We start from the raw sequence: 116,123 nt of genomic DNA, 5'->3' as shown, positions 1-116,123 counted from the left end.
CAGCAAGACTGTATCCTGACAAGAAGGCAAAATATCTTGTGAGGGCAGTCTTCAAAAGGTCAACAGAGACAGAAATGTCCTTGGAGAAGGTAATACAATATAGAGTGGATCTGCAAACTTCTTATAGATAAGATTTATCTTTATTTTTCTCAGATAGAAAAAACTTACTGACTTTCCAGTGGGGCAAATCAACGAGCTTCTAGTAACCAACGAAAACAGCCTATGTGACAGCTCGCTGCTTTCAGGACGTCAGCAGAAACTGACATTGTTTTTCTCTCACACTTGGAAAGTTCAGATTAAAACAAGCCAGGCATGGTAGGATTCCTGCATAATTTGCTACTGTGGCAGTTTCTCCTTGGCAGTGTGAATCTGAATCAGAAGAACATATCAAATGTCTAAAAGTCTGTGTGCTGCCAAGAAGATGTCAGAGTTGAAAAGGCATCATTTGGAAAAGGAAAGGTAAAAAAATGTCCTTTCTTCTGTTAATATCATTTCTTGTGTTTAGGATTTGCAGAATAGCAGTATATCTCTAAAACAAATCTGCAGGGTTTTCTTAACAACCCAAATTCTAAACAGCTTAACAGTGGTAGCTTTGTTAGATGACTACATTACAAAGCAAATCCCATAAAGTTTTACCACTGTGAACTTCCCATCAGGGTCACTCAGTCAACAAAGCATTTACGGAACAAGTCCTTCCAGCCAGACACTGTGTGTAAGGTTTTAGGGATGCAAAAATCAAATTGCCCCTTTCCTCAAGGAGCTCGTGGTCCAGCAAGAGAACCTGAGCCCTCAATGCAGCTTTCGTCTTCAGCAATAACAAACAAAGAAGAAAGCAAGGACAGTGGGGGAGACAGAACCAGCTATTCTAGGTGGGGTGGGTGAGGTTACCACTTGTTTAGTTCACACTGTTCTATTTTTAGTACGTTTAGTAATGGGTTTGGAAAAAGAAATTTAAATCAAAATGATTTTAGGAGATTTTTATTTAGGTTTCAGTTCTCAGAATAACCAAGTAGGTGAGTTTTGCACGTTGCTACTTAAGACTTTGAGGGGCAGGAAAAAGGTGATGCCAGCTTTAGGCTCAGGCTAGTAAATTGCTTCCTTTAGGTCCAGAAATTAGTTAGGCTTGATGAAATTAAGGAGGTATAAAGAGATAGAGTATGGAAAAACACATTCTCTGGAGTCAGGCTGGGTGCCTTTGCATCTTGGGCTGTCACTTAACCTCTTTAAATCCTGGTTTCCTCATCTGTGCATAATGGACCCAGTTCCCACAGGGCAGGATTATTTTAAGGATTAGGAAGAAAGAAAACACGTAACCTGCACATAGTAGACAGGTAATGTATGGCAGTTGCAATAATTATTAGACACTTCACAGTAATCTCTAAAGATTCTCTGGAAATAAGCCAAAGATGTCTGGTTTTCTGTGCAGTGTATTCACATCAAGAGGCACAGAGAGCAGTGCCTGTGTCCAATCTGTCACACGGTGTGAGGCGCAAACCAGTCTCTGATGACAGCTGGGCTCTACACACTTTAAAAAAATCTTCATTAAATTGTTATAGATACATAATAGTTGTACCTACTTATGGGGTAGCTACACACTTTTTTGTCTAGGGGATCACTCCATCTGCTGGGGAGAGCAAATCAGCTGCCACTTAGGGGTCGAGGACACAGTCTGCACCCAACAGGCTCCAAGAGGCCCCAGCCTGAATGTGCTGATCTACAGCAGGCTGTAAACCCAGATCTAAAATTCTTACATCTAGTGCAAAGGGCGCTGCATTGGGCATTTTTGCCTGCTTTTGAACCCTGTAGTCAGACACTAGAGCAATTCAGGGAACAGAGTGGATAGGGTATTTTTGTGGCAACAAAGAGCTGTTTGTTAAGGGCCTGCTTGGTCCTTGCTTGTTTTACTAGACCTCAACACAACAGTTCTCTGTATTTTTCTTGGAATAAACTGGCTTTTGCACTAGATACAAGGAAATGTGCCCCCAAGCTTTCTAAATATTAGTGACTTTAACTTGATTAAGTATTTCCATTTCCTATTCCTATCACTTTGTGAGGCTCAAGTTCCCAGAAAGGCTGCTTTTTTTTTTGACCATGAATCTTTAGGTTGGTTATGTTTCAGGTCATTCTGTTCTTATGATCAGGGTAAGTGCTAAAAACCTTCAAGAAACTTTTAAAGCGTCTTTAAATAGAAATGTTTTCAGATTTCCAGCATAGCAAATGAGTTTTAAAGTGACTGCAGATTCAGATATCCTCACAGATTCTTAGTATAAAGTTTTGTCAGCATTTCCCTCCCCAAATCCTGTGTCAACTTGCTGACCTCTTGCCTTTTTGGGTTAGTGCCATCTTTTTGTATAGTCTCAGCTATAAAAATATGCTAGCTCTTGCAACATTTCCCTCTAAAGAGGAATGAAAACTAACTATGTTGGGTTCCCTTCTTTATGACTACTCTAAATGAGGCCAGTGAGTCATTTTTACCTTAAAGTCCTCAGACACGAAATCAGAGGGATGGCGTAGCCTGGCCTCACTTGAGGTTCTAGTGCAACTGTGTAATTAACCTTAGATCTTTGATGTACTTTGACTGTTACATCTCATATTTACATCAGTAATTTTCTCCTAGCAACTTCAAAAGTGTCTTCTGTGACTTTTATGCTATTTATGTAAAAATGTCAACATGGGATACAGCTGGACCTAAAATCTGGAGAGAAAGTACATATTTTTGACATGTCTTGTAACATTTACTCAGCACTAGCAGTTAGGATTTGTTTACTTTTCATTTCTTAAGCTTTTGACATTTTTTGTATTTGTTTTCATTGAGACATTTCAATTCTAAAACTAATTCTTTTTTAGGGTTTCTCAGATCTAAATTTACCATATGTGACATAACTAGGGTTTCGAAGTCATAGATCAGAAAAAATTTGACAACATTAACAATTCTTCTAAGAAAAAATGTATGACTGAGGCAGTGGCTGCTATTTTACCATCAAATCTATACCTACCCCCCTTTTACTATAATAATGCATTGATTTAGCTGTCTCAGCTGGGTACATGGTCACCCAAATTAAAGACTCTATTTCCTGTTTTTTGTTTTTTTTTTTTTAAATAACTAGGCGCAAAGTTCTGGCCAATGAAATGTGAATAGAAGTTGTGCACAATTTCTGGGTCATCTCTCCCCTCCCCACCATCCTCTATCCTGCTGGTTGGAATGTGGTTATGTTGCTCAGTCCTATTGGATTGTGCAGATGAGAGTAACACCTTAAGGACTGTGCAACATCAAGACACCTAACACCTAAAAATGGACACCTAACAGTCTTGTGGGGCAAAGCTGCCGGCCAGCTCAGACTTTGATGTGTCAGAGAAACTTCTATCTTGTTTGAATCATTGTTAGTGTAAGTAAATTTCCAGCTGTACAAACCAAAACTAACCTAATACAGAGACTAAATGACTCTTTACCTTATGAGAAGTCAATGTTTTTAATAGTAAAATGTAGTCTCTAGGACATTAATTAAGGCCTGGGTAAGTAATTTATTCTGTTAAAAAGGAAAAAAGGAGGGCCGGGGGTGGTGGCTCACGCCTGTAATCCTAGCACTCTGGGAGGCCGAGGCGGGAGGATCGCTTGAGCTCAGGACTTTGAGGTTGCTGTGAACTAGGCTGACGCCACGGCACTCTAGCCTGGGCAACAGAGTGAGACTCTGTCTCAAAAAAAAAAAAAAAAAAAAAAGGGAAAAAAGAGCTAAAACTGCATTAGAAAGTCTTCTGCTTTAGAAAGTATCTGTGGGCATCTAGACCTGCTGTCCTAAGAAAACTTATGTGTGGGGTTGGCTGTTTTAAAAAAAAATGCTCTGTCACACCAAACCACAGTATTACTGACGCTGCCTTAGGACCAAGAACACCTGCTTGTGCCAGGACACGTGGAGTCAGGAGTTCAGGGTTCTGCTTTGGAAGCAGCTCACGGGATCTCCACCAGCACTGACCTGATGTCAACTATGCAAAAGAGCAGAATGGATGATTCCAAAGACTGATAGTTTACAAGACCCTTTACTAACAATGGCAAACACTTAAATGTGATTATACGCACTTTACATATATTGATTCTATTATATACTATGACATAGGGTCTGTAATGATCCTTGTCTTATAGATGAAGAAACAGGCAGAGGGAAATTTAGTAACTTTCCCAAAGTCCCCCAGCTAGAAAGGAGCAGAGCCAGGATTTGGACAGGTGGTTTTCCTCCAGAATCGAGGTTCTTGACCACAACCTATTCTGCATTCCAGTAAGAATAACAGTAATTATATATTGAAACTTTATCACATGCCAGATTATTTTCAATGCTTCCATTTACTAATTCATTAAATACAACAGTTCAATGAGGTAGCCACTATTATCATGCCCATTTTACAGAGGAAGAAACTGAGGCACAGGGAGAGTATATAAGTTGCCCAAACTGGATTTTAAACCCACAGCATGGTGCACAGTCCACACCACTACTGCTATGCTGTACTGTCTCATCAAGCAGAAGTTGCTTCCCCCAATGATGGAGATGCTCTCCAAGAGATACGAACTTCTGCAAGTTGTCCTCTCTGTCTATATTCCAGGCTGTCCATCTGCCTTTCCTCTGTCTCCTACCCCATATCATCTCCAGTCCTAACCACTCGGCATTTTCCTTTCTCCCACTGATTTTGCACCTGACTGTCTCTCATTTTTGGCCAGTTCCTCTAGCTACAGCTCTCAGGGCTTAAGTTTTGCTCATGCTGGAGGACTATTTTAATAGTTCCTTGGCCTGTTTTTTCTTGTCTCCCTATAGTCCATTCTCAATACAGCAGCCAGAATGATCCTTTCAGCAACAAAAGTTTTTAAAGAATCTTCTGCTCAATACTTACAATGGCTTCCCAGCTCAGAAAGAAATCTAAGTCTCAGCATGGCCTAGAAAGCCCTGACCCACTGCCACCCCTGACCTCGGCTCCCACTTGCTCATTTTGCCCACGCCTTGCTGGTGACCTCGCTGCTCCCCAGAGGGGTCACGCAGGGCCTTTGCTCTGCCCTCTGCCTGCCTATGTGGGGAGACGAGCCGCTCTCCACATTTTACCATCCTGCTTACCAAGTCTCTGTCCAAAGGTCACCTCATCAGAGGTCTTCCTTGACTTTATCCAAGTAGCACCATACCCTGCTCACATCACTATCTCTTCACTATGTTATTCTTGTAACACTCATCACTTTTCATAAAACATTTGTTCATGGCCTACTCTCACAAGAAAATAAACTCCACAAAAGCAGAACTACTGGCACATCAAGGGTACTCAATGTGCTGAGTGGATGAACAGTTAATCTGCTTTCATCTTAAACTCTTCTTTGGCCAGTCTGTATGCCTTTTGCTTATACAGGTATCTGACCTGTGAGACCAAGGCTGCAGAAACAGTCTCAAAGGGTGACGTTAGTGAGTGATACATCTGTTAACCTGACTTCCTATCCTTCGACATGGATTCCTGTTTCTAAAATTATGTGCTATGCAGTAAAATTCAAGACAAATTCCCAAGCCAAACTTCCATCCCCAGATTATTTCCCTGTGTACATTTTCCAAATGTATTTAGGTCATTAAATATGAAACGTCTGATTCAAACCAAAAGTGTAGTTTATTATATCTCAAATAAGAAGCAGTACAATCAAAGTATGCGCCTAAACTATCAATACAGTTTTGCCATCTTAATGGTAGCTTGTTTATGACAGCAGCTAAGAAGCTTTGAGAGTGAGTGGTGATGAAATCGCAAGGCGGCGTTTCCACAGCTTGTTGAGAATTGATTATTTTTCCTTGCAAGAAGTGGTCCAAAGCACGGAAGAAGCGGTAGTCAGTTGGTGCAAGGTCTGGTGAGTACGGTGGATGACAAAGAGTTTCCAAGACCAGCCTCTGTAGTTTCAGCAGTGTTGTTTGGGTGACATGTGATCAAGCATTGTCTTGCAAGAGGACTGACCTGGTCTATTGACCAATCTTGGCTGCTTAGTTGCAAGCATCCTCATCATTTCTTCCAATTAGTTGCAGTAGACATCCGCTGTAACTGACCAGGTTTCATGAAGTTGTAGTGGATAATACCAGTGCTGGACCACCAAGCAGACACCGTTAGCTTTTTTTAATGGATACTCGGTTTTGGACTGTGTTTTGGCACTTCATCTTTATCCAACCATTGTGTCAAATGCTTGAGATTGTCAAAAATGATCTATTTTTCATCACACATAACAATACGGTGTAGAAAAGGTTCACCTTTGTCATGACAGCAAAGAAAGGCAAGCTTAGAGACAATTTCTCTTCTGATGCTCGCTTAATTCATGTGGAACCTATCTATCCAGCTTCTTTACCTTGCTGATTTGTTTCAAACAGTCCAATATTGTTGGAATAGTAACGTCGAACTAATTCACCCATACGTTGTGATGGATTTGTTTCCACTACAGCTTTGAGCTCATCATTATCTACCTTGGTCTCAGGTCACCCACTTGGCTCACTTTCGAGATTAAAATCACCAGAATGGAACTTCTCAAACCACCATGCTGTGCGTTCATTAGCCACACCCTTCCCAAACACTTCATTGATATTTTGAGCTGTCTGCACAGCATTGGTTCCGAGACAGAAGTCATACTCAAAAATAACATGAATTTTTGACTTATCCATGGTTTCACAAAAATTTGCTCTAAAAAATTTTTGAAAGATAATCACAAGTCAAAATTTGTGTTTGAAAGACTGAGGATGTACCTTCACAATAAAAAATAAGAAGTGTCAAAGTGAAATGTCAGAGATATCTACTGTCAAACTTAGTACTTAAGAAAATCAGACATTTCATATTTAATAACCTACAAGAATTATTGGGTTAAAGGTATGAACTCTCAAGGCTTCTGATTATGGCCAATTTCCATACAAAAAGGCCATACTGGTTTATATTCACCTCAACCTTAGATAAGTAATCAGATTCTATGCACTCTAGCCCATACTGACACATACACACATGCTATTTGATAAGCAAAATGGCATTCTATACTCCAGTATACAGCAGTGGTTAGGAGTAGACCATATAAGTTCAGGCTGATCATGTGATTTATTCTCTGAATCTATTTCCTCATCCTATAAAACAGGTATAACAATGGTGCCTCCTTGATAGACTTGATTAAATGAATATATACATATAAAAGCACCCAGTGAGACCAGGAGTTCGAGACCAGCCTGAGTAAGAGTGAGACCCTGTCTCTACTAAAAATAGAAAACTTAGCCAGGTGTTGTGATATGTGCCTGCAGTCCCAGCTATTTGGGCTGAGGTAGGAGGATCGCTTGAGCCCAGGAGTTTGAGATTGCAGTGAGCTATGATGATGCCACTGCACTCTAGCCTGGGTGACAGAGTGAGACCCCATCTCAAAAACAAACAATAAATAAAAATAATAAAAGCAAGCAGAACTGCTTTACACCAGGAAAGCACCATTGTTGTTTTTATTTGAATTTTTTAGTTACTACTGAAGATGAACTTTTTTCATTGAGCATTAGTATTTCTTCTTTGATAAACTGTTTTTATCATACTTCTCCCCTTTTCCTATTTGACTGTAGCTATATAGTCGTCTAATTTTCTTACTCTTTATAAATTTCTTACATTTGCACTCTTTAATCCATTTGGAATTTATCGTGGTTTGTTTTGGAAGGAATCCCCCTTGCCCTTTTCACAAATAGGTATTTGGTGCTGGTAAATTGGCTTATTAACTAGTCCATCTTTTCTTTTTACCTTAATCTTACTCTTTGGAAATGCTATTCTATCGCATATTTAAACATCTGTCAGTTATTAGGCTTACTATTTCTTTCAGGCCAGTATCCTACCAGTTTAATTTATTGTACCTTCGTAAGATGAAGTTCCTTTATAAGGAACCCTCCTCATTCCTTCATTTCTATTCTGGACCCACAATGTATATTCTGTCCATGAGTAATCTTAAGTTCTGCACATCGGCACAGTTGTAAAAGATTAGCTTCTAGTGACAACTGTTACAAACACCAAGCAGTGAGCGCAGCAGTGGTCCTTGCACCTACCTCAGGCCAGCTTGCCAGGCTTCTTGGGCTCTTCACTGGGTCTTTTCCCTTCTGTGGCAGTGCCTCTGTCTCCTTCAGGCCCTTGAAGCCTACCTTCAATAAGTAATTAAATGAAAGTGGAGAACATTTGCATTCCTACCCTACTTCAGGACAACAACGATCAGAAAGTTGCAAATTTCATTTTGTGCCTTTTAAGATGGCCACTGGGCTAGCTGGCAGTGCCAGTGTGGTGTACTTGATGCTTGAAAGGCTAAGGAAATCAAGCTTCCTGGACATCCTGGAGTCAGGGACTGCTTACTTCTGGTATTTTCTTCCCCACGGTCCCAGTCAGGAGCATGGTAACTCAATGTTTGTTTATTAGGAGCCTAGGACAGCTGCCAAGTGCCCCATACTCAAGAGAGACAGGTAGGGTACCTGACTAGGGAGGCTCAAACAGGACAAGGTTAGCTCTCAAGGAAAATCTCATGTAATTTTTATTTCAAATCCAACTTTAAATTAGCTGTTGTTGCAGATAAAATAAAAAAGCTGTTTTGAACAACAGCTTATCAGGAAACAAAGTTTCCATAAAACCTTCCTAAGCCCACATTTCTCTCCTAGTTGTCAGCCTAAAATCAGTTTAATCTCTGCCTCACTAGTTACATCTGCCCCAAAACAAATACCAGAGAAAGAACTTTACACAACTTTGGACAATGTGGACAGTGTCACACAACATAAGAACTACATCTGCATATTACATTAACAAATGAGACATTTACTAAGTGCTCATGCTAAAATTAGACTAGAAATACTAGCTAGAGACTTAATAGAATATTACCTCTTAATAGTAGCAAGAGATCAGTTTGAGGTTTTCTGTGAAAGACTGAGTGAAAAATGATCAACTGTAGCCTTTCTTTTCAGAGGCTATTCAGACAGCAGAATTCCAGAAGGGCTAGTCACAGACCCCACAGAAGTTTGGCAGAACCAAGATCTAAGCTGGTTGCAGAGGTCACTGATGGAAGCTGTGAAACCTCTTTTCTGGAAGGCGAGTGTAAATTCATCTGGCTGAGCACTGTGGTCTCTCCACACACTCTGTGACTCAGTCACTACTAGCACACAGGAGCCACACTCACCCTGAATGGATAGATTTTGTTTTATTCTATGGAATTTTGTAGAATAAGCATTTGCATCTGTACTCTGAATTCTCAGAGTTTGGAAACATGTTTGTGGATGATGAGAAACAAGAGAAGAGCCTTGAAATTATTTTTAGTTCAGGGAAAAACATCCCATAAAGGCCTGTTTTCCAGGAATCATGTTTTGTTGGCTTGTAGAGAAGCAAAAGATTCCTAGTCTAACATAAGGCCTCTTCCTAAATATGGACTCTCATAGTCACTGGTTAAGAAAGGGATGGTCTTTCTTAAAATGCTGAATGCTAATGAGATGTTAAATCAAAAGCAAAAAATTAATTTTAAAAATAATTTGGGACAGCTACAGTTGCTCTCAGTTAATCATCTTATAATATTTGTCTCTGCAGCCACTATCAAATTGCTAAACTGGGTAGTATAATAAAATGGTATGGGCATGTATGAGTTTATAACCTGATGTAGTTATGCATTCAACAGCCGATTTGTTATATTTTGATTAGTTACTGTTATGTGTTTGCATTCTTCAGTTGTCAATGACCTCTGGTAATCAGGGCTGGAAGAGGCAGGAAATGTATTTCATAAAAGACCACCTGGGAATAAGGAGTGGCCATCAGTCTAGACTACAGAGGGGAAAAAAAAAATCTCCATTTCAGTTTATATATTTGATTTAACGACAGCAGGTCACAGAGAGAACAATGGACCATGAAACCGAAGACTTGGCTCCTCCACCTATTAGCTTAATTGATGGGGGCAAGTTCCTTCTTTGGTGGTTCCTGATTCCTCTCTGTAAAGTGGGAAAAATGTGGATCACTATCTATCCAACATAGCCCAAAAGCTGTTTGAATAATTAAATGGAAATGGTTATGAAGCACTTCACATACTGAAACATACTTAAAAAAGAAATAAAGGTAATAGGAACGAAACAAGCCACAAACCTTAAATATAACACCACCTCAAACACCAGAAGAGACAAATCCAAAATTTGTGATGTTAAGGGAGGTAACTTATAAAAGTATAATTTCCCAGTTTATATGAAAATGGTTTAATAGTGAAACTTGAAAACTGGTAAACTTAACAAAACATACTGGCTAAAGCCTATATATTTTTTCCAACCATGGCAAATATTATGCAGTCACTTATCAATGTAAAGCTTTTAATTCCTTTATCATGTACTCTGAATCCCACCTATTTACTATTCAGTGGGCAACAGGATACAATCAAAGGTTTCTTTGGCAGACATAATCATATGCACCAATATGTCAAACTCCAAAGCCTTTTCTCCCCTTAAACTTATCTGATTAAAGGCATCTGATCAAAAGACTGAAGTGAACAATTTTAATGTAGTTCAGCTTATCAATAAGAGTCTAGAAGGCAACAAAAAAATGCAAAGATAAATCTTTTTAAAAATTTATATACAACAGAAATAAATCTTACATTTTATTAAATCAGTAAATATAATCATCTGGGTGTACTTTTATTAGGAAAGAATGATGATACTGATGATAAAAAGAAAAAAGGAAAAAGAAAATAAATGCACCTCAGACCATAATACCACAAAAAATTTTGTGGAAGCTGCATTTTATTTGAAAATCCACCCATTTTGCTAACATACATTTTAATATTGTAAACAAAAATAGAATCTGCAGAGACAATGCAACAAGTATGCTTAAACTCATGTACAGAATTGCTTTCCTACAATGAACTGTCCTTCTTAAGGCCCCTCTCAACCCAAATGTTAAGATGTATTTACACAAAGCACCGATCAACAGTGCAGTTTAATTCTTCGTTTACTAAACTCTTGGCTAGGCATTAACTTTAAAGATACTATTTCCCCTTATTTAAAAGGTACATGATCATAACATGGCACGAGCCAAATAAAAGGTTCAAGGATTTTGTCCCCCGTCCCTCCCCCGGTAACACCTCCTAGAGTTTTACTGAAAAGAAGGAAAGTCTTGAAGTGAAAGCAATTCCTCACATTCATTTTGGAAAGGCCCTAATGTCAAATGGAAAGTAATGACATGCCAAGCACAAAGCAGTAAAGATCCTTCCCAATGCACTAATGCTGAATTTAAAATGTAGTGCTTTTCCTAGTCAGTGAACTGTTCCCTGGCAAAATCCTAGGCACAGAATTGACTATAAGGATTAATGCATTTATATAATGCTTCCCTAAATCCCACAGAGACTGAGAATTCTTAAGAGATTCAGACCTATGGACTTGCCTTAAAATATTTAGTGCTCTGTATGTCAGCTGAGAAAAGCATTCTGAATCTGATTCATTCTTGTGGATAAAAATCAAACATACTGTGTACATCCATACTCATTTTCATAAGGAGGTTCGATACAATATTAATGTTACGTAAAATTGATAATCATAAATAAATACAAATACTTAAGGAATGTCTACTGCAAACTGAATATAAATTTTTTTAAAAAGAAAAGTTAATTTCAGTTACCATTTCTAGACCTGTGAGGACTGGAGAAAAAAAGGATAATACATAATTATGATTTTGATCCCCCAAAGAGTCCTGTTGAATTATAGTAAAGGACACAACTCTTCTCTCCAGGCAGCTTTTCCAAATACAAATTTCACACTTTCCAAATAAGGGCTTTTCTTGGTAGGTTACTGATTATGGGAATTAACAGGAGTTGAGAGAACTGAAGGGTTAGTCACCAAAAAGACAGGTCTTAGTCTTAAATCATGGCAATTCTTGGCTTTATAAACTGTATTGATACGTTCTCCTATAAACTAGTCCCAATTTCCTTCATGGGCCTTCACTGAGTTACTGTAGCATTCTAATGGAAGAAGAGAGTTTAACAGACAGCAGTTCGGATTTTGCTGGAAGTAAGGATTCGCCATTTGAGCACTTGTCTTTTTGGAATAATTCCATTCTCTTCCATCTAGTTACATAAACTGTATCTGAAAAAAAATAACAAGTGTGTAAATTAATTCATTGCACTGTAGGATGTCTTCTCCAATTAAAAATGCTTTGTGACCTTTACTGCTTAATTGGCCCAGAAGTGATCACAGCATGCTTATCACAAACCATGATTATAAAACAAAGTCAGTATTATCAGCTTATCATATGCCAGAGGCTCAATATTTGAAGCATAGCTTTAGGGACTTCCAAATATCTTTCTAATTACTAAAAACAGAGGGGTAGTGTGTGGGTGAGGGAAAGAAGGAAGATCAGTGACCTATTTTTCCATGGTAAGTTTGGAAAAATCTCTCCATAAAGTGTAAATATTCCATGTAAAACCTCATTTGGGAAAACAAAACTTAAAGTATTATTTCCAAATGACATAAAACTAGAGATAATACAGGTAACTATAATATTATACTAAGTCTTTTCTTTACTAATATAAACCAAAATCTGAATGATCTATAAAGAAATGGTTTTCAATAGGGTGTCACTGTTTACTCAAAGACACTTCAACTCATGATTTCCCTTAAACTGCCCATCGAAAGACTTATTACTGGAGTAGATGTGCTAATACAAACTTGTCAAATCACAAGAGTAAAACTCCTAAAGATCTAGAAGGTCTATCTGAACTGAGGGCTAGAGCACCAAGAAGAAATTATACTTTACACTGTCTTCTAGCAAACAGAGGCAGAATCCTAATTGAAAGGGCTTAAGTATTCACTGGCCCTTAATTAAAAAGCAAGCTTTTTTAAAAGTTACTGTTTTTAAGTGAAAAGGCATACATAAAAATATAGCCCTTTAAAGAACTGTTGAAATGTATTTTTCACAACTAATACTGGCCATTATACTAAAACTAAAGAGGCTCCTAATCACGCTCTACATGCAATGGGTAATACTGCGTAGTTCTCTACAATTATTTTAAGATTGACTAAAACACTTAGTTTTTAAGGGTGGTGTTCAATCTCATCCATTTGTTATGAGCAGTGGATGAAATTAAGTTAAATAATTATGTAAAAGATATTTTCCAAAAGTTGTTCTTCCTTATGTCCTATCTTGACCTATTTTTATTCTTCACATAAAGAAGAGAGGAGGAGGAGGAGGAGGAGGAGGATGAGATGGGGGTTGATGAGGTGGAGGAGAGGGAACCCAGAGTCCCTTAAAGAAACAAAGAAGGAGAAGAGTGAATTGTGCTTAATGTTTGGTAATTTTTTAAAAAGTATTTAAGTCCCCATCTCCCCCAACAAGCAGCAATACCTAAAGTGATTTATAAGAAATCCTCCAAAGAGAGCTCTGCAAAAGGGTCCTTTCCTGAAGCTCTGTGAGGACTGTGACTGGAGGGGCTGGATGCTGCCGACAGCTGGGGGGAAAGAAGACAGAGAGAGGGAAAGAAAAAAAGATCTCAGAATGACAGAACATGAAAGCAGAAAATGTATGAAAGAAGAAGTGGTTTTTGTTTTGTTATCTTTAATAAAGGCAGCCTTTGTAGAAAATGGAATTGTTAAAACAAAAGTTTTAGTCACATGTCAAATCAAAAGGTATCCAATGGTATGTGGTTTTCAGAAAACAAATTCTTGTTTCTGAAATTCCAAAGGAATAAAGTCTTTTACCCAAAAAGGTCGATATAAGCTGACCCTTGGTTAAGACTTTTTTAATGTGTGTGCATGGAGGGTGAGGGGATTATCGAGGAGGGGACACATAATTATGTGTTTTTTTTTTTTAAATGGAGGAAAGATGGTTTCATGTGTTTCGGCTATCTGTCCAAAGCTGTGCAAATTGTGACCTCAGTCCAGACCCAACACACATCTAGCTGCAATATTCTTTCCTTCCTTCTTCATAAGGGGTGGAAAGTCCTGTCCTCAACTCACACACCTTTTTTTTTTTCCCTTCCAAATATGGAGCTGTCCCCCTGCTTGTTTATCTGGACACATCCCAGCTGATGCACTGTGGGAGGTGAAAGGGACCTTAGGTCACCTATTGTAACTGTCCACATACTGCTCTGAATATGGGGAATACTTAAGATCTTTGATCCTGCTTCCTGTTTGAATATATTTGCTTGGTTTTTAGAATCTGCTATCATTTAATTTGAATACAGCGTAAGGCAGGTTGACCACTGAACTCAGTAATATATCTTTAATGTTCTCCCAAAGAAAGACAGCTCCCAAAGAACCAAGATGTTGATTTTCATACATGTATCTCCTTCACCAAGTATTTCAAACACAACATGAGGCATTTTACTTTGGAATAAACTTTTAACTCTTTTTCTCCCTCTGGATAAAACTGTAGAACATGCAAACACAGGGCTGTTGTAAAAATGTGCTGTCCTTTTAGGGATGTTCAATTAAGTATTAAATCAAAGTTGACTAAATGAAAATAGTTTCAATTCATACTCAAATCCTATGAAGGATTTCAAACTGCAAAATCGGTCTTTGCTGGTCCAAAGTGATCTTATTTCTTTTTATCTCTTTATTTCTTTTAAGAAAAGCACTACAGAGAATGAGTAGCCAATGAGCTTCAGCAAATATTACATTACCACTATATGCAATTTGTTGTTCTGAACGCCAAGATCAGCTTACAGGTTTAGAAATCACCATCAGCTATGCTAGTGGTTGAGCAGTTTTCCTAATCCATATCTTGTTCTCAGAAATAAATGTTCAAAGACAATGGGAAGAGGCAACGGGAAAGATGGTGGAATCACACAGGTGGCTACAGACAGGAGGACAAGGTAGCATGCCCAGTCTTGAGGTTTCAAATATCAACCATGCAGAGACAGATCAAGGTAACTTTATTGGAAAGATGCCCTTCTGTCTCCCCCTTCAGCCTAACAACAGATAACGATTCAGAAACAGACTGATTTCAAGTAAAGTGATCATGAGTCACTGAGCTAGAGAGAGCCCGACATCCACATTTATCAACAAGATTAACTGGGTTTTTCTCCAAAGCAGATTTACTCTTTCACTTGAAGTTAGAACAAACTCTGCTTACTGCAGATAAGGTTGCAACCAAAATCTCAAATTTCCTATGAGAGCCCCACACTAAAATGTCTTCTTAAATCTCATGTTTTCATGAGGGTAGCAGTCTGAAGACCTGACAGTCCCAAAGGAAAATGCCCCCGAAGAATACAGACAAAAGAGACACTTCTATACTTCTCAATATGTGAGCGTACTGCTAGAGAAATCCCAGAGGCTTATGATGTTGAAAAGGATCAATTTTCCTTGAGAAAAAAGTGCCAGTTTTTAACTAAAACTTCTACAAGTCTCTTAAATTGGTAAAATATATACACGTCTTATATCTATAAATATATAGCCAAATTAAAACATGATAGATGCCACTAATGAGAAAATAAGACAATATCCCTGGAATAAGTTTCTTATCATCAATATCCATATCAAACAGATGAAAGTGCAGCCAGCACAGGCTGATCTGGCTGGTTGCACAGCTCCAAGGATTGGCACACTCCGCAGCTCCTGACCATCTGGTCCCCCCGCTTCCCAGCACCTGCACCAAGGCATACACCATGCACTGATGAGGACGTAGTAAGCCCAGAGAGTAAATAGGAAAAAAGAAGGAAAGGAATTATGCTGTAGTAGCCCAATTACTGCTCAAGAAAATCCGCATGAACAAAAAAGCATGAAGGGGCAATGGAATCCTGGCAAGTGAAAAGCGGCAGGATTTTAAAAGTCTCAGAAATCACCCCAAACAGTAAGAGCTGACCCTCCTCTACTTATAATTTCTGTGAATAAATTAAAGAACATGATATAAGACTGCTGAGGAACAGAAAAAGGCAAGGTTAAAGTACTAGAGGATAAAAAAATTTTTAAAGGTAAAAAAAGAAACTATGAACATTTATCACAAAATCACCAAATTTCACAAGCCAGCCCAAGACAAATCATGATCATTCAAGTCAAATCCTACTAAAAGTACGTCATCACTAGAAATCTAAAACAAATTAAAACAAAAGCAAAAAATAGCCTTTACTCCGTTTATAATATTATCTATCCAAAAATTCCCACAGTGCTTAAAAAAAACCTACTACACCTATCAGTTTGTTCAAATCAAAGTGATCTATATCACAACAGAAGATATCTTGTGAACAAACTGGTCAGTCTTACTGGTCCAGTCCAGATATACTTACTTAGTCTTCTTTTCTCATTTATAAGAAAATGAAATATTGAGAAGAGCAGCATATAAACAAAAATACTAAAATTTGCAAGTAACTGATGATGGTAACTCTTAGTTGAAATCCTTCCACCTTTCCTTCAAAAAAGTTGAAATGAAAAAAAAATTCTAATGTTTATCTCCAGAGCAAAGATTTTTTTGGTTGTGTAGTGTGAGGCTTTTTGTTTGTTTGTTTTTTCTTTTGGGTAAAAATTTAAGAAAAAAATTTTTGTAGACAGAGGGTCTCACTGTGTTGCCCAGGCTGGTCTCAAACTCCTGGCCTCAAGTGACCCTCCCACCTTGGCCTCTCAAAGCTCTGGGAATACAGGCATGAACCACCATGCCCAGCCTAGTAGAGTGTGTTTCATATAGTAAAAACAGAGGAGAGAAATCATAAGTTATTAATAACTTTAATAAAAGACAAACATACCTAGAGTAAAGAAATTTTTAAAAATTCTATCAACAGACTAAACATCATAAAACAAAAATGGTTACTCTTTCATTATACTCCTGCTTAATACCAAAGAAGGAAAATTTCAGGTTAGAACAAGAAAATAATTTGCAGCAGTCTCAGAAAGTGAGGCTAGTGAAATTAAAAACTTATGAGAAAACAAAAGATTGGATATTTAGGGAAAAGCTTCTGACATGTATCATTAGTTGTACTTAAAATTCTTAGAGAAGCAATTTTGCTACATCTTTACATTTTAATTTTTCAAAGCCTGGATGACTGAAAAATAACATTGCATATAATAGAATGCATCTCTACAGCAAGTAACAATGCTGTACAGACTCATTTTGTCTTCACTGGAGAAGCAAAGTCAACATCCTAAGAGAAAAATGGGTGTACTTTCTTTGCCTGGAATGACAGGGCAAGATTTTGTAGAAAGATGGAACTGAATCTAATCCTGGCTCTCTTATAAAATGGGGTCCAGAATACCTAGGCCCAATACCTGTATCCCCCTCTTTATGACTGTTTTGAGGATTAAATGAACATAAATACCCAGCATGTTGCCTGGCATGTATTAAGTAGCTCAAATATTAGTTCAACCTTCCCTACCACCTATTATTAAATGTTCATCTATCCTTATAAGAGGCCCAGCTCAAATGTCATTGAATCTGTGTTGCTCTTGCTCTTCTGCTGTGCTCTCAGCATTCTTTGTCTCTCTTACAAGGGCTCTCATTCTATCATCAACCAGTCACTTGTGCTTCCATATTATACTCAACTTTTAGGATCCTCAGGTGCAGAAAACATATTTTACCTGTCTGTTGTTCAGAAACTAGCAGTGACTTACACATTGTAAGCATTCCAAAATGCATTAAATTAAAATGCCTTTTGGTGATTAAACAAGCTCCATGTAAAAACGGTCTCCAAAATGGGATGTTAAGAACCAATTATTAGAACTTCTCTCTTAATTTTAAAAATTTATATTTTTAATGTACATGGTGGTTTTTTAATGTACCTAATATATTGTAGGAATATTATGAATATAATATATAAACATACACACATTGAGGGCACATGCTTGCTACAGTCTGAATGTTTGTCCCCTCCAAAACTCATGTTGAAATTTAGTTGCCATTGTACACAGTATTAATATGTGGGACCTTTAAGAGGTGTTTAGGTCCTTACCAAGGGAGTGGGTTAGCCCATTCTGGTTCTACCCACCCCCGCCATGCCTTCTGCCATGTTATGATGCTGCAAAAAGGCCCTTGCCAGGTGCCAGTGCCATGACATTGGATTTCCCAGCCTCCAGAACTGTAAGCCAATAAATTTCTGTTCATTATAAACCAAGACAATGCTGAAATCATATTTTCTTAATCCTGCTGTGCAATCAAAACATTTAGAGACCACAGCACTACTCAATAGGATTCCATAATGACATTAGCCATAAAACTGAGTCACAGAGCAATAAGTTGTTTTTGAATAATGTTTAGAACACAGCCAGGCCACTAGTGGTATATCTGAATCCAGCTGCACAGGGATATAAACATACAGTGCTGCATTTCATTTATTTTATATTAAAGATAATGCTATTCCTTAGCTGTCTCTGTGAGATATGGGTAAAAGAAAGGATTTCTCTATTGTATACATGTAAAGGGTCTGTAGTTTAGGTTGAGTGTGATGCCATTAATAACTGAAACTTACACGTCATCTTGGGCTTCTGCCCACCAGTAACATCACAAAGTTATGCCAACATTAACCCTATACCTTCAAAACACTACCCATCTGGTTTTAGGGGATGCCGCAGTGACCTCAGAGCATTTCTCTTTGAAGGTATGGTGAAGGTATCTGAACCTCTCTAACACTGAAGACTACTGCTAGAGTCTACAATAACTTAAAAATGTTAGCATAGAAGCAATGTATCTGTTATTCAAAAATGGCATCTTAAGTCATCTCATTAGAATCATGGCAACCTAAATTGACAAAGAATTAAAGAGAACCAAATTAGAGGAAAAGATCACAAGATTTCCTAAATTCATAGGAAGAAATATTATTAAATGACCTGAGCTCAAAATAAACATCTTCCATATATAAGGAATGCTTCCAAGGATAAAAGAAGTCCTTTTAACGTTCCATTTGATGGATGGAAATCATAAAAACTGGCTCAGCTTATCTGAATCAAATGTTTTTTGCTGATTCACATAGATTTCAATCTGTGATCCCTCAAAAAGCAAAGAAAATGAAAAAGCTAAGGTTTATGTCAACTGGTACTATAACATAAAATAAAAATTAAGTGTATCTAAAATGTATCACTGATTTGCCATTTATTAGAAACATGACACTTTTGCTTGGTAAAAAAAAAAAAAAACAACCTCTAAACTATGTTTCATGTGCAATCTTGAGGCTACCTGCTTTTTCCTGATTTATATAGTGGGCTTTCACTAAAAATGTCTAAGACAGGTTCATAATTTTAAAAGATGCTGTCAGCTGTCAAATAACAATGAGTCATAATTAAGATTTCAAAAAGTGAACTACAAATCAAGAAAAACTATAATGCATGGAAAGAAATATAGAATTATAATAAATTAGAAGTGGAAAATAAGGACATCAGGGACTAGGGACAATTTCTGAAAATAAGGCAACCTTGTTAAATTTTCTTTTAAAAACAAAAAATGTTCCTTATAATCATCAATAAAAAATACAACAAACCTCTATTTTCCTAAATCAATTTCAAATATTTTCATTTGATCCTTACAGCAAACCTATAAAGTACACAAAGCAATATCACAATTTTACAGATAAGGGAACTGAGGCTCAAAGTTACATAGACAATTTTTCTCTCAAACACATGGTTAGTGAGAAATCAAGTTGAGACTCTGATGAATTGTATCCCCCCAAAAAGATATATTGAAGTTCTAACCCCTGATGCCTATGAATGTGATCTTATTTGGAAATAGGGTCTTTGTAGATGTAATCAAGTTAAGATGAGGTCATTAGTGTGGCCCTAATCCGATGACTAGTGTCCTCATAAGAAGAGGCCACATGAAGGCAGAGACAAACAAAGAGAATGCCTTGCACTGTCAGATTAAAGAGCCACAGCTGCAAACCCTAGAATGATTGGGGATACCAAAAGCTGGAAGAAGGAAGGAAGGATCCTGTTCTAGAGGATTCTGAGGAAGCACTGCTCTGCCAACACCTTGATTTCAACTTCCAACCTCCAGAAGTAAGAGGGAATAAATTTCTGTTGTAAGCCATCAAGTTTGTGGTATTTTTTTATGGCAGCCCTGGGAAACTAGTATAGACTCTAATGCAGATCTGCTGACTCCAAGGCTAGTGTTTTTTCCTCTCGAAACTCTGCTAACCCAATTATTTCAACTCTGTTAGAATTTATGGCTATATTTAACTTACAGGAAAAGTTAAAGTGAGAGTAGAGAAATACTTTTTAAAAAGGGACTTTTCTAGTAAATGTTAAATAGTCAATACATTCCTGTGCTTTCTATATACACAGTGTTGTACACGGTCATTAATGTGTACCATGAAGATTCTGTAGAACTTCACAGTCACCCAAGATTTTAAGAATACTTTGTTTTACTTATTAAGACAAAAATTAGATTCCCACCTTTTAGAAATAATGTCCCCAGCAAAAACCTAGTAAGTAAGCTCTTATTCTCCAGGTTATCTTATTAACAATGAAGGTCAGCAGATAGGACTTCTTGCATTTTTGTTCTGACTTTTTCAGGCATGGACTGGGTGCTACAGAACCAGCTTTCTCACCTTTAGTACTAAATCCCAATTCTCAAAGTAAATTCCCTCATGACAAGGATGAATGAACACAACACACTGCTGTCCAGGCAGAAGGCCTTCTTCACAGAAATCCAGCTGGGCAGATCAGCTGACAGAAGAGGCAATGCCAATACCCACAATTAGCACACCAAGAAAGTTAAAAAAAAACAAAAAAAAAACTAAGCCTAAAAGCAAAGAGCCATTAGTTCTTAAATACGAGAAAGTCATTAAAAGGGCCATTTTTTGGTAAGACTTAAATTATTCCAATATCTAAAGCCAACAGTGCTCCCATTTAGAAGGGTAAAAAGCACTCACAACCAGCCATTGTTTCCTTTCAGACACTTAACTGGTGTCAGAGTTACTTAAAATTGGACACTGCAAACAAAAATATAGCAGCCATTTTGCATCTTTAGCCATCTCCTCCATAAACAAAATTGGCAATCCTCCATTCAAAATATTTTATATTTATTTTATAAAGTACTAGTAAGAGAAAGTCTAAGAGTCCCCATTCCCCCTAAGTTACTAACCAGACACTCTAGCAATCTGTAACAATCAAACAAACAAACAAACAGTCAGACTGTGAGGAAGCACAGAAAAGTAAAAACTAGAGGGACCTAGCATTTCATTTTCCATGAAACATCTAGGAGGATGCACTAATATAGAACACATTAAAAACAGCCAAGTTACGCATGAAACAGAACATAATGCACATCTTTAACAATGCCATGAAAATATCTAAAAAAAAAAAAAAAATACAGAACAACAATGTAGCAAGAACAATGGAGAGAGAACAGGGTATGTGTATAGGAGGGCATAATTTCAAAACTACAGTGTAGTCTACTAAAACCTATAATGATAGTTTCCTAAAGAACAATACAAAGTCTGAGCTAACAGCCATCTGGAAGGTATTAACTGCTGTCTCATAAGCAAGCACTAATGTAGCACTTGGAGTAACCTAGATATAAAGGAGAACATGCAACACAGTTTGTAATGTCTCACTAAATGGCAACATGATAAACGTATCTGGGAGGGCTGGGGTACTGTCAAAATTATTAATGTGGCTTAAAAGTAATCAGGCAAGAGACCAGGAGCAACAAGTTATGCCCTAGGTGAGTAATGGCTCCCAAAAGAAATATTTCAAGGAACAAGGAAAGATTTTTGGCAATAGGTGTAGAACTGAGACTTGATTATAAGATTCCATTTTCATGAAATTTCATTTTTCATTTAAATTACCATTTACTTCAATGTACAAAGAGATGGTCTCTGTTCTCAAGGAATTTTAAATCCAATTGGAAAAAAGAGAACAAAACACCGAAAGAACAATTAAAACGTAAAAGAAAAATTATTTTGGTTATAGTTAACATTGTGTGGACAAAATTAACCCAAGAGACTGGCTAAGGACCATTTAACATTAAAGCATGAGAAAAATGTCATCTACTTCAAAGATAAACAGTTTAGTTTTTAAATTATTAAAAATAATCATAAAGTCATGTGTCTTCGATACTTAGGTGAGCCATCTAATATTTCAGCTTACAATAAATGTTAGCCCACAAATCAAACCAATTTTGAATACTGCTATAAATTATTACAATGGTTATAAGTGAAATGACAGATTAAAGAGGCGCAGAGTAAATTATGTGATGAAAAAGGTAGTTTTTAACGAGATTCATTCGTTTGACAAATAATGTCTAAAAATTATTACATGTCAGGCACTGTTCTAGGAACCAGGGACACGTAAGTAAACATGCCACACAGAAGCCTGCCTTCACGAAGCTTACAGTTTAGTAAAGAAGTCTCTTGCTAGATTGTCTGGATAGATGGATGCCAGGTAGTCATAAGGTCTATAAAGAAAAATAGTGCAGGATAAAGAAATTCCAGATCTCGTAAGGACTTGAAAGGGACACGAGATGACTGAAGAATGGGAAAAGAGTAAATCCACTTCATAGCAGTTGAAGGACTTTTGGAAAAGACAAATAACAGCAGAACACTGGATAGTTATGGAGAATTATAAAGCATAGGAACTGAAGAACCTAAATATTCTGTTCACTCATTGTTACTCTTAAAAGTAGGAAGACTTCATGACGTAGTTTTAAGATGGAGGGAAGCTAAGAGCATGTTTTAAATGTTCATTAGATTCACCTCCTTAGATGTTTGAGTACAGAGATAACATGTTACAAAGATTGTCTACAGAAGATTATTCCAGTATATGTAAAGGATTAAATCAGAGAGGCAAAAAACATGAGCCACTGTTGCAAAACAAGTGTGAATAAAGAGGTTCCAACCTGGATAAAGGCTGTAGAACACAAGGAGAAGGACCTAATAGCAGAGGAACAAGTAGTGGGACTTTGTGATTAGATACATAAAGAACAAAGGAAAAAAGGAATTAAAAGTAACATTAAAAGATTTACGATTCTGACTCTTAAATGATTCAAAGGACTATATGAAGAGACCAAAACTTCTTTGAGCTATTTCCTTGCCAGCTGATTTTCTTTTTCTAGTTACCAATTTGCTTCCTTCATTTACTTTTCCAGTAAGTAATATTTAGAATTAAGTACTCACTTCAAATTTTATCTCTCAACAAGAAACTTAGTACCCTAATGTTTTCATTCACTTCTCTTCTGGCATAAAGTAATTATTATAGGAAAAGGCATTTCAGTCACTGTTTCTTTTCATGCACATGATAATTCTTGCACATTTTTAGTGTTTCAATGAAAGGGTTATGTGGATTTTAGAAGGCAACAAGATATAAAACCTGGGTTAAGAGAGTAGCTGCTGAGGGGCCAGAAATTTTTTTAAAGATAGATTTTTGTGAAGAATTTTTTTTTTTTAGAGAGAGAAAGTCTCCCTCTGACACCCTGGCTAGAATGCAGTGGTGTCATCCTAGCTCACTGCAACCTCAAAACTCCTGGGCTCCAGTGATCCTCCTGCAGAAGCCTCCCAAATAGCTGGGACTATAGGTACGTACCATGATGCCTGGCTAATTTTTCTATTTTCAGTAGAGAGGGGTCTCCCTCTTGTTCAGGCTGGTCTCCAACTCCTGAGCTCAAGCAACCCTCCCGCCTCAGCCTCCCAGAGTGCTAGGATTACAGGCATGAGCCACTGTGCCCAGACTTATTACTAAGATTTTTAAAACTTTTTTTTTTAAAAGAGAAAAACTCATATATAATGTTTCAAGGTTGAAAGTTTTACCCCAAACTATAGAGGATGCTCTTGACAGCTATAGTAGTTACATCCTGAATATTTAAACGTGGTTTATAATCCAGCAGAAAAACACAAGGAATTTACAGAGTGGTTCAATGCTGACAAAAGCAGACAGTGCTCCTATAGTGGCCATGAGGGCTTAGTTCCACTAGCAAAGAGACAGACAAATTAGCACTGGACCAGGAATCAGGGATACCTGGGAATAAATTGCATTTCTCCACTTACATGGTGGAAGAATCTTTCCAAGTCTCAGTCATCATCTAAAAAATGTGATGGTGACAGAAGACTTATTTACCTTAAAGATTATTTTGGGAATTGGGGAAATTAATGTATGTGAAAGTACTTGGAAACTGTCCATTGGTATTCAAGATTAAGGTAGCAATATATTCTGACAGAAGCCTGCAAAACAAGATGCAGACTGGGTGAAGGGTTTAAGTACACATTAGGAAAAAAACTTCTGTAGTCAGTGGTTCCTTTAGCCCTGGACTATAGCTGGTGTTTTTTTTTTTTTTTTAAATATATTTACTTATGCATTTAGGTTCTTATTGCTTAGTCCTTTACAGCAGAAAACCAAATTAATTTTAAAAAATAAATGATATATATCTGAAGTTAAAAGTATGAATAACAAAAAAAGAACATGAGGAAGATTTATAATTGTATAATCTCAAGAAAACATCTACATCGATAGGGAAATCATCAGTATACTTCTTGAAGGTAGTATCAAAATCTACTTTTCTTTAGCAAGTTATACCAATAATCAGAACTATTGCTGGTAAAAGACAGAAGAGAAAGAGGGCTGTAAATATCCATAATCCATTTTATAAAAACAAATGCATAAAAAGTAACTGACTTATAAAAGTAATGACTATGTCAATTACCCTAACCCTAAGCTACAGTCATTGTAAATACTTAACTGATTAAAGAGCAGGAAGAAAATGTCACTTTAACGTGGACCAAAAAAAAAAAAAAGAAAAAGAGGCATGTGCAGTCCAGGTGAGGTGGCTCATGCCTGTAATCCTAGCACTCTGGGAGGCCGAGGTGGGAGGATCCCTTAAGGTCAGTAGTTTGAGACCAGCCTGAGCAAGAGCGAGACCCCTGTCTCTACAAAAAAATAGAAAAATTAGCCAGGCATGGTGGCATGTCCCTGTAGTCCCAACTACTCAGGAGGCTGAGGAAGAAAGATTGCTTGAACCCAGGAGTTGGAGGTTGTAGTGAGTTATAATGGCGCTAGTGCACTCTAGCTGGGGTAACAGTGAGACACCCTGTCTCCAAAAAAAAAAAAAAAACCAGGCATGTGGGCAAATGTTTGACTTGCAACCAACATGGATTTTACCTCTTAATCAGAACTAAATTCATTACTCACTCTCAACCAATAGAAATGTCAATTTATTAAATGATTTCAATACTCAAAAAGGCTGAAAAATGAAAGGATCTCCTATGCTTCACTAAGTCCATGAAATACAGTAGTCCCTTCTTATCTGTGGTTTTGCTTTTCGTGGTTTCAGTTACTTGCAGTCAACTGCGGTCTGAAAAATAGGTGAGTACAGTACAATATGATATTTTGAGAGAAAAAGGAGGGAAGGAGAAGGAGGTTATAACTGTTCTATTTTATTATTAGTTGCTGTTAATCTCTTACTGTGCCTAGTTTATAAATTAAACTTTATTGTAAGTATGTATGTCTAGGAAAAAAACATAGTGTATGTATGTGTGTGTATATACATAGGGTTCAGTGCTATCCATGGTTTCAAGCATACACTGGGGGTCTTGGAACATATCCCCTAAGGAAAAGGGGGGACTACTACACAGACACTCAAGTGGAAAAGGAATAACAAATCCATTACCAAATGCTCACTCAAATGTTTTCAAATAAGCATTAAACACAGGAGGCAATTAGTCGGTATTGCAAACCATTTAAGAAAAGGAAGGTGCTTTAATAATTGCATGTAATCAACTATTTCTAACTGTTAACAGTATGAGCAGAGTCAGACACAGAAAGATAAGCCATCCTGTGATTTCACAAGGGTCTGATCTCACAGTATGCCACCAGAGAGGTAAATAACAAAGGAATTTCCTATTTCTTTCCTAACCATAACAAGTAAAAGCTTAAAAAAAAAAATGCAGCTTCCTCTAAAGCCAACAATAATGAAATAAAAACAAAAATCGAGTATGTAGGGTGAATTTTCCGGAACTGGGAGAGGGAGCCTTAGAAACATCTGAAGAGGGAAGTCTCTCATTTAAAGAATTTAAGACGACATGACACTTCAAAGTTTTTTGCCCTTTTTTGGTTTGTTTTTGAATACAATCTTCAGTGGTAGAAAGTTATCTAATGAAAACATAGCATCCAAAACTTTCTGGAGACTTGCCAAGAGTTTTACAAACATCTAAAGGGCAACACCCTTGTTGTAGCATCATTTAAGTCATTAGCCAAGGATCTGAAAGTCTGAGTTAATGGTTTTGAGGGTTCACAAAGGATAGCATTTCAGAATCATGAAGGGAGAGGTTCCTTAACCTCAGAAAAATCATCCTCTGGAGCCACCAACTATAAGTTATCAAGAATTTTCCATCTTTAATATTTGTAATCTACTTGTCCTTTCCTACCAATTAATCAATATTCCTAAAAGCTCTTATATGAGAAAGATGCGATGCAAGTAGCATCTATGATGAAGGGGGGAAATGCTAATAACTTGTTTCTCCAATCGTGTAAGAGTTTTTAAGTATTATATCCCTTCCAAATCAAGCACATTACAATAGTTACATGTAGCATGTAATACCTGTGCTCCCGATACAGGACCAAAGGGGTTTGGTGGTCTCATAACAGGCTGGCTGTATATTAAGGTTGGTTGTGTCATTACAGGTACACTTCCCATTTGAGGAGGCTAAAAAATAGAAGAGTATCAAGTTAAAGGATACTGACTTGCATATTCCTTATTATGACTAAGTAAACAGGAATAACAGGAATGAAAGGTCCTAGTATCTTTGCTTTGACTGAAAGGGAAGCTTCCTCTAAATGCAAATAAGAACAGCTATAAACTTTTAAGAGTATATTTTGGTATGGGAAGTCTTTAATATGCTCATTTTTAAAAGGTGGTAACAGAGCCTAACTTTTTCTCTTCAATAAGCTGCAACACTTAAACTACTGTAGTACAACAGACAAAATGGTTTAGCCCAAAAAACTTCCAAAATTTCCAAATTTGTCAGGTTTACACATAGAGAAATCTTAAGACTACATGCATTAACTGCTAAGACATTTCTAAGTAAATTGCCTTTGTATATCAAAACAAGTTCTTATGCCATTATGCAAGTGATCACAAGTGAAGACAGTTTATTCTTTGAAGAACGGTTTACTCTCTATAGTTCTTTCATTTTATTTCAGGTATTTTTAAGGAGAATCAAGAATGGGCTTATTCATTCTTGAGTAACTGAAAATAGAATCTCAACCAAATATCTGTTTCTTTAAAAACTACCACTCCAAAGTATGAAATTAACATAGTAAGTGACAATACCCAGTGTGAAAAGAATGCACATAAAGACAACTATATTATTTTGGTTAAAATGCAATGCTCTAAAATTGTATCTTTCAAGGAGTTCTATTTAACCTTTCAAGTAGACCATTGTTTGCATCTGGAACTTTATGGCCTGAGTTTTTGTGCAGACGTTTTAATGCAATGACCAACAATACAGAAGCTGTGGAATTTCTCCACATGTATGAAAGGAGCTATTTCCGTATCATATACATAAAGAAATAGTAGGGCAGCCACAGAAGCAATAAGGGACATAGTGGTACCTTCTACCAGAAACAGTTCATCAAATATATACCAGTGGGTTGAAGCTACTACCTTCATTTCTTATCTAAGCAAGTCTATATATTGAAAGAGTTGGGAGAGTAAGACTAGTCTAGAATATGCATTGTGGGCAAGCTTAAAAGGCTAAAAGACTGCTTTTGCACTGTAACAACCACTGTCATAGAACAATTTCTCTGGCCTTTACCAGATAAATTTACTCCTATACAATTCAAGAAATGTTAACTCCTCCCTTCCCCTACAATATCAAGGTTATAAGACCTCATTAGTATTTAATACAAGGTCACAACAACAAAGATTTAGAGTTAACATTAATGTTTCCGTGAGTGTGTAATTAAAATATAAAATGCCTAGCAAAGTTATGAGGATAAAAATAAGTAATACTAGAATATTAATGAATAATATCTCTTATATAATGATTATTCTAAAAATACTTATGAAACCTATGCTACGGTTTACTATGTTAGGCACTAGGGCTAGGGGTTATGCAGAAAATTCTTTTCTAGGTTAAGTCTGTAATAAAAGCATGTTAAATATGAATCAATCTTTTTTCTAAAAGTTGTATCTGGAAAAATACTTACAATTCCATATCCTATCATGCCTGTTGGTGTAGTAGCAGGATAGGCCATTACGGGGGGTGCCTGACATGGTGAAAGGAAAAACAAACAAAGAAGTAAAACTCCTGTGTCAAGTGAGTTCAAGGAATTAATAGCAGTAGTTCTACTAAAAAGAATTGCTAGGACAGCTGTGATTAAGTGACACTTGTGATCATTAATAACTGTGTCAATTAATGCTCAATGAAAAAGTGTCATGACATTAGCAGAAAAGCAGACTTATTAGACAAAAAAATACCACTTAGATACAACGATCTAAGATTTCAACGTGCTTTTACAGCTTTAAAAATCCCTATATTTAAAAAATTATTTAAAGTTCTAAAATTTAAAGTCTATCACTATCATAAAAAAATGTTTACCCAGAAAAAGTATTCCTAAATGTTTTCCTAGGTACTTCATTTCTTTAGCACTCAAAGAAAAAACATTAAAGTTCTCTAATCAATTAATAACCTGATCTTCCAAAAAATAGTTTCTAAGGACATCTTTCACTCTTTTCAAAGAACCCCAATGGATTCAAAATCACTATTGAGTATGACTATTTCTATGAACCATAGTTCTTACATAAAGTGTATGTATGTTGGCTTTCTTTCTAATTTATTCTCAAAATTATTTAAGAGGAACAGTCAATCTTTAAGCCTGTGTTTCTCATAATGAAAACTGAAACTGAATACAGGTGAAAGACCAATAACACTGCTGAAACATAAAATAATTTGAAATTATATGGCAATTTGAACATATGCATGGAGAAGTTAAATGAAGCAAAACTTTTAAAAAATAACACTAAAGTGAACAGTTAAAAGTTTAGCATTTGGGTGAGTCTATAGGGCTTATTGGTCTCCCCCTACTTAAAAATCAAGATCTGCAAGAGCAGTAGACAAACTGCCAAGTACAGCAGAAGCCTGTAAGATTTCATGCAGTTGTTACTTTAAACATTACCACAATCAACATTTCCCTTCATTCAGAAGTCATCAAGTGCACAGTGGCAGCACAGATACACACACAGACACCCAGCCATCTGGCAGCAAATGGCAGAATATTAAGCAAGGAAAAAAAGTTGGTATTTCCCATGCCACCATCAGAATCGATTCTGCAACACACCCATGAAATCAGTAGATGCTAGGAAGAATTTCTGCACATTGAAAATCTGAATGTGAAAACAAGTAATAGCTGAAAGGTTATGAGATTCTGCTACAGCAGTGGTTAATAGCATGCCAATTTATTGCAAAAAGGCTAGTTTTTGGTCACTTACGTATTGTGGAAAATGCATGCCATTCTGTTTTTCCCAGGGAGAACAATTACATAATGCAATAACACTGGATTAGAACAAGTACTTACACAACAGAAAATACACAGAGAGCATTTTAGTTCACATGTACACTCACTAACTACCTAAAATCCCTTGTATTTTCAGTATCTAATGAAAGAACATCTATACTAAAACACTATCAAGGTTGAGAAGGGAAATTTAGTCCTTTGGCTTCATCTCTTTACATACAAAATAGTTCATTGATTACAAATATCATTAAAATATAAAATGAATCAGTAGTGTCAACAGTGCAAAATTCGGTGCATCCCATAAACAGGATTGCATCAGAGGTCTACCACAAGAAAAAAAATCAAGCATTAATTAAACGAATTTGTAGTACAACATATATTTTAATAGAATTCCAATAAATTTGTTACACTAAAAAAATTTTAAAAACCTTGACAGTGTTTAAGGATTAATAAAAAGGTTAGAAATGTAAAGAAATGTCAAAAGCAGTAGTTTATCTTAAGTAGTGAATCACATCATCAGCCCCAAATGTTAGCTATTAAAAAGAAACTCTATAAAATACAAGTATTTTAACAAAACCCTCAAGAGATGATACATATTACCATACATAGCACAGCACCATAGATTACTGCTATCTTATCAATTTACATACAAATTTCTACATGGTTAGATATCTGTTACATTTTAGTCAATATTAAGTCAAGTGCTATCTACAAACTTCTAATATTTTATATAGATTAATACTAAATATAAGAAAATAAAGAAAATATTCATTGTATTTTAATATTAGCATTTGTATTTATATTATTCCCTATACATTATCAATGTGTAATTCACATCTGAGAACATAAAATCTACTAGCCTAAACTTTCCATCCCACTCTGCATAGTGGGAAAAACACTGGTTTCAGAGTCAGAAGGGATGGATTTCAGTTTATTTATTTATTTATTTATTTATTTTTGAGACAAGATCTCACTCTGTTGCCCGGGCTAGAGTGCCGTGGTGTCAGCCTAGCTCACAGCAACCTCAAACTCCTGGGCTCAACCAATCCTTCTGCCTCAGCCTTCTGAGTAGCTGAGACTACAGGCATGCACCACCATGCCCAGCTAATTTTTTCTATATATTTTTAGTTGCCCAGCTAATTTCTTTCTATTTTTAGTAGAGACGGGGGTCTCACTCTTGCTGAGGCTGGTCTCACACTCCTGAACTCAAACAATCCTCCCATCTCGGCCTCCCAGAGTGCTAGGATTACAGGCGTGAACCACCGCGCCGGACCTGGATTTTAGTTTAAATCTGCTTTTCAACTGCTTTGCACTTGGGGAAAAACAATCACATAGTTTTATTTTTAAAACTGGGATGACACGAGCTCAAACTCTCCCAGAGAGCACTGTTTACAGGCTTCAGATAGTGCGTATGTGCGTGCGTGCACATAAATACCTAAACATGTTTTATTATTAGTGATAACCACTATCTGTGAAAAATTACTGCCTTAAAAAAGTAGCTAAATTTCAATATTATTTCCCATTTATGAAGTCTGAAGCTAATAAAACTCACAAAATGTTATCAACATACTATTTTTAGTTCAGCCTTACTAATTTTAACATACGATTAACCCAAGGGAATCTGGACAATGCTATGGAAGTGGCTATACCAAGGACAATGGGGGTCTCTAACAACAATAGGAAGGCTATAATATGCAGCCTGTGTAATCAAAACACTGCTACTGACCCACTGTTAGAAAAATGCATGTTCCAAATTTTTTCACAAGTAGGTGTTTTCTCTGACTGAGAGAGACTTGTTGGATTGTTAAAATATCAGCTGGCCAAGGACCGAAAGCTACTTTGGGCCTATTCGTAGCTTATAGTAATTAAAAACATTACTAGAACCTCTTCAGTAATAGATGCTAACTACTTAATTGGCAAATACAGTTACTACTTGTCATTCATGGATTTTGTATTTGTAAATTCACCCAACTGCTAAAATTTGCAACCCCCAAATAAATACTTGTACTTTCCAGGTCATTCCTGTATATGTGTAGAGTGGCAAAAATCTGATTCAGCCAATGCAGCTCATTTCCAGCTGAGGTAGAACAGGTGACATTCTGCCTTGTTTCAGCTCTCATACCAGACCAGAAGATGAAGAAGGTAAGGGGCGGTCCATCGTACTGCAAGAAGCTCTGGCTCTGGGGCCAGTTGGACAGGGCTAGCAAGGCACCAGTTAGTGGGATAGCCTCAGGCAAGTCCTTTAACACTTCTGAACCTTATTTTTTCTTTTGTAAAATAAAGAAAATACAATCTTCCAGAGATGTTTTTAAAAATAGGATTTAAAATTATAATGTATATGAGATATGAGATATGTGTATATATGTACGTATTTCCCCTAGTAATAGTTCAGTGTTCACTAGTTCAGTGTTAGGGGTGACTTTAAGTACTTAACTGCCACAAATAATGAGAATCAACTGTATAAATTATAAGACAATATTAACAAAACCAAGTATAAATTTCTTCACCAATAGTGATATCAGAAGAAAATTAAAGATTTTATGTTTTAGACAAGTAAGTAATAAATTTGAGACCAGTAGTATAGTAACTAAGAGCATACGCTCTGTGGATTAGCCTGCCTGGGCTCTAAAAATCTTCCTACTCACTTAAAAACTTTGTAACCTTGGGCACATTACTTAATAACTCTGTGCCTCCATTTCCTCATCTGTAAAATGGGAATAATAATAGTTGCTAACACACAGGGTTAATACAAGGATTACCCAAAATGAAATCACATTATTATTTATTAAATGATGCCTAGCACAAAGCAACCCTTAAATACATGTTTAGCTACTAAAATCTACCTGGCTAATATAGTCAACCAGCTACCGTTAAGAGAAATACAGGCCAGGCGCGGTGGCTCACGCCTGTAATCCTAGCATTCTGGGAGGCCGAGGCAGGAGGATTGCTTGAGGTCAGGCGTTCAAGACCAGGCTGAGCAAGAGCGAGACCTCGTCTCTACTAAAAACAGAAAGAAATTAGCCAGACAACTAAAAATATATACAAAAAATTAGCTGGGCATGGTGGCGCATGCCTGTAGTCCCAACTACTTGGGAGGCTGAGGCAGAAGGATTGCTTGAGCCCAGGAGTTTGAGGTTGCTGTGAGCTAGGCTGATGCCATGGCATCAGAGCAAGGGCAACAGAGCAAGACTCTGTCTCAAAGAGAGAAATACAAATTACTCATACTTCTGAAACTCAGTAATAATCTTTCTGTTTATGCCTATCACTTTAAAAAATGTTTTCACATTACACATTTAACTAAATTATTCATGTGTTAGTATATGAGGAGCTTTTCCAACTCACCATTGTTGCAGCATTCCAAGCAGTTGTTGGTGCAACCTTTGGTTGCCAATTAGATCCTCCAGTTAACTTCTTTTCACCTGGCTGACTCCAATTTACATCACTTTAAATAAACATAAGTGAGAACAGTAAATGTTTCTAACTATAAAGTTTCTTTAACTATATATAAAGCATTAAGATGCAGACTTGACATCTCTATACATACATTGGAGATGAAAGCCACATCAACCTCTAAATGACACACAGGGCAAGAATACAAATATAAACACTCACTTCTTAGTGGTTCCATTTCCAATGCCAAGATCTAGGAAAGGAGAAAAAGACAGCATTTTAAAACTAAACTCATTTTAATAAAACTACTTATTTTAAAGAAGATTAAAGAATCCAAAGATTACTTACTGCCCACAAGGTTGGCTAAAGATGAATCCAAGTCATCAGATACTAACTTGTTAGGTGGGAGTTTGGCAACAGGAAGACTCTGGTTCTGAGAGGCCACTGTTGGTTTGAGAAGTCCACCTAGTTCATCAAAGCCTTAAAGTTACAAACAGACGAAATAGAATTTGTAAGGAACTTTATGGTGCTACAGCTTTCTAAAGGAGGTCTTTGCCTTTTCTCCTTGTTTGTTCACTGGAAAAGTTCTCCAAAAAATAGGCATAAGTAAACGCCTTTAGATGGAAAAAGTAATAATTCACTAGTTCATAGTGAACTGAGAAAGCTATGTTTGTTTTGACAGAAATCATTTCTCTTATATCGTAACAAAATTATACTAAGGTTAAAGGGTATTAAGAGAAAAGCATTATGAAAGGGAAGAAAACTAGAATATAATTCCCCCCCCCTCACCAAGCAAAACTTTCTGAAGACTCCCTTATACCTAAAGCAATACAGGCTGAAAATATGTCTCTGCAACTCTGGAAAAAAGTCCTTTTACTTTAAGAAGTAATATTTTATAGACCTTTTTATACTCTTCAAAGTGCAGAATATGAGAGCTAATCTAAATTATATCTAAGAAATTGCTAAACAACTCCAATTGCATAAATTCATCTAGCAAATGAAGATATTTCTTAACACTGAAAATAAAACATTAAAGGTTCTTTACTAAAGGGTAGAAGGTAAAAAGCAAGTCCAACCAAAGCAACCCTCTAAGGCTGTAGTCCCCAACTGCCCCCCAACCCCCATGCTGGGCCACAGCCTGATAGGGGACCCAGCCACAGTGCTCTCCATACCCCACCCCACTGCCCCTCCCCCAGAAAATTTGTCTTCCATGAAACTGGTCCCTGGTGCCAAAAAGGTTGGGGACCACTGCTCTAAGGGACTCAATAGCATGATCTAGAAATACTACAGAGTTTGAAAAAGAAAGTCACCAAAGATGGTAATTTAAAAATATGAACAGGCTGGGCGCAGTGGCTCACGCCTGTAATCCTAGCACTCTGGGAAGCCGAGGCGGGTGGATCACTCGAGGTCAGGAGTTCGAGACCAGCCTGAGCAAGAGCGAGACCCCATCTCTACTAAAAATAGAAAGAAATTATCTGGCCAACTAAAATATATATAGAAAAAATTAGCCGGGCATCGTGGTGCATGCCTGTAGTCCCAGCTACTTGGGAGGCTGAGGCAGGAGGATTGCTTAAGCCCAGGAGTTTGAGGTTGCTGTGAGCTAGGCTGACGCCACGGCACTCACTCTAGCCCGGGCAACAAAGTGAGACTCTGTCTCAAAATAAAATAAAATAAAAATATGAACAATTGGTCTCTATTTCCTTTTTCCCCGGTAAAACAAACTCAAAAGGAAAAACTCAAAATGCATCAAAAAAAGTATAATTATAAACCTACTAGCATAAAGAAAAAAAAATTCTTATTCCATACATATTCTTTATAAGTTTGATTCCTACTTTTGGATAACTAATTATTATATGCTATGAAGTTAAGAATACCTCAATATATTCTTTTTACATGGCTAAATTTTTAACCAAATCAAAGGCCATCCCATGGTAAGAATAGAATTAATGAGCATCAGAGTTTTATAGGAACTTCAAATTAACAAGGTACTAACAAAAACACATGGCGAAAACCTGGCCCTAAAGATTTATAAAGGTCTTTTAAGATAAATGAACTATAATAATGATCATTCTTAAAACAATAAAAAGCCTCTCTATCCACAGGTTTGATATTTAATATATTCTAGTTGTTTATATATAGACTATCTAAACAAGTCAGTGTACCACAGGTTATATATTATCCTGGTTTTCAAAAACAGCCAATTTCATACATTAAAATAATAAGGTTATTATCCATTTCCATGAAGGTAAAAATTATATGCCTTTTTAAGGCACAACACTATAAACAGTTACGAGCAACTCAGCATTCTATTGAGCTAAGTCTCATTTTCTCCCTTTTACTTTGCTTTGAGACAAACAAAAGCTTCCCAGAGTCTACACCGCCACCAGGAAAAGGATATTGACTAATAGTTCCTTAAGAGTTCTCAACTGGTGGTTGGGGAGAAGGGGAATGATTTCTTTGGCTACCCCAACTTAATCTACTTACGCATACTAGAAGCAACATTATCTTTTCTTACACAGAATCTAAATTATTAACAGAACATTTTAGTACTTTTAATAAAAATTTTTCTTACCCCCAGAATCTACAATAACGTTTGTAGATTTATTTCCAAACACAGATTCAAAGTCAACATTAAGGCCAGTTGAAGGATGTGGCTGTGCAACTGGAGAAGGAGTGAATCCTGAGAAAAACCAAAATGGAAAAAAAGCTCAATTCTTTAAAAACTCTACACTTAAAGCTTTTTAAAAATGATGACAATATAATGGAGAAAACAATAAATTCCCAAAACAAAAACAGCCAATTCCTCAAACAAAATGTTTTCTACACCACATTTCTTGTGGTGATTACATTTTCCATAACAAAATCATCCCACAGATAAAACTAGCGAATGAGCAACTGATGTTGAACTGCAAGTTTTGCTTCATTACAGAAACAAAATTTTTGCTTATCTTTTCTTAATTTTGTATGCTGATAATCTTCTAAAAACTAAACAAAAATAAAATTGCAAGATTTTGCATGCAGCAAAATATATATGCAATGTAAGGGATCATTTGATAATAAAATAAGAATTCTATGGTGCTTAAAAATAATATGAACCTTATTAGTATGTCCAAGATAAAAGTCTCTCCTGCTACCTACCCATTTTCCATATTTCTCTCTCCTTCCTACTTTTCTACATTTCTACCTTCAACAATTAATTAAAAGCTAAATGGTTTAGGTTCACCTGAAAAGTGACAGGATTCTGAAAGCTGTAACCCACCAATCCTTACATCCACCTGTACAAGTGCTTTCAGAATATCAAAAAAATATATACCATTTTCAACTCTCAACCACCCTCTAAACTTCAGCTTACTACTTCCAGCAGTGGGGCTGACAAGTATACTATCAAACATGCTAATTAACCTACCTCTAGCCTAAAACACCACACTATAAACAGGAAACCTTATTCTTTCTTGCCTGTGTTACACTGATGCTAGTGATATAAAGCAGACATACCAGGCTCATATGAATCATATAAAGTGGTACATATCAAAGATACTACTTTAAAAGTAGCATCTTATATCCTATAATAATGAATATTCTGTAGGGCACAAATTTTTTGAGAATGTACCAGTTTGATTTTATTCCATAATTACTTAACCCTTAAACTACTCTTAATCAAAGACACTGGTCATACAATGAGAACACAAACACTATCAAAATACAAAATAATCTAGTATATAAATCTCCTGGCTATTCATCAAAAGATTCCTAGAATTCCAGACTTACCAATTTAGTAACATTTTAAAGTGTACAAGCTGTTTAAGAATTAGACCATGGGCTTACTGGTTCTTCTCGTAACTCTTTACCTAGAAGGCCACTGTATCTACTCAAAATGCTTAATTATGTGCTCATGCTACCATTCCAGTGTAAGTAGTATATATATTTTGTTCTTTAAATCATTCTGGTAACAATCTTGGCTATGAGATCACTAACTTTTAGATCATACCTGAAACAATTTAAAGCTAGACCAATATATCATATTTCTATTTTCTATTTTTGTCCCAGCCTTCCAGAATATGGCTGATATCACAGAGATAAGCCTATCCTTCATGGTAATATAGAAAGGACTTCATTTCTTTCTATAAAGGGAGGAGCCATCTCCTGAGCCACCTAAGGGCACCAATCTGTGATATTACAGTATTATTACCTGAAAGTACAAAAGGTTAAAAGAATATAAAGTAATCCAGAGCTCGTATCCAAAGTTTTAAAAGCCTCTACATAGACAGGAAAAAAAAGTAAAAAGGAAATTTTTAATAAATTGCAATAGCTAATTAGCTACCAAGGAAGGAATCAGCATATTTCCAAAGTAGCAATCTTTTAAGTAATTAATGAGTGCTTGTAACACACACACCATCAAGGTAACAGTTTTGCATTATTGTTTCAATGAACATCATCAACTTAATGGCCTTTTGTCTGGAGTCACTTTTGGGAAATAGGACTGTCAACATTTAATTTTTAAAAGTTACTTAATACAAAGATCAAACTAGTATCATTTCAAAGGGGAAAATTTAGAAACAAACAAAAAAATGAACAGGCTCTCTGAGTTAGGGCTAACTTTATGATAGGATCATTACATTGTCCTGCCTACTCTTTCATCTCACCAAGGCCCAGAGAACACTTGGTCACTGACCAGCACCAGTCCACAGATGAACATTTAGAAACCACTGTCCTGAAGGGCAAATCTCAAGGGACAATAATAAACTAACTGAAAGGTACAAGACTGACAAGCTTTGGGGACAGAAAGGCATTCCAAACACCTTTAAGAAAAATTAGCTGGGGCTAGGCGTGGTGGCTCACACCTGTAATCCCAGCACTCTGGGAGGCCAGGGCGGGAGGATTGCTCGATGACAGGAGTTCGAGACCAGCCTGAGCAAGAGCGAGGCCTCGTCTCTACTAAAAATAGAAAGAAATTATATGGACAACTAAAAATCTATATAGAAAAAATTAGCCAGGCATGGTGGCACATGCCTGTAGTCCCAGCTACTCGGGAGGCTGAGGCAGAGGGATTGCTTGAGCCCGGCAGTTTGAGGTTGCTGTGAGCTAGGCTGATGCCACGGCACACTAGCCTGGTCAACAGTGTGAGATTCTGTCTCAAAAAAAAAAAAAAAAAAAAAAATTAGCTGGACTGTTAATGGTAGTTCCATAGTAAATTAAGCTTCCTACTTTTTTGTAACAGTAACTGCTATCATTTCATTTATTAAACCCTAATAAACACTATGCAAACAAGGGCCTTATAAACAGGATATTATTTGAACCTCACAAAAGCCCTATGAAGTAGTTATTACCAGATTTCACAGATGAGGAAACTAAGATTAAACAATTTACCCAAGGTCAAAGGTTTAATAAGTGGCAGAATCAAGACTTGAACCACAACTTGCTTGATTCTAGGATCTACTAGTTTTCATTTTAATCCTAAGTATTTTGCCTTAAATAAACTATGTAGAACAATAAATTTTTATTATAGCTATAATAATTATTAATTTTAAAAGATTCAAGTTTTATAAACTTCTTGAGCTTTGCATTGCTAATGCTAGGCCAAAACAGTGAATAACCCTTGGAAATTTTAAAATCCAAAAGCAATGCCAAAACAATGAATGTTTAAAACTCTACCTGATAATTAAATAGTAATTTACGTTAAAAAGTCCATTCTAACTATCAAGTGGCCCACATACACGAGATGGGTTTTAATAGTAGTTTAAATGATAATTTTATGTGATAGGCATAGTGCTGTTATATAATCATATACATAAACCTCATGACAACCCTGAAAAGATACTTTTTTTTTTTTTGAGACAGAGGCTCGCTCTGTGACCCCTGCTACAGTGCTGTAGTGTCATGATAGCTCACTGTAACCTCAAACCCCTGTGCTCAAGTGATGCTCCTACTTCAGCCTCCCAAGTAGCTGGGGCTACAGGAACAGGCCACCACACCTAGCTTATTTTTCTATTTTTTGTAGAGATGAGGTCTCGCTCTAGCTCAGGCTGGTCTTAAACTCCTGACCTCCAGCAATCCTCCCGCCTCAGACTCCCAGAGTGCTAGGATTACAGGCATGAGTCACTACGCCTGGCCTACAAGGCACTATCATCAATCTTCACAGGCTTAGAAGGGTTAAATACTTGCGTAAAGTCCCATGGTTAATAAAAACAAGAATTCAAACCCAAGTTCACCTGAGATGCAAGTATACTCAATAAAATACTCTTACAAATTCTGTTTTTAAATAAATTTAGGCATGTCCAATTCTGTCGCACACACTTCCTAATGCCAAGTTAAAGGAATAACTACTTCGCACACACACAAAAAAACAGGGTAGACTTTGAGGTTTTATTGCTATTGTACTAGCCTAAAATATATTTGGAAAGACAGACGAATACACAAAGAACTTCAAATTCATAAGCTCGTAATATTAAAATGTATATACTTTTCTAAAAATTTAAAATCCTGACTGTGAAGTAAAGTAAGAAGATGACCATGTTTAATCAGAGGTAAACAAAGTTAGGCAAAAACTGGTGTGTTCCTCAAAAGCAAACAAGTACATATTTTTCTTACCAAGTTTATAAAAAACTCATTTTAAGAACAAAAAAAGAAATCCCTCCTGCATAAACAGATAAATTTTAAAGATACTGTTACCTACCTCCAAAAAAGCCAGCTAGAGCAGAAGTAACATGGCACATAAGGGTAGTATTAGGATAAATCTGAGTGCCACAAAAAATCCTGACAAGGCATACAAGGCACAAGGCACGAAGGGGGCCGGATGGGGGGAAGGAGGGAGGCAGACAGGGAGGGTGGAGAGGAAGAAGAGAAAGTAGAAAAAAGAAGAAGAGGAGGAACAGTTAGGAGTAGGATGGGTAACTGGGAAAAACAAAATAAAAAACAGGGAGTCTAAGCACTTGGCATTCTTCTAACTGTAACTTACTAAAGAAAGAACTTAATGCTCCATTATAAGCATTCTATTTTTAAAAACTATATATATATTATGTTTACAACAAAATTTTTAAAAAACCAGCACATTACTGCATCTCATCAGAAAAAGAAATATGATGCTGTTGGATTTTTAACCAATACTAACCTGTCCTATAATGTGTGGTTTTACAGATGAGGAAGCAGGCCCAGACCCTTTCATAGACGCTCCCATATGTGGCATAGTTAGGACAACCCACTTCTCCACTTGCTATTCAGTGTTCTTGAAGCTTCAATGAGGACAAGCTACCTATTACACTGATCATCATGTGAAATAAATGTCTTCCTTCTGGCACAGTTGGAGGGTATCTAGACATGTGGCTATTCTATGAATTTACTGTATTGTTCTTAATCCTATAGAGCAGGAGTTGGTGATCTTGTATTAAAATGACATGAAGGAATTATTGCAATCAATTATTACACTTTGAGTGTGTATATATATATGGTTTAAGCTATTAGACTAGTTATATGTAACCAGGACACCTGACTTGGAACTGTCTCCAATCTCCTTCCACTATTAAATTGTTTTCTAGATACTTCCCTCCCTTCTTTCCTGACTAACAGAATATTTACCATGTGTTCACATGATCTGTTTAGGGTACATATATGACTTTCTGCATGTTGCTTTAATCAAATATTTAAATTCACATCGCCTTAAAAGCTGTTTCTCAGAACTGAATAAAAGCAGTTTTACCATCTTTTGAGAGGCAGTCAGCATCTTTTTTGGCGGGATTCAAAAACATTTATTTCAGTTTTAGTATATACTTAAGAACTTATTATTCCCTGTATAAGCTTGGTGTGACATTTTGCCTTTTTATGGGATTTTATACTGCAATCACAGGATATTCAAAAGTAAAGGTGCCTGCACATGTGTTGCCTTCAGAAAAAAAGAAAAGAAAAGTCAAGGTGCCATCTCATTTTACTAGTTAAAAGGGAACATACACTTCCTACTTTTCATCTATCTCCAGGCTAACAATAAAGTGAAACCCTTAAGAATGGGATGATGGGTATGTATGGATTTTAGAGAATACAAAATTGCAATGTGCAACATTTAAAAAAGGAAAAAAAAGATTAAAGATCACTGCGAAAAGTGACAACCACCGTTTCTCCCAGCACAAAGGAAAAAATTAAGCACATATGAACATGTAAGTTTAAGAGATGTTACTTTTCAACCAACTTTTCAAACTAAAACAGGATGCTGCATGTGATGTTAGACAGCTAAAGTATTGCACTATAACTTGATAGAGAACAAAACACTAAAAAAAAGTTCAACATCAAAGCAAATTTTCTTTCCTAAAAGCTTGTTTTAAATAAAATTAGGGATGCTAGTGTTAAAGAAAACTCACTACATTATTGCTGTTTAGTTTATTTTAGACTTTGATATTAAAATCTAATGCAATTATTGCAGTGCTTTAAAAGTGATTAATGGATACGTAAAAGATACTTAGGCAGTATAAACATTAATTGGAAAAAAAAGGTTAAATGGTACTTTACCAACAAACATTTCATGAGTAGGTGTCCTAGTAGTAAAAGTGGATACATCTGAAGAAATGGGAAGGTGAACATCACCACTACTTTTTGTGAGGAAAGGATTTAAGCTTGGAATGGCATCATCAACAGCATCTACAGTAGCAGAGAAAGGATCTGTGCAGTCCAAATGTATTACAGCAAAATGAAGAAAGGAAGTAAATAAATTAGTATTGTAATTAGTCAAAAGATGCAAAGTGAAAAGTTGTAGCTATATTACTCTTTATTAATCTTAAATGCAAAAATATCTAATCACTAAGATGAAAGAACTGCATTTAACATATTTTAAAATGAATCTTCAGAAAAAAACACCAGGAAGTCAATAGTCAGGTAGTTTAAAGAGAGAGAATAATAACCAAGATGATTTCATAAATAAAGACACAACTACCCTGCACCCATCTTCTCTGCCTCAGGTGGGACTATATCGGCTTTGTTGGTATAGCTGTTTACTCAAATAATTGATATAAATAATTGGTATGTATGTGATATAATCAAACATTAAAAAAAAGATGGGAGCAACCACAAATTAGGGGCAAGAAGCTGTTTCTAGTATGTACAGATAACTCCTGTGTAGGTTGTTCAAAGGTAGGAAATAAAAAATAAAGATCTAAGGATGGGAAAAGAAATTTGACAATTAAGAACAGAGATGGAAGACTGTCCATTTAATAGACTTGGAACAGCACTGAAGGTCTGGCTAAGAGCTTCAAAGTCTTTAAATAATTTGCTAAAAGAACAAGTGTTGTTCCCTACTAGAATTATACCAAATATATACTATTATCAAATCCTATATTTAATATTCTAGAATCAGATAATTTCTGCACCTATACCTCATTCAAGATAATCATCATTCTAATGACTGAAAGCTATTTTTCCTACCTTCTTAAGATTTAGAGTTAACTGAACAGAGAGAGGAATAAAAAGCAGCAAAAATACAGTGTCATGTTTTCATTGTAAAAGAAGTACAAATGAGAAGATACACCTGTAATTCCAACCAGCAGCCTATTCTTGTCTATACTAATCTAGTTCTGGGCTGTCACTGAAATATACTGTAGTACCTTCACAGTATTAGGCATTGTATTTTACTCTTAAGACTGTATGAGTGACCAATAAGAAGGCAACAATGGCCTCAGGACCAGCTCATTTACTATAGGCACACTTCCCTAAAGTCAATAAATTCAAGGCAAGGGTTCCAACAAACCCAAATACAAATGCTTGAAAAAGGAATACATCAAGAAAATACTAAAATCACGGTTTTAAACATAATTTTTTTTTCTTTCTTGAGACAGGGACTTGCTCTGTTACCCTGGCTAGAGTGTAGTCACATCATCATAGCTCACTGCAACCTCAAACTCCTGGACTCAACCAATCCTACTGCCTCAGCCTCCCAAGTAGCTGCGACTACAGGCACATGCCACCACACCTGGCTAATACATCTTTTAAATAATTTTAATTTTTGTATCACATGAGAGCTTTTCTAGGAATTAAGCATTCCTATGGAACACCAATTCACATTCAAAAAACAACGTCCAACAAATGTACCAAAATTTGGTGACTGATTATACTATTCAAACTCAAATGGACATGTTTTAACATCTTTCCCATTCATCCACTCCCCTAAAAATGGAACACTGGGGAAAAAAGGATCTGAAAAAATAATTCAGAAATAAAAAGTAGAAAACAGTGACATATAAGAAGTTGGTTTTTTGTACTAAAATAAAAATGTACTGATGTCCACTCTAATTCCTTCTTGCATAAGACAGGAACTGCATTAAGTTTAGAGCTGACCAGTTAGGTTGAAAGTGCTATTTTTAAATACGTGGTAGTGGCATTCAGTTTCTAAAGGACATTATATTTTGTCAGATAAGTAACACAAAGCATGTCTCTAGTTTTTCATGCAAAAAAAGCCATGAAAAAAATCATTTTTATAAAAGGACACACATTTGTATAACAGATCCATTGGTTTATGAGAGCAATAATCAGGAAAGGTTACTAGTTATCTGCTGTTTTATCAATTGATACTGCTTTATCCAAGCACCTAATTTCAATCATTTCTTATTACGTAACAGCCTAGAGAAGAATACGTAGAAACATGTACAAGTGTATTTATTTTGAGATCAATCAGACAAGGAAAATCAGCTTCTAGTCTACTTGACAAAACACTATGTAATCTAGATGATGTTAATATATTAATGGAAATTATACTGTAATAACAAAAACAAATTCATTAAGATATGATAATAATGTTCCACCTGTTCCAACTTAAACTTTATCTACTAGACTGGCAACTCTACTGTAAATATCTTAAAATTTTTAAAATAGTTTGCCCACTGTTTTTATCATTACTCATTTGAAAGTGTAATTTTATGTTATACTAGAGTCACGGAGAAAAAAATCCAAAAAAGTTAAAACAAGGACTAAAATAGCACCACAGTGATATTATAGTCTTGAGGTCCTAAACAATTAATATCTACATTTACACACAGAAAGGTGAATTTTTTTTATAAAGTGTTGTATGCTTCATGCCAGCTAAGAATAAAGTAAATTAAACTTCGAATGAATAATTCTTTTACACTTAAATTAAATTTTGAAATCTTGCTTCAAACATTCAACAGTACACTGAGCTGATAATATTGTATATTTTTAGATCTACTATAACTCGAAGTTTTCAAGTGATGAAAACCTAAGTCTTCTCAGATATTAGTATTCAATACCAAGTGCTTCTTTAGATTCCAGACCATTTCTTGAAAAACCAAAGCCTCATTAATAATGCAATGAGGCAGGGCAGCAAAAAAAAAAAATAATAATGCAATGAGGCAAACAGGAGAGCTTGTATCCTCTCTCAATTTCATTTTTAGGTGGAATCTTAAATGTCTTTCCTATAAACACACAAACTTTTCTTCCCCTTAATTAAACCTTATTACTACCAGTCTCTGACTAGAAATACACATCACCTCTGTGATGTTTGTAAGAAAAAAATTAAATACCGGGTCTGTTAATGGTATCCATTTGTAACTAAGGAAAGCAAGAGAAGTACAGAGCAAGATTTGGGGATTATAAAAAATCATACCTTTGCTTTATCACATGCTATAAAAGCAACATGATATAAAAGTTACATATTTAAAGTGTTCAGGTAAAAGGTTAACTTCAAAATATCTCAAGCATTTACTGTTATGATCAAGTCTTCTCATATCTAAGATTTATTTATCTTAGGCTAAAATTTAAAAAAATTCTCAATCTGAACATCATGGATATGAGCTCTGAATGAATTAGGAAGAATTGAAAGTTCTTGGGTTAAAATACTCTGCAGTTATCCAATCATGCAGAAGCCAAAATCCTGAAATTATCACCCACTCAGAAGCCAAATATCTTTATATAAAAGTTAAGACATGATTTAATTTTGCTTAAATTGAGGGGCTCATAGTAAAGATCACATTCCTTCCCTCATATGTAACAATAAGCTTTTAGAAAATAATAGTGCAATTTCTATTGCCCCTGTTCCCACTGTACTTGATTTGTACTTTTAATCTCACTACTTGTATACAGTAAGTTGAATGTTAAAATATGCGGGAAATTTTTGTGGAAATAGCACACAAAGCAAAATAACCTAAAATAGAAAAATAGAACACTATTAAATGTATTCCAACATATTGTATTCACACACAGACTTAGAAAGAATAATTTCTTCTAACAGGATATAGAACAATTCTTAGACTGAAATTACTTAAAATTAGTCTCCACAGTAAATCTATTTGCTTTCATATATGAGCTCAACAAGTTCAAGTAGAAACCTTAACTTGTCATTGTTAGAATGAATTGTACATGGTGTCCAGACAAAACAATTAAGAATTTCATAGTTCAGTTTCTTTGGAATGTTAAATATATTAATTTCATTAAGCTGTCTGTAAAACTTTTATTTTATTTAGAAAAACAACTCCTCAGCCATAGTTTTAGAAAGACAACTACATTTTTTTAAATAAATCACAACTCCTTAAATAGTCATGTTAATTCTACTAACCTTAGATAACATCTTTACAATAAGGTAGAAAATAAGCACATAGGTTTGGCTGATTAAAAACCCTAAAATCAGGACTTATTAGGATATTTAAAAAGTCCTTTCTTGGTTGGGCGCAGTGACTCACGCCTGTAATCCTAGCACACTGGGAGGCCAAGGCAGGAGGAATACTTGAGATCAAGAGTTCGAGACCAGCCTGAGCAAGAGCGAGAGCCCCGTCTCCACTAAAAATAGAAAGAAATTAGCTGGGCAACTAAAAATACTTAGAAAAAATTAGCCAGGCATGGTGGCGCATGCCTGTAGTCCCAGCTACTCGAGAGGCTGAGGCAGAAGGACTGCTTGACCCCAGGAGTTTGAGGTTGCTGTGAGCTAGGCTGATGCCATGGCACTCTAGCCCAGGCAACAAAGAGAGACTCTGTCCCTTAATTTGCTGCCTACTGTTCCTTATGAAATAATTCTAAAATACTTTTTGACTCAAACTATCTTATCACCGTTGGAAATTACTATAGGTCATAAGATTTAGCTGTACCATGTAACCTGGCCAGAAGAAGAGAAAATGTTGATTTATTCTACAAACATTTACAAACTATCTATTATATACCAAGAAGTGTTCTAGGCACTGGAGATACAGCAATGAACAAAATATTTTAAAATTCCTGCCTTCACAGAACTTACATTCTAGCATAAAAGTAGCACCTTAAAATAGTAAATAAAACAAAAAATGTTCTTAAAATTCAAATCATTAAAATTAAAAAAAGCTCACTAGAATAATTAATTTACCTTGCTATGACATGTAAGCCTATTAATTCAGATTTTAAAGTGTCTGTTTGTAAAACAGTACTTACATACATACAAATAAAAGCACCAAAACCAACCAAAGGAGATGATCTGGAAACATACTAGATGTCTAAGCAAAGCTATTTAAAAATAGACATGGATTAAGCTCTCTCCTCTTTCAAAGATGCCAGGCCATGGTCAAGATCCCATTGTTGTTACCGTAAGATCAAATAACTGGTCAAGGGCAGCAAATGTTGCTGTTGGTACTAGGGGAAAATTCTTTGAATACCAAAATCTCATAGGTCTGAATAAAGTCAACATTAAAATACAAGCAGCACAAAGTTTGTCATGAGAATCCTGGTCACAATATAGTTCACTGCCTGATAATACCATCTGAGTTTTACTAGCACCTTAATATGTACTTACACAAAGATGAATTTTTTCCCCCAAAAAGTAAAAATTTATTTTTCTATACCAAAGGCAAAATAGCTACTAAGCATTTTCTGATTATGGAATAGAAATGCAACATTAAAAGAATGATTTCAGATTTATACATTTGTTCTTTTCCTGTACATTTAATTTCACCTTCATTAAACTTGATTCCATAATTTAACTGAACATAAATTCCAAAATTACATTTATAATATGTGAAAATGTCAAGGGATAAAATTACCTCACTGCCATTTTAATATTTCTCAAGTTATCACGTATCAAGTGTAACCAAAAACTATACAAATAAAGCACCACAGAATGGGAGGAGAGATGCCTATATAACATCAAAATAGACTTCATTAATACTTACCTCCCCATGTACTTGCTACCTGAGAAGCAGTTGACATGGGATGTACAGATGGGTGAAAAGTTGGCTGCTGCAAATCAAGCAGATCATTTGGCAGCTTTGATGTGCTAGGAAGATATTTTAGAAAGATGTTTTATTTACTAGATAAACTTTGCTACATTAGTCACCACTCCCCCACACACTGAAAATAAAAGCATTCAAAAGACAACTGAAAAAAAGCCCAATAATGGAAACCTCAAAAGTTTGAAATAGTTTCAGCAAGATAACAGTTGCATGCCCCTCATATAACAGCATATTACCAGGGAGGCTTGGAAAAATCATCAAACACCATATCTTAGGTTTATATGGGACTGAAATAACAATAGCTCTTCTGGAAAGGACCAATGACTTCCTCGGGAAAATACTGATTTCCTTATCAAAATGAACTCAATCTACAAGATGCATCATGGCAATTTTAATTTTTTTAAGGAAAATTTTTTCCTATATTTAATCATCAACTTAAATCAATTTTAAATACCAATACCTATTCAAAGTTAGCCTCACCGTACTGCCTCAATATCCAAACATATCAAAGATATAGGGAAAAGATTTTACATGCATGCATAAACTTAGAGCCACCCCACACATTCCAGGAGGCACTATTTACATAATGTATTTCTGACCACAAGCATTTTATAGCATTTTAAGGAATAACAACTCAAAAAAAGATCCTAGAGTTTCCATGGATGGAGGCATTATGTCTACCACACAAAATTTTTTTCTTTTTCTTTTTTTTTTTTTTGAAACAGAGTCTTGCTACCTTGCACAGGCTGGACCAGAACCTCTGGGCTCAAGTAATCCTCCTGACTCAGCCTCCTGAGTAGCTGATACTACAGGCACCTGGGTCCTACTTTTTACTTTACACATTCTCAAAAACAGAAGTTTTTTCCTTATTTTTAAAATTGATATGCAAAACCTGTAAACATTTATGGGGCACATGTGATATTTTGATATTATGCATACCATGTGTAATAATCAAATCAGGATAATTAGGACATTGATCATCTCAAACATTTATCATTTCCTTGTGTTGGAAACATTTTAAATCTTCTCTTCTGGCTATTTTGAAATATACAACAAATTACTGTTAGCTATAATCATCCTACTGTGTGTGGTATCAAACACCAGAACTTATTCCTTCTAACTGTATTTTTGTAAAAAAACAAGTTTTGAAGACATGTCTTTTAGATGTAAAGTAGTTTTGTAGATAGTAGCTATACATATAAATACATTTAATGCTTTGGGGAGAAATAAAGAATATACATTAAGCATTCTGTAAATGGGCTGTAAGATTTGTCCTTAATTACTATTAAAAAGGTGAAAACTTTTAGTATGAGATAAAAATCTAGTGAAATTAGTTCTTTGTCCAATAATTTGTTTCACCCTCAAACACTCAAAATTCTTTCCATTTATCTCTCCTAAAACAGACTTCTTTTCAGGGTCTCCAAACTGAGAACTTGCTTCTTAACAAGGTCAATATTATTTTATTGGGGATTAAGGCAGGCAGCATACATAAGTAAATAAATAAGATGCAAGAAAAACGCAGAACTAAATTCAACACCTACTAAGATTTTAGGGAGCAGGTAGCAATGGAGAATGCATCAAGCAAATAGTAGTTCAGTTATCAAAACCTAAAGTGAGCTTGTTATAGGAGTCAGTAGGCAAGAGGAAGACCTTTCAAGGATAAATTAATAAAACAAACTAAACAGCAACAACTACAAAGTGAAAATTCTTGGGCCCTACCCCTACCTAATGAATCAGACCTCTGGGATTGAGACACAGACATCTGTGGTTTAATGAATTCTCCGGAGGATTTTTATGCTTGCTTAAGATTGAGAACCACTGACTTATACCATCTCATTTGGAAAAGGGTTTTTAAAAAAAGGTTAAGAAATAACAGATCCAGGATCTAAACCAGAATCTGACTTCTAAACTACCTTAAACTACTCTCAGGTAAAAGACAGAATAGATTTAGAAAAAAACCAATTATTCTAATTTGCCTGGAAATATATTTCCATATTAAGTAGCTTAAATTAAACAACGAGATTTATTAAAGTTGGTCTGACAGGCGTCAGTATCAAGAAATCTGGCAACTAAATTCTGTTACTGTGTTTCACGTGGCAGAACTTAACACCAGGAAATAGTAATGAAAGACATTTAACAGTCAATGAAATGATATTTTGAAATACATATCATAATATACAAGAGCTATCAATGGTCTTGAACATTAGATGCTTCATAATTGTGGTTTTTTGTTTTTTTTGTTTTTTTTTTTTTTTTTTTGAGACAGAGTCTCACTCTGTTGCCCAGGCTAGAGTGAGTGCCATGGCGTCAGCCTAGCTCACAGCAACCTCAAACTCCTGAGCTCAAGCGATCCTCCTGTCTCAGCCTCCCGAGTAGCTGGGACTACAGGCATGCACCACCATGCCCGGCTAATTTTTTCTATATATATATTTTTAGCTGTCCATATAATTTCTTTCTATTTTTAGTAGAGATGGGATCTCGCTCTTGCTCAGGCTGGTCTCGAACTCCTGAGCTCAAACGATCCGCCCACCTCGGCCTCCCAGAGTGCTAGGATTACAGGCGTGAGCCACCGCGCCCGGCCCATAATTGTGTTTAATCATAATTTTTATACAATGAAAAATTTGCCCAGAGATTACTGCTATATTCCAATTAGTATAAATTAGTAATTCAACAATCTTCCATTTCCTAAATACAAAATATAAACTCTCATCATTTTGTATTTTATTATACCAATACCACCATTTATCACCACATCTTTTGTGTGAATCAATGATTATAAAATCACAAATTAAAGTAAACCTAAAAAATTTGAACCTGAAAACCCCTGTGATATTTCTATTAGAAGTCTTTAAAACCTAAATATTCAAAGGTAACTTCTCCCCCTACCTGTTAGAAGAACTAGGGGTAGAAAATATGTCGATGGCTGGTGCAGTCATTATCCCCCCTGCTGAGGTGGACACAGGAGAGGCTGCAGTTGTTAAAGAGGTATGAGGTTTCTTTGCAAGTTCTTTTAGGCGCTGTTCCTGTTGAGAAAGGGAACTACCATAAGGATTCCAGAAACCAGATTTGTTTGTACAGCCTCTGAAGAAGAGTATTTCTTAATTTTGTTTTGATAGCAGAAAGATATTCACTGCTTTAGCCAAGTCATTCTATGTCAAGATGAAAACAAGACTGAGTTTCAGCCCATTAAATACTGTAAGTCTGTGTAGAGGCCCCATTTACTTTATGAACACTTGTACCTGTTTTTCCAAATAAAGAGGTTTTCCCACACTTACCTTTAAAGCTTTTAAACGTGCCTGTTCTTCCTCTAATGCTGCCTGCTTTTCCCTTTCATCCACTTTGGTCAGAGATAGGCCAGTGCTTGCCAGGGAAGAGACTGCATTGGAAAGTGTTGTCGCCCTAGGATAATTGGACAGAGGTAATCTGGCTTTTTGTTAAGCACTTCAAATTACATCCATGTCATGAAACGGTCTGGCAACTCTGCCAATGGATAGGTATTGTAATCATGAACTTAACTTATGGACTCAAAACCAGTACTTCCGATGAAATATTCTACTTAGTTACCTAGAAGATTACAGCAATTAAAAGAATGCTGACTTACATGTCCACTGCTTTTAAAGTAAGGGTTAGACTTTGGAAAGGGTTCACAACACAGTGGGGCACATTGCCTCTTCCAAGCCCCAAGAGAGGGAACCAATGCAATTGGGAAAGAGCCCACATATTCTCAGAAAAGCCCTAGTAGGAAAAAGTATTGAGTTTTTCACAGGGATAGACCCTCTGTTAACTTACAGCCTGGGTTTTGATAGTGCTACTACAGGAATACCAAAGGATGAGTACTAGTAATAAGAAATGTGTGTCCAGGTGTTTTCTCTGTGACAACACCCAAAGATGTCATCCTAGAGGACTTCTGGTTCCTTCAAAAGAAGACTGGTTTCAATCCCTTCACCAGTCCATGTGGCACCTCCTTCCTATGTGCTGCCCTTTTGTCAAACTAGAATTTCCTTTTCAAACATACTATACATGCACAATGCATCATCTCTCACTGGCAAGCCACTTCCTTTCCCTTTTACCAAAAACTTATCCATACCATAAACCCCAACATGAAATTCCCAAATGTTAATTCTAGGCTAAATAAAAACATGTAGTAAAGAATTCTAACCTGAAGAACTACTCTGACCTTTATTAAATTTCCTTTTGGCACACACAAAACATCATTTATTTCTACTCTAAGCACACAAAGTGGTAAAAACTACCATTTAAATTTTATGTAAAATCAGTATTATAAATGAGCTAATAAAAAAATACAACTCCAAAGACAAAGTAAGAATAATATAGTTGTGATAGAAATGCAAGGAACCCAACAAAATTGAGGTAAATTGGTGCACCTAAACTACAAGGCTGTAACTTTTAAAACTCTATTAGAAAATTCAAAGGGCAAATCTGGGATTAAAAATAAGTATTAAAATCCAGTAATGGCATTATCCTTTAAAAATCATTTAAATTTATTACTAAAAAAGCGAAGAAAGTTCTTAAACAACTATCAAAAAGTCTAAAAAGAACTAAAGGAAGGTTCTCATTATCCTTTATATAAATTCTTTCTTCATGCTGTTAAAAGGAAATCTTCATTAAGAAAACATGAGAATTACTAAACCCAATGCAAAAATCATGTTACAAGACTTGTGAGATAGTTGTGTGTTATTTTCAATTTGCTAGGTTAACTGGGTTTTAGTCTGGGAAATTAGCTGAAAACTTTATTAAATGGTTAAAGTATAACATCGATAATCAACCCCATGAACTGGCATAAGAGAAAGATGATGAAAGTTGATGTCAGATAGTCTACGTTTGAATCTCAGCATTACTACTACATACTTCACAGGGTTATTGTAAGGGTTGAGCAAATTAATATAAAAGTATCTTATAAAACACCACACAAATCAATGCATTATCATCTTTAAGAGAAATTTTGACATTATAAACACAATTCTAAACCAACCAGTATTGTCATCATCTTAACAGATGCTGGCCTTTATTGAGGGCAAGAAGTATTCTAAGAATTTACATTATTAACTGACTTAACCTGGCTATTAATTCTATGAGGTTGATACTATGATCAAACCCATTTTATAGATAAATAAATCAAGATAAAGAAAAATTAAGTGGCTTAGAACTTGAGCTGGATTCATCTACTCCCTCAGAAATATCACTCCTCCTCTTTGTCTTACAACGAATAATGTACCTGCTTGCAGCTGTAGAATCTTTGATTTTCTTTCCTTCCAAGGAAGCTAAATGTTGTTCCAAAGCATCAAGAAGACTGCTGGGGGCCTGAAATTGTACAAATATTAAGAATTTCATGATAATCAGGCCTCTGACTAAAATAAATGAAGTATCACCTAACATACGAGAGCAACGAAAATAAATAGGTATATTCCTCACGCACTAATTAACAGTAGAGTTTTAGTTACTCAATGAGAATGATAATCTTATTTTTGTTACATAAATATGACCTAGTTGGAAGTATTAATAAACATTATAAAAAATATACAAGCTGAAGACCATGTAAGCATGAAATATTAAAAGGATCCTACAAGTACTTTAAATGTTTTTATATTTGATTTATTAGGATTTTAAGCAAAAACATACTCCTAAAAGCTAGACACATACTATTGAGCATGCAGCAGGTACTTAATAAGTACCTGCTGAGTAACAAAGTTTCTAAACATTACTCTCAAATAGTTATTGATAAATGATACTGAACACTAGCATCAAAAATGCAAATGACAATCACAATGAGATATACCTCTTCACCCACTAGAATGGCTAAAGTGAAAATAAACGAGCAACATCAAATGTTGGTGAGGATATGGAACAACTGGAACTCTCATACACTGTTGGTGGGACTATATCATCACCTTGAAAAAGGATCAGTTTTTCTAAAAAATAAAATTAAATACACACCTACCTTAATGATCCAATTCCACTCCTATTTACTCCAGAGAGAAGATAACTCCACAAGAAAAGACTTAAGAATGTTTTAAGAAGCTTTATTACAATAGGCAAAAACTGCAAACAATCCAAAAGTCCATCATTTGGAAAATGGATAGACAAAATTGTGTAATTTCACATAATGGAATACTATTTAGCAATAAAGAATGAATTAATGGCACATTTAACAACATGGACAGATCTCAAAACATTGTGATCAAAGGATGCCAGATACAAAGGTAAATATTGGTATGATTTCATTTATATTAAGCTCAGGAACCAATAATATTATGCTATTAGAAGTCAAAATGGTGAACTAGTATGGAAAGGAGCTTAAAGAGCAAATGGAAGGGGGCATGAGGATTGCAGTGATAGGCGTGATCTATGTCTTGAATGGTGTGTTGGTTACAAAAATGTTTGTACTTATCAAACCTCATGGAAATGAATATTTATCCTCGTTTTTTTTTTTTTAATGGGAGACTAGTTTTAAACTCTCAGGCTATAGGTCAAATCTCAATATGAAGAATCAGTTAATTTCTTTCAAAAGGAAACCTTTTCAGTGTGCAGAGCAAGAATTGTTCACTATCTTTAAGTGAAGCAAATGTATCAGTGGCATTTATTTACCCCAAATATTCTTTAGGATCTGAGATACAGTTTCTACATTACAGGATCTAAAAACAGAAGAGGCAATATTTAGCTAATTTCTCTATCAATTAGGACTTAAACAATTTCACTCAGTATCTTCTCTATATAAACCACGACCTTAGCACAAAGGGATATATAGCAGAAAACCATTTAAAACCAAATATGAGATTATAAGATTGACTTCTATGTTGATCTGAGAACACATGTACACTTCTCACAGCCCCAGGAAAATATCTGCTAGTCAGCAGGCAAAGCACTGTCTCAAGAGCTTTCAGAGGAGATGATGAGGATGTTGATGATAGCAGTTAACATTTAAAAAGCTCTTCTAACACAACGGGCACTGTGCAAACTACTTTGTATGTTACTACTGAATCTATGAGGTAGACACTGCTAATACATCCATTTTACAGGTAACCTGAGACAGTGAAAATTAAATAATTTGTTCAAGATCACACATCTGATACACAGCAGGAGCCAAGATAGGATCTAAGGTATGTCTGACTTTAAAGCCTAGATATTTAACTACTATGCTACCAAATCCTAGACTGAAACTGTGGTCATTTAAACTGTACTTTACTTTTTTCTGAAGGACTAGCCCCTGAAAAGTCCGCAATTTCTAAAATCCCTTCTAAATATATCTGGCTGTTCTTCAAAAATCAAACCCACATTACAAAGAGTGAAGAAAATGTGATGCTTCACATTTTAAAAGAACAATATATAGCAACAACAACAAAAAATACATAATTTCAAGTTTCCATTCTTCTATATTACACCATCTTCCCTAAAGTGTAAACAGCTTTTAGTTCACTTTTGAACATTTTCTGAATCACCAAAAGAATGCCTGGAAAGTTCCCTTTGCTCAGAGATCACTAATAAAAAAGGAAGGGGGAAGGAGGTTGATCAACACTACCCAATTACAATGCCATGAATATTAAAGTACAGACACAGGAAGACAGTCCGTAACTTCTACATTTGGCCGGAGGATGATGATTTTTAAACAAAATATAGAACATGTTGGCATGACAAATGGGTTGGGAAATAGGGGAATCTAAAGCTAATAAATCATTTTATACTACACATTATTCAAGCAATGACTCTTCTATATTCAGCCTAGAATAATTTGCTCGATCTTAACGAAACCAATTTATCTCAAGTGGACATGTGTAAGAATACTTTATATACATATAACCCATAACTAGATTTATTGCATATTCTTAACTTTGTGAGAGAGGGATGAATCAGAACAAGTACAGAGAAACAAGAACCATTAGCAAGAAAGTATTTAAAAGATGTCCCAGAACAACTCAAAACAAAGTAAAAGAGATTCTAACTCTTAAGGAGAGAGTTGATACAAATGTTATAAGGATAGTTACGCGAAGTACTTTTATTCTTAATACTCAGTTGACAAAACACTGAGAATAAGCCAGAAAAAACTGCAAGTATGAAGTTTATTTCCTAGAAGTATTTTTGAAGATGATGATGATAATAAAGACAATGTTAACAATGTATAGCTAACATTAGTTGAATGTTTAATGCTCTAAATGTTTTTGTAGGTATTAACTCATTTAATTCCCTGAACTACCACCTGAGGTAGGTACTATAATATAATATCTCCGTTTAACAAATAATGAAACTGAAGCACAGAGAGTAACTTCTCCAAAGTAACCGGTTCCAGCTAATGGCACAGCTAGGATTCAAACTTTGACATCTCACCCCAAAGCCTGCTCTATTAATCCAATATTATGTTTTGAGGTTTATTCCTATTTAATACTCCTACCTGAGTCAAATAGTCAAAATTGTTTAAAACAGGAAAAATGAATCCTGCATAATTCCCTACCAGTAGCACAGTGAAAATTTTGTTTTTTAAATACCATTCTCTAAGTTCACTTCCCAAAGTTTTCTTTTTCCTCTTTCTTTTTTTTGATAATGATGATGCTATAAAAGCGAGATGAAAGGGAATAAAAGAATGGCATAATAGTGGGTAGGGCCACCAATTGTAAGAGGTGAGTAGATCATTTTATGTGGTCATATTGTTAGAACAATCTCCAGCAAATATCAAAATGCTAAAATCTGTCAATAAACTACACTGATCTCTTGGACAGCAGGGGCAATATATTACTCATCTGAGTACTCTTCACACCCAACAGTACACAACAGACAGTGAATTGACATATTAACAATATACTTACCTGTGATAGGTCTGGTATATCACCTCTGTCAATTCCAACTTGCTATAAGAAGAAACACATTGTATTTAACAGATCAAATTATAATAAAGACATATAAATAAAATTTAAAAAAATTACATTTATGGCTAGCACTGCTAATATTTTAAATAGACTTCTTAAGAATCAGAAAAATATTTAATCTCTAAAGATATTCAGTATTTCCAATGGCTTAGATCTTATTTGATGGCTCTAAAAGTTGTAACAGTTGGCGAACTAGAGTAGGAAATTCAAGAAGCCTATTATAAAGATACCATCCTTATATATTTCAAACACCTATCACAATCTGAAAAATTCATCTCTTCTATGTGTCATAAGATAAAAACACTATGGCAAGAAAGAGAAAGGCTAACCATGAACAAGTTCTCTCTGGCATAAAAGAACTTAAGAAACAAGCCTTAACACATTGACTTTGTCTCTTCATAAAATATGCTTTCCTTGGCAATGACCATGTATAATACTTTTAAAAATCTATGTTCTGTCAGGCCAGGTTTTATACAAATGTCAAGTGATACCTAACAAGGATATGACTATCTCCACAAAGCAATCCCAATACATTTTCATGATGTTCAGGCCCTAGGCAATTTCCAAAAAATAAAAAAAAAAGAAAAAGATAAAAATGGCTCCTGCCTATTCAAGCACCCAAATTAGAAAACTGTTTTCTCCCATGGCTATGTTTCATTTTCTAATCATTTTCTCTTTCTGTTTTCAACTTCTTGGTGGCCAGTCCCAGAATTATGTCAGTAGAAAATCTGGGCTGGGCATGGGGCTCATGCCTATAATCCTAGCACTCTGGGAGGCTGAGGTGGAGGATCGCTTGAGCTCAGGAGTTCGAGACCAGCCCGAGCAGAGCAAGACCCTGTCTCTATTAAAAATAGAAAGAAATTCTCTGGACAACTGAAAATATATATAGAAAAAATTAGCCAGGCATGGTGGCACATGCCTGTAGTCCCAGCTACTCGGGAGGCTGAGGCAGAACGATCGCTAAGCTCAGGAGTTTGAGTTTGCTGTGAGCTAGGCTGATGCCATGGCACTCTAGCCCAGCAAGACTCTGTCTCAAAAAAAAAAAAAAAAAAGAAAGAAAGAAAAGAAAGTCTGATAAATTAATTCATACTCAGATGTTAACAGCTAATAGCTAATCACTACTGATACATCTGTCTCCTTTAAAACACATTACAATAGGTTACTTTTGTCTTTCTTCCGAGAACTAAGGTCTTTTAATGAAATTGCAAACCCAAAGGAAATCTCATTACAGCATATTTTAGGGTAAGGAGTCTTTACATTTCTTAGATCATATGGAACAGTCTATACAAAGTTAGAACAGCAGATCTGGTGTTAAAGAAGGGGACTTAAAACTTAAGTCAGTAACTACCAATACCAAATGCAAAGAATGTTAGAGGCCAAAGGGGAAAGTCAACAAATTAAATTCATTTAAAGAATGTACTGAGGCCGGGCGCGGTGGCTCACACCTGTAATCCTAGCACTCTGGGAGGCCGAGGTGGGCGGATCGTTTGAGCTCAGGAGTTCGAGACCAGCCTGAGCAAGAGCGAGACCCCATCTCTACTAAAAATAGAAAGAAATTAACCGGACAACTAAAAATATATAGAAAAAATTAGCCAGGCATGGTGGTGCATGCCTGCAGTCCCAGCTACTCGGGAGGCTGAGGCAGGAGGATCCCTTGAGCTCAGGAGTTTGAGGTTGCTGTGAGCTAGGCTGATGCCACGGCACTCACTCTAGCCTGGGCAACAGAGTGAGACTCTGTCTCAAAAAAAAAAAAAAAAAAAAAGAATGTACTGGAATCACAGCATAAACACTATCTTCTTCTGGTATTAGTATATGACTGACCCTGAAGAAATGGAAGAAAACCATTGATTCTCCTTGAAAGATCCTTAAATCCAAAATAAATCTCAGTAGCCTTCATAACAAAGCTATTTTCTTGAAAAGTCTCATCATCCTGTTCTATCCTATTCCATGTGCTACAGAATCAGATATCACTACAGTAATAGAGCCATCACTAACTTGCTAGCTCCAGAGTAACTCCTTTGATGTAATGGATCAAAGTATCCAAGGAAGACATCTCTGGAAGAGATGGGAAGAGGCTGGAGAAAGGAAAAACAAACAAAAAAACCTTAAGAGCTGCCTCTGTGCTAGCAAGATAATGCCTGCAAGAATTACCACACTGCCTTCTGTGACAATTTCAGAAAATTATTTTTAAACAGATCTGCAAAATTAGACTATCTTATAATCTACATTCATAGCTTTCAGAATCAATGATAATAAATATATAAAATTTCTTTCTGTAGGGGAACAAAAACATTTTGAACTATATGGCTCCAGTCTCATTGGAAGAAAGGGACTTGCACATTCCCAGCCACATTTAACAGAATAAACCTTCCTTCTCAAATACATGGTTCATTCTAAACATAAAAATCTCTCTACCACTGTATGCCACCTACTTAATTTTATAGAGAAATAAACAATTTAGAAATAGAATATCTTTCAATATTCAATATTGAAGTAAATATATTACACATATTTTACTCAATATTATATTCATACTGCACAGAATTCAATACAGTATACATTAATTCAATACAGTATATACTGAATCCCTTACTATATTTAAGACATTTCTTTCATTTGGAAAATAAGTGACTTCTTCAAAATCCATATTTAGAGACAAAAAAGCAAGTTAGGAGACATAATAGTCACTTAAAGACACTTTACCTCTGCAACTTTGAGAAACTCTGAGATTCTTGTCATCCTAGTCAGGAACTTCTTATAGATGTCAAGACCTTCTTTGCACTGGTTCTTTTTCATATCAAAATATTTTTCTGCCAAACAGTAATACTTTTATTCACATCAAAATATGGTACTCAAAAAGAAAAAAGATTAATAGCTCTAAAGAGATTTTATAGGTCTCTCAAAGAAAATACAAACCCTACTAGAAAAATACCAGTGTTAAATTAGCCTAGATATTTAAGGCAAATTAGAATAGAGGTACTATTATATTAAAAATAGAAAACTCACTTGACTTTATACTCTGATTACTAGTTTGTTTCAGAATACTTCTTCCCTCATAATTCTCTAAATATATCTTTGTGTGTAAATACATATCATACTTTACTCCATTTAAAGTAGCATTAACATCTATTTTAAAATATTCTTACTGGTAACATGTTCAAATGTCACTTGGAAAACGTATTTACATTTAAAATACAAACAGTGCAAAGAGGTTAACTTATACTAATCATAGGGTGGAAGACTATGGCTTTCAAAGTTCTTTAGAAAAGGAAATCCTCATTTTCCACTTGTGAAAAAATAAGCCAAATTTCTCTATTGCCATGGGTTAAAGCATCCTGAATAAATTCATCTTACCCCAGACTATAAAAAATAAAAAAATGGGGGTGGGGTGAGAAATGAGGAGAGAACGAGCCACTAGAGTACACATACTTAAAATCTGACACTTGATACTTCAGTACCCTTTGCAGACAGTTACTTGTCTACTCCATCCAAATCCCACTACAATAAATGAATATTTCTAGGCAAAATTAACTACATTCCATATATACTGAATACATAATAAATAAAGCACCCAAATTCCTAAAATGCGGCCGGGCGCTGTGGCTCATGCCTGTAATCGTAGTAGTCTGGGAAGCTGAGGCAGGAGTATCACCTGAGAGACCAGCCTGAGCAAGAGTGAGACCCTATCCCTACTAGAAATAGAAATATTAGCCGTAGCCTGTAGTCCCAGCTACTCAGGAGGCTGAGGCAGGAGGATCGCTTGAGCCCAGGAGTTTGAACTAGGCTTGAGCTAGTGCCTGGGCACTCTAGCCCAGTCAACAGAGTGAGATTCTGTCTCAAAAGAAAAAAAAAAGAATTCCTAAAATGCCTCAAAAGTAAAAGGCATCGTTAAAAATAAATGTTTAGAAAAAATATCAATTTTACAAAGTTCATTATAGGGTAAATTATGAGAAAATAAGATTTTCCAGGGACAAAAAATTTTGGTTCTTTTCCATTTTTTTTTTATTATGGTAAAATACTTATAACACAAAATTTACTGTCTTAGCCCAACTAAATTTTTAAGGGGTTTTTATATTTCAAAATACTAATAAAATGGATAGAAAAAATATATCTAAAAAAATAAAATTCATCTAGCTGAACATTCTAGTTATAAAAATAAGTAATCAGTTGCATATATAACTAGGCATAAATTTCTTTTCCCCAAATTAATTGTTACAATGAATGAATAATATAATGAATTTTTCAGTAGCTTTAAGTAACAACTCAGTCAATATTATTTATTCATATGACACAAAATAAAATGTCATTAGGCTATAGCAGTACTTACCCAACAGGTTAATAATTCCTTCATTGTATGCTGCAAACAGTCTAATGGCATCTTTAAACAGGAGCATGAAGGCAGCATTTATTACCCCATTTGTAAGTTCATTGCTATTAACCTGGGGAAAAATCAGAAAATAACATGAGATAACCTTATGCTTTAAATGCCACTGACAAAAAGACTAACTTCAAATTAACAGAGAACAAAGCAGAACTAGTTCCTGCTCTGAAGAAGCTTAAAGCAGTTAGTTCAATTTAAAGGAAGAATTAATTTCAGCATGAAATTGTCACTGTTCCATTCACTGACACTTATAATCTCTAAAATAAAACATCTTAAGATAGATGGCAAAAAAAAGAAAGAAAGAAAAGAACAGAGTTGAAAATGTTAACTTCTAACATACTACAAACAAATGACAAAGCTGGCAACTGGTTCAAGTAATAGAACCACTTTTACAGAAAATCCTTAGCCAAGCAAGATACTAAAGCGAAATCTAGAGTCTATGAAATTTGAGAATAAATACTATTATGAGTTATAATAATCTAATTTTTAACATCATAAACATAAACAACTTACATTAAAATCAAGAAGTGCATCCATTTGATTTTGAATAATTGGTACAGTTTTTAAGAGTTTTTCTGTGTTCATTGTTCTCATAACTCCATCAGCGCTGTTATAAAAAAAAAGGAAACAATTGAATTTGCTATTAAGTTTACACTTTTAACTACCATCTGGTTCTCTACTTCAACAGAGAACAAAGCTGCCATGAAATGTCACATATTTTTAAGTCATTATTGAATCTGAAACCTCAAGCAGAGATTATACAGAAAAAACAAAAATAGGCAACACTGTATCTCCAATATCAAGGTACTCATTTAAAACTAAAAAAGAATAAGAAGATGTAAAACATGAGACATAAAAACAAAAGTTTACGTTATACAGTCAGGGAAATAGTGTACTTTTCACATGAGGGAATCAGCTGATCCTCACAACCAACCACTCATGTGTAAAGAGCAGCTGGACCAATTTAATTACAAATAAAAAAAGATCATTTGCCTCAAGGTCACATCACAGTTAAACACTGTACAGTCAGAAGTTGAACTCAAGTCTTGGAGCACTGCTTTATTTAAAGTATTTTATTCATGATTCAAGCAGCAATGGCTTGTAATACAGAAAATTATAACTAAAACCACTTCATTACAAAATAAAGAACAATTTTATCAAGTCATTCTAACCTTTCTAATCTGGCTATTAAACAAGGACTGGTTTTTCATTTGTTTGTTTGTTTGTTTGTTTGTTTGTTTAAAGAGACAGGGTCTCACTCTGTTGCCCAGGCTGGAGTGCGGTGGCATGATCACAGCTCACTATAGCCTCGAACTTTTGAGCTCAAGCAATCCTCCTGCCTCAGCCCTTCCCAGGAGCTTTTAAAATTTTTTGTAGAGGCGGGATATTCCTATGTTGCCCAGGCTGGTCTCTGATTCCTGGCTTCACGTGGTCTTCCTGCCTCAGCCTCCCAAAGTGCTGAGACTACAGATGTTCAGCCACTGAGCCCAGCCAGAGTACTATATTTAATATTCTGTTAAATATTTCCAAACAGATTAGAGATTTCTAAAGATAAAGAAATACAAGCAGTATCAAATAAACTGGAAATTTTCAAAACTGGTACCAAAAAACACTAGATAAAAGGTATATTAAGTGCTTACCATGTAACAGGCTTGGTATTATACTAAGGATTTGAGGTAAGTTTCTTCTTTACAACACTTTCTTTATTCTCATACACATCACACTCTCATTTTATCAGTCACTATTAGTTACCTTCTAATGTTCCTTCTCTCTTCTTGCTGAAGTCATATTTTGACCTCTGGTCACTTCTTCATCACAGAACACTTGAACACTGGCTCAGTCTTTCTTGGTTAACTTCAACATCTACATGGCTCTGATACTAAACTTACTGACTCCAGAAACTACATCATCCCATCTCTCACCAATAAATTAAAAAAAGACAAAATTCAACTTATGCAGACACCTTACTCTCCTATTCTTTTAACCTTCCAACCGATTTGGTCAAATATTCCCATAGTAAAAACTATTTGATGTCATCCAAAAACTTCAATTTAACAACTCTACCACTACCCACGTTGATCCCTTCTCATTTTTAAGTTCCTTCATCTAGCTTAGAATTCCACAGACCATTATTATAATCGCTGCTTTGCAAATACCCTTAACTTTATTGCACCTCTCTTTTTCCGTTTCAGTCATCTGGCAAATTCACAATCCTGGCTAAGCAAAGACTTAATTTATCCATGCTTGTACACACAGTTGAGTGCTAGTAAAGAAAACCATAAAAATGGGCAAACTGGCAAAACTAAAATTTCATGACCATCAACCTCAATTGAGTACACAATATTGCCAGCATTTTAGCCTTCTCTAATGAACTTCTCTCCTAAACATCTTCAAATCTCTTTCTTCTAATCCTCCATCCCTGACTCTCCACACCCAACACACAAACTCTCAGCTCATAACTCTCAAAATATTTCATTCAGCAATAGAAAACAACAAAAAGAGACTAGCATTCTTGCCATCCAAACTACATCTATCTGGTCTGCTCCTGTTACAATGGAGGAAACATTTCTATCAAATGAATCACCTCACACAGGTCTTCTGGATCCCACTCTGTCACAGCCAATCTGCTTATCCTTCCTTTCTATAACATGGCACTGTCCAACAGAGCTATCTGCAATACTGAAAATGTTCTATATCTGCACCATTCAATATGGGAGGCTGGACTAGCCGTATGTGGCTTTTGAGCATCTGAAATATGATGCAACTGAGGAACTGTTTTTTATTTCATCTTAATCATCGCAATAGCCACACGTGGCAAGTAACTGCCACACTGACCAGCACAGCTCGTTAATCTCTTCTTTTATACTAGATCATTCCCATAAACATGCAAACACAGGCTCTAGGAGCACCATTCTTTAAATATGCGCGTACACACACACACTCCACTTATTCCCACTTTCCATCCAGCTACCACTTCCCTTGCAGAGCCAAATATACTTTTCAAAAGAGTTGACACTTCCTCACTTTCCATTCATTTTTTAGTTCATTCTGATATGAGGTCCACTCCTAACACCCCAGTTAAACTTCCCTACTTTAATCTAGAAATTCCATATTGCCTCTCCAATGGGCACTTTACTTTATCTGACTAGACTTTTCAGCATCATTCAAAAGTTTCCCTCATTTTTAAAATACTCTCTTACCATCCATTATACCTCTCTTTCATTTTCTTCCCACCTCACTATCATTTGTTCAGTCTCTTTTATTGGCTCCTCATCCTCTACCCATCCTCCAAAATAGATGTTGGTATACCTCAAGGTGTTTCTGGGCCCTCTCCTCTCATTCTATACTCACGCTCCCTGAGTTATCTGTCATTCTCAAGGCCAAAATTACTGAAATGCCATTGACATATTTCTATTCCCATACTAGAACTCTCAACTTTCAAGTTAATATATCTAATTGCTTACTTGATATCTCAGCCTGTATTAATTACAGGCATCTCAAAACTAGTATTTCTAAATTAAATCCTTAGTTCTTTGTCACTACACCCTATACAACCCTTAAAACTCTCACCAGTAAAAGGTGCTACCTTCTTGGTAATTTATGCCGGCCACTTCAGAAACATTTTCAATTCCTTCCTCCCCACTAGCCTTCAAATCATTTCTTCTCAGAAAACTTTAAATGTCTCAAATTAGAAAAATCTTATCATATGCTTATGATATCATATACTTATATTAAAATTCAAAAAAAATAATTTACAAACTCAAATACTTGAAAATGATTCAGACCAAATGCACGACAATTCATATACTCTATGTATAGGCTTTTATGATTTCTTAAATGGATTATAATTAAATTCAGATACTTGCTTCCCAAATACAAGAGAACAATGGATTAAAGGTTTACCTTCCATGTACTTGTTCATAAACAATATCTGGATCGTTCCTGCTTTTTCTTGTTATACAACCATGTCTTATCACTTTGGACTATACAAATTTATAACATAAAGTAATTCTACATGATGAATACTACCAAAAAATGGAATGTTAAACAAAAAGAAAATGAAGGGACCAGTGTTTAACAAACAAATGAAAAGATAAACCCACAGGCAATTTACTCAATCTATTTTTCATAGAACCATGTAATGTGCTGTTTATAAACTCATCTAGTCATCTTTTCAAAAATTATTAAGCTTATACTATGTTTAGACACTGTAACAAGTTCTGAAGATATAAATATGAACTAGAGTATAATGTCCTCATGAAAGTGACAGTGTCAGATACAATCTAACAACACAAATACGGCTTTCTCAAGGAAATGATGTTTAAACAAATTCTTGAAGAATGCCTAAGAATTTGCCAGAATAACAAAAGAGGGCTTTTACAGAAAGAAGGAATTATATATGAGTGAAAAGCCATCTAAAAGGGCCAGGCAGCGATGACTCACGCCTGTAATCCTAGGACTCTGGGAGGCCAAGCCAGGAGAATCACTTGAGCTTAGGAGTTTGAGATCAGCCTGAGAAAGAGCAAGACTTCATATCTCTACCGAAAAAATTGAAAAAAATTATCCGAGGTGTGGTGGCCCTCGCCTGTAGTCCCAGCTACTAGGGAGGCTAAGGCAGGAGGATCCTTTAAGCTCAGGAGTTTGAGGTTGCAGTGAGCTGTGATGACGCCACTGTACTCTAGCCAGGGCAACAGAGCGGGATTCCATCTCAAAAAAAAAAAAAAAAAAAAAAAGGCCATTTAACCATTATCTGGTAATAATTCATTTTGATTTTTCAATATCCTGTATTTCTATTTAATGACAGTTGGCTTCTACCTTACTTTTTTTTAACCAAGGTAGAGTAAATCAAAGATTAAAATATAAAACACTGAATCCATAAATATATCTGATGAAAACATCAGCAGGTAACTGAGCATTCTAAGGTAGCTCACTTTGAGCTTGCTTGAAAGATAAAAGCCACAAAGATAAAGATAACAACTTTGATCACATAAGGTTTTAAAGCTTTTAACAATGTTAAAAAACAGGGAAAAATACTTGTATCCCATGATAATTTACTAACACACAAAGAGCTAATTTGTTGAGTGTTTATGCGTTGAGCATTACATATAATATTTCATTTAATTCTCACGATCATCCTAATAGATAAATACCATTAATATCATCATCATTTTACAGATGAAGTAACTCAGAGCTTAAGTCGAGGCTTCCCAATTGTGCCACAGTATACAAGTATGGTAGAAAAGCGTTTTATGTGTTCCAAGATACTGATCCTTTAGCCCCAACGTCCCCAACTCCCAGGCCTGTTAGAAACCGGGCCGCTGTGCATCACTGCCTGCGCTCTGCCTCCCCCTTCCCACTCCCTGCCCCCATCTGTAGAAAACTGTCTTCCATGAAACCAGCCCCTGACGCCAAAAAGGTGGGGGACTGCTGCTTTAACCATTAAGCCTCAAGCACTCTTCTCCATTTATCCCAGTATCCTGTATAAATAGTATCAGTCTGTGTACCATGTGAAAAAAGTTAGCAAGCTGATGGATATGTAATAAAAGATAGTTGTTCTTAGGAAATATGCACTGAAGTATTAAGGGATATAAACTATAAAAAGGCTAGAGGTATATAACCCACTCTTAAATGGTTCTGGGGAGAAAAAAGTGTGTGTGTGTATACAGAGAGACAGAAAATATGATTAAGCAAATATGGCAAAATGTTAATGGCTGAGTAAAGTGTACAGGAAATTCTCTGTAATATTCTTACAACATTTCTGAAGTGAAATTACTTCAAAATAACATTATTTTTTAAAAGTCAGAAAACTGGCTAAAGTATCTGTCTAAAGTCCCTCATCTAATTGGAATGAAACTAGAATTCAAACTTAGATTCATCTGACTGAAAAAGCCTGTGAATTCTTACCATTTTTCAAGACAATAAAAAGAATGAAAAACCCAATAAAGAAATGGGCAAAGGGCATCAAAAGACAATTAACAAAGCATGAATGAATTTTAAAAAAGAGAAGGGCTCAGTATCACCATTTATTCAATTATTCATCAAGCAGTAATAAAATGAACACCTGAGATCCATTTCCATGATGATGGAAGAATACAGAAAAAGAGGTATTTATAACTTTATTTAAGTCAATAATTTGGTATAACTTTTAAAAAGGGTAATTTGGTGTTTTCTATTAAAATGTTAAATGTATACGTATCTTATGACTCACCAATTCTAAGAATTTATTGTACAGGAAAACTACTTTAGAATGCAATCATATGTAAAAGAATGGTCAATCCATTCTTTTTGTAAGATAAAAAATCAAACGTACATCTCAAAAAATTCTATAATCACTCATAACAATGAGATGGATCTATGTGTACATGCATCTGTCTGTGGGGGCGTGAGTAGCATTCAAAGAATGTGATCCAATTTTTACATAATTTTTATTTCTATTTACACACAAAGAAAAGATTAGATACACTGAAATGTTAACATTTCCTACAAGTTAGGTTGCTACATTGCCTGAATTTTTATTAGTTTATGTTTTTACATTTTTTTTTGAGACAGAGTCTCACTCTGTTGCCCAGGCTAGAGTGCTGTGGCGTCAGCCTAGCTCACAGCAACCTCAAATTCCTGGGCTCACGCGATCCTACTGCCTCAGCCTCCCAAGTAACTGGGACTACAGGCATGTGCCACCATGCCCGGCTAATTTTTTGTATGTATTTTTAGTTGTCTGGCTAATTTGCTTCTATTTTTAGTAGAGATAGGGTCTCGCTCTTGCTCAGGCTGGTCTCGAACTCCTGAGCTCAAGTGATCCTCCTGCCTCAGCCTCCCTAGTACCTGGGACTACAGGTGCTCACCACCACACCCAGGTAACTTTTTTCTATTTTTTGTAGAGACGGAGATCTTCTCATATTGCACAGGCTGGTCTTGAACGCGTGACCTCAAGTGATCCTCCCACCTTGGCCTCCCAAAATGCTAGGATTATAGGCATGAGCTGTACTGTGACCAGTTTAGAGGTCATTACCTTAAGTGACACAACTCAAAAACAGAAAGTCAAATACCACATGTTCTCACTTATAAGTGGGAGCTATTAATAAATAATGTGAACACATGTACATGGTGTGTACAAATGATTGCAGACTAGGAAGAGTTGAGGGTGGGTGGGGCAGTGGATGATGAGAAATTACTTAATGGGGACAAAGTACATTATTCAGGTGATAGACACCCTAACAGCCCAGACTTTACCGCTATGCAATATATCCATGTAACAAAACTGCATTTGTACCCCTTAAATTTATACAAATAAAAAAAAGAAATATGAAGTTCTTTTAAAACTGGCTAAAATTTCATAATTCATAATCTAATAATTCCTGTTTTTTCCCCATCCCTTAAATAATTCCTGTTTTATATTTTTAAATATTCAAATCCATTTGATATCAAAAAAAGAGAAAGCTTAACTCACCCTCTCTTCACTTTTGTGAAATCAAATGCAACTTGTCTGTATGAAACTGCTTTTTCATTTAAGTATCTACTATATCGCCTAATAAATGTAGACATGTCATATCCTGTAAAAAAAAAAAAAAAAAGGAATAAAAGTTTTCATAAATGGTGAATATAACAATTTGTCCAGAAAAACAACTTATTTTATCCAATGGCAATAATGTTTTGATATTCCAACTCAATTTAGTGATGTAAATTAAGTAACTAATGATTAATATCTTATTATGTTAAATTCTCTAAGACCGCAATTTTTAAATGGGATATGTTGTATATGGTTTTAAAGATCTTTTCCCTTAGGATTTCACTAAAATAGGAAGTCTCTTTTGCTTCTGATCAACATTCCTATACTTTATTTACCAGGAATTGGAAAAACATGTTTTCTTACACAACTTAACCTTACAACTCCAATTTAACATTCTAAGGAACTATTAATACAATCCCATTCCTCAAATCAGCAAGCAACTCTATATAATTTTCATATTTAATACTAATAAAATATTTAGCTGTGTACTATTTAGAACCATAACTTATAGGTGCCAACCTTATAAAAAGTATGGAAAATTATTGCCTACTATAATGAAAGAAATGGCAATATGCAAGGTTTAACACATTGACAGCCACACTAGAAAAAAAAAAAATTTTCTTTGGGGCCACAGTGTTTTAGTATGAAAACAGAACAAAAACTTCAAGAACAAAACGATCCTTTCTAATTTAATGAAAAATTTGATATTTTTTATTGTTTTCTGTAAGTGAGTTATATGCAATTAAATTGTCAATATTAATTGTAACAATAAGAAAATCAACAAGTAAGATTTTCACAAACCAACTACAGTTACATATGCTTCTCAAGACCCTGGGCTCAAAATTAGTGTTAGTTAAATACAACTCACATGGCAGTTAATTTGTTAAGGCATAACAAAAAACAATTATACAAATGTTTTCAATAAAACTTTCTAAGTCGATACAAAAATCATTCTAAGATTTTGTTTCATCACAATGAGATTTAAAAACTTCAACAACATTAAGAAAATATTATTTTTAAAAAACACCAAAAACCTTGTATTTTAATTATCACCTGGCTCAAGGAAGCCTATAAAGTTTTGCTCCTCATTGAAAAGTGGGTCTATTTCATTTTAACTCATCTTCATGTAACAAAGTCAACTTTACTTGATGATCTCTACTACTTTAAAGTGAGAATACCTACCAAAGCAACCAAAAACTATGAAGGAAGTAACTGGACTTTAACATCATCACCAGTTCGTTTATTCAGCAAATATTTACTGAGTGTCTACTAAGTACCGCTGGAAAAAGCTCAGTAAACAAAACAGAAAATAATTACTGCTTTCATACAGCCTCATACCTACTAGTAAACTTTTATCATGTGTTACATATTCACATTCCTCAGCTCTTTGGTTCATACTGTTCTGACTATCCACTCTATCCCATCCACTCTGATAGAAGAAATACCTCTCTCTCCTTTCAAGGCTCAACCTCTTTGAAACATTCCTTGAACCCTCTGTGCTCCCATATTATTCATACCCCAAGTACAACTCCAAGCTATTAGCTGTACACAATGTCTGCCCCACTCACTAGATTATAAGTTTACTTATGACCATATACATTCAATATAATATCCAATATACATTTAATGTGCCAGACTCCATCCCACAGAATACATCAGCAATCAAAATTATTTTTCAAAAACACCACTGAATTATATGCTTTTAACTACTGTTTAGTTTTATCTTTATAATCTCTTTAGAATATGAGCTTAAAAAAGAAAAAAGAAGCCCTAAAAACCGTCCTTTACATAAAAGGAATGAAATTCTTAAAATGATATCACTGTAATAGCTTAAGAAAATGGGAACCAGCTTAATCAAGACCCCATCTCTACTAAAAATAGAAAATTAGCCACGCATCATGGTGCATGCCTGTAGTCTCAGCTACTTTGGAGGCTGAGGCAGGAGGCTCGCTTAAGCCCAGGAGTTTGAGGTTGCAGTGAGCTATCATGATGCCGCTGCACTCTACCCAGGGCAACAGAGCAAGACTCTGTCTCAAAAAAAAAAAAAAAAAAGAAAGAAAGAAAGAAAGAACAGAGTAAGAGAGAGGGAAAATGGGAAGGGAAGGGGAGGGGAGGGGAGGGGAGGGGAGGGGAGGGAAAGAGAAAGCGAAAGAGAAAGAAAATGGGAAATTATAAGTTAATAAGACACAAAAAGCCTACTGAGACATAAGCAAAAACTGCTCTAGAGCAGTGCTTTGTATATTATTTTTCACAGACTTTTAAAGTTCAAATAATTGAGAAAGGAGGAAGGAAGTAGAAATAAAAGTCTGAGCAGGCAGTTTCTTCCATGGCCCTGAAAACAGAGAAGCTCCATTTTTATCTATTATGTATACATATATGGCTTCTGTTTAAGATTTTATTTCAAAAAAGGGCTGGGGGCCTAATGTTTATTTATTTATTTATTTTTCTTATTTAGACCACTGTAACTCTTGTTATAATGAATTTTGTAACACTGGGTCCAAAGTATAGGTGACTGGCCTACCTGATGTCTGGAAGATAGGGCATGAAATTCATTCTAGATAGTAATTCCACCTGCCAATATGAGACAAGGATTGAACTGGACAGCTCCTAACCCAAAGGCAGCCAGGCACTAAATTCCATTGATTTTACCTCCACAAGAACCACAGTTCAGTTCCTCATCACCTCTCCACTAGATGACCAGAATGATGACTAGAACAGTCTCAGCATCTTCAGGACATGGTTCACTGGGATGCAACTTGACTGAGCTATGATGCTTTCTTTGTAACACATACTCCCTCCCTCTCCCCTCTTCCCTCTACTCAAAACTTTGATAGTTTCCCGAAGCATTATAAAATCCCAACTCTACCAAAATCTTCTTTGCCTGATTTTTTGGCTCTGAACAGCTTCTCAAGGGCTATCTGCCACTACATGTTCTCTAATATACCATTCATACATTCTATTCATACTCATTTGCTCTATGAATCTTAAATATTCCATGTACTTTCACACCCACGTCTATCTGTGTTCCTGTGCTTAAGCCAATTCGTCTCCTCATCTTTCAGAGCCCAGCAAATCTCACCTTCTCTAAAGGCATTTATTTCCCAGATTGAGCCTCGACTGTTGAATATTCCCAAATCGTTTGGTACATCCTTTATGACTGCAGTACCCCCCCCAACCCACAGGGGGCACAGAGCAGGAGGTGAGCAGCTTTATTTGTATTTACAGCTGCCCCCCACTGCTTGCATCCATCATGGCCTGAGCTCTGCCCCTGTCAGATCAGTCACTGTCTCCCATCAACCCCAGATGGGACCATCTAGTTGCAGGAAAACAAGCTCAGGGCTCCCACTGATTCTGCATTATGGTGAGTTGTATAATTATTTCATTACATATTATAATGTAATAATATATAGAAATACAGTGCACAATAAATGTAACACACCTGAATCATCCAGAAATCATGCCCCTCTCCCCCCCTACTGGTCTGCGGAAAAACTGTCTTCTGTGAAAGCGGTCCCTGACGCCAAAAAGGTTGGAGACGGCTGCTTTATGAGGTTCTTCCTGAAGCTGACATTCTATAATGCTAACAGCCTAGTTCTGGAACTAAGTTCAACAGATCCCATTAAGACAGAATGTGCATAGATGGCTACAACCAGATTATGGCAATTTCAAGTTACCGAAGTAAGAGTAAAATTTTTTTAAAAAGTAACAGGTATGGGTATCAATGAGAAATTCAGATAAATAAACTATATTCACCTTAGCTACTAAAACATATACTATTACAACTACAGTTCTTGAAAGGAAGCATAAAATAATACAACAATAACAATGAAAGTAGATACTTACATAGTGTTTCTTATATGCCAGGCATTGTTACTAAGCACTTTATAGTAATTAACTAGGTTTGCCTTCATGAGAACCTTATTGGGTAGGTACTATCATTATTCTATTCTACAGACGCAGAGAGGTGAAGTAAATTGCTCAAGTTCACATAGCTGGTAAGCAGTGAAGAGGGGATTCAAATCAAGGCAGTCCAGCGCCAGAGTCCATGCTCTCATATAACTAACCTGTACTGCCTCCCCACAAGCTTTGGGTGTCAGATAGTAAAATCAATTGTAATCTTCAAATTAAGACAGTTTTTTCTTTCCTACAACTTTCACTAAAATATGAGGTCTAAAAGAGTTAAATTCTACAGTAATCACCATGGAAATCACTCTTTTGATTTTCAATAACAAGTAAGTTATCTTTACCTTGCAATCCACTCTTATCCAAAAAATTGCTTAAGTTAAACAACGTGTTTCTTGAAGCCAAATACTGAATAAAACGCTGGAAAAAAACAAACAAATAATTACATCAAATTAAGGTACTGACATCTCACAAACTCTAATTTGAAAATTAGGAGGAAAAGTTATGGTTAACACATTCCATTGAGCTTATCTAGTTTAAATTTCTCATCCTCATTCCTCCCATGAACTAAATACCAAACCTAAAAGCATAATACACATTCTTCACTAGCATGAGAATTTATTAAAGTCAAAATTTTAAAAGGGAATACACACTTTTAAATTGGAACCAGTAATTTTGGTTTCATTGTAGCATATTAGGACTACAGCTGATAGGTGGTATCTGTATTTTATTTATTTTAAAGGTATCTTTCCAGAGGAGGCACCTGTATCTTAAACAGCTACCTGGTGTCCCAAATTTTTATGACTTTTTTGTAAACAAAATACTTTTAACCACATAAGAGAGCAGTATTACAGAGATCATCTTACCCCTTGCCCAGATTAATATATTAACATGTTCACTTCAGATCTTATTATAGAATTAAAACATTATAGACTCCTTTGAAGACACACACCTTCAACTTCATTCCCCTCCCTCCCTCTTCAGAGGTGACTACTCTTCTGAAGCAGGTACATACCATTTCCACATATTTTAAAAATTTAACTAGATGTATAAGTTATCTATAAGCCATACCTAATTTTGCTTTCTAGTTTAATTTTACAGAAATATCATAGTATATTCTTTTGCAATGTGACTTTTAACTCAACTTTTTCCCAAGATTTATCCATTTACTATATGTTAGTCTAGTTCATTCATTTTAAAAGATGTTTTAGTATTCCAATGGACTAATACATCACTATGAATTCATTTCTTTATTTATGGATAGTTAAGTTCTTCCTAATTTTCACTATTAATAACAATGTTTTATTGACATTTTTGTTCTTGGTCTCCATGCACAATTATATGAGTTTCTCAGGATATATACTTAGGAGTGAATTATTAGGGTGGGATGTAAGTAAAAAGTTCATCTTCTCAATACTGTCAAAATGCTCTCCAAAGTGCTTACCGTAGCACATTTTTTTAACTCTAAAACAGCCACAGAAAGACCTTTCAACTTCACTTCTCCTTAGGATTCCCTTTCTTTTTTTTCAAATGCGTGCAGAGGCTTACTATCACCCAGGATGTACACCATCACCCTAACAACTCAATCTTGTTCACCTGAGATCACCCCAAACCAACAAACCAGGATTTTGAAAACCAATTGGTAAATTGAAGGCTCATGCTCTGTCATTATTCTAAAACAATCTGTTTCAAAAAGGTGTTAAAATATAAGACAACATTGAGACTATGATTTTATAGGCTTTGATACGATGATTCTTCTTAACCTCTGCATTCTAGGAATAAATGTAAATACCAGGCCATTTCATCCATGACTTTAGAGATAATAAATCTAAATTTTCCTTTTCATTCCTAATATTTAGTAAGACATATGGCTTTAATCAAGTTTTGGTTTTGTTCTCAACAGCATCCCAATGATATTCAAAATGGTATTAAGCACCATGCCACAAATCTGGCAAGTAACAAGGCTTCACAGGTCACCATTTTGGGTCATAAGAGGTAATTAGGAATGCATCACCCTAAAACTCTCATTTAAAGAATGGCAAAATGCTGATAAATGTTGAATCACAGGCATTTGCTGTGGTACACAGGCATTTGCTATACTATTCTCTCTACTATTGTGTATGTTCAAAATTTTTCATAACAAAATGTTTAAAGATTATGGTTTAGATTATTTTGTCCAAATACCTTATACTATTTATAAATCCATGCGTGGCTCTACATTTTCCTTTTTTCAATTTCATCTACAAATTTTTAACTCTACATTTTCATTTACTCATCACCTGCAACTTTTCATGTTGTAATAGGAGCCTTGATCAATTCTATTCACTCATTAAGGCATTATCATATTATTGATAAGGAAACTAAAGCTCACAGAAATGACTTGCTCAAGTCACCCAGTCAGGAAATGGGCAATGGTATAGGATCTCCTAGCAGACTGACATCAAGGGCCTATGACAAAATGCCCACTTGGCCTTAAGCTTTTGAGATTTTTCTCTGTGGCCAAGTTTCTTAACCTTAGAACTACCGACAGTTTGAACCAGATAATTCTTTGTTGTTGGGGATTGTCCTGTACATGACAAGATGTTTAGAAGCAGCCCTGGCCTTTACTAGGTACCAGTAAGCATCCCTTCCAGTTGTGACAAATGTCCCCTGAGAGTAAAGAAATCATCCCGCCTTTCCCACATAGTTTGAAAATCACTGCTCTATGGTATTCCCATCACCATTGCATAGTAAAATCCCATGCGTGCCCTTTAAAAGATTAATGACACCTGCCAATGGGAAAATCTGAGAGTTGTACAGACCAGCATAAAAAACAAGCTGAGTATGGGATTTCCCTTAGCTGTCTAAGGGAAGCTAAACATGAGTTCATCAGGCCTGGCATAGTGGCTCACACCTGTAATTCCAGCACTTTGGGAAGCCACAGCAAGAAGATCACTTGAGACCAGGAGTTTGAGACCAACCTGGGCAACATAATGAGATCCTGTCACTAAGAAAGTATTTTAAAACATTAGCCAGGCCTGATGATGTGTGCCTGCAGCTGGGATCACACCACTGCACTCCACCCTGGTAACAGAGTGAGACCCTGTCTCTTTAAAAACAAAAACAAAAACAAAAAAACACACATTTAAAAATAAATAAATAAATAAAAACATGAGTTTATCTAAAAACCACACTAAAATGCTACCTTTCTCTGTCGTGAGTCAATTCTATGGAATGACAGTCAACTCTGTTTTGCCTTTATCAACATTTTGCCTGTAGTACTGTCACCTTATATTTATAGCCTCTGAAAGCCACCATGGATATTTTGCCTCTTTATCTGGAATTATAATTGGTTTCTTTTCAAAGAATAAACTACACACAAACACACACACAAGAAAAATACATACAAACCTAAAATTCTTTAGAATAAAATCATCACGCTCTTAGTAAACACATTCCTGATAAGAGCAGAAACTATATCCTAGTTAAGATCAAAATGTTTCAAGTTAAACTTAACCTAGTATATCCAAACATTTCTATTAGTTCTGTCAACTTGTTATAACAAATTAGAAAGCAACTGAGTAACATATGTCCTAAAAACAGTCATATCTGTTGACTTAATAATCACATTTCGGGTAACATTTTGGTTAATCATTTTAAAAAATTAGAAACTACAAATGAAATCACAACATGGTGGTATTAACATTGAATAATCAAAACTAAATTTCCAGCAAGGGGAATAATTTAAAAAATTGGAATATATGATCAATTATGTTATTATTAAAGATGATAAATATAAAGAATACAGAACATGGTGAAGTTGATAGTATGATAGCATATAAAAAGCTAAAGATAATATTTTATCTAAATTATAATTATAGCTATTAAAAAATTCAAATACTTTTGGACAAGGACCAGAAAGGAACACCAAAATGTGCCAACAATAAGATCTGTAGGAATAATAAAGTTGTAGGTAAATTCCTGCTTCAATTTTGAACTTTAATAATGCTGTGTTAGTAGCTGTCAAAGAAGAGAGTAGAGTCTCTTACCTGAAAAGCTCAAAATAATGAGTGAAGTGATGGATGTCAGAAAGTCATAATATGCTCAGAAGACTAATACCAATGACTAAAGTCCCTTTTTATCTCCATGAGGGCTACCTTCCTAGGCTGCATTTTTCTAAGGCACATACCAATGTAGATTTACCTAGTTTTTACAAATAAGTATTGAGCAGAGGAAATATTTAAGGTTAAGAACCAAACTATTAGCTGCTAGACCATCATGGAAAACAAGATGATTCTCTCTAAACAGAAAACTGCAAAGCTTACATGTCTTATTTTTTACCCTTTTGGACAACAAAGAGTTCAGACACACCTCTCTGCTACAGAAGGCACGCTTCAATCAGTTCCTCTCAGCAAAATGTCATCAGAATCCTCAGTATCACAGCCTTGAACTAATAAGCAAAGTGCTTCCTCAGACAACTATAAGAGATCCGACAGAAATCTGAGTGTGCTATAATACAAAAGCAAATGGATACAGACAAATATATAGTCTATAAACAAGGCCTACAAAGAGTAGTGTTGATTATAGGCATTAATCTTTTCTTCTTGATCCCATTATTAAAGTCCTCTGTGTTCTGACCCATTTTCTGCTTTCTGGCTTACAGGCCACCTTTCCTCAAATTACAGGGTCTACAATTATATTTCTGGCTAGGCACCTTGCCCTTTTTACCTGTATTACTCGGTTGCTGAAGCTATTCCTGAAATTTCAATGAGAATTGACCTGAATAATCAGTTATCACACCAGTATACTTATAAACTAAAAATTCTGCTTACCTCATTTCCATACACCATCAAATGATGAGTTGTAATAAGAGACTTGAAGACCACCACCCAACTACTGTTAGTAGTTCTTTCAAATAAACTGTCTGCCAACTGTGGGATGTTCACATTCATCTCGTTTGTGCACTGAATTAAGTCTGAAATTAAAAATTTTAAAAACATTAATTTACTCTCTGGTTTTCGTTTATTGTTATTGCCAGATTAGCATAATAACAAGTGAAAGATCTAACAAAGTGAAGTAGCAATAGATAGTTTGCAGAAGTTGTTAAAAATCTCTCAGGAGAGCAATTGAGACCACCATAATCTACCTGAGAAGTGGGATACTAATTAGGATCACATAAATGATCAATAATACCAGAAAGTAAATCAAACTCCCTCAGGATGTAATTCATTCTGAAGTGCTTTATTCACCCCAAAATGAATTATTTCAAGGCCTCAAGGAACTTTTGGTCTTCTTACTACTCACAGACCTTCAGAGTTACAATACTGGTATTATTCATCTCTTTGAAATTGAATTTAAAATTTTTCTTTAAATAAAATTTGTTTAAACAAATCATACATATTAGAAGCACAAACAACCTGAAGGTCAAACTACCTTTATTAATATCTACCCTAGAATGCTGTGTTTGCACTAACAGGAAGATAACAGAGCAGAGATATGGTCTGTGATTGGGCAGTATCTCAGTTTGTACATAAAACATATTTCTCATTCTTCTCTCCCTATAGTTCTACTGAATAAGCTCAGATATTAGTTAAATATCAATGAGGTAATACTGATAAACAAAACTGAAAATGGACTGAAATTTCTTACTGCATGAATTCCAAATCAGGAATGACCCAGGAACTCTATTACCCAGTGTTACTCTTAACACAGTTAAAGCAATGTAAGTTCCAACTTTACATTTCAAAGTCAAAAGTATTACTATAAAATAGTCTAATATACAACTATTTCAGCATCAAAACTGAAAAAAGTTAACAGACCTAAAAGTTTTACCTACAATCTGCTTAAGAGATATCATTGTCAAATTCAGTGAAAAAAACACAAAATACAATTTAGAGAATAGAGAAGACAAAGAAATGAGTTGTCCTACTTTTAAAATAGATACAAAATATAATGTATAAATATCTCAGCTATAACTACCATAAAGGAAAAAAATTAGTTATTCATGACTCATTAGTAATTTGTTCACTTTTAATCTTCAGTGTATTAAATATGAATTAAAATGATCTAACTTGGCCTTGATTACCTGCAAGAAATGTCAATGTAACTATGAACATTTATCTGCTTATTATCTTTCAAAATGCGTGCTTTAATAGGTCCAATTATTATATAAAGTAACATTTGATAAGCAAATGCATTTTAGATAAAAGCAGGTACCCTGGCCAACAATGCCTTAAGAACAAGGAACAAAACAGTCAAACAGAATGCCTCATGAACCACAGAATGCCTCATGAACGACAGATTGACAGAAGGCTTTCACAGTTAAGACTACTTGAAACAAAAATTAAACAGTATGTTCAACTTGGGGTATATCATTCAGCTTCTGATAGTAAAAAATGGAATTTGATTTCTGCCTTCTCTAAATCTTCATAGTACTTTATACTTGTCCTATGGCACTGAACATATTCCAAATATAATATAATAATATAATATTTCTCATTCCAAATATAATCCACTCAAGGCAAGGCCTATTTTCTTCATTTTTTAATCCTTTAGAACTTCAAGCACAGTAGTAAAGTTCTGAACTTAATTATAGGAAACTATATTCCTAGCTTCCTTTCCCTCCATATTTATCTTTATGTACCTAAATTTTTCTTCTATACCCTTCTAGAAACTGTCTTGATAAACTATTCAATTTTTAAATATAGTAGGCTACTTCCTCATAATGGCATCAATAATAATTTTACTCTTCTGAATCTTGTTTTTCAAAAATCGAACCTGTCACAAAATTTGTCATAATACTGCCCAAAGGTGCACCTACTTCTGTGTATGTCTATATACATAATATATAGATACATACGCACACACACACACACCCCCCCCACATCTTGATCTCATCAGTATCCAAGTCTTTTTGACCTCCTAAGCCTAACAGTAAATCTGCTCTTTTTCTCTCCATCCCATCACTGGTGCCAAAGCCAAAGTTCAAACCATATTTATTTAACTAGGCCGTGCCACCTATCCTGGAGGAATTCAGAAATTGGAGAGGGGGATTATCATGCTGCCTGACGGGTTTTACTGGCATTTACTATCAAGGCAGAGGGAGATTATCCAGCAATGCACAATCAGTACTCCACAATTAAGGTTGTCCCCAATGAGATCTGATTGGCCTCCTCACTTCTGATGATACCCGAAAATTGGAGTCTCACTCACCCTACACCCAAGACCATTCTCTAAAGTGGCCACAGAATCATCTACAACACTGTCATTGCCTAACTTCAATGATGTTCCCATTGCTTACAAGATGGGGAAAATATATTCCATCGTTGTCCATATCTTCCTTTCTTGCATCTTAGCCCCCAACACAGAACCACTTTACACTTTTCTGTGATACACCTTGCTGTTTTACACCCAAATCTTTCCATTCCTGCTCATTCTTCAAAAAGTACTTCCGCCGTGAAGTCTTCCACAGACTAAGGTACCCTTAACAGTGACTAAAATTGGCATATAATTCTACACTACAGAATTATTTCTCTACATTACAATCATTTACTTCCAAATCATTCTCTTGTACTAGAGAGACCTTAACAGGAGTCTGCAAACATTTTTGTTAGCAATTCCCATATTCTTCATGACAGAGATAAGTAAACTGCTAGGATTAGTCAGATAGTGCCTGATCCGAAATGAAGCCAAGGGTACAGATTTCAGTTTCAACAACTACATTATTTTATATATATATACACACACATATACAGGTATTATATCTTTATTATATTCCCTCTATGATCTGTTCTCCCTCCTGCATGACTGATGTCTCCTTTGCAATGCCTCCCATATGCGAAGCACTCCTACCTCAAGTGCTTAGCACTGTTCCTTCTGTCTAAAATCCTCTTCTACATAACTACACTGCTTGCTCCCTTCACTTTCTTCCTACAGATTTTTGCTCAAATGCCATCACATCAGATAAACTAACCTATTTATACAAAGAAACAAAGCCTCAGGATGCTCCCCTACCTCCAAACCCTCATTACTCTCCCTTCTCTGCTTTATTTCTCTCCAAAGCATTTATTACCACCTCACTCACCTTAATTTGTTTAATGTTTTTCTCTCTCAATAAAATGTTAAGTTCCATGTGGGCAGGACTATTTTGTTTTCTGTCATAACTTCAAAGACCTAGAATAGTGCCTTGCATACCAGTATCACTCACAGTATTTTCTGAATGCATTCTTTTTTATATGTACATTGACACTCTTAATGACTTTTTTTAAAAAGCATGCAAAATGGTATTTCTTACATGGATTAAATTCTACAACTATTCATACAACCTGTTATTCCCAAAAGGTTGAAAAGCTGAGCACAATACATGTGCAATTTTTAAAATTTCAACTAAAAGAGGATCTAATAAAGGTTTTTATTGTAATGCTTAATAAAAATTATAGTATGACTTAGAAATGATCACATAAAAACTGAAGGATAACTCCAGAAGATAAAAAATAATTCTTTACCTATAAGAGGAAAAATGAAATAAGAATTCAGGCTGAGATTATGAATACAGATAGAACAAATGTAAAACCAAAGCTATACAAATATTACTTAGGGGGGAGAAACTATAGAATAAAGTCACAAACTCCGCAGTATTTACTTCCCCAGAGTATTTTAACTCAGCCATTTTCTCCATGCAGTAATTTTCCTCTGCACAATGTTTCTACTATAGTAGTAACTTAAAATGCTTCCAAGTTTGAGCTCCAAGTCAGGAAGGAAAATGTTTTCTCCACCTCTGACTAACCAAAAGCAAAACTGCTTCAAACAGAAGTCACACATATCACAGGAATCTCAATAGCTACTGTTTTCCCCACTCAATCCAAGAGATACTATTTCTCAAAAAGCAAAAACTCTGAAACAATTTCCCTTACCAATCAAAAAGGTATCAAAACGAGGACACATATTCTTTTAATTATTTACCTTGAGAATATAAGAACCAATGTGCCTTCTTCTTATTCTTCTTAAATGTTTCCTTTTAAGAATTTCTAAACTCCACACTCAAAAAAAAAAAAAAAAAGGAGTACCACATGGCATGTAGTTCGTCGCTTTAGGTCTGAGTGAGAATTCATGTGGATTTCTAGCATTTAAGGGGAAGAAAATAAGCCTACCATAGAAATGAAAATCACTTTTCCAGATACACAAAGTGGATGGAACCAATATACAAACAAAAATGCTCTCATTTTTATTACTCCATATGCTCCTCCAACAAACAATGTCTGAGTAGATAAAGATAATGTTAATTGTATTTACACAGGCATGGCTCTTCCCATAGGTAAGATTACAGGAGCTCACTAAGTGACAGATTTATGACTAGAATTAAATTTTTGTAAAGGATAAGGATACTTTAAAACATATACCAAGTTGGCCAATTTAATCCAAGTCCTCAATTTAGAACTAATTAAAAACAAAAACAATAAGAAAAATAGTGAAATATGAAACAGTATTTTTGTATTCTGGGGAAACTGTTCACCAATGTACCAAAAAATTTAGAAGTAACTAGTTATCAAATGGTTTCATTAACCTTATATTCATATTCCTTGTACAGGCCGCCAGCCTGTATAGACCTCCCAAAGGCTGAGTTCACTCAAATTAGGACACTTAGGGTTCACTTCTATAGCAAGTCAGACAACTCAGCCAGTGGCCTACACCATTAGAACACAGAGGTATAAAGTTCCCATCTAAACAGGAACTCACTAGGCTATACCAAAACCATGCTGATACTCAAGTCAGATTTTCTAATGAACTTAACTAAAAATATTAGTTTTTTTAAAAAATAAATATATAATCACTTAGCCAAATGTTACCATCCCTTTCAAAAGGGTCATTTTTGAAAGATATCCTTTCTTGCGACTGCTCTCACAATCAATTTTTATAACATAAGACTGTTTTGTTCAATCTAGAAAACTGGTGATACATTCAATTTGTTAGGCAAATTAAGTGGTTAACCAAATGCTGTTTCACTGATCAAATCTTTAAAATTTTTCCTGGGTGGGAACAGAAATATAAACAACAGATAATCACCAAGAAATAGTAACTAGTTTCTGAACTAAACTAAAAACTAAACAGAAACTAAAAAAGTTTCTGAACTTTTGATATGAAGTATTAGCATCAGCAACATTTTTTCATTTAGCAAAAATGTGAAAGTATTTAAAAAATATGACAGTTGAAATTAGATTTAAGCCAAAAGAAATTACACACACATAAGCACATTTGCCCTAGTCATAACTGTTCAAATGTCTGGGAAATGCAATGAACAGTTTTATGTCTTACTGTATCCAATTTTTTGTGTAAGGGATCACAAAGTATGGTCCAAAATAAGATGTAACTGCTAAAATTTTATCTTTAAAGTTTAGGGGGTCCTCTGTGAAAAACACGATGTTGTATTTTTATATAATTTCCATTAGAATTAACTCAAAAATATGTTCTTGCTTGAGGTCAGGAGTTTTGAGACTAGCCCGAGCAAGAGCAAGACCCTGTCTCAACGAAAAATAGAAAAAGTTAGTTGCGCACAGTAGCCTGCGCCTGTAATCCCAGCTGCTCGGGAAAGCAAGAGGATCTCTTGAGCCCAGGAATTTGAGGTTGTAGTGAGCTCCGATAATGCTACTGCACTCTAGCCAGGGTGACAGGTTGAGACTCTTATCTCCAAAAAAAAAAAAAAAAAAAAAAAAATCCTTCACTGATTCACTAAAAGGTGGCCTTACTAATAACCTACCTAATAGAGGATAATAACCTATCTAACAGACAGTAAGGGAAATAAACTCACAACACAACTACTTTGTTTAATTTTACCTGTGACCTAACTTGTTATTTCTAAGAGTTCTTTTTCAGCCTTGAAAAGCCCTAAGTGGACAGTAGGGGTGTGAACCCCCCGTTCCAGCTCTCTATCTCAATTCCTGTCAAAAAACCAAATTTCAAGGACTCAGAAAAAGTAAGCCTCACAGAAAAAAATAAAGAGCTCCCTGACATCTCACCACTCTTTCTGTTATCAGTCTTGTTGAAGCAGAGAAAGACAAAAAAAAAAAAAAGCCATTTTTACCCTTTAAAACAACAAACAACTTTCCCTCAGCTGCCTAGCACTACCTTCTACCTTTTCTTCACTACTATAGCCACAGTCTCTTTCCCTATATATTCCTCTCCCTCTGTTTTTTATTTCTTTCTTGAGAAAGTAAAATGGGCCGGGCGCAGTGGCTCATGCCTGTAATCCTAAGCACTCTGGGAGGCCAAGGTGGGTGGATCGCTCAAGGTCAGGAGTTCGAGACCAGCCTGAGCAAGAGCGAGACCCCCGTCTCTACTAAAAATAGAAAGAAATTATCTGGCCAACTAAAATATATATAGAAAAAAAATTAGCCGGGCATGGTGGCGCATGCCTGTAGTCCCAGCTACTCGGGAAGCTGAGGCGGTAGGATCGCTTGAGCCCAGGAGTTTGAGGTTGCTGTGAGCTAGGCTGACGCCACGGCACTCACTCTAGCCTGGGCAACAAAGCAAGACTCTGTCTCAAAAAAAAAATAAAAGAAAGAAAGAAAAATGAAAATTCTTTCCTAAAACTATTCTACTCTTGGTGTGAGAATTCTTTCTCCAACACACTGTGAGTACCTAATAAGTTTCCACCCTAACATTCACAGACTAATTTACACCTTAATAAATCTAACCAACATATTAACTGAACTTTAAGGTAATGATTAGGGACCCTTAAAGATAGAATATGTAATGCTCAGTAGAAGTGACAGGAATTGAGTTAATTTGAAAAGAGAAAAGAAGGGGGCATTCAGGGCATTAAAAAGAAATGACAAGTAAAGATACCCAGATGGCTTTTATGAAAGTACTAATGAAGCTAAGGGACCTAATTCATAATGTAAGTGGACATGTCCAATAATGGAAAATTAGTTAATTAAATGACAGTACACTCTGATAATGAAATACTATAAGGCCAACAAACTCATGACCAAAAAAAAAAAAAACTGTCAGGAGAAAATGCTCACCACATATTAAATTAAAATCCATTGTAAAGAAAAATATACAGTAAGTACCATTTTAAAAAATTATATTGTTTGTGGGGGACATGGGCAATATACATAACCTGCACTTTTGTACCCCCATAATGAGCTGAAATAAAAAAAATTATATTGTGTAAGTTTATAGGTTATTAAATATGAAATCTCTGATTTTGAATCAAAAGTTTAGTTTATTGTATCTCAAACAAGAAGCAGTACAAAGTACGCCCCTAAACTACTGATGCAGTTTTACCATCTTAATAGTAGCTTATTTATGCCAGCAGCTAAGAAGCACAGAGAGCAAGTGGTGATGAAATTAAGAAAGGCATTTTCCACAGCTTGTTAAGAATTGAATATTTTTTCTTGCAAGAAGTGGTCTAACACCTGGAGCTCTGACTTGGGGGGAAAGGCGGTACATGGGCAACGTATGTAACTTGCAATTCTGTATCCCCCATAACAATAGGATGACATAAAATAATAAAAAAATAAAAATAAAAAAAAGAAGTGGTCTAAAGCATGGAAGAAGTGGCAGTCAGTTGGTGCAAGATCTGGTGAATGTGGTGAATGACAAAGAGTTTCCAAGACCAGCCTTTGTAGTTTGAGCAGTGTTGTCTGAGTGACATGTGATCAAGCATTGTCTTGCAAGAGGACTGGCCTGTCTCAATTGACCAATTTCAGCTGCTTAATCAATCCTAAGCATCCTCATCATTTCATCTAACTGGTTACTGTAGACATCCGCTATAATAGATTGGCTAGATTTCATGAAACCGTAGTGGATAATACCAGCACTGGACCACCAAACAGACACCATTAGCTTTTTGTGATGAATATTCGGTTTTGGACTGTGTTTCTGCACTTCACCTTTATACAAACCATTGTGCCCAATGCTTGCGATTGTCAAAAAGAATCCATTTTTCATCACACATAACAATACAGTGTAGGAATCGTTTGTCTTTATGTCATGACAGCAAAGAAGGCAAGCTTTAAGATGATTTCTCTGCTGACGCTCATTTAATTCATGCGGTATCCATCTATCCAGCTTCTTTACCTTGCCGATTTATTTCAAATGTTCCAATATGGTTGAAATAGTAATGTCACACCTTGCTGCTAATTCACACATAGGTGAGATGGACTCACTTCCACTACAGCTTTCAGCTTATTATTATCCACCCACCTTGGTCTCAGGTTCCCCACATGGCTCATTTTCAAGATTAAAATCACCAAAATGGAACTTCTCAAACCATTAATGTGTGCATTCATTAGCCACACCCTTCCCAAACACTTCATTGATATTTCGAGCTGTCTGCACAGCATTGGCTCCACGACGGAATTCATATTCAAAAGTAACTCGAATTTTTGACTTATCCACGGTTTCGCAAAAATTGTTCCAAAAAACTTTGAAAGATAATCACAAGCCAAACCATGCATTTGAAAAAATGAGGATGCATCTTCACAATAAAAGTAAAACAAGAAGTGTCAAGGTGAAATGTCAGCGATATCAACTGTCAAACTTAGTACTTAAGGAAATTGGACAGTTCATACTTAATAACCTAACATTCTTTTTTCTTATATGTACTATATTTGCCCAAATCCAAGGTGATGCAAAAAGAAGTGAACACTTCTAACATGACTCAGCAACTAAGTTGTATATGAAGTCAAAACCAATTTGTTTTTTTTGAAAAATAAATTAAATTTTAAAATTTAGGTCTGTATAAACTCAAATAATTTAATGTGAAATTCAGAATCAAACTTACTATGTAATGGTGACCTATAGAGAGGACTCAGTCTACCTATGGCACTGAGCAGGACCCACTCAAAACCAATTTGTAAAGAAACTATATTACTATTATTTCTATAACCTCACAAACCTTAGTAAGTACTTCTCATGTCACACAGCACACACCAATTCTGTACCATAATTCATCCCACACTCTTTGGAACATTATCCTGATGCACAACAGAAAAGATAGCTATGACACATTTCTTTATTTCCTCAAGGATGTGAGCAAGAGGTGGTACAAGAATAAGAGTTTCATGGTATAACAGCTGAGAATTTGGTGGCCACCATTCAAGTAGATCAATATTTTGAACACAAGTTCAATCTCTCACCATGGTAGATGAGCTTTAAGGAATCTCCAGACCCCGCAATGAAAGTAAATCAAAGTCCCATGTTACTAAAAAAACAAATTGCAGCTATAGGAAAAAAAATCGGTGTGTTAGCACAACTAGATATGCTATTTCTGTCACTGTGTCTCAGCAAAATGAATGGACTAAGACCTACACACATAAAAATTAAGAAAGGAGGGCAAGGTGATATGCATCTGTAAGTCCCAGCTAATCAGGAGGCTGAGGCAGAAGGATCACTTGAGCCCAGGAGTTCAAGGCTGTAGCCATTGCACTTAAATGTAGGTAATATAGTGAGACCACACCTCTTAAATTAAAAAAAAAAGAAGATAATTCTACAATTTTTTAAATTGTCATGTAAAAGGAGATGGCTTATTCAACTGCCGTGAGTCTTCCCAAATTCTTTCCTTATGTGACTTTATATTTTAAACAAAGTTTTTTTTAACATATATTACCCTGAAAAGATCTCTATCAATGCTAGTTTCAGGTACTTATGAAGGTCACCTAAAGAAATCAATTTTTTTTAAAAAAAAGAAAAAAATTTAACATAGATGTAGCAAGTATTCCTGGGTAAATACCATATAATTGCCTAAGAATTTCAACTTGTTGGGCATCTTCAGAACACTTTAAAAAGCAACAAGATAAAAAGTTATGTTGCAGAGATCAGGAATATACATGAAGAATGAAAGAAAAGTCTTAGCATTACAAGAATGGAAGACGATGGCCTGGGAAAAAATTTCCAGTGCAAACTAGAAAAGTGCTTCACCTGAAAGATCTCACATAGAAGGAAAGATATAACTAAAAAAGGGGGGCTCTGGATGACCAAAAATCACTACTATCCAAGATGTACACGAATGTAGAGTATGAGTCAAATTTTTTTTGAGATGTATAGAGAAGTGTGGGAATAAACCACTATTTTAAAATCATATATTGTTTTTTATAGTCATCTTTAATGGGTATTCTAACTAATGAGTTTTAATATTATGAGGCTGATTGCTTCATCTATATCCCTAACATTTATAGATTAAATAGGTAAAATAAATAGAACTTTAGGGATCATGTCTTTGGGAAAATGAGGGCTTGCTTTACATTTGGGTTTCCTCACATTCAGGTACATACAGTACATCAAGTATATACAGTAAGTGTGTGTATATATTCCAAAATACATGTGAGACAAAGGATAGGGCCACATACTTTCAGAGCTCTGTTGTATTTATTCTATCCCTCTTGATGGGAATGACCTGAATACAATTCAAATCAACGGTTTGATTCCTCTGATACAAAATACCTAGATATACAAAGCTGTGAAGACATGAAATCTCTCCCTTACTAAGATATAGCTTCACAATACATTGTGGTGATTGTAATCTATACACATGGGGTTCAGAGATGGCACAGAGGAGTGAGTGATTATTTTGGAAGGGAAAGCAAATTTTCCCTGATTCCAACTTGGTACTCCCTTAACTCATTATACTACAATTATAGCAGTTATCACACTTCATTATAATTACGGGCTCATGTATCAGTCTCTCCCATGAGATTGAGCTCACTGACAGCCAAACCATGTTATTCTTCATCCTTATACTGCTAGCATTTAGCAGCATAGGCCCTAAATATTTATTCAATTAAAATTAATAAATGAAATGTAACTTAGAAAATGTCAATAGAAAGCAATTCTATTTACTCTGAGCTATGGTGCAATGATAATTTGGAAAAAATGGGTTAGCAACCTGGAATAGCCTAATTGCTTTTTCAAGTTTATACCATCCTACATTCCTTCTCCCTGCCCCCCGCCCCTCTGCTACTACAGTGAGGTAGTATGAACTACCTCAATAGGAAGCCTCTACTGCAAGAACAGAACACAGAATGTTTTTTTTAATGCATTTGCCTGGCAAAGAAAGGGTTAATATCCTTTTTCTCTCTAGCAAAGGAAAGAAGAACAACTGAAAAGGGGTATCTAGAGAAGAAACAATTTAGATGAAGCTAGATACATAAAAGCCAGCCCCTAAGACACTCTACATCAATGTTTGAAATTTAGCCTCTTATGTCATAGCTGAAACCAAAGCCAAATTTACTGAACTGTCCAAACTTTAATCTTTAAAAGTGCAAGATGTTTTAGTTAATGAAGTCATTATGTAATTGCCCTAAAATTTTAGTCCACACACAAAACACCTTTTTCAAATCAGCCCAACCTACTGTCTCTTAAATTTCTTCATTTCCCTCCTTATCCATTCGTCTGTCATAAATACAAAAAAATCTTACAACTAAAACAGTAAGTTTAGGTTATGAAATTGCTCTACAGAAAAACATATACTCTTGGAACACTCTCAGAATTCACTGCCACTGACTCATATTTCCAAGTAAAAGAGTCATTTCCCCACTCCCCTCATGATCAAAATGTTTACCCTACAATGTAAGCATTCTTAATATAAGAAAGTCTGAAAACCTAGAGCTTCTCCTTGGTGGGCTGTAATACTCTGCATTCCTGCCACTAGATGGCAGACTGCACAGAGAAACAGTTAGGATTCTGGCAAGAACAGAGATGGGTTCAGGCTCACCTATAAGCAACCTCCTAAATTTTGAGATAGTTTAGGATTCTATTCTAGTACCACAAAGTGGTGATTTCTAAACCTAAACACCTTAGTTCCATCCCAGATTGCCAATAAGAATCTCAAGGACGACGAAAAGTATATTTTGGTAAGCACCACCTCAAAGATTACTTTTATGTTAATTTTTAATTTATCAGAAAATACAAGATGTAGAGTTACTTAACGGAATAAACACTCATCACTTAATATAAGAATTAAAAAATTTATTTAAACTGAAAACAAAATGAAAGCATTACAGTGCTCCAACATCAAAAAATAATGTTCTCCTCTTCTTTGAAGATTCAAAATTTCATAATTATAATCCCACCTAGAGGAAAGAAAACATGTTAAGTATGAAGTAATATAAGAGAAAGTGCCAAAATTACAAACTGTTTTTTGCATTATATTGTAAGAACTTACTTATTAATAGTAAGTTCATTAGCCCAGTTAAGGAGATATCACCAGGATTCTCAAAAACAATCTATTACTGGATCAAAAACACATAAAACTTGACTTCCTAAGCAAAATATTAAATAAAAAGTTGACTAACAACTTATATGTTATAAGTACCGTACTTACCTCTACTAATGCTGTGAGCCAGAACAGTCCTGGGAGTGGGACAGAAAAAATTGAAAGAATTCTTTCATTCCAACAAAGACCAGGAAAAGGAATCAAGCTTGAAAGGCCCTGCAAATACAGACCAGAATACTATAAAGGGGGCAAAAAAAAATCTGGAGAGGTTAAAGGAATTGAGACTAAGTCTGAAGAAAAATATGTTATTAATTGGGAAAGACCAAGTGTTCTGGTTTTCCTGGAACAGTCCTGGTTTACCTGTTGTCCCAGTGTCCCACTGGTATAGCATACCCATTCACTCTTTTTTTTTTCCCTTACTCTATCACCCAGGCTGTAGTAAAATGGCATGACCATAGCTCAGTGCAACCTCAATCTCTTGGGCTCTCACCTCAGCCTCCTGAGTAGCTGGGATCACACATGCATGTCATCACATCCAGGTAAATTTTTTTAATTCATTTTTTTTTTTTTTTTTGTAGAGGTGAGATGTTGCTAAGTTGCCCAGGATGATCTTTAACTCCTGGCCTCAAGTGATGCTCCCACCTCAGCCTTCCAAAGTGCTGGAATTAAAGGTGTGAACCACCACACCAGGCCCCTTCCACTCTTAAAAAGTGACCCAGTTCGACATTAAATTATATGTCACCCTAGTTATAAGTGAGCTAATAAAATTTATATGTAGCTAAGAAATTAATACACTACCACCATCTACTCCCGGTGTATTTGCATTTTTCTTTTATGAGTACTTATCCTGGTTCCCAGCCTTCCTAAAAGACACACATGCTTTTATTCTATCCACTTTGTCCTCTCACTCCCTACCCATGAGCATTTTTTAACATTAATCTCTGGTCCTATTTTTTTCACACTGGGAAAATCATCTAATCGCTTACCTTCAAAGAAAACCTCTATGCAAATGTTTCATAAATTTCTTCTCAGAAAATCAATCTAAAAATCTTCTCGGGAGCTGGAGATATTATTAACAGAATTTTTCACCTCTATGTCTAAAATACTGCATATTTAAAAAACAAGAACATCATCTCAACTGTAACCTGAATGTTCCATTTTTATTTTAATCAATAAGACTAATTCTTTACTTTGTTAAATTCTCAAGAATCTTCTGTCTTCTTGCATTTTCCACAATGGGTGACATAGTGCCTTGTACGTGTATGCATATGATGGTATAAATATTTGCAGACTTATAGGTGAAAATAAAAGCCCATTTCTCTGCTTATAAGATATAGGGAGAAAAGAGAGAATAACAGAGGGAAAAGTCCTTCCTGTAGCTAGGTTAATGTTATTCGGTAATAGCTAAGCCCATGTCTAAAAAATAAGCAGGAATCTAAAAGAATTTTCATGCCTTCTGTTAACAATTTAAATTCTGCCTAGTCAGAGGTAACAATGGATTGCAGTTAGCTTCTCTACCAGAGTCTCCCTCACCCAGAAAACACAAGTTTCGTTTCATGTCCCCAATGCACTTAGAACAATGAGAATCTTCATATTTCACCTTCATGAAGCTTTGCAAACCTCAGTAAGAACAAACAGAAATCCTAGTTACTCTAAAAATAGTCACTGCTTATTATAATATGCCAAAATAGTGCCTTAAGAGTTAGATATTAGAAATATATAATAATGGACAAAGTTTCTGTTACCATGGAACTTATTTGCTAGTGGGAGGTTGCGAAGGACAGTCGGTAAACAAATGAACAAACATATGTCAAATGGTGGTAAGCGCTAAGGATCTCTTAGCTCTTAGAAGGGATGAGGGTATGTGTTTGGGGGAGGTTGCTATTTATACATGATAATCAGGGAAGCAGTACCAGATAAAAAGACTTTGAGAATTATGGCAACAGTGGTAGTGTGTCACCAATGGCCTGGACACCAATAAAACTGATCACCACAATCAACTACTACAGAGGCATGTAGGCATTAAGATGTCCCTCTAAGCCACTGAGTAACAAGTGAAAGCCATTTCTGAAAAACCTTTTTTCAAACTGCTGTAAACAAACTGCAGTTATGACAGCTGTAGCTGGAAATAGTAAGTGCCAAATAATAACTTATCTACATGGCTTTAAATTTTGAAATAATGCTCCATTAATAGAAAATATGAGCAATTAAATACATCATTAATAAATCACTATAAAATAAAGCCAAAGTATTTTTCCTAATAAGTTTAATAAGCCTTTAAGTTTCTACAGGAAGGAATAATCGCCAGGATGATTTCACAAGAAGCACTTCATAACCACACAACTATTCTTATAAGATTCCTAGCCAAGTGCAGTGGCATGTACCTATAGTCCCACCTACTTGGAAAGCTGAGGTGGGAGAATGGCTTGAGCCCAGAAGTTCAAGGGTGTAGTGCGCGCGCCATGATTGAGCTGATGAATAGCCACTGAGCTCTAGCACAGACAGCATAAGAGGACCTCATCTTTAAAAAATTCCATATAGCCCACATTCACCTATTTCTCAGTACAACCAAAAACTGATCATTTCATTCCTTGACAAATACCTTCCTTAAAAGACATTATTATAAAATATCTCCTAAGATAAAAATCTGCTTTAAAAGCTGCCAAAGTTCAAGTGATGTTATTTTTTTAACTTAAAAATTCTGTGTAAATTATACCTCAATAACGTTAAAGAAAAAAAATCTATTTGAATCTAAAAATCCAACCTTTGGCTATCAAAAAGTGCTTGTTAATCTGAAAATAACTTTTTCAGTCTATACACAAATATAAAGAATTTGGTATGTTTTATTTAAGTTCCAAAATTGAAAAAAACAGAATTATTACTTGATTCACTGTAAGTTTAAAAGCTATCAACTTATGTATATTACAGCAGAAATTTAAGGGGACTCAATATTTTTAAAAACATTGAAAAAACAGCAAATTACACTGAGAAAAGAATCAAAAAAAAGGTCAGACATGATCACAACTTATTTTATACACTATATTGTTGATTATGAATTTATTTTCCCTAAATATAGGTTTAAGTATCTCTCAATACAAGGCATTTTGATAAACAGACCTCTGCTGCTAATAAATAACACTTAATATATATTGTACATAACACAGCAAGTTTTTATTTAGTTCTTCTGCTTCTACATACCACAGTAACAACTGCAGTAATACTAATAATAAAAGACCTTAAGAATAAAAAGTTGATTACCCCATCTCTGCAAAAAACTGAAAAATTAGCCAGGCGTGGTGGCGTGTGCCCGTAGTCTGTAGTCCCAACTACTCAGGAGGCTGAGACACAAGGATTGCTTGAGCCCAAGAGTTTGAGGCTGCAGTTAAGCTATGATGATGCCACTGTACTCTAGCCTGGGCAACAGAGTGAGACCCTGTCTCAAAAAAAAAAAAAAAAGCTTTTTCTTGGCTTATATGAGAAAGTAATACAAATCTTAAATGGTCTAGAAAAGTAGCAAGGAATATTTAACCACCTTTCTCCCATCAGTCTACAGTACAAGTCTTTTATCAACTTCTTTTTGCTGTGATGCCAAAGGATCCTCAATGAATCTTTTATCCAACTAAAATGCTACTACTGTAAATACTACTACTTCCCAAGTTAATCCCTACCTAAATTTCACAAATACTAGAGAACATTAGCTTTCTCTTTCACTGCTATATGAGATAACTTCGAGAAGACTGGGATTGGCAGGGAGTGTTTTGTTTTTAGCTCTTTCTATGAGATATTCCTTTAAAGTTCATTTCTTCCTATTAGAAAATCTTTTGGCTCACACTTATTTGACAGCCTGTCCTAAGTGCTAACCATTTCCAATATCTGCTTCAAACAATGAGTAACAATGAGGATGCTAATTTCACTATTACTGAAGTTCTGCTCTAGGTTTTCCTTCTGCTTCAATGCATGGTCCCATCCATTTCCACGTGCTAGTGTCCTAAGGGGACATATCAGAATGAGCAAAAGATCTAAAATCAAATTCCAGGTTTACTATTCACTATTATGATGTCAGGCATGTTATTTAGCCATGCAGTTTCAATTTCTATATTTCAAAAATAGGATTATTAATACTTAACTTGCACAACATTCTTGTTTGATTCAGGCCATATACTTAAGGTACTTTATAAGCCTTAAAGCACCATTACAAATATACAATATTTTAATTTTTACTTAGCATCATTTGATGAGTTTTCCCTCATTTTGGAAGACTATTCCTCCACCACTTTTCCAATACAGTATTATGAAACTACCTCAAACTCAATGACTTCTATAAAACCTCTCTGAAGCCCAATTTCTTCATCAGCTGGTGGTGATACAGTTTGGATGTCTGTCCTCTCCAAATCTCATGGTAAAATGTGATCTTCAATGTTGGAGGTGGGGCCTAGTGGGAGTTGTTTGGGTTATGGCAGCAGATCACTATTAGTTCACATGAGAGCTGGTTATTTTAAAGGGCGTGGCTTTTCTCTCTCTCTCTCTCTCTCTCACCGCCCCCCCTTCACTTTCTGCCTTGGTTGGAAGCTCCTTGAAGCCCTCACCAGAAGCAGCTACTGACACTATGCTTCTTGTACCATTTGCAGAACTGTGAGATAAATAAACCTCTTTTCTTTATAAATTATCTAGCCTCAGGTATTTCCTTTACAGCAGCACAATGCAGACTAACACAACTGGAAAGTGTTATTTAATGCCATAGTTACCTGCACTCAATCTTAAGAGTGGCAAAATCTTTACAATGCACACATGGATTTCTTTATACATTACAAAGTTCTCTCATATCTTAGTCTTCTGATTAGTACAACAGCCTAGTGACAAAGCAAGAAATGTTATCTCCACTATAAAGACTTAAATATTTGCCTAACTGAAGTAACACAAACTAATGGTTGTGTTGGAACTAGCTTCCTTTTTTTTTTTTTTTTTTTTTTTTTTTTTTTTGAGACAGAGTCTTGCTCTGTTGCCTGGGCTAGAGTGTCATGGTGTCAGCCTAGCTCACAGCAACCTCAAACTCCTGGGCTCAAGCAATCCTCCTGCCTCAGCCTCCCGAGTAGCTGGGACTACAGGCACACACCACCATGATTGGCTAATTTTTTTTTTTTATTTTTCGTAGAGATAGGGGTCTCACTCTTGCTCAGGCTGGTCTCAAACTCCTGACCTCAAGCCATCCTTCCGCCTTGGCCTCCCAGAGTGCTAGGATTATAGACGTGAGCCACCTCGCCCAGCTGGAACTAGATTCTAAAAACAGTCTTTGCAGTAGGGTAATAGATGGAGATAGATACAGACACACACACACACACTCAACTCCCTTCCTCTCTCTCTCCATTCCAAGTCGTACAAGATCGCGTTCTCTAATTATTCTAAAATCCACCTTCTCACAAATCCAATGCTTAGTTCTCATAAATCTAATTTCTTAACATGTATAATAAAATACCTCTAGTCTGGTTTAGTATGTCCTTCTCATTGGCATCGTCATCTTCATTGTAATTACAATGAACTAAAGTCCACAGAATATAAAGAAGATAGCATCTTATTCAACCCAAGTTCACAAAGAACAGGTTTCAAAAGGTCTAGGCATTCTGGGACATAATGGGGACTCTAAAAGGAAAGAAAAAAAGGTGCTGGGTACTCCTCATCTCCAAACGACTCAAACCACAAGCCTTAATTTATGAGCAAGTTTAAAAGAGGCAAGAATGTCACAGAACAAAGTTAACTCACTAGATGTTAGGTGAACAGGTCTTATGTGATTTTACACGACAAGAACACATACAGCAGTTTTCCAGTCATCTTTCGCACCAGAGATGTAATCATTTCCAATTCTAAGTAATAGCAAGAGGGGTAAACCATGTTAAAAGGGGCCTCAATAGTTACAACACATTCTTGGTTAGTCACTAAGTTAGGAAAACATAACTCTGATGAAGAAAGTCAAAGGAAAATCAATTCTAGGTTAAGTCTGTAACTCCAAGGATAGGAAGCAGCTTAAGCTTCTCTTAAAAGGTTTCCAATCTCCTGATGGAAGTATTTCTCTCCCTGCACATCACTTTTAGGCAGTCAGTCAAGTCTCAGCCTCCTGAGCTGCTCTATAAATAGCTTTCTAACTTAGCTACCAGTTACAAATCCACAACTAATTTTTAAGTCAGCATCTATGGTTGTCCTTTATTGCCACTCAGCTGTGTTATGCAGTGTTTCTGGGATGAGCTACAAAAATCACCTGAAGATAACGTCTTGATCCACTCTACGTCACCAAGTCCAAACAATATTTTGCAAAAGAATATGAAGAACAAAAGCAAATGAGGGTTTATAGTTTACAAAGTCTAAGATGTTATATTAAATTAATGCCCAATACAAAATCCAAACCTGATAACACACAATTACATAGCTCTGTGAAAAAAAGTTACAAAAGCTAATCTTGAGAAAAGAAAAATAACCAAGGAAATACTGCCTGCTAAACCTTAACTTCTCGGTCATTAAACAGCTGGTTTTGGCCAGGAACACAGTGGCTCATACCTGTAATCCCAGCACCTGTGGGAGGCCGAGGCTGGAGGATCACTTGAGGCCTGGAGTCCAAGACCAGCCTGAACAAGAATGAGACCTGATCTCTACAAAAAATATTATAACTATTTATTGAAGTTATATTTCTCAAAGAAAAGCTCTCTCCTAACCATATCCCATTCCCTAAAAGTTTTCTGTGAGCCAAGAGGCTCCCCCAGATTGTCTGACTTCCAGGCAAAATTCTTCACCACCATCTAAATGTTAGAGTTATTCTCCATTTCCTCTTACTAACAGCATCTTAGTTTAAGTATCTGTAAAATAGTGCTAACAAAACCATCTAATAAATAGGTTTTTTCTAAGTGTTCTGTTAATATATGTCAATTGCTCAAAACATAGAAAGGATTCCTTAACATACTGACTGCCACATTAGAAAAAATTTTTTTCCTTGGGGCCACAGTGTTTTATTACAAAAATAGAATAAAACATTTGAAAACAAAATGATCCTTTCTAATTTAATAATTTTTTTAAATTTTTTATTGTTTTCTGTGTCTGAGTTATATGCAACTTGAAATAGTTCATGTAGCTTCCAAGGTGAAGAGACATGTGAGTTACATATGCTTTGAGAGGCCTCAGGCTCAAAACTAGTGTGAGTTAAATACAAGTCACATGGCAGTTAATGTGTTAAAGATTAGCTGTTCTCATTTTGTCTATGTCCTAACTAAACTAATTTTATGTAACACTGAAGACTGAAATGTTTCCTTAAACTTTACAAAATCTCTACCTTAAGATAAAAGTTAGGTATACATTATTTCTGTTGAGAAGACTTTTTCAATGATTTTTGTGCAATCTAGAGATTTAGAAATCCCCCAAACCTCAGTTAATGCCACTATCCAGTCTATAATAAAGTTAATATATAAAAAGCTTGAAGCAGCAAAATCTCATCCTCAGTTTCAAGATCAGCAAAACTCCTTGTTCTCTCTATTTTCACACTGGCAGGAGAAAATGATGATATAGGGTAATTTCGAAAAATTGGCTAACGATGGTCCAACATTTTCAAAGTAGCCAAAAGCTACCTGGTAATAAGCTATATCTCAAGGCCATATAATTAAAAGTCATCATACTTTCAACAATCTAGCCTCAGACAATTGCTCTGTACTTCTTATTACATCCAACCTGTCCCTCTCATAGCCCCAAAGCACTCCATTCACAAACAGATTGTTTTGTTCTCCAAACACCATTCCAGCCTTCCTACCTACAAATGTTTGCCCATGCTCCTTCCTCCACCTGAAATGCCTATTGCTCCTAACTACTTATCATTTAAGGTCTAGTTCTTTCCTAATCAAAAGCAGTATCTCTCACCTCTGATTTTTAATGTCATTTAATCTGCACTTATCTCACATTGCCTGGCAATACAGCTATCTGTTTATTTCATCTTCCCTGCTAGACTGAGGACATTATCAGTGATTTTACTTCTAAGATTTCCCAATTATCTCAACACAACAATTTGCATATATAGTAGACACTGTTAAATTAAATTTGGCCTAACACTGCCTCTGTAAGCAGTGAACTGCAACTTAGTATGTAAACAAACTACAACCTAACTTAAGAGTATATTCTTGTAACAAGTAGTTAAGTCTCAGCCAATTACAGCAGCCAAGCTTTCATCCAATCACAGGTTGCAAACTGCTCAGACATGTCCAAATAAGGCAAATGCAGAGCTGTAACCAATAAGGCTATTTCTGTATATAACCTTTTTCTATCTATAAATACTGCCTGCCCACATTGCTGGGTAGAGCTCTCTGAACTTTTACTGGTTCAGGTGCTGTCCAATTCATGAATTGTTTCTGAGCTCAAATAAACTCTACTATTAACAAATTTAACTTGTCTACAGTTTTTCTTTTAACACTCAATATGTAACTGCTAAGGAGTATACTAATTTCCACAAGACTAAGTAAGTTTTGTTGGGTAGAGATCCAACTTCAAAAATGTAAGAATGACTAATAACTAATGAATGCATCATTTGCAGATAAACAGATGTCAACAGTTAAACCACGTAAGTCAGTCAGGCCATCAAGATTCTTACTGACTTTAAATTGGTTTAACAAATCTTTTTTATTCATACTATTATCTGATAATAAGATGACAGTATAAACAGTTTGTGTTTAAGTTTATAAACTTGGAAATCAAAGCTCGATTTCCAGACATGTCTAAAAAGCCATCAGATCACAGTACACCTGATTTTATTTAGGGACCCAAACCACTACATATAACAATATTCAGAGGTCCAATTTTGGGTGCTAAGGCACATTTAGCCCTCTGCACACCTGCCAACAGAACTGTGCGTTCCTTCCCTCCTATTATTCTCAACAACGCTCCTACAAACTACCAGGGAAAAGGAAAAAAATACTTCCCCAGTTTCATGGCACTGTCATCTAAAGCTAGGAAGGAAAGCAGCTAAAATAAGAGAAAAGGGGACTCTAAAATGAAGATTTGGGGAAGAGGTATGAAGAGACTAGAGTCTACTAAGTTAACTCCTGCTCCTTCAAGACCTTTAAGGGTTCCCTCTCCAATCTTATCTCCCCTTACTCCATTAACACTTTGCATTCCACTGTAAAGAACTATTTAAAGTTTACCCCAAACACACCATAAAGCTCTTTCTTGCCTCCATGTCACTGCTTATGCTAATTTAAAAGGAACTCATTTTGTCCATATGCAAATCACTATTTATCCTTAAGAGTCTCATTTTTCCACTCAGACCTTGTCCAAGAAAAATAAAGTCTTACAAAATAATAAACTCATGGGTCTTTGTAGGTCTCAAAAAAAAAACAGTGTGGAGAGTGGGAAAGAATGGGCATAGCTGAAGTAGGAAGAAGCCCGCTCCCCCTCATTCAATATAGCTTATTAAAGGTAATACTTCACTTCTTACTATCTTCATTTGCATTTTAAATTCTTTGCCAATGTCCTCTACCAAAACATGCAAGCAGTTAGCAAATAAGGCCTTATAGCATCCTGCCATAAGATGTGGACTATGTGGCCAGGCACGCTGACTCACGCCTAGAATCCCAGCTGGGATTGGGTGGCTGAGGCAGGTGGACAGCTTGAGCCCAGGAGCTCAAGACCAGCTGGGGCAATACAGTGAGACCTCATCTCTACAAAAAATTTAAAAATTAGCCTGGCATGGTAGCATGCGCCTGTAGTCCCAGCTACTTGGGAGGCTGAGGCAGGAAGATCATCTGAGCCCAGGAGTTTGAGGCTCTAGTGACCTATGATTGTGCCACTACATTCTAGCCTAGATGACAGAACCAGACTTTATTTAAAAGGGGTGGGGGGAGGCCAGGCACGGTGGCTCACGTCTGTAATCCTAGCACTCTGGGAGGCCGAGGCGGGTGGATCGTTTGAGCTCAGGAGTTCGAGAACCAGCCTGAGCAAGAGCGAGACCCCGTCTCCACTAAAAATAGAAAGAAATTATATGGACAGATAAAAACATATATAGAAAAATTAGCCGGGCATGGTGGCACATGCCTGTAGTCCCAGCTACTCGGGAGGCTGAGGCAGTTGGATTGCTTGAGCCCAGGAGTTTGAGGTTGCTGTGAGCTAGGCTGACGCCATGGCACTCTAGCCCGGGCAACAGAGTGAGACTCTGTCAAAAAAAAAAAAAAAAAAAAAGGGAGGGGGTGGGGGAGACGGTTGTGAACTATCACAGATAACACAAACTCTAAAATCAAGGACTGTCAGGAATTGATTTTTAACAATCACACATTACCAAAGTAATAATAACAACAATAATAGAAAGAAAGAGAAAAGCAGAAGAAAACCCCAAGATTTGACAAACAAACTCATTTGTTTTACGTCAAATATATGAACAATAGTTAGGTCTGGAATAAATATGTTACTGTGACAAATTACCCTAATTGTACATATCCTAACTCGGGAAGTTTATTTCCCAACTTCCATAATTCTTCACATTTTCAATCAATACAGAATAAAAATTTACTTAATCATGAAACAGAAAGAAGTCTAAAACCACTACCCACTACTCACAGCAAAGACTATCACTCCTATAGTAATCTTCCTCTTTCTTTATATTAAAGATCCTAAACATTGTTTAATAACACATTAGAAACCCCCATGAGAAATTAATTCCTCCTTGATTCATTTAGCATCTTTTTATTTAATACTTGTTATATGCTGCATTTAGGATGGTAAAGAAGACATACAAGTGCCCGCTATACAAACACAATTATAGAAGCTATTATATAAAGAATTATAATATATGAGGCCGGGTGCAGTGGCTCACACCTGTAATCTTAGGACTCTGGGAGGCTGAGGCAGGAGGATTGTTTGAGCTCAGGAGTTCAAGAGCAGCCTGAGCAAGAACAAGACCCCATCTCTACCAAAAACAGAAAAAATTAGCCAAGTATGGTGGTTTGCACCTGTAGTCCCAGGTACTCAGGAGGCTGAGGCAGGAGGATCGCTTGAGCCCAGGAGTTTGAGGTTGCAGTGAGCTGTGATGACACCACTGCACTCTACCGAGGATGATAGAGCAAACCCTGTCTCAAAAAAAAAAAAAAAGAAACAGTCCTATTCCCTATAATAAAATAGCATATAACACATTTAAAAAAAAACAAACCAGAACCCAAGAAACTGAGAAGTTTAAAAATATTAATTCATTTAAAAATAATAAAACTGTTTCATGAAAAATAACATTTTCCCCCCAAAAATTATAAGAATGGCATTGTTTCACATTTTCGCAAAACTCTTTACTATGTGGCTTAATAGGAAACAGCTGAATTCTTATTATCCGCTACTGTAATCTGTTGCAATATCACACATTACATAGCCTCTGGAAAACTCCACTGTACACTGGTGAAAGAATGAAAGTGGAAAAGGCAAATAATGTCTCAGTACACAAATATAGTTTTGACCTCACAAACTTGCTGAAATAGTCTTGAAGATCCTTAGGAGTCTCTGGCCCACACTTTAAGAACCACTGCCAACAAAGGAGCAAAGGCAACACAATGGAGCAAAGATAGTCTTTTTTCTTCTTTGTAATGAATGGTACTGGCACAAGTGGAAATCTACAAGCAAACAACTAAATCTAGACACAGACCTTACACCCTTCACAAAAATTAACTCAAAAGGGATCAGAGACAAAATGGATTACAGACTGATAAAATATAAAATGCAAAACAATAAAGCTCCTAGAAGATAACACAGAAGAAAACCTAGATGACCTTGGGTTTGTCGATGACTTTTTAGATATGTCACTAAAGGCATGACCCATGAAAGAAAAAACTCATAAGCTGCAAGTGATTAAAATCAAAACTTTCTGCTCTGCAAAAGACACTGTCAAGAAACTGAAAAGACAAGCCACAGACTGGGAGAAAGTATTTGCCAAAGGTACATTTAATAAAGCATTGTTATCCAAAATATATAAATAACTATTAAAACTCAACAAGAAAACAAAGAACTTGACTTTTAGTACAAGCCAAAGAACTTAACAGACACCTCCCTAAAGAAAATACACAGATAGCAAGCACATGAAAAGATGTCATATCTTTTAATTTGCATTTCATGTCAGGGAAACAACAATTAGATACTACTATACACCTACTAGAATGGCCAAAATACAGAACACCTCAAATGCTGGTGAGGATATGAACAATAGCATTCACTAATGGGAATACAAAATGGTACAGCCACTTTGAAAAACAGTTTGGAGGTTTCTTAAAAAACTGAACATACTCTTACCAAATGATCCAGCCAAACAAACTGAAAAGCTTATGTCCACACAAAAAACACACACACGTTCACAGCAGTTTTATTCATAAATGACAAAACTTGGGAGCCCCCAAGATATCCTTCAGTAGGTGAATGGATAAATAAACCATGGTACATTCAGAGAATGGAATGTTATTCAACACTAAAAAGAAATGAGCTATAAAGCCATGAAAAAACATAAAGGAAACTTAAATGCTTATTACTAAGTGAAAGACGCCAATCTGAAATGGCTAAATACTGTATGATTCCAATTTCATAACATTCTGGAAAAGACAAAACCATAGAGACAGTAAGAAAAAAGATCACTGGATGCCAGGGTTCTCAGAAAGGGAAGGATAAATAGGTGGAACACAGAGGCTCTTTAGGGCAGTGAAACTACTTTGTATGACAGTGGTAGATACATGCCATTATATATTTGTCAAAACCCATCTACACATACAGCACCAAGAGTGAACCCTAATGTAAACTATGGACTTTTGGTGGTAAAGATGTGTCAATGTCGGTTCAATTGTAACAAATGTACCACTTTAGTGGGGGATGTTGATAATAGCAGAGGCTATGCATGTAGGAGGGGTGGAGGGTATATGGGGAATCTCTATAACTTCCATTCAATTTTGCCATGAAACTAATAAAACCGCTCCAAAAAATAAAGTCTATTTTTTAAAAACCCACTGCCATGAATAAATGAATATAGTCTATTCACTTTCTGGAATAAAAAATTATGTAAAAAGTCACACTAAGTTAATAGCAGATGCCAGTGCTAGACTACTAGAGTTCAAAATCCCAGTTCCCTTCTTCCTAGCTCTGTGACACTGGGCAAATTACTGAACTTCTTACTGCCTTGGTTTCCACTTCAGCAAAATGGAAACAATAGAATCTCTCTCACAAAACTGTTAAAAGGAAGTTAACAAATATAAAGTGTTCAATACAATACGGTGGCCTGCACAAAATAACCACAAATATTTGTTAAATATAAAATCCATCTAGGCCAATCAGCACAAAGAGTACACCTACTGCTACCTACATACCAATTTGACTTGAGAAATCCTTAATTTTCTGATAATCTGGCAAATCATAATTCTGAACATAATTTCTAAAATATAGGGGGGAGGGAGGAGAAAAAAAATAAATAAAATAAAATAAAATAAAATATAAATGTTTAGGTTCATCAAGATTCCCTTTTAAGAGTATCATTAGTCAAATATAACTGCCCAGAAAGATCGTCCACAAAAAGAACCATATACACAATAAACATACAAAATTCTAAAAGGTCAAATCCAAAATTTTGATTCTCTAGAGATGTATTAACGCAGTTTAACTCAGAACATACTGAGACAGAACACAAAGTAACGGAAATGCCACTGTAGCCACCAAAAGAACAGGAAGAATAAATACTAAGCCTTTACTTTGAAAGTCTAAGGCTAACTCTTCCTGGTAGGGCTCTATCCTCTTGCCAAGATGCCTTTAAGTTTATTTTTCTTACTTCTTTGATTTTGAGAAATCATGAAATTAAGCATTTTGGAACTGAAGAAAACAAAACAGAAGTGACTTTCTATACATTATGGTGAACTTTCACATAAAATATTCTAAATGATGATCAATGGACAATTTTAAATTAAAGTAATTCTCATTATTAAAAGTCGCAGTTACCTTATTTCTAAACAAAAGACATCCTGGGACAGATCTTTCATTTTATGTTTTCCTTACATGCCTCATCTTAGAAGTCAGATCCCAATTATCAGATACCTTCTTGACAATATGCAAACTAAGCACCTCTAAGATGTCATTAACTAAGATATTAAAAACCAATACATATGCTTAAAAAGTAAATTAATTCAGGGACATTTCAGTATTTTATATACCTTTTCTTTTTTTTTTTTTTTTTTTTTAATTTTTTGCAGGGATGGGGTCTCACTATATTGCCCAGGCTGATCTTGAATTTCCAGCCTCGAGCAATCCTCATACCTCAGCCTCCCAAAGAGCTGGGATTATAGGTGACAGCCACCTCATCCAGCCTATATATTTTCAATGGTCATAAAAACCACTAACCCAAATACAAATCCCACCTTCTACATATGCAAAACATTCACAAGTCTTACTTTTTAAAAAATTGTTTCCACAATTAAAATTAAGCAGGGTTGGCCGGGCGCGGTGGCTCACGCCTGTAATCCTAGCACTTTGGGAGGCCGAGGCAGGTGGATCGCTCGAGGTCAGGAGTTCCAGACCAGCCTGACCAAGAGCAAGGCCCTGTCTCTACTAAAAATAGAAAGAAATTATCTGGCCAACTAAAAATATATATAGAAAAAATTAGCCAGGCATGGTGGTGCATGCCTGTAGTCCCAGCTATTCGGGAGGCTGAGGCAGGAGGATTGCTTGAGCCTAGGAGTTTGAGGTTGACGCCACGGCACTCTAGCCCAGGCAACAGAGCGAGACTCTGTTAAAAAAAAAAAAAAAAAAAATTAAGCAGGGTCTAGCTTTGGTTCACAACATACAAATAACGATGTTGTATCTACCAAAAAAAGATATGCTTATAATGGATGCTTAATAAGAAATTAATCTTGATTTTATGTTAGAACGGATAAGGCAGACAGATTGTGGTTGAAATGAAGTGTCCCTGGAAATTAACTGGGAAAAATATAGATTAAAAAAATTAAGACATTATAATCATTAACATAAATATTACATTTCAGTGAAACATGTCAAAAAGTAAATGTCTGGGCAGGAGAGGTGGCTCACTCCTTTAATCCTAGCACTCTGGGAGGCCAAGGTGGGAGGATCGCTTGAGGTCAGGAGTTTGAGACCAACCTAAGCAAAACCAAGACCCTGTCTCTACCAAAAATAAAAAAAATTAGCCAGGCGTGGTGGTGCCCACCTGTTATCCCAGCTACTCAAGAGGCTGAGGCAGGAGGATGGCTTGAGCCCAGTAGTTTGAGGCTGCAGTGAGCTAGGCAGACACCACTATACTCTAGCCAGGGCAACAGAGTGAGACTGTCTCAAAAAAAGGTAAACGTCCAAGGACAGCAAATTAAACTAACATAGAAAAAGAAAGTTAAGAATTCATATCAAAAACAGAATAAGATTAAAATGTTGTGAAATCAGATATGTTAAAAATAGTGTTTTGTCTATACTTCAATCATTATGAATGTTTTAAGCATTCTATACCCTCTTTAAATGGACTTAGAAACTACTTTTTATGCACAGGAATTACCCCCACCCATCACCTATAAGAGAGGATTAAATGATATAAGGGCCTGGAAAACTGAAGTTCTTCAAATATAAGTGCTACTAAACAAAAAAAGAAAAAGAAAAAAAAAATACAAGTGCTACTATTCTTCTACCTTGATTATGGCCATTAAAAGCCTGAAATTTATTGGAAATCATGTTTATTTTCACTAATATGTATCAAGTTTGACAACTCTTTTCACACTGGGGACACTGGTCAACATTATTATCCACTAACATCTACTGTATAAGCAAAGCAAAAAGATCTTTTTTCAACTAATATATAATGTAGTATGAAATTAAGCCATAATTCATAGATTATAATAATCACTTCCTAATATGGAAAGATTTCGGTAAGGAAATGAAGAGAAACTACCTCCACATTCTAAGACCTATAGTTAAAACAACAAACCTAAGCATATTTTTGTTAAATGCTGCCATTTTCATAAAATCATTTTCATTAGGTTCTTAGAAGTAGGTGTTAGTTGTTGGGGACATTAAAAGGTACAACAGAACTAAGCTTTCACTATAAAGGAAAAATCTTAAAAAGAGGAAAAATTACTTGAAATGACAGATCTCTATATTAAACCCTAAAGTTCATGATGTCAACACTAAGAACCTTTTTAATTTTCTTAAAGCATCTTAGTGTGGCGAAGGTGTTTGTCTAGTAAACCATTCATTGGTCAGACTTTACTTAAACTTATTTCATTAATGAGAACTGGATACACAGGCATTTTAAGCAACAGTACAGAGAAAACAGTGTCACTGTATTTTAAAACCTTACTGAAAAGAAAGAGGCATAATGTTCACACATTTTTTTTAAAAAGTCAAACACTACCAGGTATATTCAAGCTTTAAAAAGGTAAGAGCTTATAAAAACAGCAGTGGCAGAGAAAAAGAACCACAAATGTGAGATTATCCTCCAAACCTAATCCCAGCTGGCATCTGCAATAGAGATTTTTACAAGAGAAAAGGCTAATAACATTTATAAAACCGTAAGCAAATATCACTCCTTCTAACCCTATCTAACCTATTTTCTACTCTTTTTGGCACTGTGTTAAAAGAACCACTGCTACATTTGAAATAAAACAATATTTATAAAGACTTTTAAAAGCTTTATCTATTCTTGTTACAATTTATCACTTTGAGTGAAGGAAGAGAAAAATAGTTCACACAGTCACTTCTGTGTGAACTATTTCCAAAAAAAAAAAACTAATAAAAGAATTAACACAGTGGTAGGGGCAAACTGTAAAATACGGTAGGGCAAACCAAGTAGTCATTGGAAGAAAGGAGTAGAAATGCCTACTCCCCATATCAGATAATCAAAAAAGCATTTACAGCTCCATGATGCAGTTTAAAGAATTTTCTGTGCGTAAGTGTCACCATTTAAATGTAGTCTCCGTTCTCTAAACAGGCAAGGACTGATAAGTTAAAAAGTAGCCTGCGTGAGTATCATCACTGAGAACCAAGCACTAATGATTTTTTAAAAACTTTTCCACAGTAGAGGAACAAATCAAAATGAATAATGGGTTTGTCCACAGCAATAACTTGTTCTAACAGCACTTCAAGAGCAAATATCTTGGAAGAATTCACATTTTGTACATTTTTTTAAATGAGCAAACCTTATTTATGGCCAAAGTCCGGATGAGAAACCAAAACAGGCCTCCTGACAATGAATTCCCTATCAAGACATACTCATTCTTGCTTCAAGCAGTAAAGCAAAGTAACTTTACGTTTAAGTCAGTCAGACTAATGTGTCCAGTAGTCATTTGAAAAGGAACTTACTATTGTGACTATTTCCCTATTTTTCCCTGAAAAGTTTCAGGTCAAAGCTCCATTGACTCAAAGCCTGAGTGATCCACTGAACTTTGTACCCTGAGGTAAAGGAGCATAAACAAAAAGGAGGACATTAAAGGTGGCTTCCAGGTTTCAAAATAGTTGGGAGGAGTTAGTTCTATTAATTGTATCTAAGTTAGCGAATGGAGCAATACTATGCCGTATAAGAAAATCTAGTTCCTCAAAAGATAATTGACATATTCTGTTCAGTTCAGACTTAGTTTAAAAAATAAGTAAAACTACAAATATGTATTGGCATAAATTAAAACGTATCCAAACTCAAACATCAAACATCGTTGTAAGCTATTTGTAGGTAAATTTATTAAGCCATTTTGAATTCCAACAGTCTACGCTTCACACTTAAGCTTCTAAATTCAAACCGCCAGGGTTAACAGTTCCAGGAACGGATACCAATATCAGCAAAGCCTTTTTCCATATTCCCATTTGAAAGTGCGGGGCGGGGAGCGGGGGGAGAGGCTAACATTCATAACTCACCCCAGTCAAAAGTATGTATAGACAATACAATGATTAAATTCCACGAGAGGCAAATAAAAATTCCAACTTTCCACAAAGCTTCCCCTACACCCACGAAGAAGGATAAAAGTAGAGTACTGGGTAGGGTGCTTAAAATGAGTCGAAGGAACTTAAGCTACACAGGCCAAAAAGGTAACCCAAGTCGGGGAGGAAAGACGGAAGAGAAAGCCGGGAAGGAAAGGGAAAAGCTAGTGGAGAGCAAAGGAAATGGGAATCACTTCAAGGGAGGCAACCCTGACGGTTACAGAGCAGCAGGGATGTGGGTCCAAGGAACCCGGCATTTACGGAAACCCGAAGGCGGCTAATGGGGAAACAATGGGGCGGTGAGACCGGGAGCAAGCGGGAGACGCTCAGGCGAGAGCAACGGGGCGGCACCGGACGGGTGGGATGGAAGAGCAGAAGGCTGCAGGAGAGAGGGGTAGGGGGATGAGAAGCTAGGTGGGGAGGCAAGTTGGTCCAGTGTGATGGGGTATGGTGTCGCACTGGGCAGTGAGGCGAGGGTCCCCTAGGAACCAGGAGGGGAGTGGCTTGTCAGAGATTTTTAGACAGGGAACGGGGGGAACGGAGGCCGTGAAGGCTGATGTGATGGAAGCAAAAAGAACACAGCTCAACGGGCAGAGAGCCGCCGTGCTAGTAAGACGCAGGGAGGGAACAGGCAGCTGAAGGGGGAAAGGAAAGAATGAGGAAAGGAATCGGGTGGCATGAGCAGGGAGTGGGGGCCGAGGTTGGCTTCACTCACAGTCCAGGTGCTTTTTCTTGGGCCCCATGATCTCGTGGGTCGTGGCCTTGCATACTGTCTTGGATACCGCGGAGCCGGTGACACTGTGCTGGGCGGCGGTGATTCGGTCCGTCAGGCTCTGGCCGGACATCTCTGCGGCTCCTCCGCCACCCCTCCCACTCGGCAGCCGGCGGGGACTGGGACCCCCACGAGCCGGAGGACCCCCACCCCCCACCGCACCCCCTACCCCCACCGGCTCCTTCCCCGCCTGCCGGCCTGGGGCGGGGCTCAGGGCCGCGCGCTGCCACCTGGCCCGGAGAGAACCGGTTCGTGTCACCCACGGGGTCGGACACGACGTCGGGCACTCCCTTGCCCCCGCCTCAGCTCAGCCCACCCCTTCCCTGGTCAGCTGGAGCTCGGCAGGGCAAGAGGGACAAGCAGCTGCAGGAAAATGGCGGCGCCAGGCTCCTCCTCGGAGCTTTCCGGGCTGCCCCCGGGTCACGTGACTAGGGCACCGCCCCTCCTTCTCCCTTCTCCCGCCCCTTTTCCCTTCTCTTTCCTCTTCGACGCCCGCCCTCCCTCGCTCAGCGAGGGAAGAGCGGGGCGGCGCCCGCGCGTTACGTGATGGAACCCGTCCGGCGGGCGCAACAGGAGGCCCGCTCGGGGGGAGTGCGCGGCCGGCCGCGTCACGTGACTTTCTGCCAACAGGTCGCCAGAGGCCCAGCCTGCGGGGGTCACAGAGGGGGGTGGGGCGGGGGAGGGGCGGCGAGACCGGTGTGCTGGGGGCGGGGCGGACGGCTTCTCCCCTCTCTCCCCACCCCTGGGTGTCCTCGTGTTTGTGGTTGAAACCAACAGCTTGACAAAGAGGAGGTGCAACTGCCTGAACAGCTTCCCCTGAGAAAGAGGGTGTCACAGCTCTGGCTCTCCGAGCTTTCCTAGCATAGTCAAGCAAGAATGTGTTTGGAGACGCCCCCCAAAGTCGTCCTCTTGGTTTAAAAGAAAAGGTTCCAATGGGCTTATTTTCTGAACTTGCCAGCAGGCCTCTCTCTATTATGGAACTGTTGAAGCTTTCCCTGTTTTCTTACCCCAGAAAGGTTTTTTACTCCCTTTCCTTGAGAGGCTTGGAAATGTCACCTGGTTTTGTTTATCTCCACTCCAAAAACTCAACACATTGCTGCCAATCTAAATTTAGTTACTAACCAGCCAGTATTCATTCTCTAGGGTGTCAAATAGGACAGGAAACACATAGCTTCACTGGAATTTGAAAGGGGAAGTAGTAGGATGATGTCAACAGAGATTAGCTTGACCCTACAAGGCTGACTGTTGTGGTGATTAAAGGTCCAGACCATAGAAGGAAGTGAGAGGGTGGTAAATGGAGAAGTCCCATTCAAAGAGTGGAGACATCACTACCTGCCATCTCCCAGGTTTAGTCTTTCTTCCCCTTGGCCTCTTTTCTCTTACTGGGTGAGCCAGATTTCCACGGAAAGACATTGACACTGCCTGTGGGCATTTTAGAGAAACTGTTATACCCTGAGAATCTGTTCTATGGAATTCAGAAGATATACTAACAAAGCCTTTTAAAATGTTATTAGGGCCCTACATTTAACCCAGGGTTAGGGGTAAGTTTTAAAATCTCTATGAATGTTAAGTTACCATGTAATCTTACTAGTTTCAAATGAAATGCTAACATACTCAGTCTGTGTATGCCATCTGCCAGCCATATCCAAAATACTGTGCCTCAATCTGGTGACTCTCAAAAGATGCAAAACTCAGATATTTAACATTTTATGTATCATATCAGGAATTTTGTGGTCTCCTCCCATTCCCTTTCCCTCTACACCTGCTCACCCCCTTTTTTCCCCACTATGGCTGATGAAATTCTGTAGCACCATGTTTTTGCCAAGAACACAGTTCTTAAACCAACAGCCTTCATCTTTGTAAAGCCAGCCTCAAATTTCATAAAACCGTAATGACTTCCTTCAGTGCACTGCAATCCATCTGTGGCTTGGTGCCGAGTTTGCTGCCCCGTGTCCATCCAGCAGAGGAGTTACCCAATTCTCAAGACATGTTGTCAGTCATCATTACTGCTTTCCTATGGGTTCCACTGCATAAGTTACTGGTTGGCCTGGGCCTCTGTACTGGTAAAGCCCAATCTGAGATCAACATTAACATAGTCTATCAGTGGCTAAATATTTTATCCTTAGGGAAACATTTTTATGCACTACTGTAAATGACATTCTAGGAAAGTATTTTCACTGTTACTTTTACCAAAGAGATTCTTTCAAATCACCTTTACAAATAATTGTGGACATGTTTACTTCATTTTTAAAAAAATTTTTTTTAGAGACAGGGTCTTGCTCTGTCAGCCAGGCTGGAGTACAGTGGCCCGATAATAGCTCACTGCAACCTTGAACTCCTGGCTCAAAGGAATTCTCCCACCTCAGCCTCTGGAGTGGCTAGGACTACAGGCCCGCGCCACCACACCTGGATAATTTTTTTTAAAATCTTTTGTAGAGTCGGGGTCTTGCTACATTGCCCAGGCTCATCTAGAACTCCTGGCCTCCCAAAGTGCTGGGATTGCAGGCATAAGCCACCACACCTGGCCATGTTTACTTTAACAAACTAGCTTCTGTTAGAAATATCATTGTACTTCTTTTTTAAGGGTACATTTTAGAAGTTTCTAAATATGTAAACAATCAATGGTCATTGTAAAGGTTAATGTACAGTTGTGATCTAAAAAGATATGGAGAAATTTGGAAGATGGGAATTGTTCTAAAGATAGGAATTACTGACCTACCTTATTTTAGTTTTCTCTCTGTTTCAGTTCCGTGGTCTATTCAAGAAATATTTCTACTGAAATTCCGCAGATGCCAACTCACTATGGCCAAAACTGAACTTCTCTTGTCCTGCCCACCATCCCTTATCCTTAATCCATACTGATCCTCTCCTTTGTTCCTTGTTTCCGTCAATGGCCTCACCACCTGCCCAGAAGCCCCTGTCAGAAAATTGTGATTCATTCTGAGCTCTCCTTCTCTTATTTCCCTCATCAAACCTAATCTACTTAGATCTCTCAAACCCATCTTCTTTTTAATACCACTTCTGTTGCCTTTATTCCAGCCTTTATGATTTCGTTCGTAATGAGACTGTTTAAGTAACTTTTTAGCTGATTGCCTCTCATACCCCGACCCTCCAATCCAGATCTTTCTGAACCTAAAATGTATTGTCTTTTTTTTGCTTTAAAATCTTCCTGTAGCACCACTCCCTTCATTACTTTAAAGGATAAAACTCAGGACTTTCAATCTGACAAAGCTCTTCATGATCTGACCCCTACCTAACTACTACTTTTTTTTTTTAATTTTTTTTTTTTTTTTTTTTTTGAGACAGAATCTCGCTTTGTGGTCCGGGCTATGGTGCTGTGGTATCAGCCTAGCTCAGCAACTTCAAACTCCTAGGCTCAAGCAATCCTACTGCCTCAGCCTCCCGAGTAGCTGGGACTACAGGCATGCGCCACCATGCCCGGCTAATTTTTTTTCTATATATATTTTAGTTGGCCAGCTAATTTCTTTCTATTTTTAGTAGAGACGGGGTCTCGCTCTTGCTCAGGCTGGTCTCGAACTCCTGAGCTCAAAGGATCCACCTACCTCGGCCTCCCAGAGTGCTAGGATTACAGGCGTGAGCCACTGCACCCGGCCCTAACTACTACTTTTTTGAGCCTTGTCTCTCCCCATTCCTCCATACACACTTCAGCCAGTATCACACTACTTGCCATACCTGGATATGTCATGCTGTTTTGCACCCCAAAAAGCAGTCACTGGTTTCCTTTTGTTACTCATATAGTATATTGTATATCCTTCTGTTATTATTATTGTAATTGATTTATTGCACAAATGGGGGGCAAAGATATCTGCATGCTAGTATTATGGCTGATGTATAGTGGACACACAGTAGAATGCTGGTGGTTGAATGAATGAATGAAAACACTTTGAAATCTTTTGTGTCCATTTGGACACACCATCAGTTCACACCTTTCATTTGATAAAATCTGCCAACTTTTTCACACATATAGCATGCCCATCCCATAATTATCTGTCTGGAGCATCATCCTTATCTAGTACTTTGTTAACTAATTTACTTTGTGAAAAAATATGTATTGAACTCCTACTGTGTGTCAGGCCCATCAGTTCTAGGTGCTGAATACTGTTTAACAGTGAACTCATCAGTCGTTTGGGAACCAATCAGTTCTCAACTTTGATCACCAACTTGAAGGCCTATTTGCTTTGATCACAAACAAACCAAAAACAGAAGGAAAAACTTTGAATAGTACATGGTATTTCCTAGGCTCTCCGTACTAAAAAGTATGTTGTAGAGAGACATGGAGTGCAAGAAGGAGGAGCAACAGATTTTTTTTAATACCTTCTATATGGTAGGAACACTATGTAAGTTTTTTCATTTAATTCTTACAACAATAACTCCAAAATGGTTTGTGCTCATTTAATACAAGGAAACAAACAAGTCTTAGAAGTAACTTCCCAGAATCTCACAGATAATAAGTGGCAGAAGCAAGGTTTAAAACTCATTCTCTTTCCAACAGTCTACCCAGACCCTTTAGCCAATACTTGAAGCAACTGCCAATATACATTAAATCCATTCAACAAGTAGTTCTTGCCTACATACTATGTGCTAGGCTTTTCTAGATGCTAAGGTATAATAATATGCAAGACAAGGTTGGTCTTTTTTCTTAGAGATCTTAAGGTCTTTAGGTGGCAACAGAGGAGAAAATAAGGGAGAAAAAAGTATGCTGCACTTGAGGAACCTTAACAGTGTCTATGTCTTAAAAGTAAGAAAATCAAAGAGAAAAAGAATATGGAAGAGAAAACTGACCAAAATTTTTACTCCTATTATTTCACTTAAATACATTCCCAAATCCAAAGAGAGTCCACCAGTTCCCTATTCTCACTGTTCTTAGAAATTAGTGTTATCTGAATTATAATCTGTTAACATTCTGTTAACTAAGGTGATATGAACACCTGGCAAACCCTTCCTCTGTCGCCTTTATATGTTTACACTTCTTGAAACTGCCAAATCAGTTAAAGATCATAACCTTACAAAAAGGTAAGGAGTTTTTTTGTAGCTGAGTTCTCTTGCTAGAACCTCCAAGAAAGTATAGTCATGAACCACATAACAATGTTTCCATCAACAACAAACTGCATATATGATGGTGGTCCCTTAAGACTATAATACCGTGTTTTTACTATATCTTTTTGATGTTTGTGTACACAAACACTACGGCATTACAATTACTTACAGTATTCAGTATAGTAACATGCAGTACAGGTTTATAGTCTAGGAGCAATAGGCTACATCATATGGGCTAGGTGTGTACCATCTAGACTATACCATCTAGTTTGTGTAAGTACACTCTGATGTTCACACAATGAAATTGTCTAATGACACATTTCTCAGAGCATATCCCCGTCCACATACAACTGTGGGAAACTTACTCGTGCTTCTGGCATACATACTTGTGATAATAATAACATATAACTTTGTGATTATTTACTCTGTGTTGAGCACATTACATGGATTATCTCAGTTACACTCTAAAAGAACTTCATGACCTTAAGTGGCAGAGACAGATTTGTGTTCACCAAGCTGTTTGCTTTTCCCCCTGAGCACAGTTAGACTGCATTTCCCAGCCTCCTTTACAATTAGCTGGGGTCATGTGACTGATTTCTGTCCCAGAGAATATGGACAAAAACAATGAAAGCCATTTAAGGATTGGCCCGCAAAGCCTCAAAACCTCCTACACATCCATCACATTCTCTTTCATTCCCTGCCTACCAGCTGAATGAAGACTTTAAAGAATCTAGAGGAGGTAGAAACCACAAAATGGAAGAAGTCTGGGGTCACAAAAGAATCCTTGGAGGAATGCTGCCTAGGAGAGCTGCATGACCAGAAACACCTGTGTTAGATTTTTTATTTGCTTTATTAAATTATGCCTCTGAGATTTTGATGTTGTTACAGTAATTAGCTACCCTGCCTAATACATCTCTTTTTGCTCCATTTTACTGATCAAGAAATTGAGGCTTAGGGAAAAATTATTTAACTTGCTTAAGTTTGCTCAGCTATTCAGTGAGGGAAATAGGAGTAGATCTCAGGTTTGTCTAACTTTAGAGCCTGGGCTCTCACTGCTTGAGTTCCTCATGAAACTATTTCATGTACTTTTTTAAAATTTTCATAATGAAAGTTCCAAATGGTTCTTTAATACTAACTACTTTATCTAACATGGCTACAAAGACAATAATCAAGGTAACCTCCAGCTTCTCTCACATGTATGAGGCTTCTTACTATCTGTAACTCACTCCTGACACACTTTCCTTGCTTTTAGGTATATTAATTTTACAATTTCAATATGACTTTCAGTGTACTTAGGCCTTTCATAGCTGTTCAGGGATAATGTATAGACTGGTTGTTAAATACAATCTTTCCCTTAAAAGGGAAGATTAACCAAACCTTGACCCTGAATCATCATCAAAAACGCTGATTATGAAGCAGAATAAAAATAGGTTACATAAGATGTTAAGATATCTGGGGTCCATTTTTCTCTGTAACCCAAGAGGCTGAATCAAATAAAAGTATATTAGAACATGCAACATTGAACTAAAATAATATCAGAGGTTTAATGCTGATGTTAAAATTAGGATATTGAATTTTGACCAATAGGTATTAGTAAAATGAAAGAGATTTATTAATTCATTTGAAGCAATAGGAGAAACACTGTATTTGGAGTCAGACACACTTAGGTCTGAACTTAGATTCAAAACTCTGGGCAAGTTATTCAGTTTCCTCATATGTAATATAGGAATAATAGTGCATATCTTATAGATTTCCTGTCAGGATTAAAACAATGTACACAAAAAACTAGTACAATACTTGACACATGGTTGTCATTCAATATATAAGATCAGTCAACAAATATTTACTCAGAATTTGCTATGGGCAAAGCACTCTGCCAAATTCTCAGGATATAGAAATGAATTAGCCAAAATAATTAACACAATGTGTTAAGTACCATTATAGAGATATTGCATAGAGTATTATAAGAACAGAGAAAAGAATCACCTAATTCTGCTTGAAGGGATCAGTGAAGGTCCCAGAGGCCTAGCCACTTAAACTGAGACTTGAAGGATGCTTAGGAGGTATGACAAAATCAGGGAAAAGTTATTCTAAGCAGAGGGAGCCAGATATGCAAAAAAAAATAAGCCATTTGAGAACTGCAAAATAGTTGTATATGGCTTGAGCATAGTTTCTGTGTAGTTTTTATTTATTCATTCAGCAAGTTGTTATTGAGAACCTATATATGCTGGATAGTTTTCTAGGTCCTGAAAGCATATCACTGAAGGAAACAGAAATTTCCTATCTTCATAGTGATTATTTTCAAGTGGGGCACATAACAAGGAAGAAATAAATATGAAACAAATGCAGGTAGTGAAGAGTGCTATGAAGAAAAACTAAGCAGGATAAAAGAATCAAGAATGATAGGAGGCCTGGCGCGGTGGCTGACGCCTGTAATCCTAGCACTCTGGGAGGCCGAGGTAGGTGGATCCTTTGAGCTCAGGAGTTCGAGACCAGCCTGAGCAAGAGCGAGACCCCGTCTCTACTAAAAATAGAAAGAAATTAGCTGGACAACTGAAAATATAGAGAAAAAATTAGCCGGGCATGGTGGCGCATGCCTGTAGTCCCAGCTACTCGGGAGGCTGAGGCAGAAGGATTGCTTGAGCCCAGGAGTTTGAGGTTGCTGTGAGCTTGGCTGACACCACAGCACTCTAGCCAGGGCAACAGAGTGAGACTCTGTCTCCAAAAAAAAAAAAAAAAAAAGATAGGAGAAGAGAACTTTAAACTGGGTAATAAGGGAAAGACTTTCTAAGAAGGTGACATTTGACTTGAGTGGGTTGTGGGAATCAGCAATGTAAATATTGTGGGGAAGATCATTTATTATAAAGGGAATAATGAGGACAATGGCTCTTAGGCAGGAACAAGTTTAACTTGTTTGCATAACGGCACGAAGGCCAGTGTGGCCAGAGAAAGAGTGAAGAAGAAAAAGAGGCTTGGGAGATGATCTAGAGATACAAACAGATCATGATGAGTTTTTTAAGGCACCTTGAGGAGTGTATATAATATCCAGAGGTAGATGTTCCATGAGAATAGACAGCTAGCCCTAGATCCTTGGAACAAATTGATGACTGCATGAAGTAGGCTGTTTCTACCCAAGACCATTGGAATACGACCCCACTGATTGGCATATTCTTCTTTATATACTTATCCTCTTGGCTGTGTGTCTTTATGCTATTGGCTATTTTATCCCCCCTTTTCTGGATTAAAGTCCTTGATTGTTAATGAACACCTTAGTCCTTTACTCATGGTATTCCCAAGACCATTGTCTTTGACAATTAACAGATATGGGACTAATTCTTCATACACTGGGAGGATTGAACAAATCCTACCCAAATTAGAGGAAAAAAGACACTTGATTTTATGAGGAAGATCCAAATAGATTATAGTATATGCTTTCATTATCCAGTTTTGAAAATCTGGGAATATGGCTCTGAAATGCCTTGCAAACTCTAATAATTTTTGTCTTAGTATCTGTCTACAATGCCATTACCAGATATATGATCTTCAGAGTCTTAAATGCTGCCGCACAGCCATTGTT

The 116,123-nt window shown here is 36.2% G+C and overlaps 1 protein-coding gene across 14 annotated transcripts; it reads right to left on the bottom strand.

Moving 5' to 3' along the window:
* Positions 1-10,195: 10,195 nt before the first annotated feature.
* Positions 10,196-108,636, bottom strand: PICALM (phosphatidylinositol binding clathrin assembly protein). Of its 14 annotated transcripts, none has more exons than XM_069470963.1 (21): positions 107,432-107,634; positions 76,406-76,548; positions 71,939-72,014; positions 67,632-67,734; positions 60,698-60,791; positions 60,131-60,242; positions 58,507-58,613; positions 55,744-55,785; positions 52,164-52,249; positions 50,203-50,326; positions 49,814-49,950; positions 46,868-46,971; positions 41,244-41,393; positions 35,323-35,430; positions 33,099-33,230; positions 32,973-33,003; positions 32,703-32,802; positions 29,335-29,358; positions 28,053-28,112; positions 26,443-26,547; positions 11,492-12,086 (listed from the first exon to the last, which is right to left on the bottom strand). In XM_069470963.1, exons 1-21 carry the CDS (start codon positions 107,559-107,561, stop codon positions 12,072-12,074), a joined length of 1,983 nt encoding a protein of 660 aa, XP_069327064.1. In that variant the 5' UTR covers positions 107,562-107,634; the 3' UTR covers positions 11,492-12,071. The 14 variants fall into 14 exon arrangements, with proteins under 14 accessions (XP_069327065.1, XP_069327066.1, XP_069327072.1 ...); XM_069470972.1 differs by lacking the exon at positions 11,492-12,086 and adding an exon at positions 13,330-13,447 and having other exon boundaries at positions 107,432-107,794; XM_069470959.1 differs by lacking the exon at positions 11,492-12,086 and adding an exon at positions 13,330-13,447 and having other exon boundaries at positions 33,099-33,215.
* Between the last annotated feature and the right edge of the window lie 7,487 nt (positions 108,637-116,123).

Source organism: Eulemur rufifrons, chromosome 6 (genome assembly GCF_041146395.1).
Source record: "Eulemur rufifrons isolate Redbay chromosome 6, OSU_ERuf_1, whole genome shotgun sequence".
NCBI classification, from domain to species: Eukaryota; Metazoa; Chordata; class Mammalia; order Primates; family Lemuridae; genus Eulemur; species Eulemur rufifrons.
The sequence above is the reverse complement of the archived record's forward strand: the minus strand, read 5'-3'. Positions and strand labels throughout refer to the sequence as shown.

What these genes read in the sequence shown, in the direction of transcription:
- PICALM (XM_069470972.1), bottom strand. Translation starts at nt 107,561, where the DNA reads ATGTCCGGCCAGAGCCTGACGGACCGAATCACCGCCGCCCAGCACAGT. An exon ending in ATGCACTTCTTGATTTTAAT is followed by an intron (nt 60,243 to 60,697) that starts GTAAGTTGTTTA and finishes ATTTTTCCCCAG; the next exon opens with GTTAATAGCAATGAACTTAC. An exon ending in TTTAGCCAACCTTGTGGGCA is followed by an intron (nt 33,004 to 33,098) that starts GTAAGTAATCTT and finishes CTCCTTTCCTAG; the next exon opens with ATCTTGGCATTGGAAATGGA.